We start from the raw sequence: 120815 nt of genomic DNA on the forward strand, positions 1-120815 counted from the left end.
TTAGCTGGTTTTTACATGTCCTGCAGTTTTTAAAGGGAAAAACTGTGCAACTCAGCACAGAAACTGAGACTAAAAAGAGCATGTAAGACAAAATGCTGTAGACTGAAAGCATTACTCATGCAGGTGCTCATCACATGGTATTCTTCATAAAAATAGTATCCAGTGCTGTCATCACTAGAATTCTCCAAAAGAACGAACAAAGGCAAACAGCTTGCTACGTGCTCCAGATGGGGTTAAGTGAATGTCTGCCCTTTAAAGCATTTTCTGAAAAGTTTATATGCCATGTCCTTGAGCTGCCTGGCTGTCAGTGATTTTTCAGATGCATTCACCATTTCCTTCCTTGGTCCCAGCCAGTCAGATGCTGCTAATGCGGCAGTACCAGGAATGTGACTTATTTTAGAAGGGAAATGCTCACCCAGCACATGTTCAACATGTGTCACAGGGAAGACACCAGCCCAAACAGAGAGCAAGAGCAAAAAGGTGTCTCCTAGTTCTGATCACTGACAGTGAAGCACTGAAGCTCTCAGGCGAAGCTTTTGTAGTGAAGGAAACAGGTCTGCAGGCTAGTGTAGGGCAGTTTGAGAGGGAAAGGTTTGCATCCAACAGCACAATGGAGTAGAAAAGGAGGGAAATTAAGTTTATTATCTTCTGTGGGGGGCACTATAGAATTTGTTCATGTCTCACTGCCCAATCTAGGACACTGGGAGAGGGAGTTAACTCTCTCTTTGGTTAAACAGAAAAGAATGGCTTATATTTCCTATTGGGTTTTGGCATGAAACAGGACAAGACAGTCAGTGTGAACGTGTCCTAGTGATGCAAAAATGAATATTGGTAGGTCAAACATAGGTATACTTCCCTCGTCAAAAGAAAGAAGGATGCCACTGAAAACCATTTCTCTACAAACCAAGATGACAGCTGGTAATTGGCATCAGAGCATTTCCTCCATCAACCTCTGTTGCTTCACTTAAGTCTTGCTAAGACTGTTAAAGGCTAAAGTAAACATTTTCTAGTCTCAGTTAGATGTTGGCAAACAGGACTTGACACTGTTAGTGGGACTGGCTGGGGATTTTCTGGCTAGTTTCTTGACTGGAAAATATGAATTCAGAAAAAAACTGACACTTTAGTCCAAAGAACGTTTCTAAGTTAAGAGACAGACAGAGGAGTCACCTCCTGTGTTTGTCCCCACAGTGATATGAGGATAGCCTTGATCCTTGCTTTCTCTTACTCAGATCACAGATTTTGGTCTGGGTCTGCTTGGTGAGAGCCTGGTCCATGCCTGCAGATACAGGGGTCAGTTTGCTGTCAGCATCTCATGTTTCCGCTCAATACCTGTGCAACTGTTGATGATAACATAAGAAGAGAGATAGATTTTCCACAAATTAAGGCACATACTCCAGATGAAAGAAAAGACCAGGGCCTTTTGAGTCCGCAGCCTGCTGGAGTTACATCTATCTCTAATCCACAGTTAAAGTATGTCTTTCTAGGAAGCAGAATTCAGTTTCATCCAGTCATAAGAAAGAATGGATGCTGAAATCTAAGCAGTATTTGAGCACAGCCCTCACCACGTGTGACTCGCTGTGCCAGTCAGTGCCAGCCGGCTGAAACCCACCAGTGGTCATCTCATTCATCCTTTTTGCATTTTACCCAGTGTGGCTCCCACCTGTTATGAAATACCCTTTCTGTTCTCTTAAGCCTCAAAGATTTTAGCAACCTGCTGTCATCTGTTAAACCAAGATCAAAGACAACAAAAGTGCCTGTCTAGTCTGGAATGTAATCCTTCTTATGTGGGTTTGTTCCTGAGCTGGGTGTCAGTACTGACAGTCCTTCTATCCCCATCTTTTTGCTTAGGGATTAAGACAATGGGGTCACTCATACTGTTACCGCCACGGATCTGAGTATTTTCCAGCTGTCTAGTTTCTGCTACTATTCATGGTGGGTAGTACATAAAGATATGATCAGAGTTTGTGAATAGTCCCACAGCATACAATAAAGCTATCAGAAACTGGCCTGGCATCACACCTGTCATATTGCTTTTCAAAATGAGAGTTCCTGTCATTAAACAGCCACCAACCCTTTGGCAGCAGGACCAGACAGGCAGGAAACTACAAACAACTTCCCCTATAAATGCCAACACACTGTCCTTATCTGACACTGTACAGCTTCAGGTGATAAAATTGGTTTGACAAAAGTGGAACTGGGAAGCCTGCTTCACCAGACCTATAGGAAGCTGGAAAAAAAAATAAATACCTCACTTTATTTTCCCTTAAATGTTTTCCACCAGATGGATCTTCTTTTAGCTTTCATTCATGCTGTATTTCTCACATCTGTGTGCATTTGTTTGCAGTGAGGCAGCGCATCCAGCACAGACCAGAGAACTTCCCTTATGTGCATCCTCTCAAAGCCTGGCCAGGCACTTCCTGCCTTCACAGGGGATTTAACATCACCCTTTTAATCTTCCCAAGTTTTTCTTGGGCTTGAGTATTTCAAATATCATATAGTTCTAATTATGCCGGTAAGACACTGCAAAATCTCAAGTGCTTTTATTCCCCTAAGAGCTGGTAAGGGATGTGTAAGTTGTCTGTGCTTTTGTTTCCCTTACTATATACTTTGTTTTCTCTTTCTTTCCCACTTGCCAGCACAAAACCAAAATCTGCAAGCTTCCCTCTAAACCAACCTGTGCCAAATTTTCCAGGAAGTAATCTGTAGTACTGAGTCCTGCAAGGAGATGTTCCCACTGCAAATATCTACACTAACAGCACAAGATGGGATGATTAAAAGCTACACAGCTCTTATATTCCTTACATCTTTGTGTCTATAAGCTATTTAGTAAGCAAATTTCAAAGTTTCTGCTGTGATTTTTTATTTCATGTACAACCACATTTGCTGCATATAGGAATTATTTTCTCTACTGAGCTCAAAGAAACGATTTACCATTTTTATCTAAGACTATGTAGAATTCAACACATTGATGCTACTTAGCTATAGTGCATTTAGGGTAATAGTTCTAACTTTAAATAACAACCTTTTCATAAGCTTTTAAAGACAAACTGTTGATTAACTTTAAAGCATGTATCTCCCAGGTAAGCAATGTTAGTCATTGTTCATTGTGAGAAACTTAGTCACAAATTTACCGTAATACACATTTCTGTTGATTAATTATGTAAAACAATAGCAGTTTTTCTTCCTCAGAGTTAAGAGAAAGTCTCCTACTTAAAACAAGGACTCTTGAGAAAACAAATTTCATTTCAAAGGTTATTAGCAAAAAGAAGCCTTTGTTTTAGTCTTAATGGAATCATTCTCCTAGGATGACACATATATCCATAAAGCACCATGATTTCATTTGGGTTTTAAAAAAACAAAAACAACTTTATTTTCCCTTGACACAAAACAAGATTAGCTGGGGTGTTTTTTTGCTCTGTTGGGTAATACAATAATGGCTAGATTGTTTGTCTCTGGCCATCACATGAGCATGCAAGGAGAAGGGGAGAAGACATAAAAAATTTCCTCTGCAGAGCCGCTGAAGAGCAGGAGGCAGCGTGCCTGGAGCACAGCCTTCTCCTCCCACCAGGTCCCGGGGCTTGCTTCAGCATTGCACATGCCTGCCAGGCAAAGCTGGATCCCAAAACAATGCAGATTTACCCCTTTACAAATTACAAAAAAAAAAAAAAATTACAAAATTGCTCTCCTTGCTGCACTGCCACGCAGTCACAGCAAGGAAGGGAGCAAAGACTAAGCTGGACCAGGGTCTTATATTCTCTTGACCAGCCAATAGACCCATCTGGTGCCACAAAAAATGAAGCTGCTGTTTCCTACATTGTGCGGGGTGCATATTGTCCTGCAGTCTGCAGCTGTGGGGGAGGCTCTCCTTCCTCCAGCCAAAAACTGCCAAGGGCTTTGTTTACATCAGTGCAGCTGGGAGGTCCCTCAAATGCAGGCCAGCTGTTAAAAGCCAAAACGAGCTCCTAAATAGTGTGAACCAAACTGTCCTCCTGCATCTGCCTCTTCAATCCCATCCAATAAACTGTCCACTAGTAACAAAATAGAATGAGACCGAAAGACACAAAGCACATGTTATAACGTGACTTTAATGATTGGTCAATATATCCTACCATGCCTCCGTGTAAAAGGAGCTCTCCCAGCCCCCAGACAAGGCCCTGAAGAGGACCCCTCATCTTCACAGAGGGTAAAGCAACCAAATTTTAAAATATTTGTCTGCTTTTTACCTACTCTCATATGGGAAAAATCTCCAAAAAGATGAGGCCAAGATGAGTAATTGCATTTACTTAATTTGTTTACAAACCCTTCCTGTTAAGAGAAAAAAATATGAAAAAGTAATAGTTAGGGATTTCTTCAAATAGATACTCTAAGGTCTTCAGACTTGGAAAGGTGTTCATTAATGTGGGGCAAGACCTTGGAAAATACTGCAAAGGGCCAAATGCTGAAAAAAAATCTCAGTATACTGTCCCATGTTAGTAAATGACATATAAAAGGAAGGTGCTTATTTAAAAAACATTGCCAAGCAGGAGAGGATCAAAATTTGCTCATACCGTATAGCATGAATTTGTGAATCCGACTGGACCTAGTAAAGAACTTCTCCTTAGTACATATTGCCATAGGAGAGTTTGTGACTTGTAGGTTCAGGGGGGTTTTCTTTCTTTGAAAGCATCTACAGTGAAATAAAAAAAAAAAAATCAAAAAATCTTTTAGAGCACAGAAAAAGAGATTATGGTAGCAGATATCTGCAGGAAATTCTGTTCCAGTGATCATAACATGAACGTGTTCTCAAATTAAACTAAGTTCAACAAGTAGACTAGGTTTGTTTTCTTCATGGTTCATTGTGAGCTCAGATACCTTACACTTCCTCAGGGCAGAGCCAGTATTGCATTTGGGAAACATGAAATGCTCCAGATTTATATGCATATACAAGAAGAGTATTTTGCAGCACAATTTGATAAACAGTTTTTAAATAGCAAATGTTACTGATAAAAACAAGGGGGGGGGGGTATTTTTCAAGATGGAGGTTTTCTTTGGGGGCAACTGAAAGAAGGGTGTATAGAAAGACTTGTACCTCCTGAAGTTCTTCTGGAAGTAAGTAGCACTGTAAACAAAGGCATTATCAGAGGAGTCCTGAGCATCTCAGTATAAATTAGCTCTGGTACCTTAACTACATTTGTATTCAAATCCATATTAACATGAGCATCGGATCTACGCTACGCTGTCATGATTTTGAGACTATAGCACAGGAGTGTCCCAGTCATTTGCATTGTACAGTTTAGAAAATACTGCTCAATAAAATAAAACTATTTTCAGAATATGCAAGAAAGGAAGGCTTAATTTCTAAATAAAGAAACCATTTTCAGGAAATGCAGGGTTTCTGTCATGATGTTAGAAAATAACTTTAATAAATCATTTGTAAAATATTAGAAAATTTAAATAATACATTATTAATAATTTCATTATAACAAAAAAGTATTTAGCTTTAGTATGGACTTTCTCCCTTCAAAATGGCATTTTTTTTACCACTGATATTATGATCAGCACAAATAATAAGAAAAAACAGTTGTGAGTAAATGCTTTTAAATGGACAAGTAGCTAAATATGTAAATAATTACGCAACATTCATTTCTTTTTATATCCTAAGGAAAAAAATCCAGAACTGTTCAATCAGATTCTTCAAAAAGTCCTGAAGGGTTTTTGAAAAATGACCTGTTTATTCCTACATCTGCTAAATTAATGCAAGTGAATATGTCAAATATCCATCCCGGTAATGGATTAAGAAATTATCTACAAGCAGCTTCGGAAAGCTGCAGGCAAACAAAATTTCTCAGTATCACTGTGCTGAACATCTTACCCTACATCAAGGCATATCTGAAAAACTTGAGGTAAAGCAAATGGGTTATAAAAATATGTACATCTTTAAATTTTCTTGTAGCAGACCAAAGCAGCATTACCATACTAGTTACATCTATCATGTCTCCTGTCACATAATTCCTGGCTCTCCTGCTCTAGTTTTGCCAACCTTGAATGCATATTTCTCTCTTTTTTGCTGGTATGTCTGTAAAGCTTCAGGCGAATTTCTCTCACTGATCCCTTTGCACACATTCCTTGAATCAAGCCTGTGTTGCTGACAAGGAATGAAATCCCTTATAGCAACTGGGCTGAGGTAGGAAGCAAAGATCACTGAGGCACTTTGAAAAATGCCTTTTTGAAACAATATGTTAGTTGACAAATACATGTATGATTATATTGCCAATGCCCAAATAATTTCCACCATTTACCTGTTATATCCTGGTCTCTTTTGATGAAGAACAACAAACAGCACAAATTTTACAGATAAGGAAGGCAGAAGGCAAAGGAAACATGGCAGATGGGCTATGAGATGAAGAATACCAGACAATTTCATCAACCTAGAGCACATAAAACACTATCATCAACAGTCACACTTTCACAGTCACAGAGAGATTACATAGGACATCTATCAGCAAAATATTTAACCACCAGATATACAGTTTTAAAACAGCTAAAAGCCTTTCTAAAATTGAGGTTTGGTCATGTTGAGGAGAAAAGTAAAGAAAAAATGGACTTGAAGAAGCAATTAGTTCCAGCATTTTCCATATGAGAAACTTCTATTGTGGGTGTTAAATTCACAAAAGGATTAGGAAGATCAGTGAATCTGGTTCTGTTATATTGCCATCCCTTGGGAACATGAGGGGACAGTAACTGGTGCCCAGATGCTTCTAATGTCCAGATTTTGAGATGGTCTTGCAAGAAAACGAGCTGAGGTATGCAAGATACTCAGTTCTGAGAGGATGGATCAGCAGCTATAGACCACAGCTCTTTATTTAGCATCCCTCGAGATGCTTCATTGCCCCTCAAGAGCACTGGTCAGTAATGTGGCCCCAGCACACCATGGGTTCTTTGCACAGAGAATCAGCTCAAGATATTCTGGAGTTTCTAACAAACTTGTAAATGGGGCCTCTGGTGTGGACCTTCCTCTTGTTTACAAGAATAGAGAACCGGCTGCAAGAGCTGGTCACAGCTTTGACCTGTGGCTGACAGCTTATTCAAATCCTTGCCTTACTGACCTCCACTCTCTCCCCTCTGGAAAGCAGGATGCTCCTTCTCCAGTAAACTGCCACTGAACAGCTGAGGCAGTCCTCAGAAGGAACTGGGACAGATTGTTTCCGTGCTTGTTTTGATGGCTGGGTAAATGCTCGTTCTGAGTTTGTGTTTTCAAGAGGTGTTGAAACAGAGGAGCAGATACTAATTTGGATGATTGTTTCTCCCAGCCGTTATAGACTGGTACATCTCTGCCTGTGGGACTTTGACTAGGAGAATCCCGCAGTTTTCCAGGAGGAAAGACCTGCTGCAGGAGTAGCCTAATTTAGAAACTCAGGAGAGAGCTTCACTGCGCACTGCAAAGGGGATGAGAAAGTTCTTCCTGGATGGAAGACTACATTCTCCTTCATGCCTACAGGCTGCCTCATCCTCCCCTATCCTGCGACAAGTGCCAACAAGAGGGACAGGAAGAACCTGTGCCTGGAAATTAAAACTTGCAAAACGGGGCATCAGAAAACTATAGAGAACTGTGTTGTCCAGGAAGAAATCCTGCCAGATGATGGGGGGAACAGAAGATGCAACACTTTCTAAGTGACCCAGAGGTTTTCTTTCTGGAAAACTACCTGAAAAGAGTATTGTTCCTTTGCCTGGTTTCAAATATAACTGTTCAGGTGCATAACCCTTGAGAAAGCATTTATACCATGAAGCCCAGTTTACGGATGTACTAAAATGAGGCAAGAAATAGCATTTCAGACACAACTGTACTACCTTCTACTAGTTAGTTTTTTGTGTTCTTCTAATGAATACCATGGCTTCTATCAATTTTCTTCTTAGCTATACGACTGTATAAATGGTCATAAATGTTTATAGTATCACTTCACTATGCAAACACAGAATAAGAGGCTAAAAGTCTGACAGCTGAAAGTTAATTCAATTCCAAGTTTAATAATTAGGTATCATATTATCTGTGCATATTCTGAATCTCACTCTATGATCTTGTACATGTGCTACTTTTCACTTCCTCCAAGAATCAGTAGCCTTATCAATATTTAAATATTGACTTTGTTTCATGTGAACTGCTCTTTGAAAGGCTTTGTTCAATTCTGTCTTCTGTTCCATTCACTTCTCTTTTTCATTATTTTTTTTTTTCAAAATCCTTTTCTCCTGCACTGAGTTCTCCTTAAGTTTTGTTTATGGCAAGCTACTAAGTAAGCCATTAGCCTGAGAAGCTAGACATTCATCTGTGGTGCCATAATTTTATGCTCAAAAGATTAGGTAGGCTACACCTTAAATGAACATAGTTAAAACACAAGAAATTCAGCACAGCTACTTTCTTAATTTCTACTGAGTGAGACTAAAAAATGGTTTTTACTGGCAAATTTCAGTTTCTGTATTTTTCTTTCTGGTGCTGCTTTTCCATAGAGAAAGCACAGGGTATGCTGAGAAAGCAAAAGAAACTCCAAGACCATCCTCTAGGACTCTCCTGTGCCATATTCTTTGTTCTTGCCTGCAGTGTGTGTTCAGTCTTTGTATTGCACCCTCTCCCTCAGCCTTGGCTCCATCACTCAGCCCTTGTACTCTGTCTATGTGCAGAAGCCAGTGCCCTACATTGAGAGCCCTAATGCTGATCTAGGGTTGGTAAGTGCACGAACTCCATCTCTCCCTCTCACCTTACCTTGTTCCAGGACCAGGGATCTCTGCTACTGCTGCAAACAGGAGTACAGAGCAGCTCCACAGGTGATTTTTCTTTGATACTACAGGATCTGGAAAAGTGTCTGAGATTGAAGGTTCCAAGGCTGAGGTTCCAGCTGCTCAACTAGGCCATCTCAAAGAGTTCATGAACACATGCTCTGCTTCCTCCACACAGAGGAGCAGACGTGGTCAGTGAGGTCTCAGCAGTCAGCAGCTTTGGACAAATATGGACAGATGAAATGACCATCTTTTGATTTGCTCTCTGGATTCCCAGCAAGTAGCCACATGAGCTGTTTGGTGGTAGAATCCCTTTTACTCGTTTCTTCAACATACATACTATGTTTGCTATTTCTCTTGTATGATATGCAGGGATTTTCTATTTCAGAGATATTTCAGAATTCCAGAAAAAATTCCTATTCCCATCTGGTTTCCACCTCTCTTGTCATGCCTTCTGCTGCCAATCCTGATTCCCAGGAGCCACTTTCCTTCTCTTTTTTGATAAAAGAGTACTTTTGTATTTGAGCTACTTTCAGTCAACTTAAACATCTGTCCCATCTGTCCCACCTCTACTACTTTTTTCAAGCTCGTCACTTAAAGGCTAAATAATTTTCTTAATATGTTTTAATATTTTCTTTAGAAGGTTTATTTCAGCCTAATATTTTGTGCTTTTTACTGTGTGCTGTGTTTTCTGATCTGTATGAACCTACTTTGCTGATGTGTCCTTGTAATAACTTTTTGTTTGCTGGGCACTCACTCCTACCATCATTCAGAGGTAGTTGTAGACTCAAATAGCTTTGGGAATCTTTTCTTACAAATTTCTCCCTCTGCTTGTTCGGCAAATTCCTTCTAGGTTTTGTAATTTTGATTAAAGGAGATTTCAAGCCTCCTCCACATTCATATCCCTGCACACTTCAGTCCAGTTGACCTTACTAACCACTTCCTTCAATTTCTCAAACTTTGCCCTCCTGAAATTACTCTATTTATTTTAAACTTAATCAACTCCTGCTCATACAATGCAAGGTAATTTTCTGCAATCAACCCCACTAGAAGGTCCTTAAGCCTTCTCAAAACCTAGTCTGAAATAAGCAAGTGCAAATTCTCTTTGCCCTTTTGTGATTGTGACAGAGAAAATTAACAGTGTTTAAGGACTCTGAGCTTTTATGATCATAATGAAGCAATAAGATGTGTAAATACAGACTTTTCTTCACAATGAGCCTTAAATTTGTACGTGCTTTATCAGAAAATCTTTTGTTTTGCAAGTGAACTAAAATAACATATTCTGAAGATGAAAACTTGGCTTTATGGAAATAAACAGGGAATTGAGTATAGTAATGTTAGGACTTTGCCCAAGAGTTGTGAAATTGCTATCAAGTGTGGGAGCTCTCAGCCTGCCCTTAGAGAAACTGGCTGTTCATCACATCCAATGTGTCAGGAAAAACAGGCTGATAAAAGGCATCTGGGAGCAGATTCATTATTTTTCTCTTTTGCATGTACTCTGTGTATTTTTGCAAAAGTTCTAGGTAATAGCTGGGAATCCAATGTGGTGAGAAAATGTTGACCTAAAAATAAGATGTGAAACTTAAAATACAGCCCCAAATTAAAGCATTGGTGTTACAGTCATGTGCACTGGGGCTCAGACATTATGTTCACACGAGGGGATACAGTTTTTCCATTGAGCTTAGTCTGTTTCTGGTTTATCACTCTTGTAACTAAAGTTGGATAAAAATTTTAAGAAGAACTCATTTTAATTTTTCTTCTTCATATGAAAACCACAGGTTATCCTAATTTGTAGCTTCATGACACTCAATATTCAAGGAGCATTCAGGTGTCTAGCCTGCACTCTGAATATCCTTCCAAATCTTAGAAATTCAGTGCAACTGTTTACTCCACAAAATATTCCTACCAGGCATTCATTACCTTGTTTTGCACATCATTTACCCAGAAGAGAGAAGTGTTATAGCACACCACAAGCAACAGACAAAAAAATCCCAATAACCGATAGGCACACGGCCATCTTCACCATGAGACATCTGTGCACTTGGGGGACAGTGAGGAGGTTGTGAGGCAAGACTGCAGGGGGTTACTGTACAAGCTAGCACAGGTAGTTTCAAAATAGTTTAAATATGCTTCAGTCCAACCTCGGTGAGTGGGATGTCACAGAAAGGACCGAGGAGGTGTCAGACCCTGTCTCTGTGACAGCACAGAGTAGAAAGCCAGGCAAACCATTTCACCACAGGCAGGGCAACAGCTACTCAGGTGCTGGTCACACAGCCCCTCTTGGGCATCTGCACCACATTAATGGTGTCTGTGCACTGAACATTAAAGACCATTAAACATCAATGAGTATTATGTTTCCATTTTCCAGTACGATGATTTTTGCAATGCAAAATTGCTTTTAGTGTTACTATCCTTAGGCATTTCAGATTCTGTGTACAACTGATAGTCAAACTTGTAGTGGGTTGACCATGGCCAGATACCAGGTACCCACTAAAGCCGCTCTCCCGCTCTCCCGCTCTCCCCTCTGCAACTGGACAGAGGAGAGAGAAAAAAAAACAGCTAAGAATTCATGAGTAGAGATAAGAGCTGAGAGAGGTCAGTGACTGATTACCTTCACGGGCAAAACAAGACTCAAAGTGGGGATAATACTTATATTTATTACTGTAATGGGTTTGTTAGCCTCCCTGGGAGAGAAAAGGAACCAGATAGATCACTTGATTCATATTGTACCAATAAGGTATTCCATACCATGTTACGTCAGCTCAGATATAAAAGAGATGAGAAGGAAGCCAAGTCTCTCTCTTCTCTTCCAGGTAGCTGTGCGGAATAGTCGGGCCGTTTCTTCAGAGGAGGAGAGAGTTCTCATGGGGAAGTAGTCCTTATTGTTAGTTCTTCTCTGTATGTATAGTGTTTATAGGGTTTTTTTCCTCTCTATGTAAATATTAAACCACCTTTCTTAGCAGGTTCAGCTTTGCAGTTTTTTGGGTTTTTTTCCTTTTCCCTCTTTCCTCCTTCCCTCTCCTCAGGGGGGGAGGCTGAGCGCAGGCCCGGTGGATACCTGGCGTTCAGCCAAGGTAAACAATAACAATTACTAACAGGATAAGAGCCAAAGAGTGAGAAATAAAACAATCTTAAAAACACCTTCCCCCATCCCTTCTTCCTTCCATGTTCTCCCTTCTCACCCACAGCGGTTCAGGGGGATGGGAATGGAGGTTGCGATCAGTTGTTGTTTCTGCTGCTGCTTCAGAGAGAGGAGTCCTTCCCCTGCTCCTGTGGGGTCCCTCCCATGGGAGACAGTCCTTGATGGACCTCTCCAGCATAAGTCTATCCCTCGGGCAGCAGTTCTTCCCAAACTGTTGTCCCATGGGTTGCTTCTCCATGGGGTGCAGTGCTTCACGAATTAGCTGTACCAACATGGGTCCCCCACAGGGGCCACAAGTCCTACCCAAGAAAAACCTGCTCCAGCATGGGCTTCCCTCTCCAGGGGCCGCAGGTCTCCGGCAGGACCCTGCTTCATCCTGGGCCTCCCACAGGGTCACAGCCTCCTTCATGCATCTACCAGCTCCAGCATGGGCTCCTCCATGGGCTGCAGGTGGGTCTCTGCACCCCGATGGTCCTCCATGGGCTGCAGGGGCACAGCTGCTCCACCATGGTCTGCACCACGGGCTGCAGGGGCCTCAGCTCTGGCAGCTCCTGCTGCACTGACCTTGGTGTCTACATTGTTATTCCCATGTTCTCACTCCGCTCTTCCCTGGCTGCAATTTCTTCTGCACAACAATCTTTTATTCTTAAATATGTTATCACAGAGGAGTTACTATTACTTCTAGTTGGCTCGGCCTTGGCCAGCAGCAGGAAGTCCATCCTGGAGCCGGCAGGCATTGGCTCCACAGGAGAGGGGAAGCTTCTAGGAACTTCTAACAGAAACCACCCCTGTAGCCCCCCCAACCCCAATACCAAAACCCAGCCACAGAAACCCACTACAAACTTAAAAACTGGACTTGAACTCGTGGTTTGCTTAGGTTCTTGTGAAATTTTCCCCAGAAGAAATTAGTCCACTGTGGGAATTATGTGAGAAATACCTGCAAATAAAGATGACACACATGAAAATCCAAATTACTTGGCCCAAGGAGCAAGTTCTTAATACATTCACCAGTTTTATTTGAAGCACTCACATTATGTTTTTATTTCCTCAGTTTCTCAGAGATGTGAGCACAGGGTCTGAGACACCTGAATGAGCAGACCTGCACTTAGCTCAGTTTGTTTTCACATCCCAGGTGTTCCCTTTCACCCACTCTATACCATAAAGCCTGTTCCTCTTTGTACCTATCTTACAACTGAGAAGAATAAATACACATAAGATAGGAAACATGAGCAGGAGGAACAAATCAGACCTGGACCACATATTATAATAAAGCACGCAGCTTTTCTTCTCTAGTATTTACTAGAGAACAGATATCAGGCTTCTGACTGACCAAACCAACTGCAGAAGGCTTTATAGGTGAATGAAGTTTTAAAATGCCTTTTTAAACCAGTTTTGTCATGATCCCTCCTGGCAAAGAATTAATCAGTTCAACATGTGAGGGGGTGGTTTGGTACTGTTGAGTTGATGTCTGAACTGCATACAGACAAAACAGTCTGTTTGTTTTTCTTTCAAAGAACAAATTTTGTTGTTTCCTGAAGGATCACAATTCATAATTATTCCTGAAAGGAAAAAAATAATATCCATATTTATATTTTTGTCCTGAGTATGTATTTCTTTTACTTGGGTGGTAAGCTACTAATATAGTACTTAATAAATTGTATCTTTCTGAAACCTGCCCTCAAAAGTGTAGTAGCTTAAGCCAGCTATCAATGTTGTCAATAATTATATTTTACAATTTCATGGTTGTCGTGTAAGAATTCCAGATAAGTAAAACAAGAATGATTAATTGCTATGGTAAAATTTTATGGACATTTACAAATAATTTTTCATTGCAATGAATTACACCCTTGTATTAAAGCTAATTATTAATGCTTGCTTAACTTTAGGGGAAAGGGTGTGGTAGTTATTTGATTACTGATTATAATTTTCTGGTTACAGCTGGCAGCCAAATATTTTTCTTCCATTCCTAAATAACAGCTATTAGGCTAAAATATGTCTGGGCAAAACTCCTATATGTTTGCACAGTTCTGCAATTGAAGCCCAGCACAGGGTAAAAGCCAGGGCTCAGGCTGGGGCACTGTTCTTTCTCACCATGCAAATGCATGTTTTTCTGAATGCATTTCTCTGTCTATCTTCTCTAATACCACTATCTTCTCTAATACCACTTGCATCATTCACTGTTATGAGGTGATTTCTCCTGGGAATGAAACTCAGGGAGAAAGAGTGAATGTCTTTTAGCCAGTGGCAGTCAAGAAGATTCACAACAAGACTGTGCAAAAGCTGCTTGTGGTCACTGCCTGTCACACAGATGGTAAAGGTATTGGCAATACCTCTGTCAAGGGCTGCTGTTCAGAAACCTGTACGGATATGGACCAAAGACAGATTTGTGCTCCACAGGAAAAGAACTGCTGTTAGATTAAGGAGAATTTTAGAGAGGCAGGTCTTTAATATATCCTTTAATTTTGCATCAAAATTGATATCAAGGGAGACTGAAAATGTTCATTAATAGTTTAACCTCCTAATAAATCTCCAGGTAAATGCAGCATGGCACTACTCTTTCCATTTTGATTTATTACAAATACCTTGCTCTGCTAACAGAATCCTCAATTATTTTTCCTTCTTAACATCCTGTCCAAACATATCCAGTGCCATTTTGTTCATATGTATTCAACACATTGCTTTGTCACATCAGCTTGTCATCCTTTCATTTCATCGTTGCTGTCAGATTCCAGCTTAATTATCTTTTGATAGACCACTATGTCACCTCTGTCACACTTCATGTTATTCTTTATTTAGTAAAGCAACCCTTGTTTGAAGACATTTACAGGAATTGCCTCTACCACTTCCACTAATGTGCTGGTGAAGCTCATATGCTCCTTTTAGTCCTCAGAAGTATTAATTAATATAAGGCTTTTTCTCAGTGTGGGGAAACCCTTTTGTCATTTTATTAAGTAGATGAACAATACGTGAAACATAACATTGTAACTGTTCATGTGCTTATTCTCTGGCACATTGCGGCACACTGGTCCTTCACTTGGGCAGCTGAATGACCTCAAATACAAGAGCTGTACCACTGAGGATTCCAACAGATTAATACTTATCCATGTCAGTAAAATCAGGACCTTGTTCTGACTTCCTGTGTAAAATTTTTACTCCTCCATTTAAAAAAATAATAATTAGAACTACTGTCCATTGGCTTCTAAGTACTTTGTGTAAACCTAAATAACGGCCTAACCTGATGCAGTGAACAGCAAACTTCCATAGCAGAGGGACAGGTCCATGGGATGCTCTCTGGCCACTGCACTGGGTCAGTAGCTCTGGCAGAGAAGTGGGGCCAGCAGCCAAGAGCGACCTCTTCCGTCTCCCTCATGAGAAATGTTGGAGCCTGTACATTTCGTTTGAGTGCTTAGTGATCACTCCCCTGTCCGCTTCAGAGATAACTAAGGCTTAGAGAGGAATTATTTGCTCAATTTTGGAATGCAATTTAATTACAACTAGAACCAATGCCAGTTATGTAGATTTCTGAGTTATTAAATTCCTTCAGTAGATAAGCAGACTCCTTTGCTTAGATCTTTGACACATATGTTGGTGGTTTTGATGTCTCTATAAAATTACCTTTTCTAATCTTAGAGATGTTAAGATATGAGCTTAAGGACAATTTATTGGGTTGGAAAAACAAAGGTTAATCTAATGGGGGTATTATTAATCAAAGGATTAGCTGCCTTCTCTAGTTTTACCTTGAGTACCAGAAACTAAAATTGTAATAATAATAAATAGAAAAGCCCAAGAACAAGCTGTGTGCTAAGGAAATATGGGAAACTTTAAACAGACCCAGAAGGAAAGGCAGATAAAAAGTGTGAATTAATCTTAGCCAGAGAGAAACTTAGAAACTTTAAAAATACTGCCTGCTGTCTCTTCCCATAAACCTTCTACAGTAGGCTGCTACCTGTGAGTCAGTATGTGTCTGTGAATACACATAAAGATAGCTGATATCTCAAGGCATCTGAAATACCTGACACCAAACTCAGAAGTAGTCCAGAGGATCCAGTAGGGACCCTGGCAGTAGCAGATAACAGTGACGGGGAAATGCTGCAATTCACCTGTATTTAAACCCCTTCCCTACCATCTTCCCCAAGAAGATGACTGCCATCCACAAACTCCTGATTCTTCAGGCTACGCAGACGCATGCACCAAAAACTGGCTACAGAAGTTACAATTAATCTTCACTCTTCAGCAAGCACTTCTGGACTAAAAGGTAGCTTTTAAAAGGCTGATAATGAAATATGTATGGCATTTGAAAGCGCATAAGTATTAATGGGGAGGGGGGGAATTGGAGTGATACCAGGTAGGCTTCCTGAAGGGCCTCCTACAAAACCATGCTCAAGAACTGACAACCAGTGTCTTGTTAAAAGTCATTGTCCAATGAGCAACATATCCAAGCGAAATTAAACTCTCAGGACATTCATCTGTAATACTTACAGAACCAAGAAAGCATTAGGAAAACACGCAGAAAATAAACACATCATCTAATTTGCCTCAACTGGGTCTCCATCTGCAGGTGAGCAATTGGAGCATAACATACCCACCTTCTCATTCTGATCCACCTCACACCCTGGCAGAGGCCTCACGCAAAAACCTGGGCATCTGGAGCTTTGATGGATTGCAGGGTTTCATTAGGATATCCGTCCATGAAGGCGTTCCTATTGATCAGAAGGAGAAGACCCACCACGCAAAAGGCTATGAGTTTTTTCAGAACTTTGGGCCAAAGGAGTGCCCAGTTAAGGCTTGACTCCAGGCTAATGGGAGGGTGAGCCCACTTGATTCAGATCGCTGTCAAAAGGATGGAGGTTTTCTTCCAATTCTGACTTTTGCCCTCAGTTTATGCTGCAGCCTGGGCATCTGCAAAGCATCAGATCATAGTTGGTTGCCTTCTCATCTAACAGAAGATGTGAAAGAGAATTTATCAAGAGACGAGCCGTAGAATTCTTGTTATTTATGGTTTTTTTCCTAGTAAAAGTCATGGGCTTTTGTAAGTATTTAGTAAATTGATTTTTTCTTACCCTCTTATCCCTTCACATTTTAATCTTCTCAATAGAAAAGCTGAGAGGGAGGGGAAGACCTGTGGGGAAAGTGGGTAAAATCAGAAACACATTCAACATAGGAGTCTGTGAGAAATCTTAAGGATTATTTTTTGCCCTGGGGGAAAATATTTCTTTAAAGTCATCCTTAGTTTTACATGGAAAGGTGGCTTGGTTATGTCAGGTTGGCCCAGAAATTTACTTTCATTGAAGCTTATAGTGAGCTAAGCTGTTTAATCTTTCTCTTCTCCCTGATCTTTTCCCTAAAGGGGGACCAGATCGCTACTGCATTTTAACTCTGCCAAGTATGTTTTCATACAATTTTCATCAAATTTCTCCCTCATTTCTACAAGTTCAGTTACTGCCATGCCACAGGGGCTTTTTATAAGAAAACAGCAAAATTTCACAAAAGATATGTTTGTGCCAGCTTCACTGTCAAACCAGGTCTTTTATGACCAAGATCTCAAAATTTCAAGTAGAAGATAAAAAGTAACATATTTAAGGATATGCTGGTCTTTGGAAGTCCAGTAAGCAAAAGAAATCATGTTTTCAAAGTGCAAGATAACTTAACCATTGGCAAATATTATTAGCAAAGTGACACAGAAGAACTGCTTGGCAAGAGTTAATTTGGGTATCTTTGTTACCAATAGATTTTTTTTTCTAAAAGATAACTAATTTAGTATAAAAATTGCATCAAATTCTTTTTCATGAAGCCCAACATATTGAAAAGCTCCATTACAATCCAACAAATGACTGCACGTATACCATGAAGAATGGCACATGGGCTGTGAATTTTGCTATGCTTATGTCACCATGAATACAGCCAAGCCTCTCTTCAACCTCAACCTCTTCTCCTTAGCACAATAGCAGAACATTTTTTTATTCAATATGGACAAGTTCCTAAATCCCTACTGCTCTCTGCTGGACTGCAGCCCCACTGGCTGTGACCTGGAGAAAATTATGCTATTCAGGCAGGTCATGGAGCTCAGAAATGGACAACCCTGAAGGTAAGGAAATATTCAGGAAAAGCCTCTTGTTCTTGAGATTTTTACATCGATGTTTTTTACTAGGTTTGTCTTCCTGCCTCTCACTCTTAATATGAAAAAAGAAGGGAAGAGCTGTTTCTGTGATGCTTAGGATTGAAGCAGTTAAAAAGAAATAGAACAGGAAGAGGAAAATACATAAGAAAAGGAGACTTTACAGTGAGGACTGTGTAAAGGTAGCTGTTAGTATGACCTAAAGCCTCTGCATAGATGGGATATCATTTAGGAAATTACATCTTTACTCAACAGCCAAGAGAAATGTCAGCCTTTGGTCTTATCTAATCCCCTTACTTTGGGGTATTTTTAATTTTTCCAAATCCTCCTGAGTTCCTCTGAGGAAAAGAAAGTGTTGTAGCAACTGATGATCAGCATAAACAACCTCTGGACTTCAGTGAATCGGCCTGAAGAGCACATGCACACACCTCTTTGAATTTCATTGTCATCTTAGCATGGACAGCAGGAGGTCTCTCACAGAGAGGCCTTCTTTTGCTGGATGTCTAAAGGCAAATATGCATGTAGGATTTATTTGTATTACAGTGACATGAAGAGGCTCCAGCTAAGATCACAACACTGCTTTTTTCCAGGTGCTCTTTACACAGCAAAATAAAAGTCCTTGCCTCTGAAAGTTTACAATTTACCTGTGGAAGACAAAGCAGTAATTATTGCCCCTTTTCTTGCACAGGTGTCATTAAGACACGAAGAAATAAAATAATTACTCCAGAAATCACAAAAGGAGTCCAGAATCTAAGTTTCCCATACTTAATGCTTGGATAGAATCACATAAGCTTTCCTTATCTCCTGTTCTGGTCTTTGGGATCGATGTGATGTGGTGACAAATGTGGCCTTGCAAATGGTGCATAGAGCAGGCACAGAGTCAGGAGCAAACTGGTATACAGTCGTGGACACTCCAAGTCACCACACAACCCTCCAAATTCAACGTTTCCTAGTCAAGAGAAGTCAAGGCTGTTTGCTGTAGAAAACAGTGAAAGAGGTCCCTTGAAATGACCCATGTCTGCAAAGAGGAAGTCTTCTTCCTTGCTCCCAGATGAGAGATTTCCTCTTCCTCTTAAACATAAAATTTTTGGCCTTTAGGATCCTTTTATTACCAATATTAGCTTTACTTTGGATGATCTCATCATTCATGCAAAATTTAATTCCTACATGAGGAATATATAAAAAATGAAGGAGTGAAAGAAACTCAAAGGGATTAACCCTCTCTGATCTCCTTTGGGAAAATGAAAGCTTTTTTATTCTTGGCCTGTTTTTCAGAGCGATAATTTTCTGTACTTATTGAGTCATCTGAGAACTTTCTTCCAGCTTTGAGAAAGTTAGCCAATCCTTCTCTTACTTATACCCTGTGGATATCCTGGTTTTTATTTCAGTCACCTGTACCATACATTTTTGTTAAACTATTATTGATTGCCAGTAAGTCCTCAACATTTATTAAAGCACTATTAAATTTTATCTTGTAGAGCGCTCATTTTTTGGGAAGAGATGGCATACTTTAGTACCTCCATGCATCTTGCTCTTGGGAGACAGCAAAGGTGAATTCCCTTTGACTCTACCCAGCAGAGCTGAAAGGCACCAGCAAGAGTAAACCTTTCCACAAAAGGTCTCATCTGTGGAGACAAAAACTGGTTTACCAACATCTTTCCTTTTCTCCCCCTCTTCTTAAATACAGGTATTATCTTTGCTAATATCCAGCTTTATGATATTACATTTATTTTGATAGTTTTCCTGGAGAAATATACAGTTGGACTACCAAATTCATGCATATATTCTGCCAAAATTGTGGGAAAGCATTTATCCTTCGTTGACTACATGAACCTCTTGCAGTTTTACTTGTGCCTCCAGTATCCATTGCTGGATGTATTCCTGCCATCAGTGTTGTTTTTATCTCCATATGCAGCGTCATTTCATCTATTGAAACAAAGTTGCAGTATTTATTTGAGTTTTGAGTAATATGTGCCTATTCTGAATCTGTATCCACCTCACCTTCTCTTGCATTATTTTTTGAAAAATATGCAGCTGAAGAACTTCATGATTTTTTTTCAGTGTTCTTTCTGAGTAATGAGTCAGCTTGACTTAGCAATTCTCACCTCAGCACTACAATTTTTCACTTATAACACACAGCTCTCTTCACCCACTACAAAATTTTTCTGTTTCTTAGAGGCTCTCTGTCTGCCTGCTTAGGTTCAATATCCTTATGGTGGTTATTTATCTGTTTATATCCAGTGCTTCTTTTCAAAAATCTTTCCATGTCACTTCTGATACAAAATCCTAATGATACAAACAGATTTGTGAACCTCCTCTGCATTCAGGCCTTATGTTCTCCAGTACAGTCTCATGAAAATAATATGCCACATTTTATCAAAGTTAAGCTTTTCAATTTATTAGTCTTAGCTGTCCTATTTGTGTCTCAAATGGGATTAGTTCATGTTCACTTGATTCACGGTTATTTTCTATAATGTCATTTTTTCTACAACTTCACACGCTGCTTACCTAAATTAAGTCTAATGAAATATTGCCCCTTTTTGTTTCAGTGATTAGTGAAAAGCTGTTGGTTATTACACCTGTGAGCATCTGAGCTGCAGTTAGTAGCATCTTTTTTCCCATTTTCTTAACTTACATGTTAAGAACACCCAAAATTACATTTTCCATGCTCAGATATGACTTTGGGGTCTACAAACCACTTACAGTACCCTCCTGGTAGAATTTTTCTTGCAACCCATCTCAAAATCAACAGTGACACAAACAGTTTCTTTTTTAGATGTGCATACCTCATTTTTCCAAGTAACACACACTGAATTATTTATATGATACTGGACAAGTTACCTGTTGCAAAGTATTTAACGAGGGATTTTGTTCAAAAATGATTTGGTGGTTTGTGGAATTTGTTTCTTTGCTGAGCACTGGACAGTGACATATTTGATTTTCCTTAGCCAGATTAAAACATTTCTGCTCATGTCCTCAAAAATATACATTTGGGTGGAAGCCAAGAAAACAAAGTATGATCTGCACAGATGAATCAGTCTTAATAATTTATTAGTCTAAGCAAAGAGGGCTTAGCTGAAACCTTTGTGTATTTTTAACATTTTATGCTAAGGCTCCATATAAGGTAACTATAAACTATACATAAGGTTGCCAAAATAATTAATTATTGTAGAAGAATGTAAATTCCATTTATACCAGTGTTAGTCTAATGGAAGTTCACACTTTGGGAAATAAAAATTTTTCAAATAGAATTGAAACACTTTATTTTTCAGATACTATTTTACAGTGAGTCTTCCTACATAAATTTTGTGTTCCAATAGAACCTTTTTTAGAGGAAAGTGGTAGAACATCTACATTTGCCTTTATGTTAAAAATGTGGCTGTCACTGATCAGGCAAGGAATGCATAAATCTTTATTTTAATTACCAAAGCAAAACAAAGAAACTCTTATTTCAGTTGTAAGTGTGCTCCTTTGAAAGCTGCAGCTGACTGATATCTCACTACTCTCCTCAATTGGAAATTGAACATTTTCACAACAGCACACAATTGAGTTTACTTTCCTTAAAAGTCATAAGCAGTGCAAGTGTATAACCTAGGTCTCAGTGTAATAGTTGTGCTGTTTATTTTAGCCCCCAGAGACCTCTGTTCAATTCCATCTCTCAGGTACCTTTCTTAAAATTCCTGAAAAGAAAATGAAATCTGACTTTCTGTGTTCCAAAGGCACTTATGTTACATTATGTGTCTTTATAATTAACTTTTTTATAAAGATGCTTTTTTTCCAAAGGCTTGTTTTCTGTCACTGTTTAAGAGAGCGGCACCCAGCTGGGCAGTTGCACTGAATGGTCATAGGGTCTTTCAGCATTGCCATTAAAACCTGCTTGTTTGAGTGTTTTATAATGTAGCCGTTTTTATTCACATCAGGCTAAATCTTGGCAAGTGTGTCCCCAGCTTAGGAGTAAATTTTTTGTAGAGAGCTGAATTGTTCTAATTGTTGCTCAGTGAGAATGATGCCAAAAATCACAGCTCCTGAGGTCAATTTCCACCTCGCAGGTAAGCCAGAGGGTAGCTAGGTGTTGATTAAACCTTAGTTTGGGATACCTCAATCAGTCTCCCTTCTGTCCTGTCCTCCTAGTCAGCTCTGTCCTTCCACTTTCTGTAGGAACTTAAGGGAAAGCCGTTTCTTTCCTTATCAGACTATTTGAAGAACATCCATGTTATTCTAAAACAAAATATTGCCATTTTGCCAGGGACAAGATTGACTCCAAGGATTATCCACAAAGTTCGTCCTGAAGTTAGATTCAAGACTAGACTGACAAGCAGTACAGATGAAGATGCAGGACATCCTGGCACGGATGGCCCTGGAGAGGCTGCGGAGCTCATCACAGGGAAAGCCTGCCTCTGCCACCAGCCCCCCACTTGGGCAGCAGGCGAAGCAACACCTCCGGCTAAATCTCCCCTCCCCAAGTCTCCTGCAACAGAACGCGGACCACCAATATTCAGTGTAATATCAATTTGCTGTTTTCAGGTAGCCTAGATTATATTTTTAAGATTACTGCATTTTAATTTCAACAGTTCTTTTAAGTTATTATTTGAAGCCTCTCAAAGTGGAAATTACATTGTCTTCTCTTCAAAAGGTATTGATTGTATTCTAAATACGTTGGACTCTATTAACCAACAAAAGAAACTAATAGCCTACTGTTTGCAGTACTTCTTCCCACTGTTGTTTTTAGCAATATAGACAGCATATACAGGTCTGAGGGGACGTGGTTGTTGTTTTTTTCCTTCTTAATTATGTGACCCACTTTAATTTCAACTGAAACAGAGATTATTTTCTGAGTACTAACTAAAAGCTAAGGTGTTGCTTAATCTTATTAGCAGAGTCATCTTTTTGTTACCTGTACTTCGTCATGGAAATTTCAGAGTCTCACTAGTGTCCTGTTAGCCATGCCCGCAAATGGAATCGGTCCCAGTAGTGAATATCGAACACTAAATTGTCTTGAAGAGCTAAGCTGGTATGTTGATATTTGATTAAGTTGTTCCTTTGTTACCTTAATTGTAAGCGTCTTTGACAGGTTTAGTTTCCCATTTCAACAGTATTAACAGACAGATAAAGTTTGCATATTCCTCGTGTATCCTGCTATGTGAAGCTTAATGCTTGCTTTTAATTGGCATGTGAAATCAACTATTTTTTAAATGCAATGGGTTACAATTATTTCTGCTACTTTAATGCTTCTAACTCTTGCCCTTTGGAAATCTTTATATTATGTGACACTGTATCCTCAACTAAGTAAATTAAATTCTGTATCATTTTATCCCACTTCTCCATGCACAAATATTAGAGGTGTTTTTTATACGAAGAAGTGACAAAAGAAAAACTATAGTATTTTTCTTTTTATTTTCCTGTTTGATGCAAACTTTAAAAAATGCTTTTGATCAGTGGTGTTATTCACAAAGAAGCTAATTATTCCATGTTTGCTCACTGCAAGTCAGTACCAAACAGAAGTAAGGGTGGCAGAAGTTAGTTTCAAATACTACAGTATAGAGTGTAGCTATCTACAACATCCCAAAGAGTTCAATATCCACATAGAGCAAATACCAGTTAGGTCATCTTGTTCGCAGCTGTGACAGTTTAAAATTAACCCCAACAGTGTACACACAATTTCTTTGTTAAATTTAGTTAAAAGCATTTAAACTTTTGCAGTTTGCTATGGAAAGTGCTCTGTGGAAGGGCAGATCTCCATTTCAGAATGTGTCTTCTGGAGGCTTTAATATTCCTTCACTTTATTCACCCCGTCCTTGCCAATAACTATTTCAGGACTGCCCTCAGACATGGCCCTCCCCTTGCCTGACCTATTTGCATGCTAGACAAAAAAAAGATGAGATATGCTGGGATGCAGACACACACCCAACATCTGCTGCCAAGGCAACAGGAACAGGATGCATTTTCTAATGATTCAGACAAAGAAGGGATGATGTTTTGGTCCTGCCAACACCCACCATTTCCCTCAGGAGAGGCCAACGTTGCCAGTAGATCTAGAAGTCATCTAGTAAAAACACTTTGCACTTGGCTTACCTTTGTTTGTCTGACCAAAACAAGTACAATGTGTGACTTTCAACAATGCTATTTAGAAACTAGAATCTGGGCGCTTCCTTCCACATGTATATGTATCATCAAGACAGCTTCTGTGCCTTCTTCCTCCACTGTGACCTGAGAAGACATAATCTGAACTTTACGATATGTACCTTCCACATAACACTGACACACGTCTTTGGCCACTTGTGATATTACTTGATTTCTGGTCTTTGATCTGGTTTGTACACTTAGGCAGATGTTATGCTGAAAGGTAATAGTCTACATAGCAGGTAGTTACTCACAATCTGTGCATAAATCGATCTGCATGCAAAATTAGAAAAGGACATAAAAATCTGTAGCTGTGGATGGGCCCATGGAAATTAAAAAGGGGGCTAATCTTATTATCTTAATTATCTTATCTATCTTTTAAAGTTCACTGAATGAAACGGGTTTAAAAATTTCACCACACAGCAAACAACTCTTGTGTGATGTTGGGCATGGAAAACTCCTGCCTTTACCTTCCTGCAGGACTCCACATCCCAGCAGAGGAATAGCTGAGAATGTTCTTGGGAACACCACAGCACAGGAAAGAATCTGTTAATTGTCTTTTGGAAACCTTTTTTGAACACAGGAAGGGAGTGCCGTGTCCATGTAAAAAGAAATGTATGTGCTTGGAGCACAACACTTTCTATGAGAAGTCACTGGAGTCGCATTGCGGAAAACCTTATGCAGCCAGCTCGTACAGTATCCGACACTGGCTTTTGTCAGCCTCTCAGTTCATCAGAAAACAAGTAGAAAATCCTCTCTATGTATCTCCCTAAATGTACATGAAGTATAGACACGTTGTTGAGGCATGCCTACTGAAGGAGCTGAAAGCCCTCTGAGCCGAAGCTGCAGCAGTGTGCAAGGGGAGAGGTTGCACACAGGCATCACCGCCCAAGACGGGAGACCCGCCTCAGGTTGTTTCAGGGGAGGTTTAGATTGGATATTAGGAAAATTTCCTCATAGAAAGGGTTGTCAAGCACTGGAACAGGCAGCCCTGAGAAGTGGTTGAGTCAGTATCTCTGGAGGCAATTATGAGACAAGTAGATGTGTCAATTATGGACATGCTTTAGTGGTGGACTTGGGCAGTGCTGGGTTAATGGTTGGACTTAATGATCTTAAATGTCTTTTCCAACCTAAATGATTCTATGATTCTAAGATGCTCTGTTTCGTAGCCTTCTGCCATCTCCCACATGCCTAAAGAAGATGAAAATTTGGATGTTAGGATATAGAGCTAGACTCAAAACAACCTGAGAAACTGAAATGGTTGAATACGCACATAGTGTATTAGGAAACAGACTGCACTTTGTCACCACAGGTAATCAAATCTCTAATATTGAACCAGATTTAGATTGTCTCACACTCCTTAAAACCAGTAATATTCATTATATTATTCGCCATAAATATTACTTGCATATTTATAGATATCAGGCAAGAATGCTACTTACTACGATTATTATGATTATTATTGTTATTGCTCAGATTTCTATTTTGATCAAGACAATTAGAATTTTTTCATTTTCTATAACTTTTATTTAGCTGGTTAAGTAACAGTACCTGATGGACCATGGAGGTAAAATTTGATTATTTTTTCTAGTAAACCACTTTCATATGGAAAATTTTAGTGGTTTGGAAAGACTGAGCCAATGCTATAGGAAATATTGCTAAAAACGAAGTAAATTTGAACAGTTGTTTCCAAAATGTAAGTTATAGTTATGTGAGATAAAAAGTTTTTAGTGACCCTCTGTCCCTGAACAGTGTATAAAAAAGCATATCTAGTTTTACCTAACTGTAAAGGTAATTTACAGTTAAATATACAGTTTTATGTCACTGTGAGGTGGGTTTTAGAAAATTTGTTTGTTTAAATGAAATTTTATTTCTGGGCAATTTTTAAGAGACTGTGAAATAGAAATTTCTGGTACTTCACGCTTACTCTGTCACATGTTAAATCTACAGAACTATCCAAATAGTCTGCATAAATATACTAAATTTGGGAAGATAATTGGTTTTGCTAGAAATACAAATATGTATCTGCATATTCAGGTATTTTATGCCCACTGACAGTTATTTTTCTGCTACAGTGTTTTCGTTTTACTTAAGCATTTATGTGGAAGTTTCATTTAGGATAGCAAATAATAAAGGTGAATGTTAACTATCCTGGCTTTAACACAAAAGAAATCCTCCTGAAATATATCTCACCATACCTTGAATCTTCAGAATTTATGTATGCCCTTGTCAAAGTTTATATCATCTAAACAGCAAGTGGCTATTCCACTCCACCCATTCAAAAGCTTTCCAAAAGCTCTCAGTGAGGGTTTTTTTCCAATTTCTTTTCTTTCTTTTTATATCCATAAAAAGCATTTTAATATTACAGCAGACAAAGCTTCTCTTGTGAACTAGCCTCACTTCCACAAAACATTAAGCACATGATTAACTTTCAATGCATTTTTTAAATTTAAACCCAAAATATATCCCCATATGACAGATATAGCTGATATATCACATATGTGAAAGTAAACACATGCTGAAATGCTTTACAAAATATGAATGGCTGTCCTGTGTGCTGAAAGATCAGTATGTGCTTAACTGTTTGGACATTTTTTAATATCAGTAGAGGGGTTTTTTTTGTTTATTTATTTATTTATTTATTTATTTATTTATTTGTTTATTAACAAATCCCATTAACAAACCATACAGAGGTTTTAAAAAGGAGTGTTCTGATGGTTTTATGAAGGGTTTCCATTCTTTAAATGCTTAGGATCATGTTTTTACAAATGCATATTAGTACTTATTTTGTTCTTTTTATATTACTTAAATGAATTACTTTTACAAAGTACAGTACTTCATGTTGTAACTTTTGCTTTTCTTTATTTTTTATATAGAAAGTGTAATTTAATTTTTTCTTTTGCTGTTTCTTTCATTCACTTGAACTATTACCATAATGCTTTTACTTGCGTATGCATAAAATTTACCCTTAAAATGAGGCAAATAGTGAAAATTCTCCTAGAAAATCACACTGTTTTGGTTAATTAAAGCTAATATTTCCACAGGGAGCAGATGCAAAAAGTTACACTCTTTTCTTCAAGTTCAGATAACAATTCAGTGTGTTACAGATGATGTACCCAAGCTCTATAATTATTGTCTTTGCCTTCTTTTCCAAAAGTTTCTGATCAAAGACTGTGTGCACCAGAATAAAATTTCTCTGCTATTTTGTACAACAAATACAACTAGGGCAGGACTTCAGTTGGGGTGGCAATGCTATTATTTCTACTACTCTTTCTGTTACCATTTCAATAATGTGCTATGTGCTCCCTTCCTAGCCTTTATCAAAGTGTCCCTTCCTAAATCAGTATAGTGCTGACGGGATATTCAACGAGTTCTTTTTCCTCCTTCCTCAATTCCACTTCTTCACAAAAAAAGATTAGAACTTGAATAGCAGCCAAATAATATGTTTGAACTATGCCTAGTGTTTGCATTAAATTTATAAAGAGTCTACCTAGAAGATTTTTTTTTGTTTATGACAGTACTCAAAACATCTGCATACAGATAGTAAAACCAAGTAAGAAAAATTTACACCAAGTAATGATGAAAAACCTCCCAAAAACTTGGTTTTTTCAGTTTAATTTTTTTAGGTTATTGATATATAAAAAGAAAGATCTCATAGTACCAGCAATGGTATAAAGTTTACACAGGTGTGTTTTCAGAAAAATAGATCACATCCAAGGTAAGTATCAAAGCTTACTCAAACTTTTCCCGGTTAACTCTCAACTTGGCTTGCTGTAAGAAATGCTGTTAGTCTCCCATCACTTAAAACATTTGCTCAGATCAAGAATTTCCCACAAACCAGATTTATTTTCAGCACAGCATATCGAGTCATACAACAGACATGATCTTGTACGAAGAATTTGTACCTATTGCTACAATAACTGAAATTATTAATATATTTTCACTATCATCTGAATTCCTTCAGGTTAGAGTTTGTTTCTAGTGCCACCAAACCAAAAATAATAAAAAGACACAGCTGAAAAATCTGTGGCAAATCTGGTTTTATACTCGCATATCTTTAACCACTTTTATCAATATAATGGGAATTCCCCACTACTCAATTCTATGCATACAGTGCCTTTCAAAAGTATCTCTTTGGTTTTTTGGCTTCAAGGCTCACCCTAAGTATTCCACCAGTTACACTGGTCAGTCCACGCCTTGAAGTAAGACACACACAAGAGTTGCTGGCCCCCTTTCACACTATGGAACATTTTTACTGTTAGCAGCTAAAACTATACCCACTGTCTCCCACATCCTCACCTCCTCACTAAAATACCTTCCTTGCTCTCTGTACATCAGTCTTTATGAGAAGCTCTTTACTGAGTGTTGGGTTCAAGTTTCTAAATAGGAGGAATCTTCTGACCTTTTCCAGAAGCTCCCAGACACCAGGAGAGACAGAAGTCACTCAAATCCAGCAGTAAACCTGCCTGCATGTCTACTCTTTCCGCTCTCTCTCCTGTGCTTTCATATTTCATTGTATCTCTTGGTGGTCATGGCTGTATATATTTACCTAATAGCATAGTCTCTTGTATGCTCTTGATAAAGAGCCCAGCATCCCACCCTAAAGGTTTTACTGGCACATGTGCAGAGATGTTAAAGAATCACAGACAAGCTATAACTAAAGGCTTCTGGAGCTCACGGGGTTGTATGATCCCAGATGTGATTACCTTTAACATGGCAGTGAGCCATACAAAATAGATACTGCTTTAGTCTGGTCTACAATTTGCAAAAACCTGGTGATAAACCGAGAAGGTATGAAATCCTGCTCCTGACAGCTTTGGTCCTGCCCACAAGCATCACCCAGAGACTGCAGAGAGGGAAAGATGTTGGAAGACGAAAGAAGGTGATATATCTCTGGCACTATTAAGAGCTAGTTGTGATGTTTTCGTCTCCAGTTGTGATTGATGAGGCAAATGAAAGGGTCAGCATAAGGATCACTGTTTCCCTTCATTCTCTGAAGACACAAGATAAATTGCAACCAGGCTGCATTTTTTTTCTGTACTTTATAGCAGTAGTTAATGATCCCAGAAAACAATACATTTAATAACATTATTTGGAGCAACACTTCGCACTTGTGTTAATATACAGGTTTTGCAAAAGCAGGGCCAAGGGCTAGCTGCTGGAAAAAATAGGAATGAGACCCAGTCATATCTCTCCTGGACAAGCTCCTTTTTCACCACTCTCACCTGGCAGCAGCAAGAGCTGCACATGCAGCTGAGAGTTTTCAAGGAGTTTGCAAACATTTAATTTTTGAGTAAAATCTACCTTATATAATTATTTGAAACATTCTCAGTTTTGTCTGTTGAATTGGTCATAAACCATCTAGCATTCTTTTTAAAATCTGTTTCTAACACATCCTCTAGCAAATAACACTGTCAAAAATCTTGCTGGCTCACCCATGACCCGTTGCTTGTTACAATGAAATCAGTGGAAAATACACAGCAGTGTCTTGAGAGACCGTTTATAAACTTTCGCAACAAAGTGAAAGTCTTGGATAAGAATGTGACATTAAATAGTCACTTGGATTTTTAGAGCCACATATGTAGCAGATGTGTTTGATTTACAGACAATACACAGCAGGTTCCTATTTCCAGTGGCCAGAGTCCTGGCATATTAATGTGGAACAAGTTAAATGTTAGATAATCCCCTACTATTATCATAGTAAATTATTATTTACTACAATAGTGTGACAGTGATAAAATAAAACAAGATCTAAACTCAGGTAAATAGGCAGGTAAACTCAGGTAAATAGTATTTTTAAGTGGATATACCAAAATATTCATCAAATACCTAAAAGGCTCAAGAGTTTATCACACACACAGACACACACACACACACCAGCTCCATGCACCCCACTGAGAGGGGCAGACAGGAGCAACCCGGCCTAGGTGATGGGATCTCCAACTGCAAAGCAACTTTCGGGGTCAATGGCCACAAGGGTCAAGCTTGGGCACTTCCAGTTGAAACCTGTAAGTATTATGAAAAATATTTCAGTTTATAATGAGGTGTGGGAAAGATTTATAAAGGAAATCTATATCTGTAGTTCCCTAGACAAGCTGTATCTTTCACTGACTATCTCAAGCAGTTTTCACTCTGCTTGAATAATCAGCTGTTCGGTTCATTGAATCTGGACATCTGATTAGGAAAAGAAACTTCCACTCTATGATTTAGATCACAAGCTAGGTTAAAAGAAACTACTGAATTTCAGACTTGCTGCATGCAAACTTATGAATTTCCACAAACCAGAGAAGGCTTGTTTAAAATTATTTGGCCGACAAATATAAAAAAATAATAGTTCTAGGAAAAATCACTGATACTACACAAAAGTCCAAGAACAGGAGAAGGAACCTTCCATTATTTTGTCCAAATATAGAGGTCCTCAGCTCTGTACTTTAGTAATTATTGATCTTTGAATGGAAGTATAAATTTCAAATGGGATCTTCTAAAAGAAACTCCCACAGGGCACACAGTGTGTCTTGAAGCCTGGTAACAGTCCATTGCCTTCCTATCTTTTCAAAAATTTCTTCTTTTGGCCAATACTGGTTTTAAAAAGAAACCATGCAAGTCTCTCAAACGCATAAACAGATTCCATGTCCAACTTGGTTTGTAATCCTTCAAATAGATTTTACTTTTTAACTCCTACCCTCTAGGAAAAGACAAATGGATACAGTAGATTATGTACATAAGATTTAAGTTGGATTTGGTTAAAGGAAACTTAAGTAATCACGATCCTTTCCCTTCCAATGCAAACATGAACTATGTCCTCTCATACAATACTGTTCCCAATGGGGACTTCCTGTAGATGTTTTGTTAGCATTTACACGTGACTGTGTGCCTGCCTGGGACAGTACAGCTTGCTTCAGCATGGTGGGATTTCTTTGCTATAGGCAGTGCTGTGACACTCACTGCCCAGTGAGTGCAGCACGTTATCAAGACTCCCAAGAGAGCTGGTTAACTTGTTGGTCTATCACCATGGTTAAGCAGATTCATAGGTCTCTAAGGCCAGAAGGGAGTGTTATGATCACACCCTAGTTTCACATTTCTCTTTTTGCAGGTAAAGGAACATTTGAGTAAGACTGGAACAAGACAGCACTACAGGATGCAGATATCTTCATTCCTCATAAAGACAGTATTGAACAGAAATGTCAGGTTAGGACCTTGTTTTTCTGACAAAAAAAGGAGAGCATTATCAGCACTTATGTCTCAGTCTATAACCTCCAGGCAGGTTTAACCCATCTTTCTATGCTGAGGTAATAAACTCTATGTTTATAACTGAAGCAATCCTCAGTTTCAAGAACAGAGTCTGTGTTCCAGAAATTTATGAAGATCACTAGCAAAAGCACCCAATTCTTCATTCCTGATGAATATTCAAAGGATAATCAACAAAAAAACAGCCTTTCAATAGTTTGTGGAGCATTAACTTACTGCAACAATTAGCTTCAAATGCAAAGTCCAAACAACCAGATGGTCTCTAGACCCATCACAAGCTTTGACATGTAAGATTATGCTAACTAATTTATAACATGGGCATCCTGTGTGGGAAGACACAACCATAATATAGACAAGCAGACTCAGCAAACACAACCATGGCACATGTATGGGTACACACACCGCCAAATGGCCGGTGGGTGAGCTGCAACCCTTTTGACTCCCCTTTCCTCCTCTTTCTGTCCATAAATCCTTGTCTCCTCAGCTGCAACAGATGCTATGAAACAGTTTCACTTCAGGTAGAGAAGAAATCATAGCAGAAGAGCACCTCTCCTTTCCTCTTTCTATGGAGCAAAGTGGGATAACAGAAAAGAGCATGAACTTCCAACTAATACATCTTCACAGGAGACTCCATAACAGATTTTTGTGTATGTATATGTATATATATACACACCAACCTGGTCTTTAAAAGGATGTTTTTCCATACCCTCAAAAACACTGTAGGAACACATATGTGTGTATATACACTCACACAGCTGCAGTATTAGATTACCTTTACAGCATAATATATACTCCCAGATTGGCAGGGGAATTTAGTCCATCAACAACAAACTCCGCTACTTTAACAGCACCATATTTAAAACAAATCATGTTTGATGTCTGGTGCATGATGCTGCCATACAACAGAGGACCCAGAGCTGACTCAGCTGCCAAAAGTGAAAGACTACTGCTTGTGAGTACAAAGGAAGAGGCTGAATAAAAATATTTGGATGTATGCAAGCAGGGCTAAATTCAGGGAAACACCTAAATCAATAAACATCAGCTTTCAGCCTCTCTTGAGAAAGGCCAGAAATTACTCTCACCTGTAGGAAAGTCTTGCAATGTAATGATAAAGCTTCAATTCACTTAAATTAAAGTAACTGACTATAACAAGTAATTGATTACATACCATAAAAGAGAAAAGGCAATTACAGACACAGAATGCAAGAAAGTTCTATTATATACAGGATGAAAGTTGCTGTACTGAAAATAAGATAAACTCTCATTTATGTATTTATCTAGAGATGTTTTATCTATGATGGCTGCCTTGGAAAACCGTTGTGCAGTTGTTGAGTAAATAAAATGTAATTTACATCACAGTGAACCAGAGAATAATATTATGAGTAGAAATGCTGTATTTTTTTCTTTGGATATAGTATTATTTTTCAAATTAAAAATCTGATCCTTCAAACATTATCTCTCCTGCCCACAAAAAAATTTACTGATGTTTAAACATTTCTAATTTGTGCTTGGTCTCAAATAGTCCCAGAATTTACTTATAACAGGACTTTGATCTGAACATGAGGATTTACCAAGTAATTAGAACAAAACACTTTTTAATCTTTGGGTGGTTATCAAAAATCTTTCTTTGGACTCATAATTTTTGGGAGGGTCACTGGACATCACAAATGATACTATGCATTATTCCTCCCTCCCTGAAACCTTTTAACCTGCAGACTGTGAAGTAGAAAACAGTGAATTACATTCTGTCCTCCTGACCTTTAGGTTAAGCCAAGTCTGCTCTGCAGTTTCATCAATGAAACAGTCACAGTTATATTGCCCTCCTTCCAAAAGGCTGCTGAGCATTAAAGCTACACAGTGGTATTCAAAGGGCGAATCTGAACAAATGATACTGGTTTCAAATGCACATTCTTACCACACATAGCAGATCTGATCCAATGTCCATTTAAGTCACTTGAGATGGTATCCCCCTTTTTTAACCTCAGACAGTTAAAGCAAAGATATCTACACCTCAGCCAAATCTTTGTCTTTACAGTCAATGGAAGAAAATAGATCCTTTAGGGTGTGTCCCGTCTGACCAGCTTTTGACTTCTACATCAGGATGGAATAAATCTCCCTCCTGGAGCTCCTCTTTCTTTCCATTAATTATAAAGTGATCGTAGCATGGCTTAGATGACTTTCACAGAACCACAGAAACACAGAATATGCTGAGTTGGAAGTGACCTACAAGGATCATCAAGTCCAACTCCCAGCCCTGCACAGGGCCATCCCCATGAGTCACACCAAGTACCTGAGAATACTGTCCGAACACTTCTTGAACTCTGTCAGGCTTGATGCTGTGACCACTTCCCTGGGGAGCCTGTTCCAGCACCCAAACACCCTCCAGGTGAAGAACCTCATTCTAATATCCAACCTAAACCTCCCCTTGACACAACTTCAGGCCGTTCCCTCAGGTACTGTCACTGATCACCACAGAGAAGAGATCAGTGCCTGCCCTTGCTCTTCCCCTCACAAGGAAGTTGTAGACTGCAATGAGGTCTCAGTCTCCTCCCCTCCAGGCTCAACAGACCAAGTGACCTCAGCCACTCCTCATACATCTTCCCCTCTGTAGTGGTTTGAACCAGGTTTTCCCCCTGAAGCTAAGAAAGTGGTAACCCCCAGGGGGTGGTGACCCTTGAGATTTGAACCAATCTGCGCTCCTGCAAAATATAAACATATCTCTGGACCGGAAAAGAAGAAGTGGTACTTGTTGTTAGAAGAAGAGTAGACATGATGTAGAGCCATGAGGAAGGGGCTAAAAGCCCCTCTGGGGGGCCTTGGCCCCCCAGCCCCCAGCTGTGGTCATAGAAACTTGGAAACAGTTTTAGACTGGACTGAGGTCTGTGACTTGAGAAGCTGAAGGAGTTTTCTCCACCGTGAGCGGGCAGACAGAGCAGCAGTAGAGACAGCAGCGTGCAGAGAGCAGTGGCAAAGAGCCAACAGATAAGGACCGAAGAAGCAGCAGAAGCCGGCATGCAGCCGAGGCAGACACAGAGTTGTCTGAAGAAAAGGAAAGCAGCAGCAGAAAGAGAACCAAGCCACTGCAGAGAAAGAGTTTCGGGGGTAAGAACTGAACAACCAAAACTCCCCAAACTCCCTGGAGACTCCTCTGAGAGAGAGGAGGATGATCAGACTCACTTGAAAGAGTCTTGGAGTGCACTATGCACTGCAGAGAGGAGCAAGAAGCTCAAGCCTCCTGAGAGCTAAGCCAGGACGGCCAGAGGAATGTGTGTGGGGGGGGTGATCTTGCCCCCCCCCTCGCTGCAGCTTCAGAGAAGCTGGCAGCCATCTTGAGGCTTGACTCCCCTGAGGATACCAGACCATCACGAAGGCTTCTGCACTTCGTCGATATGACCGTGGTGGAGCAACCTTTGTCTGGGGTAACGCAGCCCACGGAAAGACCCTTTGTTTGCATCAGGGGGCCGAGAGAGAGGCTTGGAGGCCTCCCTCGTGTGTGCTGGCAGAGAGCCAGCAACTGCTGCATGGAAGAGGAGACACTGCTGCTCTAGAGAGAACTGCTTCTCAGAGACTGGAAGGGGTCTTTTCTTCTTCTTCCCTCCTGGACTTTTATTTGGAGGGAGAAGAGATTTGGCCCATTGTAAATAATATATGTCATGGTAGAGATAGAGCATAGAGTTAAGATTGTATGTAATGTATTATACTATTTATTTGTGTGTACAGTCACTGTAATATAATTCCCTTCCCCCCATATTGAGTCTTGTGTTTTTGTCTGGGAAACCCATCTCACACTGGGTTGAGATGGGGGGGCGCTAAGAATCAGGAATTGGATTTTGGGCTCTAAAACCATGACACCCTCAAGGCCCTTCATCATCTTTGTTGCCCTCCTCTGGACATTCTCTAATAGCTTAACATATTTCTTGTATTGTGGTGACCAAAACTGCACACAATATTCAAGGTGAGGGCACCCCAGTGCAGAGCAGAGTGGGACAATCCCCTCTCTCGACCAGCTGGTGATTCTTTGCCTGATACTCCCTGAAGACATGGTAGTTCCTCTTGGCTGCCAGGGCAACTGCTGACTCATATTCAACTTGCCATCAACCACAACCCCCAGGGCCCTTTCCTGACACTTCTTTTCAGCATCTCATCCCCCAGTCTGTCTGTACATCCAGGGTTGCCCCATTCCAGCTGTAGAATCCTGCACTTTCCGTTCTTGAACTTCATATGGTTAGTGATTGTACAGCCCTCTAATTTGTCAAGGTCTCCCTGCTGGACCTCACTGTTGACAGGCAGCAGATCAAGAAGGACATTTTTCCAAGTCAGCTCCCTTAGGACCTGTTCCTTAAAGTTGTCATCCAGGCTTTTTAGGAATCTTCTGGCCTGGGTTGTACCAGTTGTGTGATGCCCCTTCTGGCCAGTTGAAGTCCCCCATAAGGACAAGGGCAGTTGATTTGGAAGTGTCCCTTAGTTCCTCAAAGAATAATTTGTCAGAGTCGTTGTCCTGGCTGGGAGGTCTGTAGTACACTCCCACAGTGACATCTCCTTTATTTGTTTGCCCCTTAATTCTTATCCAGAGGCTCTCAACTGTGCCATTGCCAGCTGTGATCTCCATATATTCTAACCTTTCTGTCACATACAGCTCTCCTCTGCCCTGACTATCCCTCCTGAAGAGCCTGTAACCATCAGCAGGGCACTCCAGTCACAGGACTCATCCCACCAGGCTTCCCTTATGCCAATGATGTCAAATCTCTGGGACTGGGCCAAAGCTTCAAGCTTCTCTTGTTTGTTCCTCATGCTGCATGCATTGGTAGAGAAACATTTCAGGTGTGGTACATTGTAGCCAACACCTCATGAGGCAGATTGACGGATCCCATGAGTGCTGGTTTTCTCAGGTTTTGGCACACCATCTCATTGCTCATCACTGCTGAGCCTGGTTTTGTCCCTTTCCACCTTCCAAGCTTGTTTAAAGCTCTGCCGACAAGCTCCGCTAGCTCTTGTGCTAGACTCTTTTTCTCCTCTGAGATAGGTGCATGTCGTCAGGTATCAATAGACCAGGTGATGAGTAGATCATCCCATGGTCAAAAAACCCAAATTTTTTTCTGATTACCCCTACCTCAGAGCCACTCATTGACCTGATGGATCTGCCTATTCTCATCAATATTTTCCTCGTTACCAGAAGAATCAATGAAATCACTACCTGTGCTCCTGATCCTTCTACCAATCGTCCCAGGTCTCTGAAGCCTCTTTTGATTGTCCTCGGACTTCTCCTTATTTCATCACTGCCAATTTGAACAACCAGTAGTGGATAGTAATCAGAGGGCCTTACTAGACTCATTTGCTCAAGTACTACGAAGCCTGTTCACTTCTTCCTGCAGCTCCTTCACCTGGTGACTCAGCTCTTCAACCATGGCACACCTTCTGCAAAATAAAAAAAAGTGACTCCAGCAGCTACAAGGGATTGAGATTTATGGTGCATCAACACCGTAACTGAAGGATCCTAAACTAGTATGTTAATAAGACTGATGCTGAAAGGATCTCTTTGCTTTCCTTACCAGCTAATGTCTCTTTGCTGCCTCTATTGGCTGCTCACAGATGGTCAGAGAGGAGCCCTTCCTGCTTGCCCTGCTGTGCGAACTGCCACGCCATGGCCTCACTGGCGTGCCACGCTCGTCTTCACCATGCTCCCTGGAGCCATTTAAATTTCCCTTGGTCACTCCCAGCACCGCCCCCTCCTTGTCCAGTTGGCTGCTGAGGGCTTGCAGGTTGCGGGACTGCTGCTTGGGTGTTCCCAGACTCAGGAACCGACCTGTACAGACAGCTCTCACCACCTTGACTTTAAGGACATCTAAAGTTAAATAAGAGAAACTGGAACCTCTGGCTCCCAAAGGTATTTGTTGGGTTTTTTTCTACTCCTACAAGGTAGCACCATGGTGCAAGTGTGAATCGGGACATGGAAATTTTCAGTACCTGCACTTGTACTCATGATGAGGAAAATTTCAGAAAAACTGGAAAAGTAAAGGAGTCTCTAGTTTCTTTACAGGAAACCCTGCGTGCCCCAGTGTGCGTCTTCAGGGTTACACAGATATCTGGAGATGGACAGGGAAGTGTGTGTTTATTTAAATTAATTAAAAAGCATTAAATGTAAGACCTGAATTGCCATAAACTAAGTCAGAAAATATAGTGTTCTCATTTTACACAAGAGAAAACATGCTATTCTGTCTCATGCAAGCCCCACACATGAGCTCCTCAGCCAGGACCTGTCACAGCAGTTGTGGAAATCTCAAGCAATTGTAGAGTTGTGCCCTTACCCTGTGCCAGGGGGATGTCCCACTTGTCTCTACCTGTGGACAATTCTATTTTTTCAGTATTCCCCAACAGTACTGGCTGGCAGATTGGATTGATGGGCAACTGTGGTAGTTTGGCCTAGGCCTTCCTTGGTGACCAGTTTGTAACCAAGGAAGTGCCCAGATTTACCCGGTATTCCCTACGATTTTTACGTAAGCCGGGGTATAAGAAGAAGGGAGGAAAGGCCTTCGCTCTCTTTCCTTCCGGTGGCTTTGGAGGTGCAGATCTCCCTGCTGTTGAGTCTGCCGGGTTGGGGAGTGAGGCCTGGTAAGGCCTTGTCAACCTTGGGAGGTGGAGGCTGCCGGCAGTCACCCCAGCGTGACTCTCCGTTGTCCCAAGGAGAGTAGTAAGATATTCTTTGCTAATTCTTTTAGTTGATAGACCTTGGGCTACTGATCGGGATATATATATATATATTATTTTGGTTTTTATTCTTCCCTTCCCCTTTCTCTTTTCCCTGTGAAATTGTATATATATATATATTTCAACTGTACATAACTGTAATATAAGTGTAAATATATTTATATATATTGCTTTTTCTCTCTCTCGTTTTTGGTTCTTTTGGGTTTTTTTCCCCTCTTCTCCCTTGGTTTGGGGGGGGACTTCTTGTGGTAAGGTTTGGAGACTTGGCAGGGAGCCAGCTCCAAACCATATCAGCAACAAATGGTATGACTGTGGCCAGCACAGGGCAAAGAAGGGCACATGTACCAGCAATCACTCAAGGGCATGACCATTTCATGAACTCAATCCAAAGACTGAGTGTATAAAACTCACTGTTGTGTAAATTTGCAAAGTGTCTGTTCTGTATAAACAGCCTTTGCCACCCCTGCATTTTCTACTTGTAGCATTTCAGATGTAATTCTAAGTTGTCAGCAATGTATCTAATATGATTCTCAGACTGAGTACCAACAGAGGTAGGTAAAAGTCTCTTCCTTCTATTTTAACTCTATTTCTGATGAAAGTAACTGAAAAAACATATTAAATTATTTGACAACAGAGTTAATCATCTTCAGTTCTGTTCTGTGAACTTCCAGGAGACACTAAATACAAATTTAATACTGTAACATGAGGCACTCTTTCTCATCGTTAGTATTTTAAGAGTTAATTTGGTTTTATAGCAATGATTTGATTTCTTTTTTTATTATTGAAATTTACTTATTATGGAATCTGAGAGAGAAAGATTAGTGAGGAGTTTTGCCTGAGTAAGAAGTACAATATTTGGCTCAATCTATAGCTTCTGTAAATGAGAAGTTGGCTTGTTTTTTCACAGACATATGTAACATTCTGTTTGTAACAAAAACAGTTTCAAAAAAAGGAGATAATATGGAAAGGAAAAGAAAGAGCTTGAATTTCCAGGGGTATACTTTCAGGCGTTTGCATTAATACTTAATACTTTCAGCTCTGCACTCCCAAGAATCCATAAACAAGATAACTGGCTCCTTTATGAAAGAATAACATGGGTATAAAAGATTATATAATGAGATGCGGCTTCTTTTGCAAAAATTACTAAAACCCTAATTGCTAGCATGGTGTGTGCCCTTAAGGAATGCACATATTTAAACGCATTAATTACAATGTGTTGACTGTATTATCTAAGAAATTGATTTATTTTTTTATCCTTCAGAAGATGCTAATCAGGTCCTCTGGCAGATTTGTTTGAGAGTGCAATTCCCAAGCTTTTATGCTTTAATTTAAAATAAATTCTGAGAAGCAAATTTTATTCTCTTATTTTCCTTTTTTTTCTTGATATTATACTTCCTCCTGTGCTCTGCAATCCGTTCCAGAGATGAACTTCCCATTTTTCTAAGTCCTGTTTGGAGATTTTAGGCACAAAATCCTCTCTAAGCAAACACACTGATAAACTTCACATTAATTACTTTTGTGATGGTAAGATTCTCAACTAATTACTCAAGTACACTGGTGAACAGGGTTGAATTTTAACACTGGCAGTATGAATACATTTTCTTTTTATATTTGGGAAAGCCATCTCTTGACATAAAGCTTCATACAGATCTGCCCAGCATTGAGTGGTCAGCTCTGAACTACAAGGACAGATTTGTATGAACATAAGGACTTCAATGCTGCTGGCGAACAATAGTTCCAATAACATGTGTTTGCAATTAGTCCCTTAATTTTTTTATTGCAAAAATGTATGAACGAAAGAGATAATAATCTCTGTTTATTTTAGTCATCATGTCTGGATTGGTCTATCTAAGACTTCTCATTCTTTTTTTCTGACCCATGTAGACTGATCAGAAGGAATGCCAGTATCTGAACAACTAGTGCATGAATTGCACCTGTAAGATAGGGGGAAAATGAATTAATTTAGCCTGTTACACTTATCAGAACTGTTCTGATTTGGCTTCATTTCATATCTTTATTCCCTGAGTTTTGCCTCAGACCTGCTCTGAATTCTGCACAAAATTTCAACATCCAAGAATAAGCAGAAATAGCTTAGAAATCCACTGATTATTAATGTTCATTTTTATTGATTGTGTTAATTATCTGAAAATCATGCTTTAAATTCATTGAAGAACTTCCGCGACTTTCCATTCTTCAAGAAACTTAGCCTTAAGAAGATAAATGTACCCTGAATCCCATGAAGAAACAGAGGAAGAGTGGGGTAACTGGACTACAGGATTGAGCATTTATCTCACATGAGTACAACTGGACAAAGAGACAGACTGGGACCTGTGACTCCATGGCTGAAGGTTCAAGACCCTTCTAATGGAAAGGGACATTGGGAGATTTGCCACAGAAAGGGAAGTTTGCTTCTGTCTTTCATCCACTTCACAATGTTTTGTTTCATTCCTTTTCCTTCTTTCCCAAGGTGGAAGAGGTCAGTTCATTAATCTGTGTTCAGCACATGGGAGAATTGGGTAATGATGATTTTGCACCATTCCCATTCGTACAGATCGGGTCAGTGTGTTGGCATGTTGACTTGAACCTCACTCTCAGGTCTCCTTCATTGACAGCTCTGAAGCAGTTACTTATTTTCAGCTGCAATTGTGAGGAAAATGCCCATTCAGATGCCAGCTGTCCTTCTGCAGTCTCACCCTGTACCTTGCACATCCTTCTTCAGAGCAGCATGGCCAAAATGGGATTGAAGTCAATGGAGTTATTTCTACTTCAGAGCATCATATCTGAGCTGACAATAATCCAACTATCCTCTACATTTAATGTGGCCCTAGCCAAAACCATCCTGAGCAACAGCATACAAACAGGACTTCCTGTGGAAGCTCTCCACCAGCAGTGTCTGCTCTCCCTCCAGCCACAGCAGCACCCTCCCAACACCTCTGATTCTGGGGTAGACTTTCAGTGCTGTTTAGTGTGCGGAAAAGAGAAGGAAGAAAACCAAAAAAGGTTGAAACTTGTCTCAGTAAGTCACACTGAGCACATATAGCTGAAGAAAAAGACAGGAGATTGCTGATGATTAGTTAAATTCAAGATGCTCACTCCTCAACAAAAAAAGCATAGAAATCCCAAAGGTGACCGTGTGGTATTTCAAAGTGGTTCTGCTGATGTTGTTGCTCTCAATTTGTTTTTCTCTAATCCTGAACTGAGATTTTACTTCTACAAATTAAAAAGAATTCCTGAGCTAATGTGTTTTTGAGACACTGCAAAAAATTACATTCCCTCTACTTCCAGGGAACATCTTTTATCCAGAATAAAAGAGTAACAAAAAAAAAATTGCTTTTATGCTACTCAGAAGAGGACTTTGTTAGGCAGCCAAGAATTTTCTCTCATTATTTCATGCTGTCATTGAGCCTGACTTTTGTAATAATAATATTTTTATTACTTTGCATTAATAGGAAACACAAGCCAACACTAGCCAGATATAGCTGAGATGAGTGATCACAGCTCCCAGGACTGCACACATAGCTCACAGCATCAGAGATGCCCTTGTATTCCTCAGCACAGAACACACCACTAGGGCTGCACAGAAAACTCACCACCAGCCCATGGCACAGCTTGGCAGGAGAGCCCCTAGGGAAGAACACAGGAGTTCCCATCCCAGAAACAAATGCAGGAAATCTACAAATGGAGCTTCAGTGAAAAGGAGCAGGTTTAAGAATACAGGGTATCCAGATGTCACATGTGCCAACAATCCCTCAAGAGGTTTTTCCACATTATTGTTGTGATTTCCTCCTTTCTCAGTGCTGAACCTCTTATTGCTTTCAGGATATCATGTTCATTCAGACCCTGCTGTCTTCAGCTTACACAGCCTTATGCCTTTCTGTCTGTTGTCACCTGCTACAAAGGCCCCATCAGTAGCTGAGTGTGTATACTTGCTCTGAAGGCTTACCACCCTTCCACTTTAATCCCATCTTGTTTTGGTTTGGTCATTATTTCAGCCTGTTTACAGAGATATAATTGATGCCATTGGCTCCTGTAATGAGTTGAAGGATCTGGCAGAAGTTTCCTAGTTGTTCTTCCCTTGGTCACTCTATCTGATAAGAAGTTCATGACACTTTCCTGTCTCAGATTTCTGTTTTCTATGTACTTCAGAAAAAAGCATTCCCTGAGGTATTTCAGGAAGTGTCTGAGAGCTGAGAGAAGATTTTCTGCTTTTCCTTTTTTTATTATATCTGAACTAGGGTTATACACGCTCTGTGAATGTGTTTCCTTCTTTTAAGAAAAAATGGAGCGGGGGGGGAGTTGTATCTGATCTGGCAACACCATGCTGCAAGCTTTATGGCTGGATTCATATTCCTTCCACCTACACCACTATGTTTATTGTTACTCATCCCCTGCAGTCAACTCTATTAGACTTTACAGAAAGCAGTCCTTCATTTTTCTCAATAAGATGAAGGTTCCTACAAATACTTTGCCCATGTTTAGACTATTTATAAACAAAAACCCAGCAACAATTACCATCATATCCATTAAATTATTATTTTAGTAGGAGAAAATCAGGAGAAATCATGCTTTCACTGGAAAACAAAACAGTTTATCAATCTGCAATCCCTTTTCCAAAGCATCCCTACAGCACCATTAGTTAAAGGAAACTACTGTCTCACCATAGAGTTCATGCCTTCTGAAATAAGAAGGTTGGAGAGATTTGAAAGCAGTTATGATCACATGTGTGCAAGCTCTCTGATTTCTAAGTTATGGTATGGAAATAGCATTTGATACTGTTTGTTCACTTGTAATATTAACCTGTTCCCTGTACACTCAGACTGAAGGTTGCATTTCTCACATACCTCGTCATGCTTCCACAAGGTGAGTTACTGTCCCTAAAACTGCTCCCTGCCACATCATCTACCAGTTCACTCCATCTCACCCACTAAAATTAATTAAACTGAATCAAATATTTTTCTTAAAAGATATTATAAAAAAGTGTCCATTGCCCCACTAAAAGTGGGAAATCCCACCTGAGCTACTTGAAATAATTAATAACTCTTAGTATGGTTAATATCTTGTGGTTGCCTGATTTCCAGTCCTCTCTCAAGAGTAAATACTTCATATAACAAGAGCCAACAAATTCTTGAGATGTTTTTACAGTAAATATGAGATTCTGAGCTGACACAGATGTCCTGCTACCTAGCCAGAAAATGTGACTGCTCTGGCTACTGCAGTGCTATGCCAGTAAAAGAATCTGTCTCTTCATCTAGTGCTTTGAGGACAATTTGAGACCAAAATCTATCTCTAACTGAAATAACAGGCTGTGTTCAACCCAGAAGTGGCAAACTATTCCTTCGGTTGAGGTGATCCATAGGAAATAAGCATTTTACCTTCAGTCTGAGTGCCCTCTGCTTAATACTCTGTTGTCTACCCAGATTGCATCATCAAAATAAATGTTCAAGTACCATTTGATTAATCTTCTAAGATATGTGCAAATATGTAGCTTTATCTGCTATTTGGTCTGTAGGTACAAGAACTGTATCCACAAAGGCTTCTACTAAATACCACCAAGCACAAAGAGAGATTGGTCTCAAGCACCTCAACCCCTTCAAAGGTTATGAACCAAATCAATGGACCTGAAATGTTAATCCTTTAGTCCTGGTTAATACTCTTTTTCTTGAATTTTTTCAGCCCATATCCATTTTCACACAAAGACAAGAACTCAGGTTCTTATACCCATCCTTTCTTCCAAACAATTACAGAGAAAGGATCCTCAGGTTACTTCTGTAACCTGTGGACTTGCTAAGACAACTGCCCATGGCCACTGCTTGTTTCAGCTGGGTACTTTGATATGAACTTTAAGACAACTTCAGAATTTACAGTAATCTGACACACAGATTACTAATTTTAGTTTCCCTAATTTATAATGCCCAAGCTTCTTAGGGTGTTCAGATACTTTTGCTCATTAACTACCTGAAAAAGCTTTGTGATTAGGAGGAATGCATCTTCCTGTATCAGATACTTCCATAATAGTTACACCATTCTGTAACTCTTAACTGTATCAGTACAACATATTTTCTCAAATGAATATACTGACTGAACATGTAATGCACGTGATTTTTCTTCTGTAGACAGTTTGACAGTCAAAGACAGACCAAGTCTTATTTTTTTTTTGTTTGAAAACTCTGGTTTTCATCCATCTATGTTTTCTGTAAAGTTATGTTGAGATAACATCTTGCATTTAGTTAATAAGAAAATCCCACTCCATCTCCATCTTCACATTCTTTGTCAGGCCTTGTGGCTGCAGTATGCCTTCTTGCTGGAGGACATTTTACTGTGTGCACAGTATGTGTGTGCTCTAATATCTACTTCCCCATCATGCACCACAACATGAAGAAAGCAGTGACTGGAGGGACGTGAACTTATCAGTCATTGTCAAGGAGATGGTGGTGACAATAGGAAAACTAACAGCCCAGAAATCTCTTAAACACTGAAGTGCAAGAGAAGAAAATAATCAAAATAAAATAGGGTTGCAGACATGGAAGAGCAAAGACTGCTTTTAAAAGTATATTGATACTTTATTGGCGCAAAAATAGATGTTGCAGGAATGGAAATAATTAATATATAAACTGGCATTATTCAGTGTTCAAAGACATTCTTTCAAAGTTTTGTGAACTACACAATCAAATATTAGGTATTGAAAAGGACTTCCTTTATGTGTTTCTTCATGTCACTGTCTAGTAGGGTTTCTTTCAGGCATATATACTCTCTTACAAATTATTCTAAAAATATTTAAAATATTATCTTGAAAAGTTCACTCTCAGCAGTGTTTTAAAAGAATATGCAAATATACTTTTCTTCACTATTCTGAATTCTGAGAGACTAATCGTCTATTCCTTCACTTGCTTAAAGTAAACTGACAATACTTTCTAAAAAGAATTAAATTAAATTTTCTGATGAAAATTGAGGTGTGTGATATTGTTGGAGCTGGATATAGAGCTCTTTAGAATAGTGCAAGAATGGAGACTACTCCCACAGTAGTTCAGTGGTATCCTATTACTAAAAAAAAATCCATTGCAGACTTTTAAGCAAATTTAGGGTTCCTTAAAGGTAAGTCATCACAAAGCAACTAAATCATACAGTGAATCTCTGCTCCTTGCCCCAGGGCTCTAACTAAACTATTTGTCTTGCAGAAGCAGAACTTGTGGACTGTGGGAAGAGCTGTGCATTCCCTTCCAGTAGGGGATGTTAAAAAGCAAGTTAGACTGTACACATAAGCAGTGAGAGTCTATACATGCTGTTTCCCTGCAAGGAAAAGTGCAAGGCACTTCCTGGGAGCCTTTTTGCAGCTTCATACTTGTTTCCACCACCCTGATGTGTCAGGGATGGGAAGTAGTAAACTATCACCCCCACCCCTGGAGCACATCATCATATTTTTAATATCCTTATGTGCACACACTGACCCACCTCAATTCCTACTTTTGCTCTTCTGCACTGCTCTCTATCTTTGCCGGATAAAACAAAGTGAAAGAAAATCCCATAGCTGCCTCTACATTTTTCTTTTAAACAAGTCTAAGCCTGTCTTCAATTCCTAACTCACCCAAGCCATGGAGTAGTCCAAGCTTGGGATGAGCTCTGGCACCCAGGAGCTCAGCAAGGGTGAAACCTTATACACAAGCACTGGGGGATCATTCTATGTACACTGGTGCTTTGAAAGCAGCAGATGGAGTTGTCCCCATCACCATCTCATCTTGGCTTCATCAACCAAATCTGCAGCTGGATATGCACAGGGCTTTGCAGTACCACCTGGCCAACTTTAGCAAGAGGTTTCAGCTCATTCTGCTTAGCCAAGGGGCACCACACACTGTAGCAAGGCGCTACAGGAGAAGAAAGAAAGTGAGGAGGAGGCAGCAGAGGGTTGGCAATGTGAAGCCATCTCTTTAAGCGGCTCTGTTCTCAGCCAAGGGAAGTCTCCTGCACTTGGGGTGCAAACTCAGTTGCCTTCAGGACTACTCCATGTCATCCTGCTTCTCCAAACAACCTGAGACACTATAACCATTCTTCACAGGAACCCAACCCCAGCAGCTGCGCAAATACAGGGCAAGATTTATCCCTCCATAATAGGGATAAAGCAGCATGTCTTTCAGTCTTTTCGTTTATTTTTTCTTGTTAAGGCTTTGTATTAAATCCTTACACAGTGTCAGTCATGTAAAACTTCACTGTAGCATCTCCTGTTAAGTCTTCACTGATACGTGAGGAGGAACAACTAAGCTCCAAATGGATTTTCAAGCATTTTACTGAGGTGAGAGTGGCTTACTGCAGTTCTAATGTATTCATCTTATATGCTGAGCTTTACGTCAGAGCGACAAAATAAATAGTTTCAGAAAATCATTTTTCAGTAATTCTCACAAACCAGAAAACCTCAGCAATGGTCCAGCTGAATTTTTTTTTTCTCCTAGAAAAGTGTAGTTCCTCAGAAATATGTGTCAACCATCAATACAACCTGTAGATAAACAAAAATCTGAGTATTTCACTATTTGCACTTGTCTATATTTAGTATTAACATAAAATAGACTGAATGAGAACAGACAGTCAATTTGTTTTACACATAAACACTTTTGGAAAATACAGTTGCATTACCAACAATGCTTAACTTATTATTCTAAATGGATTTTGTAAATTGCTCTCCTTAACATACTACCACAATTTTTATAAATTGCTCTATTAGCACAATTTATGGAAATTGTGTCATGCAGATTGTTAGTAAATTGAGTCTGTTTTTGTCATTTATTTCCATTCTTCTTTGCCAGGGCACAATTCAGCAGAAATACAAGGATCAGATTCTTCTCTCAGCTACACCAGATAGTTTCTTAATTACTCCACTGTACTCATTTTTAAGAAAGTGAATCTAGATTGTGATTTTCCACATTGCAAATACCGTGAAAGAAAAAAAGATTCTTCAAAATGTTTCTGCAGCTGAGCTGAAATTAATTTAGCCATTACTAACAGGATGCTCAAATATGTCTTTTTTCTCTTACCACAGCATTAGGCCAGACAGTAAATTCTAATTTCATCAAAAATAATGTGGTTAAATTGTCCATGCAATTATTGTCATTTTACCAAGTTTTGAGTAAATTATGAATGCTGGGGGGAAAAAGGCATGCCTAAGAAATTAGCAAAGTGTGTAGAAAAAGTAAAGACAATTAACAAAAATGTGGAAATTATCTTCACTCTAGGCTGACCTCCAAAAAATCTGGTAACGATTCCCCATTGCACACAAACCTGACTGAAACTCCTTTCATTAGATTTTTTTCTCTATCATAAACAGTATGGGCCACATTTTTGAAGACATGCATTCCAGAGGATACAGCATAGCATTGCAAACAACTTAATCCCAAATATTTGGAAAATGTGGGGCTAGATCTTGAGTGCTTTCAAAGAACAGAAGGAATCCCTTGGGAAGGAATCCCTTCAGTAAATTTTATGCCAAAGCTTTAATATTTCCAGTCTTAGGAAAATATCCTGGGATGTCCCAAGAAAAACTGCAAATCACTTTAATGTTTGGAGGATCCAAGGAATAAAGATCGTGTATAAACTGAAAGAATATGAGGGAGAGACAGTGACCCCATAGAGGAGAGGGATGATTCTGCCTTTTCAATCTCCAAGGTCTCAGAGAGGTAGCGACAGGCTTGACAGCAGAGGGAAATAAATGTCTCCGTCCCTTCCCTCCATAAGAGGCATTTCATGGAGGATAGGTACAGGAAGCCAACCTTGTCAGGAAAGGTTAATAGAGGTGCTGGAAGTTAGAGGCGTTGGGGAATGGGTTATTACATGAGGAGACAGCGCAGAGATGCTGCCAAAAGCACCGTGTCCCACCAGCAGTAGGGCAGAGGAAAGTAGGAAGCAGTCAAGAGGTAAGAGGGGAGACAGTGGAGACAGGCACAAAAAGTAGAATCCATTAGACCATGTGAGGCATAGAGAAAATATATCTGATTGCTGTACAGGAGTGAGAAAGAAGATACATTGGCGATACATTTAAGGAAGAGTAACAGTTTTAGAGCAAGACCAAGTAAGGCAGGAAAATGAGATTATTGCAAGGTGTGATTTTGCCATCAATCCCAGAGATTCTGGCAGTTTTTTGCCATCCTGAGTCTAAATGGCCTAGTAGTGAGCCACAAGACTTTGAGGTAGGAGCATCAGTTGTGATGCAGAGCTTCTGCAATTTCACTCACCTGCACTGCCTGCCTAATGTAAACTGTGTTCTTTCATCTGATGGAGGGAGCTGGTAAGACAACCGGGGCCCTGCCTGAAATGGAGCAGTTTACTCTTCTTATTATTAGAGCAATTTGTAGGTCATTTGTTTCTCTAATATTGATAAAGGCTTAGACAAAACAACAAAATACACTCTGATATCCAAAGATATTTCAAGACGGAATAAAAGAATGTATAAAATGAAAAAAAAATCATGAATGGAAATCCAAACTGACTGTACGAATTTTCCCTTTAAATATATATTTTAAAAGAGTTTCATAACTTGATTAAACATTTCCAGAGGAATATATGTGTTGTAAGAAGTCACGTGACAACGGTCCTTCAAGCAACAGTCATGTCATTATAATACAAGCATGAACTGAAATAGCTCAGTAAATTACTAAATTTGTATTTGTTTTACTGTGAATTGTTTTTATTCGTCAAACTTATAATAATGTAAAAATGTTGCAAGACAGTCTCTTGAGAACCTGGGTTTTGCAGCAGTTTCAATTTCCGTTATTAAAGTTTTCCTTCCACTTCCTAATTACATTTTCGTGCCTGGGTCTGGGCTTGCTTCCATTTTGTGGCAACCTCCTGGTCTGTAGCCCCTAACAAGTGAAACAACAGCTTCTGATTTTAGCCAAGAACAGCAACCAGATGACCAGTGGGTCATCAGGTAGCATTCTCACAGTTCACTTTTCTCCCCTCTAGCTTTTTTTCAGACGGCTTTATTATCACAGCCAAGAATGATGTGAATAGTATCATCACAGTATCACAGAATGGTTTGGGCTGGGAGGGACCTTAAAGATCATCAAGTTCCAGCCCCTCCTGCCAGAGGTAGAGACATCTTCCACTAGACCAGGTTATTCAGAGCCCCATCCAACCTGACCTTGAACACTTCCAGGCATCCATAGCTTCTCTGGCAACCTGTTCCAGTGCCTCACCACGCTAACAGTAAAGAATTTCTTCCTAATATCTAATCTAAACCTACTCTCTTTCAGTTTGAAACCATTTATCTTATCCTATCACTACATGCCCCTGCAAAAATTCCCCCTCTGGCTTTCTTGTATGCGCCCTTTAGGTACTGAAGGGCTGCTATAAGGATACCATCATCACATTTGTGTAAATGAATGTATGACAGAATGCAGGTCTCCACAAATCCTCCTTGTTTTATTTAAATACACATACATACATTCATATACATGCAGGCATCTAATAATGAGCAAGCAATGAGGTGTTAGAAGGAGCAGGCAAGGGTTCATTTAAAAGAAACCTTTGCCCTAACTCAAACTACTGTTATGTTTTCAGTGTGTGTGACTTATCTGATGAGCTTTTCCTTCCCCTCCCCAAGTAGGTTGAACAGTGATCAGGAAATAAATGACAGAGTTTTAACATGTACTGCTAGAGAGACGTAATCAGAAGCTCTGAAGGCTTAAGAAAGGGGGGTTCCATTGTAACATCCAGCTTGCACTTGCAGGCATTTTTTTATTCACTTGTTAAAATAAAAAACAGCAAAAAACAGGGTAAAGACTGCTGATCACAGGTTCTGCTTCAGTTTCATTGTCGTTGATGTGACAATAGTTTAAAATATCTTCTCAGTCCCCAAATTCTTAAAATAAATGGCATAAATAGAATATTTTACACAGCCACTAAGAAATTACTAAAAATTCCATAGAATGCACATTCCACTCAGAACACTGAGAAAGAAAAAAGTGGCCTGGTAATGGAGCTAGCAAGAAAGATTTTTAAGCATCATTAATGTCTAGGATGTAAGATTCCAGGTAGATTTCGAATACAAGTATGTGCCTGAGGTTCAGAACCTGCCCTGTTACTGAACAATGATGGATATAAGGAACCAGCTGAAACTCTGCCACTAACTGGAGCTTAAATGCTGATCACATAGCCATACCAGGAAAGAATCAATCCTCCCTTTACAGGATGTGGACTTTTACTACTGAACTTTACCTGCTTATCACCTATTTAGAGTAAGCTGTACCTAAGGTGAAAGGTGAGAGAAGAAAATATGATTCTAAGAAAAGAGGCATCTAGGAGAGACTGATCCAGGCAACTCAAAGACAATGAGATAAGCAGGCATGCCACGGAGACAGTCATTACAGTGAGGAAGGGACAAAGACAAGTCAGGAGAGAAAAGGGTGCAACAGAGGGTTGAGCAAAAGTAAGGTAACTAGAGAGTAGATGAAAACTACAAAGGACGTCACAGATAACAGATGGGAAGACCAAGAGCTGCTTTTTGTAAAGACTAAACTCAGATTCAATTGAATTCCCTTTACAGGCCAGGCGATGGAACTGGCCACTCAGATGGCTGGGCAATGTGACTAAGAAACTAATGTTTGCTCAATGGTCATACTCTAGCTGAGACAGAAGTCTCTTGTAGCACACCTTTTCCCATCCTTTCTCTCATGTGTTTACCTCAGGAGCACATTTAAATGAGGGCTTTGTCTGCTCCAGGCTTTTGCTACAGCAGGGAGTTTTAAACTATTCAAGTATGTCTGCATGTCAGATGCTTGATTTGGTCTGGGGAATTTGGAAATTTTACAAGAGGTCAACATTGCACATTTCACCCTACAGAGGGTACATTATAAAGAAACCTTGCTTTTGCAAGTGGTTCTTAATTTAAATAACCCAGCTTCCTCGGGGATTTTAAATTAAGAATTACGGGTTTTCTCACTGTTTTTCTCATTTCTGCATTCTTTTTCCCTCTTCATTGTACCAAAGTCTGTCCCATTGCTCCCAAACTAATATAGTAATATGACAGGAAATGTTCCTTTTTTAAAAAAAGGGCAGGGATGTGAGAAGGTAAAAAAATAAGTTCAGTAAATATTCCAGAGCAACAGAAGGGGAGCAATCAAGGGACAGGGTGAGGCAAGTACAATCTTTTTTTCCTTCTGGTGTGCTTTATACACATGCTATTTTTACTCATTTTCAAAGCCATTTTTGTAACCTTCAAACCATATAATAGAGGCTTCTAATTTTGTCTGTAATAACTTTTTATACTCAGTAAGTAAGCCTAATTTCCAATTTCTGTACAAATCCTTCTTGGGTTTGGGTAAGTGAATGGCTGTGATTCAGCCAGTGGGTCTCTAGCTACCCTTCCTCACAATCCTAACACAGGGATGATTTTCAGCTGTGCTCTTCATACTGTTTCTGTCAGCAATAACCAACTAATTTCAGCTCCTTTTACCCAGATTTGCTTCCTGAGGGACCTCAGCAAGATGGCCTCTGATGTAGCTGAATCCATCTTTCCGCCTACTCATGGTCTCTGTTTTGCTGCTTTTTTTCCTTCTTACCCCAGGAGTCTGAAGCTCCACTCTTTCCTCCCTCCCTGACACTCATAGCCTACTGGATAGGCTTTAATAAAAATACAGGATCCTCTCTTCTGTTTTCTGTATCTTCTGAAGAAAAGTCACCAACTCTTCACAGTCATCTCCACTTAAACTGTTTCATAATTAAAACCCTTCTCCCCCTTAGCACTAATATCTTCATTTAGGGTGATTCTGCCCAACATGGTATTGCCCTTGCTGACTTCTCATCTCATTGATCCACTCTTCAGCATGATTCCCCTAAGACTTGCACTGTCCGAACTAAGGGGATGTTAAATGGCATAATTAATCTGAGAAGGAAGAAAATGTCTTTTCCCCATAGAAAAGGGTTTAAAACAAATTATAGTTTTGATAACTCCAGGACTTTCAACCTTGGCACTTATATACCAGGAGAACAGAAGGAATTGGAAGAAAACAGCAATAAACCCATATAAGCTATTTGCATAATGGACTTGCTACATTGCAAATATTAATGAACAAGGTTTCCCTTGGCTAAGTTAGAGGGCAAAGGAAATTTTCCATGTTTAACATTGGCCCTTTATGTTCCCTAATCAGGCTGCCATTGTCTGGTCTCTCTACCTCTCATATCCCAAGTTTCCTTAATTTGTGACGGTCAGAAAATTTTGTTCATAATTCATTATCAAAGTAAATTCTCAAACAAATACTTTTTTGGACATAAAAATACAGAAAATATGTAAGAAATACTTTGCATTCTACTTCTCTATCTTCAGAAGATTGAACAGGAAAAGAAAGCAGCCCTCCACTGTGCTGCTGCAAACATACAAAAGCATTCATCATCTCATGGGAACATTCATGTCATTTAGGTGCCCGTACTTGAAGTGATCAATTTTCAAAATGGGACTGTATCTGCACATGAATGTCAAATATTGGATGGAAGATGGGTAGCTGCATGTTGGGACAGTGGGCTAAAAGCAATTTGGAAAACTTTGGTTTTTCAACATTTATATATTTATCATTTTGTAAATGCCACGTGGGGATATGCTACCTTACTAAGTACTCTAGATGACGAATGAGTGGCATGGCATCGTGTTCATAAAAAGACAGGGAAGACAGGAAACAGGAAAGGTAGGAATAATTTTCTCAAGATATGAGCTCTGCCTTCCTTTTAAATAATGAAGCACCACCGGATTGTCTGTTTGTTCTCCAGAACTTTCCAAAACCCCTTTTCTAGTTTTCCAGGACTTCTGTAGTCTAGTTTACCATCTCTGAACACTTTTCTGTCATGTGTTCTTTTCAGTTTGCCATTTCCCTGCGCTCAGGCAGGACAACCCTGAAAAAAGAAAGCAGTGGCTTATAACAACCAGTTTTCTTCATGAAAAATGGTCAAAACCATTACTGGACTGAAGAGCACTTTGTCCTCTCCAAACCTACAAGTATAAGTCCATTTTGTATAAATGCAAAAGTATTGCTCTTCATCTGTGAATTATTATGGCTTTATATGTTTTCTATGTCTGTACAGGGCTCCGACCAAAGAGCAAAACTGTCATGGTCAAGCTCAGCCTGAGTCAGGACTCCAAGCTGTCCAGCAGATTTTCTGTGTCATGCAATAGCTCTGTGTCCCCAGCTATAAATGATACATAATAATGACAACCTATGTTTCCTGCAGAGACTGTCCGCAACCCAGAAGTGTCCAAAACGTGGATAAAGACTGTAAGCAAGGCCAAGAACAGCAATGTCCATCTGGCCTACAAGGCACACACATGAGGTACAAATGAAATCATAAAGAAAAAGCTTCATATGTGCTCATAAAGGAATAAAGATATTCCCTTCTGTTTGTAGAAAGTTTTCAGATATGCAGTTGTAAAGTGCTTGATAAGAAAAATTGTTCCTGATTTACATCTCCTGAAATAGATTTAATTAGTTATGGAGTATCATAAAATGCCTAAGAAGTAGCCACTTGCTGATGTATTCACCTGGGAGCAATTTGAGGAGCTGTTCTTCAGCCCTGCAGACATGCAAGATGAAAGAATAGACAGATCATTAGCCAACAATGAAATTAAAAAGAAAAATACAGTGACTAGAAAAAGCAATTATCATCTCCATTAAATTTTGTCTGATTCATTATCAAGTCTGGCTGGACAAAAGGACAAGAATTGGTGTCCCAACACTTCCTTGGTGAGCTGCTGCATTGAGGACAAGAGGAGATGAAAGGCAGCCCTCTGCACTGAGGGCTAGGTAGGACTCTGGCATATCAAATCCCTTGTTTCCAGGATCAAAAAATATTCCCAGGGAGCTGGGGAAATAAAGCTACCATTGATGAATAATTCAGAGACAGGACCTGAATTTGGAGTTGCTACTCAGACCTGAAATGAATAGCTATTTTCCCTACAGAAGAGCTGCGGGATCTCTAAATAAAGTCATATTTTTCATAATGTGTATGAAGCAGCCAGTAACAGTCCTCCTTTGTTCTCCAGGGGCAATCCTCTTCCAGGGCAGACACTTGCTTCTGCTGACTCTTACTAATCATGTGGTTTGGTGAGCAGCCACAGAATTTATCTGGGTTCCACAGGACCAGGTATCCATGACAAGGTCCTTCTGAACCTCCTCTCTGATCCAGGTGGTCACTCCTGTGCCAGTTGCACCTCAGTGACTTCCCAAGACATGGCACAGTGACTTTCACCTATTAAGGTAACTTATTTAGACTTATTAGGGCTACAGCTATTTTACATAAAAAAAATCATTAAAATACTTGACTAAACCACCAAGTGCACCAGTAATTTTCTAGCTTACACCCTTAACTGAACCCAGGACTATTAGTAGATCATTATGCTCCAAGAATGTTATGTCAAATGAAAATCTCCAAACTAAGAAGATAAAGTTTATTTTGAATACTCCTAATGTCTGTGATTAACCATGTATATTTCTTATTTCTATTTTTCAGGCTTGTTCTAAAGAATAGGTCATATTTAATGTCCACCATATGGGAAACAGCCCACCAAATGAAACACTTATTGGGATAATTCCATGGGTATTCAGAAGAACGCAAAATTAATTAATTTTCCTTCTGGTTCTCAAAACGTAGCTAGACAGAATGGGAAGTTTTATGAGATGCTAATTTTCTTTCTTTCCCCAAATACCATAAGAATAATTTTCTTGATTTATTTTCTATTTCAGATTCTTGTCCTGATCAGTAATGAAAAAATCAAAGGATGAACAAACATGAAAGGTTAGCAAAACATATTTGCACCTCAAAAATGTTATATTTGCAGTTTTGGAGAAATCTAAATGTCATTTCATACAAACAGATTTTCCCACAGCTCTCCTTAATTCTTAGAGAACATGATAACAAGGATACAGTGAAGAGATGAAACCAGGATTAATGAGACATAAGTGAAGCACTTAATAGTTGAATCTGTGGGATGATATGCACAGGAAAATGATGAAATGGCCATGAAACATGATTCAAGAGTAAACTGCACAAAAAGAAAATATGTATCACTGCAAATATATTTGCATTTTAAGAGGAGAGAATTGAATAACCCAGAAGAGCATTTCCATTTCTAATTATTTGCTACTGTGATTCAATGACTAGATCCCGGGTTTTGTGAATATATTTCTGTACGCTGCAGCAAAGAGATCAAAAGTCATCCATTTTTATGCTAATGTAAAGGAGTACAATCTCAACACAAGATCTGTCTGCAAGAGATCTTCATAGAAATACAACATCCAATTAAAAGCAGACCAATACTTCAGCTGATATAAAGCTCTACAGCAGCATGGACATTTACTGTGTCCTACATTTTCTTGTTCAATTCTTTTTAGTTAATTCATTGCTCAGGTGAAAAACCTCTTAATTTTTGTTTGCTGATAAACACAAACTGTATTTTAACATTTCCTCTCAAACAGGATCCTAGACCAGGATAACAGAGCTAGAAAGTACCCCATACAACAGAATACTATGAGAGAGGCTAAATTATATTGAAGTATTCTTGACAACTAATTAAAACACTGAAAGACCTCTAATGTTCCTTTTGCAAAATAAGGGCTATTTGTCCGTTTGTCCTAACATTTTTCCTTAGAGAATAGTTTATTCTTTTAATGCTGTGATTTTTTTTCTTTAGTCACAATGCTGAAGATTTTTTTTCCCCATTGTTTGTCACATTGAACCACCAATCACAGTTTTGAAATCCTTTCTCTTGAAGGAAAGACATTCTATTCACACTGATAGCACTCTGATATAACAGTCTTAGGTGATGGTAAACATAAGGGGGATTATCAAGATGCCATTATTTTTCAAAGATATTCCTGAGAACAGATGAGTCTGGATTTTAGATTAGCATTAAAGTTGCTTTAATATAACATGTTTCATAGTTCCGATATAAAAACTAATTTGTGAGAAACACAGCCTCTCTGTGTATTACAATGTACTACACACAGTTCCATGGTGACTTTGAAAGGTGACTTTTGATTACTTTCTGGGTGTATGGTTCTTACTCTACAAATAGTAGAGGTTTTTTGGATTCTGAAAGATTCTTTTGTTGAAGGTCAATTAATAAGCTTCAAGCAGCCTACTTTTGCCCTACTCCTTTTTCAGGTGAAGGACTCCACCCTATCTGACAGCATGAACCACTGACTAGGGCTGCTCATTGCACCTTGTCAATGAAACAAGTTTACAGGTTCTAGTAAACTAGTCTCCTTCCTAGAAGGCAGCACACTCTGGCACAGAAGGACAGGAGTACAGTCGAAAACCACTAGGCTTTGGGAGGAAATTTGAGATAGGACAGGCAGGAATAAAAAAGAAGAGACAGAAGTTAGGCTTTTCCTTCCTTTAGGCTCTACTGACAAAGTTTCATTAGAAGTAGGATCCACTGCATTGTTAAAAGGGTTCAACACCTGGCTGGACCTTCTATGTTTTGCTTTGACAACCAAGTGCAAGACCAGGAGAAGGGAAGGAGGAGGACAGCAGCATTTGACACCAGCTGCCATAAGCTGAAGAAGTTCTTGGAGAGAGGACTATGGCTTTACCTGTACTTGATTTATGCTACTATTTATAAGACTAGGATTTGATATATGAATGAATACAACACTGAATTTAGCAAAGGCAAAAATGGTATTATGAGGACAAAATAGGCCTCCAAAGAGGTAGCTGCCATCCTAAGCTCCATGTTGGGCTGCAGGGCATGCAAGCATCTGTCCCCAGCACTGATCCATTGCTCAGAGGACAGGGGAGCATCCAGCCTTGTAGCCATGGCAGCCATGGGCCGACAGACAGCCCTACTCATCCTCTCCATCCTCCCTCTGGGAGGAGGTGCAGCTGGGGGAGAGGTTCAGCCCCTCTCCCCTCTGGGGAGACCAGCCTGCACAAAGACTGTAGATGTGACTCACCACATCCCTTCCAGGGCTGTGGTCACTGCAGATGTCTCCACCAGCTGAGAAGACCAACTGGGAAATGTTTAATAAACATTAGATTACCTTAATCTTCATACCCTCAATAGAACCAAGCACTGACCAGATTTGGGGAACACATATTTTACCTTGAAAACATGGAGCAAGAAGCCTTGCTAAGGATACAGACAGAGCCTCTCAAATGTTGTGTATGAAGCGTTTGAGTCTCAAAAGGATACTCAGAGGAGTGTCACAGCTGTTAAACAGCCCTGTGCCAAGTACTCAGCACAGTATCACTCTGAGACATTACACTCCTCAGGCACCACCTGGGTGAAGGGCATCACCTGGGCATCCCTGATGCTACCAAGAGCCCCATAATTAAATTGAACCCATCACGATGCACTCTTTGTCCTGAATTACTTCCAAACTGAGATACTTAACTATGACCTAAAACATCAGCTGTATTATATATTTATCCCTTCCATCAATAGCATGTACAGCATGTGACTATACACCATTAAACAGCTGTTGGCTTTCCAGCAAAGCTGGCTATCATTCAGTCATGGATAAATAATTGTGTATAGCACTTCATTGTGCCTAGCCATCCTGAGACAGCTGCTCAAGCAGTAAGGAAACAAATTTCAGGACCCCAGCCCCAGTTTTGAGTGCATGACCAGCACTCTCCAGCACAAAGAGCTGGGTAGTAAGATCTCTTTTTAACTCACAGATGAGTGTGTGCAATAAAGCCCATGACGAACTTCAGTCAGAGGCAGGGAATTTGGTGTGGTTTTATAATACCGCTTTTTTTTAATAAGGCATCCAACTCTCTAGAGCTGCTCTGGGTAATCCTAATAGGTACCTAATGATTTTCTTCATTTTATTCTTTAGGCTTGAAGTATAATAATGTTACTGTGCTACATGTGCTCTGCAGATAAATCTCTTTCTATTTATTGTTTTCTGATTGCCTCTTGGACATTATATATTTTTTCTTCACACTCTATCTCATTTATAAACTGTGGTTGAGAACGATTTATGAAGAACCATTTGAACCAAGAAGCATTTTTAATGAGTATATTTTGCAAAGGGCAACAGCACCACGAATAACACTAATTAATAGCTTTATTTGATCTAGGGAGTAGGAAAAAGCAAATAGAAACTCAGATATTGATTTGTCCAATGGTCTGCCTGTTGTAGAAAAGTAACCCTATGAAGTAACCTTCATCTTCAATTTTAATTTCTTTGTGTAGCATATGCAAGTACAACATCTGAGCAGAAAAAGGAATTGGAAAATTCTCTTTCTCACAGTATACAGTGAGCAACGTTTCTTCTGGCACTTGATGAGAAGTAACTTTAGTTTTAATACTGCTGAAAAAGCCTTGATTGGAGAGGCACATTGTCATTTCTTGCTTATTTGCTTAATATCTACAAAGTGATAAAGCAAAATATTAGACTGGCCAATTTAATTTTGAAAGAAGAAAACAAGCAAATACTTTTTAGTACTTTAATGCTTTCCTAGTTGTGCTTCTTTATTTCCTGCATTTGTCAATAGCTTACAATTTTCTTTCTCTCCCTGCCCCTTCAAGACCTTACTTAATGACTTAGTAAGCAGGATCCTCATGAGTAAATGAGGATGCATGGAGAGTAGAAGAGGGCAGGTTTCACAGTCAAGGGCAAACAAGCCCTGACCAAAGGTCTGTAATTCCCACACGGCCACACAGAGCCTGTCATTTTGCAGCAAACTACCAGTTTGTTCTGCATTAGCTCACTCTCCTTCAGTATTGATATCAAATGCACTGATTCCCTAACTCTTGAGCAACCCTTCTAGCACAGCCCACCACATTTGTTACTCTAATTATAAGATTTACTAGATTTTTTTGTCATAACACCTAGCTTCTTTCTCAGAGCTTTCTGATGGTAATCTACTCCTCCTGCCCCCTTCTTGCACTTCGCATGAAACAACAACACATAGCCCTGGCACATGATTTTCCCTGTGTCACAGAACGTCATAAAAATTAAAATAGACTTCTTCAATAATACTGTAGATTTGAAACATAATTTAATATAGAACACAAAGTTTTTAGACATACTTCTGAAATATGTCAAATACAAATTTTTAAAAATGGGGACTTTGACTATATTCATATCTATTTGGTATTAAAAAAAACAGATGTGGAAAAATAGTTGTACTCATTAGGACATTTTCAAGGCTGCTGTAAGTCACTCTGTCTTCACACACCCTGAGGAACTACTGTCACACTGAGAAGCAACACAAATGCAACAAATTTTACTATTGTGATTTCCTGGATGTGACTTTTTATATGTAGGACTCCTGATAAGGGGGAATAACAGGGAAATTCCCCTGAGCCTCAGGGCAGGCAGTGCCAGAAGATCCAGCAGTGCCAGAAGATCTCCTGCACCCTGGTCACTGCCTCCTTCTTCTTCCCAGTTCCTTGTGGAGAGCTCCAGGACTCTGCAGCCACCAGGACTGGCTCTGGGTTAAAACAATTAAGGAAAGCAATGAAGGCATTTCAGATGGCAAGGACAGAGCAGCTGCAGAGAGAAAGAGACAGAAATGAGGATTTGGCTTGCCACAGGACCACAAACTGTTTCAGTGAGGTAAACTTGCTCCAAGTGTTTTTCCATAGGGATGCTTCCTGATCAATAGAAGGGAATGCCTAACTGACTTACCAGCATGCTCTGCTTTGCAAATTAAATTAATAACATTTCTCAGGTATGTGAACTTTAATACCAATATGTGTTTGGATTTCTTCCAGATTTGATATTTACTGTGAATTTCCTGGATTTATGTTCTGGAATTTCCTCTGTAAAGCAATTTGAGATTTACAGATAGTCAAACACCCCTCTAGTAGAGCCAGGCAGTGTTGTTGTTGCAACAACATGGTGCTCAAATGCACAAATCTCGTATGGTGAGTCAGTGAACTTCAACCATGGTAGACCTGAAAGTCTGATGGGACTTATAAAAAATACTAGTTGTTAGTTACACCAAGAGCCAAAACTCACTTAATATACTGACAATAAACATTTGGTGCAGCCTGATAAAATTTCTTCTTGTGGCCAAATCCCAAAAGGCCACTCCAGAAGGGTCCCACGGGGATCTTCTCTCTCATGAACCCACCAGTCGGAGAGGAGGCAGTGGCACCCCTAAGTCAGTTGCAAGCTCAGCAGGGCACAGACATCATGTGAGCTTCTGCTTGCAGTGTGTTTCTATGGTAGATATGCAATATATTCTTTGCTCTCCAGGTAACTAGTTTTCAAGTATATTAGAGGTGTTTTGCTGTATGTTAACATCCAGTTATTACAGCCAGTGATGCTGCCTGCTTTGTGCATGCCCCCACCACCACTGTGTGGATGATCCTATCCTGCAGGGACTTTGCCCATCCATCCCCACCTTGCAGAGCACTGGGTCCCTGCAGTAATTCAGTATGAAGGGCAGGCTCACTGGCTGGCTCTTCCTCTCCTTTTTGTCTATCCCCTGGATGTTTCAGTGTGTATTGAAAGAGCAAAACCAAGCAACCAGCCTCCAGCTGGTTCTGCATTATTCTAGGCAGGTATTATGGAGGCAGGGGAAGACGCGCATTTAGCCGGGGCTGCACAGAAATGCAGTATTTCCTTTTAAATATGCATAGACAATTTAAAAAGAGAAATACTACAATTGCTTCAGTACTGCCTTTGGCTCTGATTACAAACAGCTGAGCAAAGTTGAATGCTCAGCTGTTTCTACAAAGAGATTAACACCTGTTGAAGATGGAATAAAAATATGTGACAGGGTTTAAGAGCAAATATCAAAAGATCATTATTGTAAAGCTAACAGTAACACCAGTGACTGATCACATCCCCACCCTCTCATGCTACATCACTCCTGGGAGGTAAAAAAAGCACATTAACACATCTACAGCACTTAAGCAATATGTGCACATATTTTAAGCTCTTTTCTCATCCACAGCTGGGAGAATGGCTCCACGACTCTCTTATCCAAAGAAATTTACAGATGGTGTCAGGTCATAACAAAATAACATCTACCCAGGCATGCCACATACACTTGAGGTAGACAGCTGTATTATAGCATGTGTTGTTATAGTGCATGCTAGTGTCCCATTTGGGGTAAGAGGAGCATTCTTAGTGTCTTACAGGACAACCCTGGATGTACGTACGGAGCGGGGAACAAGAGGTTGGAGAGCAACCCCACAGAAAGGGACCTGAGGATTCTGGTCAATGGCAAGTTGAATATGAGTCAGCAGTGCCCTGGCAGCCAGGAGGGCCAACTTTGTCCTGGGGGCCATCAGGTAAAGCATCGCCACCTGCTCTGCTCTTGGCCTCACCTTGAATATTGTGTGCAGTTTTGGCGCCACAATACAAGAAGGATATTAAGCTATTAGAGAGCATCCAAAGGAAGGCAACAAAGATGGTGAAGGGCCTAGAGGAGAAGATGTATAAGGAGTGGCTAAGGTTGCTTGGTTTATCCAGTCAAGAGAAGAGGAGACTGAAGGGAGACCTCATCATGGTCTACAGCTTGCTCACAAGGGGAAATGGAGGGACAGGCACTGATTTCTTCTCTCTGGTGACCAGTGATAGGACCCAAGGAAATGGCATGAAGCTGTGTCAGGGGAGATTTAGGTTAAATATTAGGAAGAGGTTCTTCACCCAGAGGGTGGCTGGGCACTGAAACAGGCTCCCGGTGAAGTGGTCATGGCACCAAACCTGTCAGAGTTCTAGAAGTGCTCAGACAATGTTCTCAGACATGTGGTGTGATTCTTGGGGTTGTTCTGTTCAGGGCCAGGAGCTGGAGTCGATGATCCTTGTGAGTCCCTTCCAACTCAGGATATGCTAAGATTCTATGTGTGATTTCCCAAATTTCTTTTCCTATGTGCTGCAGGGCCAGTAGGAGTGTGTTGTACCTACCCCCCTGTTGCCTGAAGGCAGCTACCTGCCTCAGGGACCAGAGCTTTTCCTACACACTACAGGGCCAGCCTTGCCCCAAACAGTACAGGGCAAGAAGGCCTGGCACTGCTAGAGCTCCCCTAACACCCTGACGTGCTCTCCCAAGGCACCAGGAAAGCACCAGGCCCTGTTGGATGCTCTGCAGAAGTTCCCCCTGTGTTTCCTGCCTGTGAGCTCACTGCATTTCTCTGAGGCTGATGCTGAAACTGAAATAAGTGACCTCACATTTTTTACCCCAAACCAGAGTTTCTTTCCTGATGAAGGCCAGCTGCAGGAGCAGTCCAGATAACAGTGTGCTCCACAGTTCATTAACATAAAACTGTGCAAAGTAGGGGCTACCAGGTGCACCACAAGGTGTGGAGTTGCCCACACTTCCAGGGAGGGAAGCACTCCAGACACTGTTGAAAGGTTACACTTACAGGCTCACTCTCTGGGTAGGTGCCTCAGGAGTGCCCTATAATGCAGACATATACCAAAATGCACTGGACCACAGCTGTGGGCATGGTCCACCCATGCCCCAAGGTAAGGAGCCTACAGTCATGACCACTGGTATGGTGGTGGTGGGGACACAGCCCAGGGCTGTGGTCTTCTCAGGCATTGATTAGACCTCCACAACATCAGGCATGGGAATTGTCACTAACTCCTCACAAGAGTAAACATTGCAATTGTACCTAAGCTACATTTGGGTGTGTGCCAAAGCTGCCTATGGTGGTAGAGAAGGAGAGCCCAGGCCAGCCAGGCTCCCTGCTGGCATCTTCCCACCAGCTGCTAGAGACCACTGCCACATCCAGTCATGTAAAAAACTGGCAGAGGTGAAGGCCACCCCTGGCTTTCCTCTCCCTGCAAACTGGGAAACTGCAGCTTGCTTCTCTTCCACAGGTGTGTCATTCTTCAGACTGTGCCCAGATGGAAAAGCTGATGAAATGGCTGCTTCCAGCACACGTCACTGCACAGGTCTCCCACTCCCAATGGACGTAATGCCTCAAAGATTTACACCAGCTAGAATTTTTGATGCATGTCTCCTCAAAGCCAATTTATTTTTATTCCAGTAGGTATAAATAATAGAGAGACCTGAGGTTTGTTGGCTGATCCCTTATTTATTTTCTCTGGTCATTTATTGCAGCTCAGTTTATTTCTTCCTCTGATTTCAATTTCTGCTCTGGATTCATTTTGATTCTAGTTTCCTCAAATATTACGCACATAAATTAAGTAGCAGTATTCAGAAAAAAAAGATCTGGGAGTCACCTGCGTAACCCAGAAGCTATGAAAGGATGCAAAATGCAGAGAGCACAGAGAATGAGTAAAAATACTGACACTTTTATTCTATTTCATTCCAGTGTTGTATATGGAATGCTGTATTTCTTATGTTATTAAAAAAAAAAAGTACATATAGGAAGGATTATGAAAATATACTTTGAAAGGATAAAGAAACTGGAATATTATCCATAAGAAGACATGCTGTAAAGATTTAAAGAGAAAAATTAATGAGATGATATGCAGTAGGTATATAAAGGACTTTGAGAGAAAGTAATTCAATACATCCTTTTTCCATACAATAAAGGAAAAAAGATCCTAGTCCTGTGGACTAGAACTTCTTTCAAGATTTGGAGAAAGTATATTTATTGATTTAGATTGTCAAATTTTCACAAAGTCATTGTATAGGCTTAAAAGTAATTAACAATACAAATTAACACATTATACTTAGTTCTGTACTGTTCATCTTGAAATATCTTGCTTATACCTCTGGAATATCTAATATTATCATCTTCACTGTTACTAGCTGGACTAGGCTAACCAGGAATATAAATGCTGGGATTTCTGTAACTGTACAGCCTTTCCCAGGTCCAAGTGAGCAGAGCTAAAGTTGCCTATTTATTCTTCAATGCAGTAGTTTCCTACTTGGAGTACTTGGTTTAAAAAAACATAACATTTTGCATGTCAAATACTGCAAACTAAAAAAGTAGAAAAAAGAGGCTACTAAAACTAAGACATGGTTAATAAATCTTTTTAATGCTTGAATAGCTAACAAGGAAGGGCATGCAAGGACAGACTTAGTAATATAACCATTACCAAAAAAGGATTTTGTGTCACCTAGTACAGAAGTGTAAAATTTAAAACATTTGAAATTATTGCCTGAACATGAATTTCCTTGGGCCAAAATACCATATTTCTGGTAATTGCTTCATACATTATCTACAATCACAAATTATTTCATTCTGCCATTCACTTGAAAATAATCCAAGAACTATCCATGCAAGTTCAAGCCTATTTTTCCCTGGGCTGTCACTTTCAGATGTTTTTCACTTTCAGCATTTTTCACTGCTGGGTCCCCCAACCCAATGTGTCCATCTACGGCACATAGAATCAGAAAGAAGTAGCAGAACCCTCTGTTTACAGCTTATAATGATTCCTTCACTTCTGCAATTAGCACTGTCTATAACTGAAGGTGATCATTTAGTTCTCACATTCCTGTTTTAAGGGTCCCACATTTTAAGAGACATCAGCTCTCACTGCTGGAAGAGGCAGACATGGTGCTGTCCTCACTGAACCCAAAAGTTACTGTATCAGAGAGAAATTGCCACCTATATCGATATAATAGTGTTCTCCCTAAAATGAGTCTTCAGAGCATCATTTCTGTACAAAACTTGTACAAGAAGTAATCAAAATGAAATTTCTGCTGATTGCCTAAGCTATCTGAAGTTCCCCGGTAATTTGACAAGCTACAATTAGATGCTTGTTTTCCAGAGGGACACTTTGGGAGGGAAGCAAGACGGGGCAAATGAAGTATCCTGTGGAAATGGGAGTTTTCAATAATTCACTTTTTCTTGTATTTATGAGTATAACCCTATGCATGTAGTTAGAGCTTGTGTTACTGCTCGTGACAAAAGTTTACGTGTACCATAAAGGAGGCAGTTTTCAGGTACCTATTTCCATCACTGCAAGGCAGGCAGCCATGGCAGCAAGTTCTGCAACTACTTGGGAAGTCAAATGCTTGGCAAGGCCTTGGCTGTGAGCTGTTTCAAGACAGGTTGGGCATGTCCATATGAACATTTGGAGCAGCTTTGGCAAGCAAGCAGACATGGCTACACAGTGCCATTTTTTCTCTATTAAAAAACACCAACTTATAAATGCTGGAGCTGAAAAATATTGATCCTCTGTGACCATGTATGAAAGGCAGCAAAAAGCAGAAGTTACTGAATCCACATGTGAAATGAAAGAATTTGAACCCCTTTCTTTGTGAACTAGTTTGGTTATTATAAAAGTAGTCCACCAGGTAGAACACACTACAGACAGGGCTGTAGACACAGGGCAACCTGCCAGCCCATCTCCATGATGCAGAGAGAAGGGCTGTGGTTGAACAACCTTCTCACAGAAGGCTGTGGGTGTTCATAGCCAGCAATGGCTCCACATACCATCGTATGCTCCTTTGAGAACAGTCCAGCAAAAATCCAGAATTTGTTCCCCATATTCTCAGGTACCAAGGTAAATATCTTGCCAAATGAAACAGCATATGGTCTGAAAAATAGTTATGATCTCTTTAGCAAGGGTTGGAGCTTTTTCTTTGAATTCGTCCTCTTTTTCCAATTTGTTCAAAGCAGAAATCAAACTGACAGGCTTAATAATTACAGGCAGTGTGCTTTGGCAAACACAGTATCTCCTTCCAAGCAGTGGCAGCTGAATATAGTAGGTAATTCCCAACCTCCTACCTCAAAGTGGGTAATCTCTGTCTTTCCTTGCTATGTATTTCCTCAACTGCCAAATATTAAACAAATATAGAAGAAGGAATGCTGTTGGGTTACATTTGAGACCTGAAAGTTCAGAATTTCTACTGATCAATATGAACAGGACTCTGCAGACAATAAAAACCATTACTTACACGTCTATATAAAAAAAAAGAGTTAACATGTAAGGTAGCAACCTCCACATTTCAGCATTGCATGAGTTCATCTTTGCCCAGGTTCACTTGTGCAATTGAGTAAATTGCCAAAGAGAATGTAGGTCTCTCACTGTTCCTTAAGGTGAGGAAATTGGGGGAGGGAGGGGGGTGAAGAATACAGAAGGGAAAATTAAATTACATTTTAGAAAACGCCTCCATGTGTCAACCTGGGGAGTTTGATTTAATGTAGTAGGTGTTCTTGGAAGTGAGCATTCCAGATTTCACGTGTTTTTTGAGCTTTAATTAAATAATTTGAAAAAGAATACCATATGTGCACAGACTTCTCAAGGGATAAGCATGTAAATTTCTTTGTTGATATTTGCAGACTGTTGAACTCATATCAGCATGGAAGAAGGCTCAGGGATTTTTCATTTCTTCCAAATAACTGCCTGAGTAACTACCAGAGAAACTAAGTGGGCATCTAGTAATCTTTGTCACATTCTTTAAGGTTCAAGTTCCCCAACACAGGAGCTACTGCATTACTGAGAAATTTTCCCAGAAAGAAAACACACCTTTTATGAGCATTTTTGTTCTCCCATAGTAATAATAAAAAAACATTAAAGAACACATAATGCAGCAGTCAGTACCTATTCTCGCTGTGCAGTAAAAAGTAAAAGGAGCCCAGAAGAACAAAGGGAGGGCATGAATAAGTGCTAACACAGGCACCAGGTGGAGCGGTACAGCCATCTGTACCCTGACTGACTCACTCACTCGGCTTGTTTTTATATACATCAAACATGAAACAAACTCCACTGTTATGTGCAGCTTTGATAATACATAATTATTTAGTGATTTAACAACCACCAGGGAAAAAAATAGGACAGTAATCATGGCAGGAGGAAAGAACAAAGCACCTCAAAAAGGAGCTGAATTAGCCCCTGCAGCCAGCAATTTTTTGAACTCTTTCGGTAGTCTGTCGGACTGTAACAACAGAGGCGATTTTGGAAATAGGAGCGTTTCATAAAGTGGCAGTGCTGCTGATTGACATCCCTCTTTCAAACTAAAGAAGTGTTTGTGAATCTGTAGTATAGAACTCTCTTAAGGAAATATTTTAAAACTGGAATAACTACTGCAAGCACTGTTTTTCTGATCAGAAGCAGGAGGTGAGCGACAGCTACACAGGTGGGGGTACAGGGAGGCAAGAGACATCCAGACCCGAGGTTTCATTCTGGGAGAGACTCACAACTCTCTCATCAAAAAGAAAGCTCATCTCTGTTCCTTACACTGACGGGGATAAAAAGACAAGTCTTAAACATAACAAAAATTGGTCCCAGTCCTCACTGCAGCCAATGTGGAATTTGTCACTAGCATTACCTGATGTAAATATCCACTGAATTCTGCTATTAAAATGGCAGGAAACATTTTCTGATAGGAAGAAAGCACTGGAATTAGCCTTTGCATTCATTAGAGATACCTATTATAGTGATTATATATTTATTAAAAAATACATAACATAACGGTAGTTTTAGGGAAAGGCTCTGATGGCTTATAAATATGAACACTTTGTTTTAGCTTGTGATAGCTGGGATCACAGACTGGGAAAAGAGCTTTTACCCAGTCACTTTATCATTCATTTTAGCTGCCTCTCTCTGCCAGAGAGGAAATTCAGTCCAAAAACGCTAACCTGAAAGTTCCAATTTAACTCTCTCTTCTGTATTTATGCTTAGGTATGTTCCCTTATGGAAAACTATTTTTGAACTAGTATTTTATACATAACTGCAATTTCCTATGCAAAACTTTGTGCAGGAGAAATAACGGCATCATGTTTCTAACTTGCAGACTCAATTTGGGCACAGTTTTGTGATTTGGTTTTTGGGGTTTTTTTCAGTTGATATCTACAAAGCAAGAGATCAACTCTATTTTTCAAGTTTTATTAAAATAAAAAAATGGAGTTCTGGAGATGGAGGCAATCCTAGACTTCCAAAAATCTCAGATTTTTGTCCTTTTGCCCTCAAAACAATTCCAGATTGTGGGATTTTTGATTTGGAGATGATTTTATATTTAAGATTTCTTAATATTACAGTGCATTCTAAATTAAATTCAATTGTAAACTCAGTTTAAGAGTTTCAATGTAGAAGTTAAAAGGTTGATAAAATTTTTCATAATTAAAGATGCATAAAGGCAGGCTTCTCTCTTACTGGCTGACTTTAATCATGAGATTTCACTTAAAACATCAGTCAATAAAGTAAACCTCACAATTTACTAACTCTGAAGGAACTTTATCAGAATGAAAATTACTGACCCAAAGGTTTTTTTCCTTCAGCTACTCTTGTTTAGGCAAAAATTCTCCTTTCAGTTCTCCAGTCACCCTCTCTCTGTTGTTCTGCACAGTTCTGAAAAAAAAAAAATATATACATATGTGTGTGTGTATATACACATTTATATGTCCACTGGAAAAACACCCTTAAAATCTAAACATTTATTTTGTCCTTAATAAAATGGGAAATACATAAAGCCTTAAATCTCAAATATAAAAGCAGTAGTTCTTATAAGATAAAATATGTATTGCCACCCCAGTTACACAGACAAAGACCATGGTGTAGTAGCTTGTTCAAAGGGAGAAGAAAATCTGTGTGCATACCCTATAAGAAGGGTGAGAACTGGAGTTGCACTTTTTCCACAGTGTTGACACGTGGTCTACCATACCAAACAATAGGAAAAACATAGCAAAAAAAAAAAAAAAACAAAACAAACAAACCCCAACAAAATTTTACATTTCAAAATTGGGCACATATGATATTAAATCACCAGCTTTCCAGCAGGAACTATACTGCCCTTTAGGTCATGTGTTGATCCCTTTGGAATTTTAACATGTAGCAGTGACTCTGGCAATCAAAATCAAGAGGATCAACAATGATAACAAGTTCAAAAATGGTAGTATGAAAATATAGGATTAAAATACAGTTCGGAAAAAATAGCTTATATGTAGACTGCACATAAAATGTAAGATTTGACAGCAAATTTTATATTGATACATATTGTTGTATAAAGTATATGAAGACAAAGATTCCAGCTGAGAAACTGACTTATAGTTCATTTCCAAAACAGAAAGCAAGAACTTCTGAAGTGCAGCTGAGTTGATGAGACACACAGTACATTCTTATTTCTTTATTTTGCTGACAGTCTTGACACCACTTGTTGCCAAGTTGTTCTGGACTTTATTTTTCCCAAACAGCTCCTTTAAAAAAACCCTTTTAAGTGTTGAGCACTCCATAGAATAATGGCATGGTGTCATCTTGGGACCTCTGCCTCACCAAAAATAATGGCAGCTCCCTCAAAAGCAGTAAGATGTGCTCCCGTTACATAGTGTTATGTATTCATCTGAATGATGCATTTGAGTCTATTAAGGTATCTATTTCTGTGGCATTCGAAGTGCCATATTCTTGTAATTTAAACAGCTTTTTTTTTATTATAGTTGCTGTGTAAGAGTGCATTTGAGCCCTGTTGTACCAAACTGCAAGGCTCATCCTTTGAGGAAAGAACTGCAAATCTGACTGAGGGACATCTGAAAATTCAAACAAGTTTTAACTTCAGGATCGCAACCTGTATTGCTAGAAAAGTACTTAAATTTCAGACTCTTTAAAATCTCTAAGTATTTGGAATTATAGAACCAACCAGGAGCATCAGTATTCCATGAGTCTTTCTATTTGGAATTATGGCACCAACAAGCAGCATCAGTATTCCACAAGTCTTTCCCAAAATCAGGAAAGCCTTAATATCAAAGAGAGTTGTGACCACTGCCATTTCACTCCTCAGCTGTAATCCTTACATCTCTTCTGCAAGTGTGAAGGAATAAGAGAGTTAAAGAAGCAGTTACATTCCTTTGTCTTAGTCATCTCTTTTTCTTTTCCTATTTTGTTAAGTAGCAGACACCCAGGTCTTTTTATACTATTCAGTTTCCTAGTGTTTAAATGTAGCTTGATATTTCCAGATGTGCACAAATGTCTCTGAAAAAGAGAAGAGGAGGGAAGGAAAGTTCCTGAGGCTTAGAAGTTATATATAACACTGCATAAAATTGCTCTTTAATATATTTTCTGGGGCCTCTGTTTGATCCTAAAAGACCTGAAATTGTCATCTGCAATTTCTGGTAAATAACTTCTGACAAACTTCTGCTTATCAGGAGTGTTCTTTTCTGAGACTGTGCTACACATGATGGCACTCAGGAGGTGGGATTAGGATTTACTCATTACTGAGGAAGAGGATCCAAAGAAGGAAGCTAGATAATTGGCTCTGAAATGGTGGTTTCACCATTGAATAACCCAGCTCAGCGCTACTTTCCTGTCTGGCTCTGGAAAAATGTGCTTTTTGAAATTTCTAGCTAAACAGACATGTGCTTTCATAGATCCTCGGAGATCATAAACACTGTGGGTTTTCATCAAGTTGGCAATTTGGTTTCATTTTGATCCAGTGCTGCAGTCAATTTGTTGACTTGATTTTGATTTGATGTCTGTAATGCTCCACTTTTACTTTCGTGGAATATTAATGCTAGCTAGGCTTTGATTTCATGGTTCTATTTTAGTTCAAGTTTCTTAACAAAATGTATTGAACTGATCCTTCAAATGGGATTTTCAAAAGTGCCTAATCTGCACAATTTTTTTCTGTATGCGGCATCACTGCAGAGTCTTTGAAGACATGGTTAAGTATGAGCTAGTCAACCCAAAACACCAACTAGCTCTCAGTGCAGCAAGGAGTTTGCTCAGTACAGCAGTAACCATAATAAAAGCATCATCCAATGGAGTATGTATTTGTGTGGCGAAAAGAAAACAAACCCAGCTTTGTTTCTTTTTTCCTTTTTTTTTTTTTTTTTTTTTTTGAGAGCAATTTTTTTCTAGCGTTTAAGACAGAACAGAACTACCATCCTTGAATACTGTGAGTCATCCAAGGATGCTTCTGGACAGAGAAAAAGGGTATTTGCATACACAGATGTGTGCAGCTGAGGGTCCAGCTAGTGCACCTGTGCCACCAGCATTGCAAGAGGACACAGAAGGCTGTGCTCTCATTCACCACTTGCAAGAATTTATTTTTTCTGCCTGACAGAGACCAGTCCTTTAAGTTACATGCCTAACACTGGGTTGGGCAAAGACTCCACAGAGCATGCAGAAATGCAAATGCAATTTCTGCATTCAGCTGAGAATTTTCTGAGGGGAGGTATTGCTGAACTATGAGTAAAACATATCATAGAGTGTTTTGTGCCACTTCTTTGCTTCACAGTGAAGGACATGGAGGAATTATTAAGGTCTGCATACATAGCTCCCTACATTCACCTATAAAATCGATCACACTGAGTACACTCATCCCACTGTTGGTGGCTGAGTTGACAGGACGACTGCAATTTCTTCATCTTCACCCTGTGTTTGAACTGTGAGGCAGTCTTATCTACACTTCTGCATTGCATTTGGAAGCACCTCACAGCTAAAGGAAGGCTAATTCAAAGCTAAGGCCTTTCACAGCTCTCAACACTCTCATCCACCCCTGTCTCAACTTGATATTTTAAAGATGGAAATTGCGAAATGTAAATGTTCATGGCCTTAAGACTGTTTCATCTTTTCAGTCCAGTTGCTCTTTGGCTTTCTGCAGGCTCTAAAGATTTTTACTCTATTACTATGCTGAAAAGCTAAGTTAGGGTTGCCACAGGTTATCTTTTCATCAGTTAGTTTTAATCTGGACTTGCCACTCATCATCCTCAGTTCACTCTGCTCAGACCAAGCATCCACTTCTCTGAGTAACAATTACAGAACCACAGAATCCCAGAATGGGTAAGGTTGGAAGGGACCACTGTGGGTCATCTAGTTGAGCCTCTCTGCTGAAGCAGGGTCAGCCTAGAGCACACTGCACAGGTTTATATACAGACAGTTCTTGAATATCTCCTGTGAGGGAGACTCCACAACCTCTCTGGGCAATCTGTTCCAGTCCTCAGTCACCTGCACAGTAAAGAAGTTCTTCCTCATATTCAGGTGGAACTTTCTGCCCATTGCCTCTTGTCCTATTGCTTGGCATCACTGAGAAGAGCCTGGCTTCATCCTCTTGGCACCTTCCCTTCAGATATGTATAAACATTGAAGAGGTCCCCTCTCAGTCATCTCTTCTTGAGGCTGAATGGCCCCAAATTCTCTTTCTTCATAAGAGAGATGCTCCAGTCCCTTAATCATTTTTTTAGCCCTCTGCTGGACCCACTCCAGGGGTTCCATGTATCTCTTGTACTGAGGAGCCCAGAACTGTACATAGCACTCCAGATGTAGCCTCACAAGCATCACTTTCCTTGACCTGCTGACACACTTATGTTGACATGTTCTCTCTGTAAATCAATGAAATCATCTCAGTCTCTGTGGGAAAACAAATTTACCTGATAAACAGTTCATTTTGTTCCACCAAGGACTCGTAGGGGTTAACTGATGGAGATTATTGTAGGAAACATTTTCCCATCTCCTGATATGTCCAACTTCACTTTCTTCAAGTGCTGATCCTCTTCTCCTACCTGCCTCTCAACACTTCTCCCTACTGACTTCACGGGGCTCTTTGCTGCACCCCATTCACAGGCTGCCTCCCTTCCCTCTCAAAGAGGCCTTTCCCAACTACTTGCCATATGCCTGGCCCCACCAGTCAGTGCTGCACCTCTCATAATTTTGTATTTTTCAGCTCCCACAACCAAATGATTAGGTGAGAATCTTGGCTTACGGTCTTAAGCAAGTTTCCTAGACCTCGTGGTAGCAAAGAGAAACTTAAAAACATGACTCAAGTGCACCCTAAAGGCTAAGAAACCTGAAGGCAATAAACCACACCCTAAACTTATTTTCTTTTTAAAATCTCAATTTTAAGTTTTTACCCAATCTCAGGCCTTTCTCAGACTTTCCTTGTGATTTGTGAACATCTGGGATTGGCATTGCTGCAATCTGAGCACTCAGGTTGGAACTTGGAACACATCATCCTCCAGTCCAGCTGCTCCCTAGGGTCCACTTCCCACTGGTCCCACCAGAATGCATCTCCTGAAATGACCTTCTAAGATGCACCAGGGACTCCAGAGGGTCACATATTGAGTCACTGCATTGCCTCAGCTGCTGCTTCCCCACTGCTATCTTTGGAAAAATTAATGACCATGTTGGTTTTCTGAGCTATCCCAGAGAGACTGAAGTTCTTTAGGCAAGCACAGATATCTGGAAGTAGGAAAAAGAGGTGTGATCAAATCCATGTGTTTTCTGTTCCCAGAGGAGTACATATTCAGCCTTCAGCAGCAAAATCCTTTTCACTTGTTTTTCCTCTGCAAAAGAGCGATTCCAGGCACTCCTTCAGCTTAGTAAACAACCTGAGGTTGGATTTTTCCAAGTAACTAGCTTTCATTTCTTTTGTTGTAATTTCCAAACATAGCAGGCCCAGAATAAAGGTTTATATAAGATTTGACCATCAAAGATTATTGATTTCCTGCCTAACAAACATGGCATTTCACTCCAGCTGCTTACCCTGTTTTTCCTCTGTATCTTATTCTGCTTTCAGATCCCACTGTCATACTAGGTAGACGAGCCTGCCTCCATTATTTCATCTCTAGCCTCAGTAAGTGCTTATATTTTAAAGTTAAATTGACTTTTCCCTCTCTTCTGTGAACACTGTCACTTGGTCTTCTGGCCACACGAGTTCGCCCATGACAGCCAACAGAGTTTGCAAAGTACAAAGTACACGTTTTGTAAGAAGCCTGAAAAATGCTGAATTCTAATGAAACAAGGCCAATGTAATAAAAAGCACTGAAATTCAGTGCTGATGGTAAGAACATCCCTGTTAGGCTTAGCCCTGCTGCGATGAGAACTGCAGGGGTTATTAAATGCGTCTTCCTTCTTAATAGTTCCATTGATGGTTTCAGTAGTGATACAAAAGTTGCTGCCAGGTGTTAGATAAAAATAGCTAAATACAGTATGGTCACAACAGTGCTGATCAATGTGGGTTATGACAAAGAGTCAGATTTCCCATCTTTGGTTTACTAAGGGTTAGCTGATTCATAAAAGTTACTTGAAATAGGAAATAACTTTTTCTTTCATCTCTGCACTCTTGATGCTCATGATCCATTAGTGGAGGACAAAACCAAATAATGCATTTATTATTAATAATCAATATAAATATAACAGAAAAAACAAAGCCCTGTTATTTCAAGGTAGGGGTTGAAGCTTAAAATCACAGTGGCTTTGTTGTTGGTTGAATAAACGAATTATTGGAAAACCTGAGAGGGGTCCAATAAGAGAAACCCAGAGCTCCTGGGCTGGGGTCCCAGATGATAGGAGATGACTTAGGGAATCTCATCTTAAAAAAACTAATTTCTTGGGGACCAGGCAGAAAGGTTGCATCAAACTAAATTAGACACAAGAGCATATCAGAAAATCTGCAGGTCCTCTGCCTACCAAGCAAATGTCTAACATGTGCCATACACAAAGCATATCAAATAATTAATGAAAGCCTTGATTTTGCTACTGACCTTGTGATAAATATGTTTTCTGTCACTGAAAAAAATCAAACTCACGTGAAGATGAGCTGACCCTTCTTTCTACGTATGAACTACAGCGACCTCCTCCTTAAACCTATACTTCCTTAGATATAAGTGGGGACACCAGGAAATCACCTTGTTACTGCAGGTTGTTGGCTACTGAGAACAGCTTCAGTGGAACCTACACAAAGGTTTTAGAAGATCCTCAAAATGGAGGCAGACAGGTGAAGGAGAGTTGGGCTGGGAAGGAAAGTATATGGAGAAATGAGACTGCAGCCTGCTCCAGTTACTGTTTGATCTGTGAAGATAGCAGAGCCTTTTCTTAATATATGCTTTTAGGCTAGGATTGAAACACTCAATAAAAGTATACCTGGAGCTAACAGACAATTAGCTTTTATTGCTACTGCTTTTTGTCTGTCAGTACTCCTTAGATTAACTGCTTTATTTTTATTCCTGTATTTGAACAAATGGTGCTATTACAAGCCTCTCCTCAGAACCAGTGAGGTGGTTTGTTTTGGTAGCTAAGAGTACATTATACCCCACAGACTATCCTCTAAGTCTTCATAAGAATAAAAGCCTTTGTACTGTGCTAGATATTATATTAAGTGGAAGCTGAAAATTTTATAGGCAAAAAAGCATGACTTCTGCAAGTGGCATTGTCCAACTTCACCAGGAGTTGGGCTTCCCACACAGTGAGCTTCCCACTAACTGAAATCAGCTCAAAAAGTGCACACTAGGAGCTCTTACAAACTTTACAGGAACCAGCGGATGCCATTATGCTGGTGAACTCACAGCCTGAAATGCATGTTAAGATAAACATCCTCCTCTTCTGCTGAGCTTCACCCCCTCCCCCAGAGCACTGCTCTCACCTGGTGAAGAAGCAGAGCAGCATCATTTTTCGGCCGATAGGCACCAGAGGCTGCTGTCCTGCAGTGTCGAAAGGGTCCAAGGGGAACTGGTTCTCTAGAGAGCACTGCCAGCTTTCCTGAAGTCGGATAGTGTCAACATATGCTTACATTTTCTCTTTTTTATCTCACAACTCTTATTGTTGCAACCCCAAGAGAAAGAGGAAGGTGTGATCTCTCTCTTGCTTTGGCTGAAATGTAACAGCCATTTTTGCTCTCTGGTAGCTATGCTCCTTCTGTTCAGAAGGCTGCCTTATAAGAAAGCCAGGTAGTGCCTACATTTACATGCTGCAGCAGTGATATTGGCGAGATCAAGGCTAAAACTGTGCCCATTTTTTCCCCTGGTAGAAGTTGAGTCACTAAGAGCTCTGTTATGAGCTGTGTCTGCTGTGCCACATATTGTGAAGTAAAGCCAACAGCCTGGCTAGGGATCAGTATTGAGCAAAGAGATGATACAAATCACTGGGGAACTGAAATGACTCACTTACTTTGCATTCAGCTCCACACCTACTGCTTCCCGGTCATTACATTAAAAATAAAATAAAGTACTTTATATTTTCAGCTTTATAAGGTAATATTAGTGGCAGCTACTGGGGTGTTATGTTTCTGTAAAACTCACACTACAAATATTAAACTACACAATTATTAATAAACATGGTAGTTTTATAAAATAATAGAGACAGGGTAAACGCAACTAAACCCATGCTTTTAAGTTCAAAAATAGATAAATAATGAACGGAGATGTCATCCTGTCATGAAAACTGAGTGACAGATTAATAAAGTTTTCCACACATTTCAATATATTTATCATAAATATTCACTGAGCATTTCTAATTGTGACATGCTTGCATAAGTTCCCTTTTTTTTTAAACTGAGTTTTAGCAAATGTTTACTTTCCCAGAAGATTAATAGTGCTGGACTAGACCAGTGGTTCACTGGGTGAAATTTGTAACAGCCACAGTGCTAATCCAGCTGCATGATGAACTTGGCCCTCATCATTAACATTCTTGTGAGTAAAGCATAACTATAAATGAAACGAGTGAATTCCTAACACTAAAGTTGTCAGCAGGATATTTTCTTCCACTTACTTCTCTAGCACTAAAATTTCACCCATAACTGAGACTGAGAGCTGTTCTTAACTCGTTGAATTGGTTTATCCTATGGCTTTTTTTTTCTTTTGATTTCTAACATATTTCTTTTTACTTCGACCTCCACTTAAAATAGCAATAACACCTTGTTTTATCTCTTTCCTGAGTAGTTGAGGTTATTTTTTTTAATTAATTTTTCTGTGTTCTTTGCTTTGCATTACTCAGTAATATTTTTCAGCTTCCACTCTACCACGCTTTAGTATGCTTTTGTCCCTCCAAGTTCCTCAGTCATCTCTCATCTAAGCTAACCTGGATCACTTTGTCTACATTGATCCTACTATGATCCTAAATACTACATATTTTTCATTTAGTGTTCACCTACTTTTCAAGAAAAATATGCATGTAAACACATATGTATTTAGAGAGGGAAACTGAGGCACTACAGTATTCACCTTTGCCCATACTAAGGCTTAACCATTTAATCTTACTTTAGTGAGGTTTTCTTGTCTTGTAGTCATACCTCTCAGTCATATTCTCCTCAGTCATACCTCTCATGAGGCATGAAGCATTTTCTGAAAAGAAAATTCAATTTAAATGTCATCCCATTCTTCACTACATTTTTGTTAACTTGTTCAGGGATATTTTTTTTTAAAGAGAAGTTATGATTTATCAAATGAAACACAATCTGGATTAAAAATATCTGAATATTATTTCAGTATCTCCAGGTATCAGCACCCTGACCTTGTAACATCCTTTATTTTTGTTCCTTAGAAGGAATAAGTTACAGAAAAATATATTCACCATTAATTCATATGGTGAAGACTGAGATAAATCTTTCACCATTCTGCAGTACTCACCATCCTTAACTATAGTTCAGCAAACTTACAGGTTTTCATGCAGGTTTTCTGATTTCACTTTATTGATGACTTAAGCTTTATTTGGTCTTCCATATCTCTGGTTATTTGTTTCATAGGTTTCCCACATCTCTAAATTCTCATCTTTCTCTCCTTTTCATTTCATTCAGCTCAGCAAAACTACCATTTGTTGAAGAATTCCTGTTTGCTTAGGAATAAACAACTTGAGCCTTGCCTTTGCTTTTACCATCCTGCTTTTTGTTGTATCTATCTCTGTTAAGAAATGCTTCCAGGTGGCCTTCACACTGGTTTCTAATAATTTTCACATTTTAAAGTACCTTTATCTGTAGGATTTTTTTTTCCCCCAGATCTGCCATTACACAAAATATTTCTTTTTAAAGCAAAGTGTTAGGGTGATAATTGTTTTCTATTAACTTATTCCTTTGGAACGTTTATCAGGGGGTTTTAATGAAGGTGTCTAAATTTAGGTTGAAAAATAAGTAATTTTATTTTTCTGAAGCACTGAGCTCTGGCACCGAATGGAACTGATCAGCATTTTTAAATCATTATATTTGGAAGTAAAATTTTGCATACCTCTTATTTTTAAAATCCTGAACCATGTCATTTCAGTGAGAGAAAACAAACTTTACATGGCACTCCAGATGCCCCAAACAAGCAAATAACATCCACAAAACTACGTCTGTAACAGCATTTTAGAAATCTTAGAGAAAGCAGGTCTGGTCTGTACATGCTTTAGGGCCAACTCATAAACAAACACTTTATAAGCTGAAATCTGGCACTAATTGCTAAAGATAATAGAGCAATTTAAATCTCTTCCTTTGTAAATAATATTAATTACCAACATTTTCACAGTACTGCCATCAAGAGAACAGACCCAAAGCCCACAGAAATTATTTAGTGACCTGGGCCTTGCTTTCCTATAGCTATGTACAGATTGACATACTTTCTGCAGAAGCACTTGACTTCAGTTGATGAAGTTATCACTCAATAAAAAATAAATGCTTGAACAAAGCTTCTTGGTTTGTTATTTTGCTATTTTTCCAGAATTTCTCATAAACAAGATGGTTGCAAGAAGAGTATTTGCAAAGCAACTGTAAAGGGCATTTTTCTGCCACACCAAATTAGTTAGTCTGGAGCTCTAACTGACTTTCTTTGGCTTTATGTCAGTAGATATACCAAAGATTCAGAAGAAATACAAAAAAACAAAGTCAAAGTAAAACAGTATGTTTTGTTTTGTTTTGTCTTTAAAATAACCAAAATCAAAGCAGATTTTTTTATTTTAAGTAGATTAAACATTAGGTTCAATAGGAATCTCTGAACTCAGTTCTGAGTCACTTCAACCTAGCTGTCACTTTTCCACAAATTTCAAAAGCCAGTGGACTTCTTGACACTTAAAAAAACTTTTATTTCTTCAAGAAATTCTAGAGCAAGTCGAAGAAAAATATTTTAAGAAACTGCTTCAGTGTTTCACATGATGTAATCCAAGTCTCACGTGATGTAAAGCCCTTCCCTTAACAAATCACTTGGTTAATTACAGCTCCACCAGCAAAGAGAAGTGCTGTCACACATCAGTACTAAAGCTGTAGTTTCCCTCTGTTATTCCAAGCAACAGATTAGATAGTAATCTAATGTGAGGCACTTATTTACAATACAGGAAAAAGAATATCAATTTTAAATCAACAATAACATATTAATGTTCATCATTATTATTACCAGTTTTGATGGCCTTCTTCCCCAAGAGGATCTTACCTTCTTGAGACAACTAACTTCTGCTGCTAAAAAGATTTAATATGTGGTAGATGTCGTGTTTGAAAATATTTACTATATCAAAATCAATTTACTTATTTTTTAATACTAGTTCAAATACCAGGAAGTGTTTCCTAACAAGACCATAAAAACCTTTCAGTACATTTTGGTACCAAATACACAGATGGGAGCAAGTTCTCGGTGAGGGTAAATATCATGTCTTCATCTACTCCTAAATGATTTATGCCCTCTGATGATCTGCCCTGTTAAAGAACCACTTCTTGGTTCCTTGTTTCCCACCTGCAGTAGTAGACCTCACTCACAACAGCGAGTAAAGAAACAAATGGAATGATGTGGATTGACTAACTCTGAAGATAACACAAAATGGAAATTCCTACCAGAGAAGTACTTGAAGACATGTTGTCAATAATTTCCTCAGTCATTAAAAGACCAGTGCATCCAGTGTTGGCAAATCTTTCAAGACAGGATATAAAGCTCTTCTCAAAAGAGATCACCTAGGTTCTTCTCTGAAGATCCCATTCAAGCTCTCCACCAATATACAGACAGACAGACAGGCCTGTCACTAACTTCCTTGAGCCGCTTGAGCCTATTTATAACTCCATCTTCCTGTCTGTCAAACCACAATAGGATCTGCACCAATAGCCCAAGTCTATTTCCACAATGGTCATAATTGATAATAATATCTTTTTAAAAAAGAGAACTCAAACACACAGAGACTTTCTAACAGCAGATGTGGCATGTTCCACGGATAGCATGTCACATGGATTTCTGTGCCCTGCTGTCCCTGATAGACTTACTGGTTTGTCAATATTTCTCCAGCAGTAGACTTAATGCAAAGTACATAAGCTTGTCTTAATTTTTCTAGGAATTTAGGAGACCTACATATTAGAAAGTCACCTAGCAATGACCAATATTATAAGGCTGCCTCACATTTGTCATTTAAAAGTAAAATTCCCATCAGCTGGGAAGTTAAATTACAAGACAAGGGAAGTGGAGGCAGAGAAGAACTAAAAATCTTTTCCTTGTTCCTTTTAGTCTGTTTGGATCACACATATCCAAGTCGTTGTCTTTTAGGTCAAACAGTCCTGGGTACACAAGTTGCTGAGCAACACAGTGACACTCTTATGAAGAGCAAGCTGCCCTGTTCAAATTAAGTGAATATGTCTTCAGATTCTAATGAGTTTACATAATATTGTGTCCATAAATTAAAAGGATTTGGGGATTATTCTTCAAAAATATTGCAAGTGTGGGTTGCCCATCACTTTGTAGCTTTCCTATTTAACTGCTTTATGGAAAATTAAGGTAAAATAGGAATGCCCTACGGCAAAAGTAGGAGTACTTATGACCAGTACTTATTTGCACAGGGGTGGGTACCTAATGAGCCACCTTGCAAGGCAGATGTGAAGCCCCACGTGCTATCTTGCTTTCATTCCCATTCCACCGGGGCAAGCCTTGCTCAGGCCATGCCCAAGGGGGTGCCATGTTTGGGACCTGCTCCCCTCGGCAGGGCGGGAGCCGCATCGTGCTGTCAGCACTAGAGGGCACTCCGGGATTAGGAAGCACTGCTCGGTGCTCCCTGGGGTGTTGGAGGCTCTGCCTCCTTGGGACAGGCTGAGTGCCCATCACGTATTTCCCACCAGGAGACCCTTGGCACGATGAAAGCAACGCACTCTCTACGCTCAGCCCAATAAAAGGGGAAGGGGGGGTGTTATGCTGCCAGTGAGGACCTGCCCAGGTGATTTTGCAACTTTGTCAGCAGAGATAAATAATAGTCACCTTAAGTGTTAAATAAAGCTTGGGAAGTGACGTAGTTCTTCCCAAAGGAATGTGTAGCACTTCTCAGTCACTGTGCTGGGTTTCTTTCCTCATGGGGTAAGAAGTGTTGCTTTGGCTTTTTCTCCAAAAGCCTGTTCTTAAAGAAGCTCAGTTTGCGACTACGCACACATCTTGCAGAAAACACCATGCCTTTGTGAATGAACATCTCCACCTCCTCCCTAGCAAAGCAGGGAGAACAGCAGGCTTCCAGAGGTCTGCCTTTCCTCAGGTGCAAATGAGAAAGCTGTTTAAGAAGTGTACGGCTAATGGGCTAAAGCATGAAGGAGGGAAGAGGGCTAGTTGACCAGGTTGTCACTTTCCAAAAGGGAGAAGAAAACCTGCACTGAAGTTCAAAAGACTGCCCATGGCTGGAACACAAGAGCAGCCTGTTCCTAGTGAGCTCCACTATCCTTTTTGTGATGGGAGACTTAAATCAACCTTAAACCATCTCCAGCTGTGCTTTAGGAAGTTTAGCCTTAAATAGTCTCACGATGTTGATTCTAAAATACTCCCTCCATGACTAATTCATATTTTTCCTTGATATTTAATCTAATTTGCTGCAGGCTAATCCCCTTAGTTTTTGGCCTGTTGACAAATGAAAATGACTAGTCCCTGTGATCCTCTTCGTTCTCTATGTGAATCTATGGATAATTATTATCTCTTCCATGACTTTCTTCTGTTTCTTCAATAACTCCTAGAGCATAAACACATCTGATACTCTCTAGTTAAGAGAGAAGATTTCAGGTGTAAAGAGGTGGTTGAAGCAGACACTGTCAGCAAGTTGCAGGTACATGCTACATTCCTCACACATCTATTTGGATTAAATTCTTTTATGCCTAAGTGATTTTAATTACTACCTATAGGCTCTTACTGAAATACCTATTCCTGAACTGTTTTCCTCCTTGATCTTCTGGGTAATATATCAGGGTATCTTCTTCACTACTCCTGTTGGCTTTAGTTTAACAGCTATTACATGCTTCATTAATATTTTAAGTAACACATACTATAGGCCTAATGCTTAATATGACCCTTTCAAATGGTAGTAGGTTTGGTCTTGATCCTGAAATATAATATTCTACAGATCCTTTACAGAATGCTGCTCAGTGATTGAGACATTTCTATGTATATACATATGTATATGTATATGTGTATATATATATATATGTATATGGAAATTTGCTCAACAAAAACTGGCATGCTATGGCCACCAAATTTCTGGTGCCTAAGAAGACAATGTCTCCTAGTCATCCTAGAGGAAACTTTGTGTTCTTTTGTTTAAAAAATATTCTGAAAATCCAGGCTGCAAAAAAAGATGGCTCAGTAGTTTGTGCAGCAAGCAGGATGAAAGCCCAAATTCCAGCCCAAGTATTCATAGGCAGCCTTGGGCAGCTATTTTACCTACCCTGCATCTCTCAATTTCACTTCTACAAACTAAAGATAAGGTTCGTTTCCCACCTGGGAAATGCATTGATGCTAGTGAGATATTTGGATGCTATAGAAGAAGAGCTAGGCAAAGCTTGTGTGCAATCAAATTATAGAAGTGCTAAAAGATAAACAAAATAAATAAGATTTAATATTCTTCAGCTTTTGTTTACCTACCTCCAACACTAGAAATTCACTGGACTCACAGCTACTCCCTTGTGTTGTCTTCATAACTGAAGCCTTGAGCTGGCCAGATAAACTCGAGCAAAGCTTTTTCCAAGAGCTGCCTCAGTGTGGCAGCTGGTTTAGGCACCCCAGCCCCAGTGGTGGCTGGGACAAACAAACAATTTCCTTGGCACATGGATTTTTTTCTGGTTTGGAGTACCATGCACTAAGCAACATACAATCAATGCAACAAAACTTTTAACCTGTTTCGGCTGTATTTTAAAAAGAAATCATTTGGTGACTAAAATGAAGAATGAGAAACTTCATCCTGAAGGGCTGATTTTTGTAATAATAACCACTCTGCCTTACAGAAAGTGGTGCCTGTGTCCTCTAAAGCAAAGTTCCATCCCACAGGCCAAATTCTTCAATCTTGGTCATGCAGGCATCACCTACAAAATAATGCCCAGTGATGGAACACATCTTTTTCTAATGAAAAATTGTTAATTTAAGTATGCTACTGGTATATATGAGAAGCCATCAGGGAAAAAGCAAATCATGCAAGCTGAGCCTAATTTCTAAGCACTTGTCCCACAGAATTACTTAAACACATGAATCCAGAATTTTTCAGATAACTGTGGAGCATTTGAGCAATGTAAGGCAAGTGCAGAAAGTACTGGACACACTGTTTATGTGCTGCACAGTCTCAGTGAGTGTTCACAGGGAATATGAGGGCCTCCCCATGAAGGTGTGTAAACAGTGAATGTACAGATCTGCCAGATAGAATATCCAGCACTTGTAAAATTGTGCTCATATACACCAAAGGGCTGTGTCACAGGGATGGAAATCCCAGGTAAAATAAGCAGTTCCTCAGAAGCTTCCCAAATTTTCTATGGGAGAAAAAATAATATTCAGGGGAAAATGCACATATATCAACCCTGTTATCAAATATTTTATTTTGATTTCTTCAACCCGCTGGGCAGCAACCACTGATGAATGTAAGTTATCTCAACGAAGTGGATGGAATTACTCACATATTGGCATGTAAATAGGTGGCTGCAGGATTCTGAGCCTGCTTCACAATTAAACTTTACTGCCAATGGCACTAAAGATGTAATTAGCATTATTGTAATAACGGTATCATCTTCTGTCTTGTTTTTTCAGAAAAAGAAAATATAACGTCAGTCTGCATGAGAGGAGTGCTGGACCTGCAGAGTTTTACAGAACACTGCAAGCATCTTGCTAGTGCAAATAAGAGTAACTCACCATAAAATAAAGGGAACAAACACTATGCACTCAACAGCATAGAGCACAATGTTGTTCTTATTATTTTATTTAAAAGGGGCAGATTTATTCGGTCATAAATTAATAATTCAGAAGGTATAAGAAGGCACAGCCAATTAGCTGCAGTAATTTGCATTTTTATGCTCCTTCATTAGTTTTCTAAGGTTCTTCTCTCCTATTATAGGAATGCAAATGCCATCTTCCAAAAGGTGAATAGCCAACCTGTTATTTGTTTGCATGGTAATGAAGCCTTTTCAATTATTAAAAGACCAAATAATTTAATAATTTTTAAGAAAAATTTTTGTTGCTATAATATCTCCTCTTTGTGTTGTTTTTCAAGAAACATGCTTTTTAAATGTAATTTATTTTAACCTGAAGCAGAGAGTTTATCAGGTGACTGATTTTCTGGGGTTCCTAAAATCATGCCTAACTTTAATCATGTGAGTAAATCCCTTAGAGGAAGGTATAAAAATCCTTTCTTAATTTAGAAGCTGACAAATAACTCGGTGTATGATGTCTTTGTTTGAAGCCTAGGGTCTCTTTACCCTTTGTGCATGAATAAATTGAGAAGGGTTTAACATATGTATTTGGCTGTTCGGGGAACTTCCCTTTCTTATGCCCCATGCCTCAGATATCTGCTGGCACAAGCACCTTCAAAAGCTTCATGCTGCCTACCCCAGGGATCTCTCTTTTGGTCATGACTATCTATGGGCACGGTCTTGCTGAAGTTGACCTCTTTAGCTTCTGAGAAATACTCCTGAGGCCAGCAAGGTTACAGCTAAAAGTCCTCCTGCAGCATGACTAAAGCCCTGGTCACTAGAGTGCTACAGGGCAGCTGTACTTGCTTCGTCTCTGCCTTCCCATGAAGGGCACCAGCAAATCCCATTGGCTTCCCAGAGAGCTGCTCCTAACCTGCAGCTGGCCTGACACGTACTTATTTTTCCATTTTTACTCCGGTATTTTCCTTTCCAAATGCTTTCCATGTGAGGCCATTTCATTTTATTTTTATAATTATTTTATTTTTAATACAGCCCCTCATTCCAGATGTAGATAGTACATACACACACTCAAGTATACGTATAAGCAAAGTAATGCTGAGGCTGCACCTTTAAAGACATTTGTCTGAGGCAGAGTGTAACCCAAAAGAACTCTACACATATTTCAGAGAACTGGTGGGTACTAACATTAAAAGAAAAAAAAAAAAGGGAAAAAAATTAAAACCTAGAGAATTAAGCAAATATATGGTATGTTTTCAGAGGCAACCTCTGAAGGGACCTGGCTCTTCAGGTTGCTATGAATGGTATCAAATGGCTGAAGAAGCCATGGGAAGCCTGCCCTTCTCTGTTTACCTCTACAGAATGCTTGTCTTTTGGGATGTTTGGTCTTTCTAGGGGCAACCTGAAGCAGTGCTCTCTCCCCAGCCCACTGAAATCCACGCCATTGCTGTTCCTCCATCAGTTCAGCTTTTCTTTCTTTTAGCAGAGGTGGTGTTCACAAACTGTACAGATCATCTTGGAATTTTTTTGGCAGCAAACGACATACAAAAAGGCACTGTTTTTTTCATTTCACTGATAGTGCAGATAGCATGCCTGTAACATGGGTCAAATGACCAACCATGCAAGCAGCAGGGTTTATTGGTGCGGGGTTTTTTCTTCCTTTTTATGTTAACTTCTTGCTGAAGGCTGCATGTGAAGACCAGGCTCTGAATCACTCCATGCAGGAAGGGCAGGGTAGCAGAGGAATGGATGGCTGAATTAGCTCTAAGAGTGACATTATGCTAGCAGGTATAACAAGATGAAACAGGTGCCAGCAGGTGCAATGAGAAAGGAGAAACAAAATGGCTTGAGTTAATATGTACTTTTAACTAGAACTGAACAAAACAAACAAACAAACAAAAAATGTTGAGCAAATAAACCCATCTGAAAGCATAAGGAAGAATATTTTCTATCATAGTAGTGGCAGGAGTCTCTATCTATGCCCTTACTGCAGCCCTTCCATCACCTCCTCCCCTCGTCCCCTAGCCCAGCTCCAACACATCTCCTGCATGACCCCATGCAAGGGGATAAGGGTGGCCCACAGGCAGGCTGGGCTGTCAGTTGTATTCCCACAGGAATACAGAGCCTCCTGACTTCCAGAGTTAATCTCTACAGCTGCAGTGCATTATGCTTTCCCTTTCCTACATGGACAGAAATAAGCAATTCTGAACATGCTTAATTGGAGATGAAAGACCAGATTTTGTAATCTAGGTGAACTTCTGTTCTTTACATCAACCAGAAAAATCAATCTTTTATTCCATAATAAAGAATTTGAACATTTCACAGCTTATATGCCTGATATTTAGGTTACAAATTAAAATTATTTGCAAAGCACATTTTTAAAGAACATCACTAAGACCTTGTTGCAGATCATCTCAACAGAACAACATGAGCATTTTGTATTTTAGACTAAAAATATATTAATATTAGAAGGGATCTATTGATTATTTAATGTGACTTCTTTCATTACACTTCTACAGGACTCCTCTAAGTGAATTTCTGTATCAAGACTGATAATGCAGCTAAGACTGAAAACTGATCATGGTTTCAAATTTTCTGTTCAGAGAAAGTCCACTGCAGGCCTCAGTAGGTTTTTCCTGTGGTCAATTTGCTTCTCTATGGTAAGTTACTTTAAGCCTAAATTTCTCTAATTCCAGGCAATGGATTTTGCTAATCTTTTCCAGCGAAATTAGGAATGCCTTTGTACCATTTTTCTGTTCTTTAGTAAATCAAGAGTTTGAAATTTAGTCCCTCATTTTCAGCATATTTTGCAGTCCTTTAAGCTCATCCAGAGTTCCTATCAAACCCTTCTTTTTAAAGAAAACCAAATAAATAAGAATGTTTAAAAAAAACAAACAAACAAACAAACAAACAAAAAAAACAAACAAACAAAAAAAAAAAACAAGGAAGAAGACCAAAATCCTTTCCTACAGAGTAAGGTCAGCAGGGATGAAGCATGGTGACTGGCTGCTGAACCCCAGCACAGGGCACAGGTACAAGGGAGGAGTTGTGCAGTGCCCCACTTTCTCCTCTATCAGAGGCATGAAGCACCAGGCCAGACCTCCCCAAGGAGCTACAGTCTGTGTAGCACTTTCCCTTTTCCCTCACAGTAAATCTTTGCCTGAATAATGCAAGCTCCCTGCTTTTATTCATATTCTCCTCATTATATGCCAATGATCATTTTAGCACTTTGGCCGTGGTGCACTGCGGGAGCTCCACGTGTATCTGATTATCCGTCATAAAATCAAATCCTTTTCGGTCCCTATTTCCCAGCATGGAGTCTTTTCCATCCTACAAGTGTAGCTCACACTGTTCTCACTGCACAGGCTTTCAAAAAAATAACTTGTTCCATTTTGAAAGGAAATTCAGATTGCTCTCTCATTCACCAGCCTTATTTATCATTTAATCCTCTACCAGTTTCAGTGGTATAGGAAAACTTCATCAACAAAATGTCATGTTTTCTTGTCTCATTAAGAAAGATAATGTGGGGGGGGATGAATCTCACAAGGAACAAATTCTCACCATGACGGTTCTTCATTTACAGTTATAGGACCTATTTCTTTTTAATTAAACTCATAGATGTTAGGTGGATTTTCTATTGCTCTGTTTTCTTAACAAAATGTCTTCTGGTGTGAATGCATGTCCTTTCAAAAAGTTTATTACATCAACAATATTATCTTGATTGAAAAGAACTTGTAATCTCATCAGAGGATGGGATCAAATTAGTCTGACAAAAATTATTTTTGTGAAGCTAATGTTGATGGACATTAATTGTGTTTGAGCAATCTCAACTTGATAGGCCTTTAATTTCCTGAGTTAGTTCTGTTATCATCTTTAAATATTGGCACACATTAGATTTTTCCGAACTTGAAAATTCCCATGTTTCAACACTGTAATCACCAAAATAAAATGCCCATGGGAGTCTTTTGCCAGTTCTTTTAAAACTATCAGATGCAAGTTAAGTACACATGCAAACTTTAAAATGTCTGACTTAAACAAACTGCTGTGTAACTGGTTAAAATTAAAAGGACTGCATCATCATGTCATATAACTACCATCTGGCTTTCCCCAGATGCAGACACCAAGTGACTGAGATTCTGCTTTTCATGAATTCTGCTATCATCATACAGCCACAGAACAACAATATTATGAGGATTCCCAGTACAACCGGGAACTCCTTTCTCTATCTTTTTATTTTTAGATCTGCTAACCATAGATTTTTGTCTTTAACATTTTGCTTCCACTATCTACTTTTTAAAATCCAAGACAATTGTTATTATGACTGTTCCAGTTTTCTTTTTCTATGTTTCAGTATGATTTAGAGATGCTTTTCATTTTACTTTGACCCGTACTGTTCTTTCTTTAAATCACTGCAACAACATCATTTTGAAAATGCAATTTCGGAATCTAGTAAAATGTTATTCAACAACGGACAATTATCTTTCTCATCTTTCTGTTTACATTTTCTTCAGTTAATTGTCTCAAAATTTTTTTCAGCTGTATTAAATTGACCTTTTCAACCCCCCCGAGAACATGTATTCTTGGCAGAACTCACAATAAAAATGTAATCAGATAAAATCAGTTTTAACTATTTTTTCAGTTCTGTGATTAACTCTTTATTTTTTAAGGTCTTATATAGAGTTGTGCTCCATTAGATACAATTTTTGTTTATACAGAAAATTCAAAGGGTGCCTTAAAATCAGCAAACTATGTCACATCTCTTTTAAACTGATGCCAACCCATAAAAATTTTTGTTCTTGCTATATATTGTAGCTCAACAGTTGCACAGTTAATTGTCTTATTCTCTAGTGTGTTAGCACATTTCCAGCAGGCCAAAGCTAGCAATCTCTCTTGTGATTTGATTGTACAGAATCCTTCTCTATATATCAGTGGCCTGTAATTTGAACTTGAGCGAGGCCATTTAAGAACAGGATATCTCTCATAGTGCTGCATTTTTTATTCAACCTTTTCAACATAGACTGTTACAGCCAATAATTTTAACATTATCAGTATGGGAATGTTCCTGTTTGTTTTCAGAACACCTATCTTTATGCTAATTAATGAGAAATTTCCACTGCATATATCGCACATAATAAATGTACATATTAGAATCAAATATTTTGCAGTTAATCTGTTATTAAATATTCTTACATTTCACTTTTATGGTTGTATTGGCCACAGACAAGGTCAGATAACTTAACTGAAGTCAGTGGGAAATACCAGGAAAAGCAGATATTCCCTATTTATTTCTCTCTGTTTTATTTTCTTACAATCCGTCTACTGGTTATAATGAGTATGAAGTATGACTGAGTCTAGACAAATGTGTTAAGGGCTTCTATTAGCAAATTTCTTGCTACAGCTGTCATTATTTTTTTAAGTTGCTATGGAGACTTACTAGTTTGAGGTATCACGATGATTTTCCATAGCAATACTGCTTTGGCAGTGCATACCCCAAAACAACCATGAATGTCCTCTAGGATAATTTATCTCCAGTTGGACATACTAAAATATCTACACAATTGCCTAGAATATGGTAGAAAGCAATAAAATATGAAAAAGGACTGACCTACTTGCTAAAACTATTGTTAGATGGAATGAATTTCATAATTAAGATTTCAGTTAAAAAATAGGTAAAAATACATAGTTGGGAGAAGATAGGAAAGGCAGACTATTTTGTCAAAATAATATTTTTATGCTTTCCCAATATTTTAGACTTTAAACCTCAAGACCAGAACACCCCTTTTAAACCTCCGACTTCTTGGAAGTTACAATACTCAATTTTGGCAGGTATATTTTCTTCCTCTTTATGCTTTATACAAATAACTTTATACACAAATAACTATTTTCCTTTTTAGCTAATTGCTGCTTTATGGAATTGTGGATGGACTAAATTTTAAGAATTGCATAGCCCAGTGGCAATACTGTCAAATGGTAAAAATCATAAACTACCTTTATATGGAAAAAGCATATAGCTATTATATGGATGAACGAAAATCTCTCACTGCAGACATGTAAAATATTCTGTTCTGAATTTAAAATACTCAGGACCTGATATATCTTGCACCAAATGTGCAGAGATATAAGCAACCAGGAGTACTTGGTTTTACACCGATGGAAGCAGAGTACAGGAAGTCACTCCAGGCTGGGAGTGAGGTGGACCTCACCTCCCAGAAGTCCTGGGTAGAGGGAAAATGCACTGACAAGTTTAATTCCCACCATTTATTTTCACTGATACTCCTCAACACTTTGTTGCGGCCTCTATCCCTCTGTAGGATTAACCCAACACAGCCTTCTAGAGACAAAAAAGGACAGCAGTTCAAGAGAAAAACAAAAGGAAAGTCAATCAAAGAAATTTTTGCCAGTCCAGTGATACTTCAGAATGTTATTGATTAATTCAAATAACTGATTCATTATACAAAAAGGCCACAGAAAAATTACCTCCATTGAGAAAAAGATTAAGGTTCTCCTTTGACCGCTCAGCCCCATGACTTCTACTCTCTTGGGGAGGAGCAGCAGAGGAGATGATCTCACACTCACCTCCAGCCCTTGAGTGGGGTTCTAAAGAAGCAACAACAGCCCTGTTGCCCCTTATTTCTCATTGTCACTAATGCCCCCACACCTGGCTTGTCTTAGGTCTTGGGTAACTCAGGGCTACAGTTGGATATTTTTCATATGTTTATCAGTTTCCTGAAGCCTATTGATAAAGAAAAAATAATAACAACAGTAAAAAACCCTTCCTGTATTTCTCTTAATAATTTTATTTCACTATTTGGAAGCAGCACCAAGAGACATCTTCAATTTTTTAGATGTGTTCTGGTTTTTATTTTCCTAATGTTTCCCATTGAGCGTTAATTTTATTTGCAGGTATTTTGCTTGCATTGCGAATATATTTTCCATTAACATACCCCTTTGTAAGTACACGCAGACCACATGATGTTCATCTAAGAATTTTTTCCAATAAAATTGCTGCATAGTGTGTATAACTTTTGAGTGTTTCACCTCAGCAACATACTTTTTTGTTGAAAAAAATTTTTTTTCTTCAAACAACTTGGATTGTCTGCACGGTAGAGATACTGACTTACAGCAAGACTACCTTGGGTTGTAAGCCTCTGAGTAGGTTTTAAACTAGTGACTAACTGACTGAGTGGCCAACCTGGTGCTATGGACACAGACATGTAAAGTAATTCAATTCTGTAACAAGCAAGCAGAACAGCACTTTCATTTATAACCATGTGGGAAATTCTTATCAGTGCATGACTTATGGCTTATTTTTTTCTGAAAACAAGCTTACATGGAATACCTCTATTGCAATGCAAGAAATTAAAGATGCAAGATTGAAGCATCTCATGTAAATGGGCATTGTATAGAACATGTGGACTAGTACACATTGTAATTTCCCCAGTACGGAGTATGTTGACAACATAGAGTGGAACATGCAGCAAATAAATCAGTGTGTTTTGATACCACAGATCTGACACTTTTCAGTCTGGAGTATGAAAACAGTCTGTATTTTAAGGTTGTGCCCCTAGTCACTTCAGTTGTTTATAACTGGACATCAAAATAACCAGATTCTGTCAGACCACAGATTCATCTATTCTAGTAGCGTAAAATGGTCCCTTTAAATTCATCAAATCACCTTCTAAAGCTGTGATAGTGTGGGAAAATTCTGCTTGCGTAAGTAATGTTTTACTTTGAATAAAAATAGTCTGTGATGCATGACAATAATAGCACAGTTAAAATCTGAAGTATCTATCCATTCAAATATTAAGAAGTGAAGAGTGAGCTTTTTGTTATTTTTTCAGATTCTCAAAAGAAAAGAAAAATCAACATAGTTGATGGTAATAATAAGAATTGAAAATAATTCTAGCTTTTTGATTAATTTGTTCCTAGCCCAGGATTATAAAAGCATTGTACTTAAAAAGACAATTGCATTTACAGTTGAGAAAAAATGTTCTTGCCACCACTCAAACCATTTAGGAGGAATATCACCAGAAAATGACATATATACACTTACTTCTGTCCAGCAGTTAAAACTCATATTTTGCAAGGAAATTTTTAGTAACTTGTATAACTCTGAATTCATACAAGCAAGTCAGGGCCAGCTGTGAAAAGCACTCTGGTAGAGAACTGGTCTGAGGCTATGAACTATTATAAACTAATTGCACCCAAACGACTGATCCCTATAGGCAGAGATGGACTCTTCCCTCCCAGAGACTTATATGTGTCCCCAAATGAAATAGGCATAAATTAAATGAGATCAATCAGCCTGTTTTACAGGAAGCTCAATGAGATTGCCATGCAAAGGGAAATGTGCCTTTAAGGCTCTAATCAATCAGAGCCAAGTATGATTAAGAACCATGAAAAAATGGCTAAAACTCTGGGGTAATGGTATTTGAGTGAAGGTATGGCCCTGCTTCCACACCCTGACTTTTGACTACTTAACTGTAATTTTATGTTTGCATAGTCCATTGCAGGAGCACATGTATTGACACTGGCTATCAGCAAGGAATACAACTAGGACCAGTGAACAAAACAAAATGTAATCAGCTGCTAGGATTCATTTTAAGAGTCCATCTACTGGATATGTGGGACTAGACTTCATTAGAGCTATCTAAGGAGACACTGGAGCGCCTGTGGGCTTGGAAATGACAGCTGAGCTCTGCCCAGGATGAGGGTGTACCCTTGGGCATTCTGCCTTCTCACAGCTGACCTGCACCAGGAACAAAAGCCTGCTGGTGACTGACAGCCAAAATGAGATATCAATCACAACAAATAGTGCAGATCTGAAATCCTCCCCTTTCTTACAGGAGAAAAAAAATGAACAAAATTAACATGAAATTACTAAACCTCCACTGAGATGAACAGAATAGTTTCAAGCTCATTAAAATTGTTCAGAAAGTGGCTTGGGGCTTTTTTGCCATGTGACATTTCATAGGAAAAGACTGAAATTCTTCACTTATATCAATCTTTTTTTCCATTTTAAGTTTTCATAGAGTAAAGAAAATTGTTCACACAAAAATCAGTATAAATTAAAATTAAAAAAATGGCTTGCCAGAACCCACATAGGTTTCTTTTTTGAAACAGGTTTTATAACACTTCTTAACTAAATAAAGATCATCCTTTAAAACAGTTGTCATGAGAAACTTGTAACCAAATTTTTCTCTCTTTCAGGATCTGTACAGAAGTAATAAATTTCTTCTGTAATGGTTAGACTTGGTTTATCTTTATTTCAGATTCTCTTCACAGACAAAACAGATGTTGAAATAATGATTTCATTAAATTAAAAGATGTTGGAAAATGCAAGTAGGCATCTAATGACACATCCAATGACATCCAGATACATAATTTCTATAGATAGGGGAATGATCCTTTTAATCCATATTTCATGTCCAGGTAGCATTTGATACTGGACCTGATTCAGGGGATCCTGTATTGTTTGAGGTCTTTCAGCTCCCTGTGGTGACACCGTGCACTTTGCAGCATTTATTACTGAGGAGCTATTGGGAGCCATAGGTTGCCCCTTCTGCAGAGTGAGAGGTGACACCAATCCGTCCCTTTCTCCCTCTGACCAAGCAGCCACAACGCCTCAGGAAAGGGTCTGTCAAAGGTAGCTGTGAAGCAATTTCTAAAGTTGCAACTCACTGTTAGTTTTTTTTCTCAAGTAGACGATCCTTAGACTATAAAAACCTACTGCTTCTGCCAGCTAATGTGGGAAATCCTTTTCTTCAAGTCACAGGTGTCTGTGCAGTGGAACTGAAAGACTGGATCCAAACACAGCTGATGACTCACTTGGAAAGCTGCTACAGCCACACACAGCAGCACTTGTAATACTGGTCTTCTTTTTTTTTGAAAAAATATCCCAACATTTTACGTGCAGAAAAGAAAGCAGATTCTCCTTCATTTATGTTACTGAGTTCTATATTCACTTTTGTCTTTTTCCTGCATAGTGAATTTTATTACTCTAAACTCTGAAGTTGAAAGAGTAAGAAGTCATCCCCTCACTCTTGCTATGAATACATATTAGATTAAGTGTAAATATAATTCTTACACTAGATGTGCATTTGGTTTGTATTAATTATACCTCTGTACATCTGTCACCCAGTTAGCTCCCAATATAGCCACACAGCTTCAGCGGCTTTACACAACCAAAAGGAGAAAATAAATCATCACTCTAATGAGAGTTCAAAACTCTGTTAAAAAATTTGCTGGAAGAAATATGAAAATAATTCAATCTGGAACAACTCTGGAATAAAAGAGAATATTTCAGTATGTATTGAAACATGACCTAAAAATGCCAGTAAAGCACTTTTCTTTTTTCTATTATTTGATCTGTTAGAAGTCTCTGTATTCTCTAGAGTAAAAGGAAGTTTTCACTTCTGGTAAAACTGCAGTATGTGGATTTTTCATAATATTTTATATTACTGAATCTCAGATTTTTAAATTGTCAGCTGCTTTTATAAAACACCAGAATCCACTCAAAAAATGTGCAAAATATCAACATCTGTCCTTTAAGGATGAGACCTCCAGAGCATTAATTAATCAACAGTCAATCTCTCCAACCAAGATCTTATCACCTGGGGGGAGAGAGAGAGTATGTGTGTGTTCCAAGATATTAGCACAGGCTGTTTGGTAATCAGCTTGGCTTGAGGAGAATATAGAGATGGAGGAAAAGGGGGGATTTTCTGTGTGAAAAAAGACAAAAACTGGTAATACACATCATAAATCCACATTTTTGCTGTATTTGTTTGCTATTGGGCTTGTTCTGAGGTTGTGGTATTACGCTAAGTGGTTACAAATAAGCACACAACTGCAGAAGCTCCAGTTTTCCAATTGCTATTGTAAGGAAGTCAATTGTCCTACATATGTAGGGCAATCCTGGATGCGAGAGATGTTTTAGCATCTCTACTTGTGACTTTCTGAACATTGCACAATGAATGACGGTTTTGGGAATCACTCCCAGCTGTTTCCTTGTTTTCTTTTGGAGATAGAAGTGTGTTTGACACTGTTATGTTATCTCTGCAGCATAGCTGCAAAGCAATTCCAAGAAGCAAGATAAATTAATTTTTAAGAGATAGCACATTCCTCTGTGTGACACACAGAAGACAAGCCACACTTCAGCTTTAAATTAGCTTATGAAAGCTATCTTTTAGTTATAATAAGTAAGATTTTTAACTGCAGAAACACAACAAATAAGCAGAGGAGGCCACAATGATTTCTTAAGAGTTTATAAAATGGTAAGTATGAGCTTGGCTTTTGGTTGTTTTATCACGTGTCACATGTGTGATGGGTCATTTATGGTCATGCAAAGCAGGTATGAAATACTTCAACCTAACACTGAACTCAAGGAAGGAAACAGTTAAAGAAAGTATATCTGCCTGTACAGTAAACCAAATAATAATATCAAAAATTATCACAGAATGGTGTAGGGCTCTTTCTTCCTAAAATAAGTGCTATTGGTTCACCAGTAATTTCAAATTACTGATATGACGTAAACTCGATAACACTAAAAAAACCCCACAGTGTTCTGTACAGAACATCCAATTAATTTTGTTTTCTGTCATTCATTTAAACAGAGTGGCTTACTTTTGCACAGATAAGCAGAAGTTTCAGGTGCACAAACAGCAACACATCTGAAAGGAGCCTTATTTGCAAAGGAGTAGCAGCCAGTATGCATTGGACTAGGTCAATGTACCCTTTCCAAGTTATTTTCTTTTTCAAAAGAGTTTTGGTTACATCCTGAGATTATCACAGAGAAAAGAGAGACAGATTCCAAAGGCTTTCAGAAACTATGAGCTTAAGAATCATAATCAACAATACATTGTTTGATGTTCATATAATAAAAACTTGGAGTGCATGATAGAAACTCGTTCTCCAAAAATCAACAAGAGATCTTCAACTATAAAGCCAAGAATGTGAAACCCATGCTTTGCTTATGTACAGTACTGCACGTGAGTGTTTTAGGGAACAAAAGCAACTGCCCAGAAGCCAGCTGTGTTCATGTTTTTATCTCTAAAACAGCTGCTGAATTTGACTATGTCCCTAAGAGAGAAAGAGTTTCCCCCTCTCCCACTGGCCACTATATTAAGTAGCTCGCTGTAAGTGCCACACAGCACTTGGCAGTTGCAGGCATGGTAACAGTTAGCATTAATAAAAGCAGAAACCGCTTTCACAGTTGTGTGCCTCACAGTCCCATATGTGAAACATATCATGTTTAGTGTGGACAAACCGGACATCTACAGCACAGATGACTGCAGGTTGTTACAGAACAAATGGGCTCAGCAAAGTGTGCATCCATGTGACCACATACAGTATCAAAGTAATTAGGCAGTAAGAAAACATGCAAGTACGATGATTACTGAAATCACTGCTTATTTATTTCATGTTTCAGAGCTCAGTGTTGCACTAATAAAAATTAATAACTTTGAGGGACTGTTTTAATTTAAACATTAATGCCCTAGTGCATGAAAAATAATGTGTCTTTAGGCATGTTTAGATATATTTTTCCTTACACCTTCATCTATAGGGAGGGAATGAGTCAGAGTAGCCAGCATATAGCTCTATCTGTACCTGTCTATTCCCAAAATATCACAAAAAATATTTAAGGATCTTTTCAACTGACAGAAGTAAAGGTCAGGGTCATGGCAAAGGGCATTTTGTGGAGGAGGGGTTTAACATTTCTCTAAGTGATTTCTTCTTCCATCTACTTTTTTATATCCTCTATAAACAGTCCTCTCTAATTTCAAACACATTTTTTGAATTCTGCAGAGAAGTCAGTTCTAAAAATGTATCGTCCAAAATAAATGTTTTTCTTGGCTCACACATCAGCTATCCTGTCTTTTCTAGTATAGATATAAGTGGGAGAAGGCATATGTGCGTGTATATTCTGTATATATGCAAATATCAGCGTAGCCTCTATTTAGCATTCTGTACTCACACACTACTTATGCAAAGGTATTGACTGGAGAGCTTTGTTACTAAGACTTTTTTCGTCTCTATTTCATTGAAAAATAATTATTTAATAGATTGATTAGATTAGCATTTATCTGTTTTATCTGACTAGTAGGCTAATGCCAGAAGAAAGTTCCAGGTGCTCAGCTCCTTTACAAAACAGATCTTTATTTTGCATATCCAAACACAGGGCAACTCTCCAGCATCCCACACACACACACTCTATTCTCCTCTTTTAAGCAGCTCTAAAGCGTGTGCTAGGTCATCTCCAAATTCACACAAACTGCATTTACTTTTCATTTATTTTTAAAGATTGCCTTTAGATCAGAAATTGGTAAACGGCTCTCTGGAAGGGTGACCCCTCCACTGCCACCCTCTGCCTTGTCACCATACAGCAATAACCAGTGGCTTCTAAAATAAAACTAAATGCAGTGTTTCCTAAAGATTGTAATATAGAGTGCTCATTTCAATTTTTCTTCCCACTTGTGTTTTGGCAAGCAGTTTTCCAGGTTTCAGATTAAATTCCTCAGTAAATAGTTTTCTCTCTCTCTAAATGTGTGGCCAAAAAGCTTAAAGAACCCAATTCTTAATAGCTTTTCAGTTCAGGTCCTCACCTACCATTTTGCAAAATGAAGACAGACAAGGAAAACAGAACCAGTGATGTGACAGCAACTCACAGGCATCTCATACCGGTATAATTTATTCCCATCGAAGCTGCTGCTACCAGTGGCATTCAGACCCATCCCTGCCTGGCTTCATGCATGTTGGCACAGTTGATTACAGACACTGTGTAAGAGACTGCAGGAATCAGGGATGTTGAAGGAGAGAAGGCTCCAGAATCACCATCCCTGGCCTAGCACTGGCCATCAGCACCCTTGGGGCAGCAATAATCCATCCACGCCACTGGCAAACCTAATGGTGGGATTGCTCCCCAAACTCATCACTGACAGGACCTGTGCTGCTCCTTGCCCCAGGAGGCTATGCCCTGCATGCTCATGTTACCAAGGGCTTCTGGGGAATATTTCCTCCAGGCCTCCCCGTTTTCAGCCCTGTGCTGTCTTCAACAACTGATCAGTGCTGAGCCCAAGGAGAGCTCAAAACATGACAGTGGAGGCAAAGCCCAAGAGTGCAAGAAGATTTTTCTCCACACCTTGGACTGCACATATGACAAAGAGTGTAAATGTGCCTAAACTACATCTAGACTAGAGCAAAAAAGAACAGACTATATCAGCTTAAAATTAAGACATGCAGAGTAACTTGGGAATTTGCTACTGATTTCAGGCAAAAAAGAATTTGGGACTTTCACTATATAGCAAATACATACAAGAGTTTTTGGAGAGCACTAGGAGGGTAACTATAAAGAGGTAGAAGTCAGTTCTGGAAATGAGTTTCTATGTTGTTTGGCTGACTTTCAAAGGATCTGATCATTTTAATACTGTAAGTATTAAACTGTTCTGTTAATGATGTGTTAAGGCAGTCATGGATTTACTAGAGGTTCTATGCAGATCAAGGCTACATCTTCCCCACTGGGCACACAAAGTCTTGGACAGACATCATTTAGCTATCATTTAAATCAAGGAAAACGTAGTAATTGCTTTCTAAAGTTGGATGAATTATTAACATCAACTGCCCCTTTCTTGCACATAATTTCTGCCAGAAGGATGACTGCAGGAATGTTTCATTGCAAATTTTACATAGCTTTTTTATTTTTGGTTGCCTTGGTGCAGGGCTCTATAGTAATTCAGGTTATACTACTCTCTATGGCTGAAGATATAGCCAGAGGTATTTTGAATCACTTCTTCAGAAGGAATAGCCTTTGTGGATGTGGTTTTAGTCAGCTGGAAAAATAAAGGCTGAAACCTACTTGTTAGTCACAAACATTGCTGTTCCATTGAAAGAGAATGGGTTTAGGTTTTTGAGCCTGCAACACCACCAGTAATAATTTACTGAAGGCAACAACCCTGTATCACCAGTGAAACAATTCAGGAAAAAAAAAAACAGAACAGTAAATCATCTGCAAAGGTGAGATGACAGATCACAGGCTATCATCGATCTTCTACAGATGCTATTAGAGGGTCACGTGGATACACAGAATGAAAAGGCAATATTTCTCTTTTGTTGTCAAGTTCTTAAGAACTGTGAAGACGGTTAGTTTAATTGTATGCTCAGGCATGAAATCTGCCTATCCTAGTTCTTAGGTTATCAGGATTTTTTATCTTGAAATATTAGGAGACAGATTCTTAGTACCAGGAAATCGGCACTCCTTTTCAAAGAACAAGAACATACAGAAAGGCAGAGTTTCTCATGTGCATAGTTGCAGACTGGCATTTGGGAAAACTGTGTTCTTGTCCCAGGCATTAAAAAAAAAATTAAAACAAAAAAATAAAATAGTAAAGCATCAATGTATTGTCTTGTCTGGAAGCACAGCAGCTGATAAGGATGCTACAAGCCACTGACAGCAAACCAGATGAACGCTGGTTTCCACAGATGTCCACAGATGTCCAAGCAGTCACTGTATCAGACTTGGTTCCCCACCCCATGAGTAAAGATTTTCAAAAGGAACACTCTGCATTAAAGTTCACAAGCATCACTGAATTAAAGGGGATGACAGGGTGGTTTGTATATCTGACCATTGTTATATAAGTTTGACTGGGGAAGGAGGGACCAGCCATCCCAAAGATGACTGCTTCATTAACTATGTAAAAAAACTTGCAATTTTAGGACTAAGCCAATCTGTTTTACTTGAAATACAAATTTAAATAATACACAGGATAAGGCCTTGAAACTGTCATAGAAAATACTTTGTGGGTTCAAAACCTATGTAATAATTAGTCATAGTTTCATTAGATTTTTCCTCAAAGTTTGGTCTCCCTTTTAAACTACTACCATTCATACAACACAGCTTACTCTCTATCAAAGGAAGATTAATTAAAGTTCTGATCTAAAAATCATCCATCATGTTTTTAATTCCCAAGCCAATCCCTTTCACTTCTTTCTACCTTAATCTTTTTTCACCTGTACATCATCTCTGCCTTCAGAACTGCCAGTTTACTAACACACTATTTATGTTATTTTGATTCATAATATATCACCACAAGAGTCATTCTTGGTGGTAGGTCTGTGCTGCCTTCCTTCCTATTTTTTTTTAAATCAAAACAATTCTTTACCATAGCAACTTTTCTTGGCTACCTCCTCATTCCAATAACTTGCGAGCAGCAAACATTCGACAACACTGATCAGACCACACTGTCCTTGTGCCAAATCGAAAGGCAACTCCTCCCTGGAACAGTAAATGCAATCCCAAAGTTACAGGATGAAGCTGTTGCATGTTTCTCAGAAAGCTCGTATTCTTAAGAAAGTTATTGAACATTAAGAAGTTGGCTGTGCCAAAACCTTCAGAACTTTAGAAGTAACTCGAGGGAGCAACTCCTCCCTAAGCCTTCTAATTTATGATAGGAAGTGAAGAGCTATAAAAGCTAACAAACTATTCATAAAACTGGTAAAGGAAAAAAGTGTTCAACTCAAAAAAATATCAGAAAAGGAACAAAAGGTACCAAAGTCATGCTGAACCAACTTCTAACAACAGTATATGTCAGTTTGACACTAGATTTTTAAGAATATGTGAAGGCAAGAGCCCACTTAATAAGGGTTGTTATTTTACCTATCAAATCAAAACTTTCCAAATTACACTTTATGTAAAAATATGACAATATTATGTTTTTCTTCAAAAGTTTTCTACATAAATTTCCCCATGACTTAAAACTATATATCCTCCAACATTCTGGTGAAGGAAATAATTTCAATATTCAAGCTTATGTTTTCATACTCCAAAACTTTATCAGTTAAATTACAAGAAATGGGGCTTTGCCTTTTATTGAATGATTAAGAATTATTAATTATATTTATCCTATCATACTAAGAAATAGCACTGAGACTCTCAGTAAGTCATTTCATACTTCCAAATCACCATGTATAAAATAATTTTCAATTACTTTTATAGTGAAAAACTAAATATTCTTCAATTTATTTTTGGTCAGAAAAATCATTAGTCTCTGATTGCAAACCATCAACTTAAAGAAAAAGACTACCTGTCATTGAAAGAACTGGATAAATCTAAAAAATATCCAAGAATGTAACATTTCAGTGTAGCCAAGAATCTGTGTAGTTATTAAAAATGAGAGATTTTGAAGACGAAGTAGCTACAGTGTAAGTATAATAAACAATATCATCACATAAATATTCTAGAATTCCATATATTATATCGCTGTAAAAAGTGGTAGTAGTTCTTTTATTGGTATAATCCTAGTGATACCATTCATTCAACAATTTTCCCCAAAATTACCATGCTGTCGAAATTCTTTCAAGATTCAGTTTCTCGTCTTGTTGTCAGAGATGCAACAAGTTGCCCGGAACAAGTTGCTGTCTGCATGCAAAGACAAAGGCTGCAGCAGTGACACAGATACAGTGATCCATGTCAAAGGACATGGAGCAGTCATGCTCCTTCTTTTCAGAGCAACCTAGCTTAGGTCTTTTTACTGCTTAGGTCTACACTTAGGGTATTTGTTATCTCCAAACCCATGTGAAACAAGAGTAGATTCACCTCTACTCCTGAGATGAGCCTTTCCATCTCTGCCCCTCCTATCATTTATCAGGGCATCTTTCCTTAGTCCCTTCCTTACTGAACAGGACTTAGTTCTTTTTATCTGTTCATCACCTCAGTTGGCAACTTCAGTTGTTCCACGAAACTTGTCAGGATCTTCAGGACATCTTCCCAATGCCTTCAAATGCAGCTAATACCAACTGTCTCCCTGGTCCAGGAAAGTGTCTGTTTTCTTATTTACTTCCGTTACTCAGACCCCCACACAATACATGTGAGAAAGCACTTCTGCAGGGCTTGTCCTAAAATTCTCCAGGCCTTGCTCTTCAACTTCATTTTCCTACCATAAACATGATCTATATTGGTTAAAATTTTTCTTCTGTGTAGCCCATGAATCCACCTCTGCCACTCCATTTGCACTGTTAATGTAGGGCTGCCTATCTGATCCTCTTCCATAACCTGCATCCTTTCCAATTCCTGAAAGAGAAAAGATTTTTCCTCTCTCCTTCTGTCACAGGGAAAATCTGCTTATTGAACGTAGCCTAACCAAACTGGAACCAAAATGTTGTAGTGATTTTTTAATGACGTAATTAACTGGCAGTGAGTGAATCCATACATTCATGACCAATGTCAATAGTAAAACAGATAAGCCATAATATTATATAGCTATGAAATGCTCATACATACCCAAAAGTTTCTAAACTCCCTTATATTAGAAATCCCAGGAAGGACTATGGCCCCTAGATACAGCTAGGTACATATTCATGCACACACACACACAGTGGGGGTTACAAGCTCTCTTCTCCTGGGAGCCCAGGTACTTGCAGACATCTCCAGAGGGAGATGTGGATGCTGTTACATCATGAGGACTCCTGCAATCCACCCTACAATCCACTAATGCATCACCTGCACAAAGTGAAGAAGCGTCCCAGAAGGGTGCCAACGCACACTCTGAGCATGAGTCTCTGGTTGCTGCACCCCATGCCATCCGGCTCCTATCTGGGTGCAGGCTACAAAGAAAGTTATTTAAAGCTCTATTGAAATTTCACAACGGCATGCATCTTATTTTAACTATTCTTCTACGCAGTATTGATAACACCTGAATTATTACAATAGACTCACACTTAGGCTATCAGGCTACAGATGCCTCCTCTGCAGCCTATAGAAGTTACCTGGTCTGAATTTTCCTCAATTCACCATCTTTTATTTTGTACCCTTGTCCTTGTAAATGTGAGAGCTACAGGGACAACTGCAACAGCCAATTTGGATGGCTGCAAAAAGAGAAACAGGTTTCAATCTATAACCCCAAAACTCTGTGTAAAGACCCAAATCCGTCAACTTCCTAGAAGAATTCAGTGCTTGTCAACATTTCTGTGAACTGTTCAAAAATGCGAATGCTAGCTGAATCATTTCAAACTGTGTTAGACATTCCAAGGTTGTTTGGAGCTGTTTTTCTCAGAATGACAATAGAGTATTTTGGAAAGAGTATTATCAGAAACCTGATATATTTTTCATAGGCTGAGAAATTAACAGAATAATTCAGTGAGACCTTGATTTGTTTTTGGCAAGCCTTATTGTGTTTGCATTCTCTATCACCTTCTTAGTTTGTCTATATTTCTTGTTTCAAACAATCAGTAATATAAAGTCATTTGAAACCCATGTCATGGAATTGGTTACATTTTATCAATGCCCTCCAATCAATCCCCAATTTCATCTTTGTTCCAGCCTCTTCTCTGACCTGAGATATTCTGCATCCTCACAGATCTGTACCTCTCATAAATATCAAAGGCTTTTGCTTCAGAAAAAAAAAAAATCTATATTTTACCTTTCCTTGTCTGACATTTTTGTTTGAGAAAAAAATACCACATCAAATCCTAATTAAGACAGAATTTTATAAATAAATAAGGTATGCCTTTCAGAAATCAAAACTTGCTGGGTAAGCAGCAATTGATTCCTAACTTTAATAATGGAAGATGTTTTAAACCACTAATACTGTAACCAGAACATTATTTGTGAATCTATTAAAAAAGACCTAAACTTAGGTTCATGCAGAAAACATAAAAGTAATTAGCTATATAATAGTCACAGGGACTTAGTTGCAGCATCTCCTGTCTGAAATATCTGCACTGTATTTTTCTGTACCTTGCTGATTCACAATTTCATTTCAAGCTCCAGAAGAAAGCTTTGCTGTCTTGTATCTTATTTTCTCTATGTGATGTCCTAAATTGCACTTGAAGCCTTGCTTCAGAATTCCTCTAAAGAAAGTCACTTCATTTGTTTTGGCACTTCCTCTTTGCAATTTTTCCAGTTGTCTTCATGCTTTCACTAATATTTTTTAAAACATTACTCAAGAGATTCCGTCATGCATTGTAGATGACAGAGATCATATCCTATCAGATGACCATTTCTGCTGATAAAGTATGAATGATCCCTATTACTTTCACAATTTGGCTGCACCAGACCTAAAAAGATCAAAATTCATTAGCTGTCCCCATGAAAAATGCATGTGTAAGATGGTGCTATTGAATTAACTATGTTTCTTTCTCTGGACTACTGTGTGCTATCTTTTCCTGCACATCTACTGAGAGCTCAGTAGTTCAGATTTAACTCAGTGTCAATGTTCCTTCATTGTAGTGCACAGCATCACTATATGGAAAGGACAAAATTTTTTACCCCCTATTACTCTCATGTTCACAATTATAACTTCTTTTATATTGAAATTACCATTTCTCCAGATGCCTTTGTGCTGGTCTACAGTCAGGGTACCACACTGCAGTGGGGCAGACAGGCAACTCACTGCCCCAGCACGAGTTCACAGACCAGCAGTTTTCGTGCACACACAGAAGGGCCCTGCTTCTTGCTGCTGAAAAGGGATATCCTGGGAACTCTCAACTTTCTGAGAAGCAGCATTGTTTACCTGAACATGATCACTAGGAGTCAAAGAAAGGGTGAAAAATAACAAGCTGCAAAGCTGATCAGAATGTGTGAACCTAAGATTCAAGAGAAGTCCTTGCTCAGAATTTTGGTCTTTCTTTTCTCACAGTACAGTTCCTAGGACACTTCTCCCTCCCTAGTTTCAGCCCATACAAGAGATATGCAAACAATACATTTCTCAGCAGCAGACCCTTACACTTAGACTAAGAAAGACCTCTAAGATAATCTCCCAGACATGGTGTCTGATCTAATATCTTATCTCCTAGTCTCATTGACTGGGAAGATTTTACTCACCATCTATTCAGCAAAATGTTCTCTGTTCCAACTGGTACAAACATTGGAATGGCAGAAAAATCTCGCAGAGATCTTTCACAAAATTCTACTCATAAAACAATCTCCATTCACATGATAGGTTGAAATGAGATGTTTTACACAGTATGTTTGTGGGCTCTGTTTATGGTCTTATTTCAGTGCAAAAAAAACCAGCTGAGAATATAATTGAACAGAGAGTTGAAAAGCACCACAGATTAATATAAAATTATAAGAACAAAACAATTCTGCTTCTGTAATAGTAAACATGTCTCTATATCCTATTAAAATTCTTAGAAAGAATTCATACAATGATAGATAAAAACAAACTGATGAATACAATAATTTGTTATTTGCGAAGACTTTTAAAAACCAAATCTACTAGAAGTGGCTCTTAGGAATATTTGGAAATCATTTGAAAGTGCATCCACATCAGTGTTTTAATTTTACCCCCACTTTATGTGGTTTTGGTTGCATTGTGGAGCTGCCTCAGAATACACAAAAAGGTTTCCTTTTAGACAGAGCTAAATCAGAAGATGCAGACCTAAAGCAGACCTGTGACACTTCAAATCCTACTGTGTATTTAAACTCCAGACTGTATCAGAAGAAATCTAGCTGAGTACAAACTCCCAAAATGCATGAAGCATGTACAGGAGGGACTGCCAACTGTTTTGGCCTACAGACTTGCTCACCCTGAGCTATTCTGCTGGCTGATGCAGACCTAGTCTGGGGCTCACAATCAGCATACGAAAGATACTATATCAACTCATCTATCCTAAATTAGGATGTCCCTTTGGGGCAGTAAAAATTAACCTCATGTGAGTAAACATCTCTCTCTTGGGTGGTAAAACTAAATCCCTCAAAGCAACTTACTATACAGGGAGAACCGATACATGTTGGGGAATGCATGAAAGCAAGTTGGTGGTGGGAAAAGACTAAGATGGCTCAGCACACCAGTGGGTGAAAGGACTTAAAGACAGCTAGCAGACACTGGGACAGATGGAAGGGCCAGGAGAATTTGGAGAGACCCCGGGGGATGAGGGTCAAACTGAGATGGAGCAGTGAACCTTTCTTCAGGTGTCTGTGAAGACAGGGATTAGTGCTGCTTGTCTTCTGGCAAACTCTCACCCCTTTCTCAGCCACAGAGCAGAGGAGGACGAGGAGAAGGGGCAGGAATTTGTTGTTTATGCACCATGTTCTCCTCTTACAAACAGCCCTCATGCCCTTTGGCATAGGCAAAGCTGTTGGCTCTGCTACTGCTGTTGGCTACTGCCTACTCTGCCTGAGCAGCAATTTGGCCCTGTCTGTCTTGAATGATACACCCAAAGAACAAGGGGCTTCACTGGTGCGCCAGCTCACAAGCTGCCTTGCCAGCTTCCCTGGCTGAGACAGACTCGAATGGCGCCTGTTATAACTCCCCTCTGCCTGCAGGCATATCCTCTACAGGCTATAGTTCTAATATTTTGAGGAGGCTAATTGCAAGTATCACAAATGACCAGTCTCCTGAGACAGTTCACTGCAGTCCCATCATATCTAGCAGCTAGTCTAAATGATAGAGGCAGAGAAAAATGTATGTAAGATCAACACAGTCACTGAGTGCCCCTGACATCAGGCTCTTATTCTCGTATTAAAAAGCTCCACATGTTCTTTAATTGTTATCCTTGCACTTCTTTGGTATTTAAAACATGTTTCTCTTCAGCCATCCTCAGCAAAACAACGCGTTCTCAAGACTGTAGTTTTATCTTCATCATTTCGCTGGTATTTTGCTGCTCTTTGGGTGTCACCTATCTGGCAGTGCATCCTGGCCAGCAATCTAAAAAGGGAATTCCAGGTACTGTTTACACTGGCACCTTACTGCAGCTCTCTCCTTCCTCTCTGATACTGCTTCGCTGTGTGCAGCATCAAATTACACTGTCCTTTTTTTACTGTCATATTGTATTGCAGTCATATGAATTTGCTACCTACATTTAGGCCTGTTTCAATATTCCCTCAGAAGTCAGTATTAATAATAATCATTATCCTTTTCAATATTAATTCTCCACAACAGACTTCACCAACTGCCTACAGGTTCTTTGGATCCCAGACTCATGACTCTGTGCTTATTCATAGAAAACATTTTACATAAACTCTGTATACTCTCTCACTGCGTAGAAAGAGAAACAGCAGTTGACATAGATCCGTGAAAAACAAGAGAATTAACTTGTTTTGATGAGAACAACTAAAAAGCTTGGCTGAATGTCCTACATCAGCATCTTTGGTGCATCTCCTCCACTTTGAGGTACTGTGACATCAGTTATTTTTTGTTTACTGAATATCTTTATAAACCAAGGTTTATTTCCAGCAGTGGTTATTTTAGTAGGGTTGCTTCAGTGAAAAAAAGGCAGAACTTGGACCTAGTGTGCTGTGTTAGGTTCCCATAAACTCTTTCTCTCTCCTGCTTCCTCTCTTTTTAATGTCTCCTCTTGACACCTTTTTACTAAAGAAGCATAGCCAATTGCAAGATATCTTGCTCTCATGTGAAAAAGCAAACCTGGCCACTCTCCAAGATTTCTTATTTTAAGTTACCTGGAACATCGTTTTAAACAGGAACCACATGTATTTACTGGTAGGCAACCCAATAATTTCAGTCTCCACAGGAATTTTGGGATGCATACATTAATGGTATAAGCATGGGGGACAAAAAAAGTTACACTGAATGAGAAACCTAGTGTTTACAAAAGCAGTGCTTGATACTTCAGGGTGGAATTTGGTTTCATTCCTCAGCATGTTAAATTGTAACTAGGCATGTGTGATTTAATATAGCAGAGTGATTTCCTGATTTGTTTTTAATTGCCAGTATACACAGACTGCATTTTCAGCATGAGTTATTTTTATTTTAGATGAAAGAAAATGGGAACAATAACAAAGTCTTCACGAGAAAATACTGTTCTGTAACATTTCTTGCAAAATGTGAGTTTCAAAAAATGTTAAGGTGCCCGGAAAAGGAAAGTAACTGCCTAAGTCCCACATCAAGCAAGGTTTAAGCACAGCTTACTTCAGTGGGAATTAAATACATGCTTTGATTAAGCATAACTAAAAGTCTTTATAAATCAGGAGTTTGTTTTATATATTCATACATAATATATATGTATTAATCATTGTTCATTTTAATGGATTTACAAATAAGAGAGCCACATGTAACATACACCCAACATGGTTCCCACGACATGTTTATACATAACTTTGATTCTGTATTTGCCCTATGGCTGAAGGTAGCTTGTTAGGAGGGGAATTGGCATTTGTTCTTTCTCAGCCCTTCATCTGTATTAAAACATTCACATTCTACTGTAACATTCTCATTTACAACCCCTTCAGGCCAATAAAAAGCATAATTTTCCTCCCTAGTAACTGCATGGACATCAGCTTTAATTTCAGCATACTTTGTTCTTCCTAAACCTTTTTGTCTGGTAACAGCTGGTCAGTATATTTCTTTATTATGCCCTTTTCCCCAAAAACGGCTATGCCATGCTCCCAGTAATATACCTTCTTGACAATACCTTTGTCCTAATTGTTTCATCCTTTGTAATTTTAGGCACATGCTACTGACAGATACAGAATGTCTGGGAGGTATATATTACAGATTCTATTTCCTCTACCATATTTACCTAGTTCCTGTGCAAAATAAATCATATCTGTAATAAATCATAAAGTCTAAAAAGACTTCATATAAAGTTACCGGTATGGTGGACTTTGATACAGAGTTTGTATTTGCAAATTTTCTCCAGTGCTTTTTCAAATGTACACACAAAAGCCTTGTTTATCTATTTGATACTGGGAGATAAGCAGTAGTTCTAACACGCTTTAGTGAATGTGCCTGAAATTGTTTCAAAACAATTGCGGACTGTTATCAAACAGTTTCTTCAGATAATCCACAAACAACCAATAAACTCCATGAGTTTTTGATATTCTGGCCTGTCAACAAAGCTATGTGCTGGTACAAGTACCAGCTATAGATAAGTATATGACTGGATGTTAATCTCTGCAAAATCCAGACATAGTCTTTGTCTCATTTATGTGTCCTGCAACAACGTGAAGAATTTCAGTCCTATTCATTTTCTGTCACTTTTCCATCCAGAGCATTCTCAGGAAGCAGCATATTTTTTGAGACTGCTCTTTCAAAAGCCTACTTATTCAAAGTAATTCTGCGCATTAACCTGTGACACTCTTTCATTGCCCTCTCTTCCATTCTTTAGGAGTACTTGAAGTCTTCCAGTTCTGGACATAAGCCCTCTGGCATATTTGTTTAAAGAAATACTAGGCTGCTGGCAGGTTGGACACCTTAACATTGGGTAGAACCTACTAACTATTGTCATCTTTGTCAGTGACCTTTTTTCTTCCTCATGAAAAATCAGTGATGATGTTTAAATTAAGGCAAACAGGAAAAATAAAATTTCCATGAAAGTGCAAAAAGATTGTCTCATAGCTTAACCTGATGGGTCATATACTGTCATTGCTCAAATCCCTGGCAGAGAAAGAAATAATCTTTTGCAATTAAGAAAAAGGTAACAAAATCATACAGGCAAAAATTATACTACAAATAGTACTAGTAATTTTGGTTCCAGTTCAACAAAGATGTTTAAGACATATTTGTCTATTTTTCTGAATCAGAGGCATCAGTAAGATGTTCTTAATCAGCTCTTTTATTTAGTGAAGGAAAATTATTATAAGACCAAATTAAATGGAGATTGCACATAAAGAACTAATACAACTTATGAAATGGAGTGATTGGTGAAAAAAATAGAATCTCAAGTTTACACCATTTTAGAAACACATAATTATCATTTAAATATTACAGTACCTAAAAAAGCCCCACCTTCTTCCTACCTTCCCCTCAGGTTAGCCATCATTAGAGTAATTGGATGATTTTCTAAATGCATCCTCCTTAGGAGGAATCTTAAGGCAGAAGATCTGAAGGAGGAGAGCATGAGTGGCTCTCCAAATAATTTCAAGAGAGGGTTTCCATAAATACAGAGCAGCACAGGACGAAGCCTAGTGACATCTGTACCAGAAACTAACAAATGCAAGCTCTTGGTGGAGAGAATGTGGCTGCCACAAGGACTGACAGAAGAACCAGGAACTCTCAAGGACTCATGAAAGTAAGGACAAAAAGCATGGGGATCCAGATGAAGTATTTAGTTCAAGCAGGAAGCTGAGACAGTCCTTGCAATCTGATTGTCAATGAACCATCAGATTTCGGGCTTAAAGCCGTGTGAGGCCTTTGTGGTCTACATGACAGTGTCATGCTTTATTCCTCTTCTGTGCCAGGGATAAGTTACATCTCATTCTCCTAGCTGTGTATAAAGAAAACCTCAAGGAACAGTGTAAAAATCTCAGGGCAGTTGTTTTGATTCTTGTGTTCAGTAAAGACATGATGGCTGAAGTCAATCAGGGCCTGAATGCACCTAGGGGTTCTACAACTTCCCTCCGATTCCATTCTTGGAAGCTTGGTTGCCTGTACCCAAGGACAGCTACAGTATGGTGCAGCGGTGTCACTTTGGGCCAGAGTTGGGAAAAAGCTGTGAGAGGTCTCCATGGGGGCCTCCATCCCTCACCTCGCAAGATGCATTCAGGTTTAGGCACTTGCTTCTGGCTGTTGCTTGAGAGGTGTCTCTGTTTTATGAACGTTTGTGGCTAGATCCCAAAATCCTCTTCTCAAAACTGAAGACAGCTAAAACACCCAACAGATCCTTATATCTGCTTTTAAGACAAATCTCTGAGTGCAACTGAGGGCTCATCTCCACATGAATGGAGAATTTCTCAACCTCTACCTAGTGGTTAACCAGAATCCCTCCAAATGAAGTTCAAAGCATTTCTGTCAGTGGATAAAAGTGTGCCAAGACATCAGGCTAGACACCATACCTCTTGAAGTCATGAGGGAGAAAGGAGACCACGAAAACAAAAATTTCTAAGGTTTGCTTTCTGAATATGTTTTATTCACGTTATCCAAAACGTAAGTTGATATATATTTTCATTCATTGGTAGGGTATTAGCTGTGTGGTAGACACAAACATAGACACAATACCTGTTTAGATACCAGCCCACTCAGAGCTGAGTAGAGCGGAGCTCTTAAGATACACACCCCCTTGCCCCCATTTTCCACTTCTTTGATCCCTGAAAATATTTACCTTACACTGAAAGCCAAAACCTCCTTTTATCCAACTAAACTAACAGCTGCACAAACTTCTGAAAAACAGCTCCAAAGGTTTTTCTATTAAAAAAAACCCAACCTGATCTGTTTGGTAAGGACTATTCTCTATAAACTTGCTTTCTCTGTTTATGGATCTGTTCCCTTCTGGAATACATGTGCTTGCTTGGTTGTAAAGGGCTTCTGTGTGATAACTCATTCACATATATGCCTGTCCCACATGCAAATTGCATGCAGAGCTGTATCAAAAATTGGCTTCACACCTTCTATCAGCAGCTGTAAGTTTGGGTCTGACTGGGAGATCCTCAACACTTAATACTTTGGCCTGTGTAATATGTGTTGTTTGAAGGTAAATTTTTTAACTACTGCATAGAAAAGGAATAGGAAAAGGAAAAAAAAATCACTAAAGTATGTAAAATGGCACATTTAAGTTAGCAAACTGGTTACAAACAACTAAGAGTAAAATGAGGCTTGTCACTGCATTCTGAGCATAAATGGCCATGTCCATTGAACTGTATCAGGCCTAGGTGCCTGAAAACAAGACTGGGTCAGCTCGATTAGCAAAAAAAAAAGAAATAAAAAATCCCTGAAGCAGCTGAGAGACTGACTAAAAGTTTCCATGTTTTGCAGTAGACATAAAGGGAAAGAAAACGAAGACGCATCAGGAAACATGGAAGAGAACTGGCACAAGGGGTGGTTATTTTTGGTGGTTACAACAGAATTCCTGCTACTGATTTACACTTCGAATTTACTCATATAAATCTAAAGCATTCATGCAGTTCATCTGCCGTGCACGCCATGTGGCTGTGCTGTCAATTTCGTCTACGGCAGGGATTAGACTGGGACGCCTCCACAAGCAGCACTGATCTCTCACTCACACAAAGCAGTATGCAGCTTACTATCAAGAGTCAAGCCAACCACGTTTTACCTCTATTTATCACAGCACGGTTCAGCCAGGAATTGCAAGTTTCAACAAAAATGAATAATTTTACCAGTAAGCAACACAAACTTTAGATGCCCTCCACCGGTCTCAAAATATCTTGTTTTCCTGGATCGCGTCCATAGCCTGTATGTCAACAGTAGCTGTAGTCTAGCTGAAGAGACTTTTAGTCAGATTCAGAGCATAAACTGGGGGTTTTAATATAGATCTTTATGCTGAACCGGCGATTACTTCATTTTCATATAAACTTGCGGCATTCTGGGTGTAGTTCGGGGCCAGCTCCGATCGCGTTCGCGGCACTGCGCTCCCCAACGGAGCCGCGAGGACATAAATTCTAAAACCGGGGCATACCCCGCGCGTCAAGAGACTTTGTTACGAAGCGCCTAGAAAAATCCAGCGGGGCTGATGGAAAAATCCCGGCCCGGGCAGGCGGGGCTCGACTTCCCACCCAGCTAAACAAACGGCTGATAAGGCCGCGGCGGGCCGGGAGCGCTGCCGCTCGGAGCGGGGCCGCGGCTGTCCCAAGGTCAGCTATTTGAAGTACAATAAACAGGAAGACACGGCGGCGGCTCTACCCCCGCCCCAGCCCCAGCGCTGCCCGGCGGGGCCGCGGCCACCCCGCCCGCCGCCCCCCGCCGCCGCTGTGCCCCGGCCGCCCGAGAGGGCGACACCTGGCGGCACCTCGGGGCGCTGCCGCGGCACCTGCCCGAGCCCGCGCCCACCGAGCTCCGGCTCCGGTTGAATGCCTCGGAGCTGTGTCCTTTTTATTGCAATAGATCTGTCTTGAACTCTGGAGTTCTTGCTAGTCCGGAGCGTCCCATGAGTTACACTGGCTTCCCCCTGGCCTGCAACCTCAAAATGCGAGGGCTTTCTAAATTACACCAGTTGTTGTCTTTGTGACAGGGGAAGCCCCTCCGTGATACTGTGTGAACATATGGTCCAACCCAAATGTGAGTAATTCTTTATAGCAAGAAAATTGCCTTTCTGGGTGAGCAGGATAAGCAGAGTGTTTAAATATACTTCTTTCAAGGAACTCTGGTTAATCTTCTGAATAAATCATTTCAGAGAATAACAGCAGTAACAATCCATTTTAGTATCAAAATAGCAAGAATGTATTTTAAACCAACTGTTTTTTCTGTCCCAGGAAACGGCCAGCCTACCTCCTTTTTTAAATACTATTTTTATAACACCCGGTGGCCTGGATTCGGGATGGAGTTAATATTTTTCTCCATGACGCAGTAGGCAGAACATGCTGAAACTTTATGAACCCAGAAGCGTATTCTCTATGATAAACAAAAACAAACTAAAAAAAAAATCTCTTAAGAGCTCTGCAACTCATATGGCTTTTACCATCTGGCACACAGTCCTGGCACACTGTAAATCTTTGCAAGTGGTATCTCCTTTACAGACCCTAATGCATAAAACCCATATGCCAGGGGCTCGTAGAGGCCAGTCCCTCAAGTTGCAGGCATCACATAGTGGTGTGATATGAAGACAAAACATTTGTGGTATTTCAAATGAAAAAAAAATCACCTCCATACCATAACAGTATGGACACCGACAGTGAGACAACTTTCGGCCATGATTCCTTTCTTTAGAAATGTCACCAATCACACTCAACACAGAGAGCTGGGAGTTGAGCAAAGGCAAAACAGGAGAGGGGGATTGAATGTTGAGTGCTTTAAAGATAATTCCAGAGTTATCTCTGGAAAAAATTAAAACAACTCGCATTGAGACATTTAGTAATACAAGATACCAAGGTTACATTTGATGAATACCAACCCTAATGACAAATATACTCCGTGTAAATCTGAGCTCCATGACTTTTGGCAAGGATATAAGCCAGCAGCTCAAAAGTCCTGGCACAGAATATCAACATGCCCATAAATTTCTGCAGGCACAAATATATCTGTTAAATCATTCCTTCATGCTTCCCTTCAATATATAAAGTCATAAGTGTTGACCACTTCATCCCCTAGCTCTGCCATAGGCCATACCTGACCTGAGCAGCATGAAGGGACTGGAGCCCTGAGGAAGCTCTGAACAGGTTCCCTAGAGCGGTGTGTCTCTTCTCCAGCATCTAAAATGACGCTGAAAAGCCCAAGGACCTTAAAAACTTAGATTACTCTGAATAAGGACTGTCCTCATGGATTACTACTAGATCTAGTTCATCTGCTTTCTAGACTCAGAATCTTTTTGATCTGCTAAAATAAGGCTAATGAAGATATGGGATGTCTCCATTTTCCCCAGACCTTGTTTGCTTTCTCTGAGGAATCATCACCATTTCTGACCTGAATTGGAGAAGCATTAGAACTGTAGTAGATTAATCACAAATTATTTTATTGTTTACTCTATTTATGGGGGCATTTTGCCCAAATGTTGAGGTCACACAGCGGCTCTTTCTGACGGCATCACTGATGAAGGAACATCCTGTTAGACTGCTGCTACTGTGTCTAGATTATCCTGGAAGGTGGAGGTTGAGTAAGGGGGTCTTCTACACAGAGCATCAGCCTAATGTCTGTATGGACCCAGAGAGTTGCACAACCTTATGTTCAAGGTGAGGTATAGTAAGAAAAAAAATAGTCTAATCTGGAAAAACAGTGTTTTTTCTCTATTCATACATCCACTTAAAATTTACAATTAGTTATATCTTTGTTCTTAGATAATTAGATAACTTGATCTCTCCTTTGCATAAATGTAAAATGCTTTTAGAATTCCTACCATAATAACACCAGCAGCAACTTCTGTAGCCATTCATGGCCTTTTTCTCTGACTAAGGCCTGTACCAAAGGAAGTGGAAGAAAGCATCTCTTCTTCACATGCCATCCAGTGACATTTATACCAATGTGCATTCTCCATTGTTTGCAATATTCAAGTACAGAAACTCTGCCAAGATTTTAGTACTGTTGTAATATTTTTATTGAAAGAATAAAGAGATTTTTAAATAGATAAAGAGATTTTTAATTTGATAAAACACTAAAAGTTGTCCGGTTGTAAATGTAATGTTTTGATAATAATAAAAGAATTTGGATTTGGTTATGGTATATTATTTTTTATACTCTTAAATTAGTAATTACTATTCTATTATAGTGATTGATTCTTCTTACCATAGCAGTTGAAAACTCTGACATAGGTTAAGATTCCCCAAATCCTTTAAATGTAAGGGTACATACAGCAAGTCCCTTGTAGTAGAGGGGTTACAAACTGAGAAGTTCAAGAAACAGTAAAGCTAGTTTGATCAACATGATGGATTGACAGACATTGAGAGGATCTAGCTGCTCTCAAGAGATTTGCAGAAAAATTTGCACAGGAGAATTTTAAGGAAGGGTTTACAGGCAGATAGTATGGTAACTTTGCATAGGTTCACAGGTAGAACCTATGGCCTTCTCACTATGTGAAAAGCAGACGTGGAAAGCCGTATTCCAAAATGCTAACAGGTGGATGATAGATGCTAGCATCTCAATGCTACAGGAAGCGGAGGCAAGATCTTAAACCTGATCCACAGAGATGAGTGGGAGAAGCAATGTGGAAGGAAGCCTGAGTGGGAAGAGCAGGACACTGCCCTGTAGGGGTTGAAGAACAGGAAGGCTGTGTGTTGATGCACAGAAAGGGATGAGTCTGTCAAAGACAAGAATGAGAAAATCAGTCTTTGCAGCAGAATTTTCAATGAATCTCCTTCCTTTTGTCAAGTTTGAGAGGAAAAAAGACATAGTTTTGAGATATAGCAGGCATTTCACAAGGTAAAAAGAAACTGCATATTGCAGACTCTATAATGGAAAAAATTGTGGGATTTAAGCACAGCACTACAGCACAGCTCCAGAGAAGCCTGAGTAATATCAGAGAAACGTGTGATGTTGAAGAAAATGGTGTTACTTCTTGTAAAGGAAAAACATTCTGGGCAACGATGGAGGATTCATCTGAGGCTGAATACGAGAAGGTTTTAAGAGTTTTTTTGGGAGTATGATAAGTGGAATCTTTTTCTGCTAAGCTTTGAACTACTATTTCTGTTATAAATAGGAAAATATATGTATCAATATAAGTCTTGACAGTAATATCTACCAATGATAGACAGCACTATGGTAAAGTGAGTGATTGAAAACAGGGACAATAGCTGAGGAAGTAAGAGGAGATAAATATGATTCTGGAACTTATGTTCAACAGATGTAGCAGAAACTACAGTGAAAAAATATTCTATATATCCCTTGCCATTTAAAATTATTAAGCAAGAAAAGTGAATAAAAACCCAAGTCAGAGTTGGCTGAGAAATTTCACATCATCAGCATTTTCTATTGAAGTGAGGAAACCAAAGGCTGTCTATTCATACCAACCTATTTAGGCATCTTGGTTAAGTTCAGTTTCATGATGAATTTAAGCTGATCTAAAAGCAATCTGATGCTGAGATGTGTGGTCCAGCTTTCAACACATTTCAGCTGCTTCTTTTCTATTACTAAAGTAAACAAATTTAAAGTTAACCCCGGAAGAACATCACAAGTTTTAAGCAACATCAGTGGATTGACCTGACCTTCCCATGCCTGAAAAGGTCACTATAGCTGATGTCACAGAGAGGGTGGAAATGATCCGTTCTGGGTGGGATGGAGAGGGGAAAGACAGTATTAGATCAGGGCAACAGTATTAGATCAACTTTAAAATAGCGATACCAGAGAGTGAAAGCTGGTGTCAAAGGTAGGTGCTCTGAATGATGATTAGGAGTCTCTAGGTTTTCCAGGCTTTGTGCATTTCTCTCTGTTCTTCAATGGTTTTACAGTAAAGGAAATGTCTACATAAAAAGATAAGAAAAATGTCACATTCCATGAATTACCATTTTTCATGGGAAAAAAAAAATTACCACAGACTTTCTTTCGCGTTTTTCATTCATTTCAGCCCTTGCATTCCACGGAAATGCAGACTTATTTTATATTAATTACATATTTCAGATTGCTGGGAATTCAAAGCTGTAGCAAATTTTCACTTTGGAGGAATTTCTCTATCCTTTTTTTATTTGCAGATTTAGAAAAATACAGTATCTTAGTCTGAACAATTCAATTTGTTTTGTTTTTCCAAAGTATCATAAAAAATTCAAGAAGTTGTTCATGTCATCTGTGTTCTAGTTTTTGTTTCATCATTGGTGTTTTTCCCCATAAATAACTTGGAGCTTGTGCCTAATAGAGTGATCATGCAAAAGAAACAAAAACCAAAAACAAGACAACAAAAAAAAATCCCTATTATGTAGCAAATAAAAGCTTGGCAGGATATTGTTGCAAAAACTCTGCAATTATTCTATCACACGTGTAAAATAAATAAATAAATAAATACAGCTCCAGCACATATTCTATGAGAATATTTAGCAATTGAAATTTACTGACATTCAAGTTTGCTGAACTTAAAAAGTGCAAGCTTGAACTCACAGAAGTAGACTTTAGACTATTCACTATTTTATTAACACCTGCTTGCATGCTTATCCAATACGTAACATGAATAATGCGTTATTTATCATACTTACTCAATTAAGCAAACCAGGTCACAGTTTAGATATCTAATAATGATACCTGAGCAAATTAAAAGAGAATTTAAAAATGCATTGCATGCATCCCATTGTGGAGAGTTTGGGGAGGGCACTGTTATCTGTTATGGATAAATCTCAAGGGAAAAAAAAAAATTTGTCATTTGAATTAAATGTTTATCACCAGCCAGTGAGGAAAAGCATTGTCCTTTTAAACATATTTTATCGGCCTTGATTTTCTCTCTAATATTAATTCCTTTTCCTCTACCTTTTCCCCACATTTACTGCTACATTTCTATTTTTAACTATTGGGATCTAAAGTATGTTGCCCATAGTTTTCATTTTGATTTTATTTCACATGGTATCTTTCATATCAACATGTGAAGGTTTCAGGAGAACCATGACATCATAAAATAGGCTATCTAAATTTAGAAATAGGAAATCGAGTGGCAAAAAAAACCTTGAGAAAAGTAAACAAGGGTTTCTATTGCAGTAATTGTCCCAAAAATTGTGCAACATATCCATTCTTAATTAAACAATATGCTGAACAGGTCTGTTCTAATGATACAAGTGTACATAATATCTTCCCTATTTTAGGAATCCATGCAATATCTAAAAAAAGATGTTCAGAAATCAAACAGAGTATGTACCTCTAAGCTATGCAATTATAAAGACAAATTAAAATAGAAGTGCTGAAACAATTCAAACTTACAACAAAATTTATTAAATCAATTAATATATTCAGATAATACAAGCAACATTGTTTCGAATTCTGTGCAGAATGAGAACTATTAAAGAGTGAAACCAAAAAGGCAAGATCATACTTGTCATGAGCTGAAACGAGGCATTGATGCAGCTCTGGCTTTGCCTTTGCTGTTGTGATTCTTCTAGTGGTTCTGGCGGTACAAAAGAGACTGTTAGACATCAGCTCATAATTTCTTCCCCATTTTATCTGGGAGCCTAGCTCCCATTTCCAGAGGCCCATATTAGTCCTTAAAGGCCTCCTGTTCAGGAGAGTTAACTTTAAGCATGTGCTTGATCACTTTCTTGAATCAAAACCTAGAAAATCGACTTTGTTAGTGCAATTTATAATAAATTTTGTTGGCAGAGTAGTTTTAATCATATGAGTAGAAACAATCCACCGTGATGCTTTTATTCTTTTTAATAATTGATATTCTCATCTAGCAGTTTCACAATCCTACATTAAATGTGAAGATTTTCTACTGAGAGTGTATAAACTAGCCCTTCTGAAAGATATGGGAAAGGAAACGCCCCAACAGTATGTTTACTGAAACTATGCTGATTCTGCTCTGACATTCATCAAAGAAAATGAGATACAGTTACCTTCTTATTTCTTATAACTTTAGTTATTACTGAGGTTGAAGTATTTCTTCCTCCTATAAACCTTCATTTGCTTATTTACATTAAATCAACAGCTAACAAAAAAGACTTTTTATCTTCAGAGGACATTCATTTTCATGTAATGCATATGATATGATTCTTGGGGCTGTCCTGTGCAGGAGTTGGACTTTGACAATCCAAGTGGATCTTTTCCAACTCAGAATATTCTGTGATTCTGTAATACTTGACCCACTCTATTAGAGTAAAATGATCTATCTATCAATAGACTTAGCTCATTACCTAGAACTTATGATATATGGTAGGATATAGAATAGCTATCCTATGATACAGGATGTTGTTTAACCAGTGCCTGTATTACTTGAAAAGACTAAGGATTCATCTAAATATAAAGTAATCTGATAAAATTATCTCTTTGGTCTCCAAGATTCTGGTCACATCATTATGCTCAATCCTTTAAAACTTAAGAAAAATTACATTCTTTCATCAGTATATAAAAAATACACTTCTTTTTTTAAAGAAATTCTTGTCTGTCAAACTTTGTAAAAAACAGCAAATCATCATACCCCATCGACAGTATCTGTTGCTAAATTTGGCTCTTTTCTACTTACTCAAATGTGAGGAATATTTCTAGGGGCCTACATTTTATAGAGTTGACATGCCAAAAGTTCACTGACCACACTGTCATCTTCATAATAGCTTTGTTTGCTAGTTAGTTGTTTCTGAGTGCACTTATTCAAAAGGATTTTGAAGCTGCTGATGTGTTGTATTTGGTTCTTTTGAAATGCTGAAAACAGTGTCTTATTATGTTTAGCTTTTAGCTTACCTTTGTAATCAGTTCTAATTGTTTAATTTACTCATGCTCTTTTAAGGTGGACAGCAGAAAAATCCTGTTTACAAATTACCTGAAGATTACCCTTCAGTCAACTGTCATTACATCAAATTAGTAAATAAACAGCTTTTTCATTGCAACTAAAATTACAGCTGTGAGGTTAATGTACCCAGATGGAACTTTAGAGTTCAGGGCTTGGCCAAGGGTTCCCTGCCCAGCATTGTCAGGATTCTCCATCTTCTTGCACCTAAGTTCATCCTTTATAAAACAGGAAAAAAATAACTCATCTCTTCTTTCCCACCTTTGCTCATTACTGGGATTTTATGCAATAAGGATCAAGAGATTTCACTAATTATACAATTAGAACCATAATTTGTTAACAAATTTAACAGAGTCATAATTTTAAAAATAACAGTAGTCCTGCTGAGACGGTCCCTATGTGGCCTATCTTTTCAGGGTCATTAGGACTAGTCACAAAGTGTAAAGACTACTGTAGTATTTTTGCAATCAGATTTCCTTTTTGCTATTAAATTGCATTTTTGCTCCCATTTTTAAGAAAGACTTAGAGACAGCTCCCGACTTAGTCAGCATGATAATGATCAAGATAGAACAAAAAGAAACCTTATTTCCCTTTGTATCATGACATTCTGAATCCAGGCTGAAGGTTAGATCTAGCCTACCTTTTTATGACACTGAAAATGATCTATGTTTACCTCTAAATATCAGGTGCACTTTTCTTCATGTGTCAGTTAGACTTAATTCTGTTGTTAAAAGATTTGGCAGTTTGTGACTATTAAAAACAGTTAGCAAGGGATATTGTTGGCCTTGGCTGAGTTTTGCATTTTAGCTGTATCCCTTTTTAAACCTCTGTATTTTCCATGTCACATTGTAGTGGTTTGAACCAGGTTTCCCCCTGAAGCTGAAAGTGGTAACCCCCAGGGGGTGGTGACCCTTGGGGCTTGACCCAATCAATGCTCCTGCAAAATATAAACATATCTCTGGAGACCGGAAGAGAAGCAGTGGTACTTGTTGTTAGAAGAAGAGGTGGCCATGTTGTGGTGAGCCACGAGGAGCTGGGGCTCCGGCCCCTTAGGGGGCTCTGCCCCCCCCAGCCCCTGGTTGGGGGGCTGCAGGGACTCAGAACAGTGTCAGACTGGACTGAGTGCCTGTGGCTGAGAAGCTGGGGGAGTTTCTCCCCGGTAGGAGCAGTGGGAGACGCTGGGAGCAGCAGCGGAGACAGCAGCGTACCGGAGCAGTGGCAGAAGGCCAAGCAGATAAGAAGCAGCAGAAGCCGGTATGCAGCTAAGACAGACACAGAGGTGTCTGAGGAGAAGGAAAAGCAGCAACAAGACAAGAGACCCGAGCCAGCAGCAGGAAGAGAGTTTCGGAGGGTAAGAACTGGACAAACCAAAACCTCCAAACTCACTAGAGACCCCTCTGAGAAAGAGGAGGGGGTGGTGGACTGAGTGGAGTCCTAAAGTGCAGTATGCACTACAGAGAGG

The 120815-nt window shown here is 39.1% G+C and overlaps 1 long non-coding RNA gene across 4 annotated transcripts; it reads right to left on the reverse strand.

Moving 5' to 3' along the window:
• Positions 1-59339: 59339 nt before the first annotated feature.
• LOC113966705 lies at positions 59340-112102 on the reverse strand. Of its 4 annotated transcripts, XR_003533931.1 has the most exons (6): positions 111854-112102; positions 111611-111776; positions 110397-110527; positions 90149-90404; positions 69664-69841; positions 68039-68227 (listed from the first exon to the last, which is right to left on the reverse strand). It is a non-coding gene; the product is annotated as an uncharacterized LOC113966705 (long non-coding RNA). The 4 variants fall into 4 exon arrangements; XR_003533930.1 differs by lacking the exon at positions 111854-112102 and having other exon boundaries at positions 111611-111847; XR_003533933.1 differs by lacking the exons at positions 68039-68227; positions 69664-69841; positions 111854-112102 and adding an exon at positions 59340-59489 and having other exon boundaries at positions 111611-111847.
• Between the last annotated feature and the right edge of the window lie 8713 nt (positions 112103-120815).

The sequence above is a fragment of the Neopelma chrysocephalum genome, unplaced genomic scaffold, assembly GCF_003984885.1.
Source record: "Neopelma chrysocephalum unplaced genomic scaffold, ASM398488v2 Primary Assembly neopelma1_61, whole genome shotgun sequence".
NCBI lineage: Eukaryota > Metazoa > Chordata > Aves > Passeriformes > Pipridae > Neopelma > Neopelma chrysocephalum.